This window comes from Haliotis asinina, chromosome 4, assembly GCF_037392515.1.
Source record: "Haliotis asinina isolate JCU_RB_2024 chromosome 4, JCU_Hal_asi_v2, whole genome shotgun sequence".
NCBI lineage: Eukaryota > Metazoa > Mollusca > Gastropoda > Lepetellida > Haliotidae > Haliotis > Haliotis asinina.
In genome coordinates, this window is record NC_090283.1 from 27,442,466 (window position 1) to 27,553,445 (window position 110,980).

A 110,980-nucleotide genomic window follows, 5' to 3' on the forward strand; every position below is an offset into this window, starting at 1 on the left:
TGCTATAAAAACAATCAGGTCTACGATTTATCGTCTGCTACATGCTCACTGGTCCGTGCGATACAGGGTCATTTAATTCACTACCGTGGGATGTGGACGCCCATGAGTAACTTTGAATAATTGTCTTTTTCATCATGAATTAAAAAGTAATACTAATATGCTAACGAAAACGATAATTACTCCACCTTTGAATTGATTATACACCACAACAATTTCATTAACGTGACAATCGATAGCACGGAACAGACCTGTCCCCCCCTTCGATAATATCAACTCGCCCGAGTCACAAGCGACCGAACTGTCAACATGTCCCGCAAATAGAAAACATTACGGCAGCGCTGGATTCCGTTCTCGTGAGACTTCCAGCGCGTTGGAAGAATTAGAAATATGACCACTGAAATCCTTCACAAGTTACCAGGAGAACATGTTTATGAAGGCATTTTGTTTTTCGGATATACTCCTCCGGATGTTCTTGACGCCGTGAAGGATTTTGAGGTGCGAGATGACGACGTGTTCATCGTTACCTACCCGAAAGCAGGTAATGGCACTAACCGCATTTGTTAACAAAACTCCTGTGACATTATCGCGAAGGCACTTAATATCTGGAATCGATGTTATTGTTTACATGCAACAACTGAGATATTACTGACATTTATGTTCGATATAGATGGAGCAATTAGTTTGCCATATACTACCCGCATCACGACTGTTATAAACATCATGTCCGTTCGTCCGAGTCAAGTGAAAATCTGGACGGGTTGGTCATATTTTGTTATTGCATAAATACTTTGTTCAAGCAATTAGTCCGAAAAGAAGGGCGGACTGGGTTGATGTGAAATATTCATGAAGCGACATCTATATGATTGAATGAATAATGTGTATAGATGCAGATTTCATAAGTTTGTGGGTATAAACATTCAAATATTAGCAGAGAAAGGTAGCTATTCTCAATATTGAATCACAAGAGATGATTTTATCCTCTGGTTTTATTGTTCGGCGTGTGTCAACTGAAGAGAGAAGATAGAGACTTAACTGACTGTATAGTCATGGAAAGGAGACATGGCGATATACAATCTTTTGAAATCAACGAATTACCGTGTGAACTGCCGGATAAACGTCCATTGTTGGTGGTTTAGAAAAGAATAAACATGAAATGCTTATCCAATATATGCATTGGATATCCAATGTACTTTAGGTATGATCCTCAAGCTTGCAGTGTTTCGGCGAATTTTTCGGCATCGTTTCGATAACGCTCCTAGTGTTTTGGTCAAATCCAGCTTTCAAGCGTACACTTCCTTCTGCCCGACAAATAATTGATATAACCGTTAAAACCGAATAAGGCCTGACAGCAACATTTTGGGTTCACACAGAGAGCCATTCTTTATGGTAACTACACCATGCTGCATGCTTCCAGTGTCAGTACGTCGAGTGAAGTAGAGGAGAGACAAATAATAATATTGATGCCAATTTAATGGCGGTAACATTGTGAATTCATGCCTTCACTTCGCTTAATGTACGGTGTGCGACTTTACAACACGTGTGTAATGACAGACACTGTTAGTGTTGTATCTGGTTCCCAGTTCTCCTCACACACGACAGACCCTATACCCGTTTACATCATATTAGTAAACGACCGTTTTGACGGAACACTCGGAAACGACCATACTGACGGTACATACTGTTCCAGATGCGGAACTGGGGCATATGAAACAATGTCTCTCTACCGTGACAGCTTTATTTGTCCCAACTCAGTGGTGTCGGAGCAGCTAAGCGGTTAAGCGTTCGCTCGTCACACCGAACGTCCGGTTACAGTGTGTGCAGTCGTGATATTTCTGGAATATTGCTAAAAGCGGTGTAAAACTAAACTCACTCACTGTTGTGTTGCGAATAGAGCCATTACTTATACTTGATACGCCAAAGAGGACGTTTAATCTCCCAGTGTTGAAAAATTGTTTTCCCACGTTGCACTGGGTATTATAGGAAAAAAGAAGGGTGTATTCAGTTCAGCACAATGTGCCTAAGGGGTTACACTTCTGTATGGCATCTCGGTAGGCTTGCACTATGAAAATTGCACAAATGCTGACTTGTACGAAATCCAAACAAGCGCCTGTATGCAGATAGTTAAAACTTCAAAGGCCACTTACGGTAACCCCATCTCGCCCTGCCTCACCCTCTTTGACCAGTGAGGGTACATGTATATGCAACATCATGGATGTTGGCAATAGAACTAGCATAAAACATCCACATGCCGTCTGTATCTGGGATAGTCTGACCCATTGGGGCTCTTCATTTACGATATGGCTTTTATAGGTGCTACTAAACTCTAGATGGAGGAAAACCAAGTTCTATGGATAGTCAGCTTCTTTACTACAATGAATGTTTCGGTGTAGGTACTAACGTGTACATGTAGAACCACACTTCCTTGATAACGATGCTTTTACACCTTCACACCTAAAATGTCTCTCAAAGAAATTAAACCCTAGATATTAAACAGCTATGTACTACAACAATAAATACTGGGCAAAAATAGTTAGACATATATGTAAATTTTAAAATTCTGAATAATATTCCTTACCTGACACATTGATAAAATATCAATCCTAAAAATACCAATATCCCTAAGTACATCATTGTTACCATCGCCAGATGTACGGTTGATGTACATCTCCCTGCCTACTACTATAGTCGCGGTGGAGTTTTTGTCCATGTTTGACGTGGTACCCTTCTCTGTAATAGATTCGGCAAGATTAGATATCAAAGATAGTTAACTCAAGATGCTGCACATAGACGTCAAGTTATTACAGTTATAGTGCAATATCCACGTCATTTCCCCACACTAGATAGCCTTTTTCTGAGTGACTGTGTCACCCTGTATAGATGTGTGCAAACATGCACTGTAAGACCTTTACGTGGTTCTACGGGATCCCAAGCACAATTACTAAATTGATTTCACATCCTATTGCTAATCAGCATGATTTGAAGTATCCCCTCTCAAACACGCACCTACATCGGTTGCTGCATAACGGTTAAATGATGCGTCTAAGCAGTGGAGTTCACACATGTTAGATACGGTACACGGATGTGAGTAAATGGATGATGATTCGTCATTTCTAGAGACAAAACCCCAGACACCAAGCAGGTGTCACAATAGCAGCTATACGAGCAGTACAATCTCAATAGTAGTGGCATTTGGCTACATGATCATGACTGATCCTAAAAGATTATCAATGGGTTAGCGTCAGTTTGTTTATTTGTAGTAGTGTTTAGTAACCTAAACTAAACAATGTCCAAAATAACACAAACGCCGACTTCATCAGTGTGTCCATTTCTCCATGGACCAGCATTCAATCGACTTTATCGGGTGGTCAGACTCAACATGGTTGGTCACAGTATCATTGACTGGTCAGTCTGGTCGGAGATCGATAAACTACAGGTGAAAGTCATATTTGAATATTTAAGTGCAAATAAAATCGTTTAAAGAGAGCAGTCACGTCTGGTCCCTTTTATATGGATTAGTCCAAAATAGAAAAACGCTCAAAACAAAATCGCTGATGGAGAGCAGCCGTATTTGTCCCTGTGTATACCTTACAAAAGTCATGTATTGGTCTGTAACGTTACAACAGACAGTTCTAGGACATGTGAAATGTAAGGTTATAAGTTGACAATGATAAATTGATTACTTCGACAATAAACTATACTGTATACTTTATGGCAATGACGATATAGAGGTGACAAAAGGTACACTCAGGAGGAGACTGTTCTAGTATGCACAAACACGTGTGTATGCTGTCGTGCAGTGAAATAAGGACTCGGAGTTTCCCCATAAACAATCTTTGTTCAGACTCGCATGGTGCGACGAGGAGGACGCCAGGTTCTGTTTATATGTGAACATCCGGGTAAGAACTGGTCTTCACCAACCTACGCTAGTCGTTAGCAGGCATGTGCCAAGCCTTCTATCGTGAAAGCCCGACAGGCTGGAAAGCCTTATATTTACATAGTTCTCAGGGCTTGCCCAACCTTTTCAGCAACATTTATGTGAAAGCCCGTTTTTTTAATAATGGTAGCTGTGCCGCTGGTGAGAGAGTGACAACATGGGGTAATCAGAGTTCTTGACTTTGTTGATGCATGTCATCTTATCCCAAACACATGGATATTTATTTGGATTGTCTGCCCAGACTGTTATTTACAAATGGCCGTCATATAGATGGAATATGGAGTGCGGCTTTAAACAAACAAACAAACAAACAAACAAACAAACAAACACACACACACACACACACACCAGGTTGTATGGACTGTATAGTGTAACAACCAAATGGTGCTGCTTATTACAGGGCAGTGTGTCACGTTGAAATCAAGTACGGTATTTACGGCCGCCATGACCTGTGTTCCGTTACGGGAAGGTGCGAAACTGAGGCCGACCATTTATATTGATTGTGAAAAGCGGAGGAATTATTGGAACAAGCACTGGGTTATTTCTCAGTGGTTTTGATTTTATGTTTTACCTGTGGCGTGCAATGCATGGTATCAGGTGGCAGTCAATTTGCCCTGGGTCGTTAAAGCGTGTTCCGATTGGCCGAACAATTATGTGACTGTTATTAAATGCCATTAGGTATATTTTTTCTCGCTTTTGTATGATTCATTTCCTAGAGCCAGTGAAAGCTGGAATTGTGCCAACGAATAAAAATATTGAATAATACCATTTATACATTTCAAAGAAAAGTAAACGCGTGTAATTGTATGTTGTCTGGTTGTTCGACTAGTATGAATGATCACAGTATACAGAAGGGCGGTGGGGTAGCCTAGTGGTTAAAGCGTCCGCTCGTCACGCCAAAGAGCCGGGTTCAGTTCCCTACATGGGTACAATGTGTGAGCCTGTTTCTGGTGTCCCCCGCTGGAATTTTCCTGAAAGCGGCGTAAATCCATACTCACTCGGAACCGTTTCATAACCTCCTGTCATAAACTTACTGACTGAGTGAGTGAGTTCTAGTTTCACGACGGGTTTAGCGATAGTCCAGCAATACCTTGGCAGGGGACAACAGAAAGGGTCTTGTCACATCTTGCCCATAGGAACGCGAACTGAATATGAATACAGTCGCGGCTCTACTTATATTGTTTTATGTTGCAGTTTTCTATAGTGTAACAAATAATATACGTGTATGGTGTTGCCAACGTGTCATGACAAACGTGGGCAGGCCTGTGTAAGATAGACAAGGAGGGCATGGCCAGGACAGTTGTAGGCTACAGTTGTGTTGGCTTAACTACTATGACATGTTGTCCATAGGTATTCAAGACCAAGATGTACATATGTAAAAAGGCGAAAACATTACTGGCTTGCTTACTTAACTGCCATTACATGGAGTAAAGGGAAAAAAGTTTCGCGAATCTGACATAACATTTACAATGTATGGATTCATATTTCGAAAACAGACTTCACTTACAGAACAACGATAAAGTAGATACTATCAGGGGTCATGTTGCATGACTAACACATTTGACTGTGAATGCGACACCATGACTTTAAGTCGTTCAGCTGTTGTTCATGTGAAAAGAACTATGTTTGCTTTACACTATTTATTAGACACAGTATTCTAAATCAGGATTATTACATTAAACTATCTGAACTATTTAAGCTCTCACACAAGTAACCAGAGGAACAAAGTTAGACTTTGACCCGTTGTATCTCCGACAAGTCAGAAACGATTTTGAAGCCTTTTTTGCAAGTATAAAAATCTATTTTACTAGACTTCTTCACATGGAGTTTCAATCAAAGTGTCGGAAGTTGATTTCACGAATAAAAATGTATTGATCAGTGGAGACAACGTCACTCCGTTTTATGCGAGGAGAGTCAGTGATACTCTCGAGCACCGAATCATAGTCTTCTAGCTGTCTGTCCTCCACACATTTCAAGAATCAAACTTGTTATAAATATAAATAATCCCTTCTCAGATTGTGCAATCAAATATGTTTGTTTTATACACAAAACACCTCCATAAGGATTACTATTTTTAACACGTCAATAAGGGTATTCTCAAAGACAAAACGTTTGAATAATTCAACACATAGTCTACCTGGCGTCAGATGTATTATTGGTATTTGTTAGGATTGATTTACAGATAAAGAAATCTGGAATTTGATTTCACTTTGATAACCCAGCGATTAAAGTTATCTGGAAACAAATATTGTTGGACATTTTGAGACGGTCCCCAGGAGTTAATCAAAGTCGTGCATCTTCAAGAGTGTACTACTGCACGGGTTGTATTCAGACAGTCATGGTCGTGGTGAATAGACGCGTAGCGGTGGTATTCTAACAAGCTACTCGAGAACCAGTAGAAAAGCAAAACCCAGACCTCAGTGGGTATAAAAAGCGAACGGAAAACGGAAGCCATTAATCGATTTACGAACATGGGGCAGTCTAGCGCACGAATCCACTTCCATTAAGGGGATATAACTCCTAATGTAAAGTCCAATATGGGCGCAATTAAGCGATTTAACCTCCAGTTAATCTTTAATGTATTGGAGGTTAGAAACTCCGGTTTATGGTATGGTCTTGTGCACCGTAAAAAAGGACTTCTACTTGGCTTCGTACGAACACTGCCTCAGGGTAAGGAGCAGTGATAGCATTGATCGCATATATTCCTACCAGTGTGATTATGGTAAGCCAAGGCTTGTGTTACAGGGGGGTGGGGGTGGGGGTGGGGGGCGTGGGTTGGCTTTGCTACAATTGTATATCAGCATAAGATCGTCGATATGGACTTCCTGGATATCACAACACAATACCTGAGCTTGTGAGCTGAACGTTCCATTGTCGGACTCGTGATTGAGTGAGTTTAGTTTTCCGCCGCTCCCAGCAATATTCCAGCTATGTGACTGTGCATAATCGATTTTGGACCAGACTGTCCAGTGATCAACAGCATGAGCATTGATCTGCGAAACTGGGTTACGATGACATGTGTCAACCAAGTCAGCGAGCCTGACCCACAACCCCACTCTTACGACAAGCGTAGTCACCTTTTGAGGCAAGCATGGGATGCTGAAGGCCTATTCTACCCCGGATCTGCACTGGTCCCTCGGGCTCCTTAGTATAAAGTTCCTGGGTTTCACGACACAATACCCGGACTCGTGAGTGAGTGAGTGTGTGAGTTTTACGCCGCACTCAGCAAAATTCCAGCTGTATGGCGGCGGTCTGTAAATAATCATGTCTGGACTAGTGATCAATAGCAGGAGCATCGATCTACGCAATTGGGAACCTATGGCATGTCAACCAAGTCAGCGAGTCTGACCACCCGATCCCGTTAGTCGTGTTCTTAAGACAAGCAGGGTCGCCTTTTTTGGCAAGCATGAGTTGCTGAAAGTCTGTTCTACCCCGGACTTTCACGGGTTCCCAGACTCGCGAGTATAAAGTTCTAGGATTTCACGAGACTATACCCGGACTCGTGAGTTTTAAGTTTCTGGGTTTCACAACACAATATCCGCTCTTGTGAGTTTATAGGCCCTGGGTTTCACAACACAGTACCCTCGTTTACGAGTATAAACTTCCCGGGTTTCACAAAATAATAACCGGACTGGTGAGTATAAAGTTCCTGGGTTTCACTACACAATACCCGCGCATGTGACAGATTGACTCGCTTGAAGTACCAGTTAGCAACTGGAAGAAAGACAGTGCTGCAGTTTCTGGATGGAGCTGGACATTTAATTAAACTGCAAATAAATTAGATTTGTTGCGAACAATGATATGAACTTAAAGGGATATCTTCAATGACTTGATATAGAATTTGATACATATGTGCTTAATCACTTATGGTTTGACGTAACTTGATATGTTCAAGTTTATGATTATATTACATTATTTGATATATGCTTATGTACACATATATATACTACCATATATACTATTAACATGGTCAGACCAACTCAAACCGACTCACAAGTTTGTTCCTCATTATTTGGGTTAGTCCATTAAACTACAGTGAACAGCATACAAATCATATGTTCACTCAAGGGTAAATTTTTTTGGATAACGGTGTGGGCGAAATAGGATGTAGGCGAAATGGGAACAAGCCGGTGAATATATGGTGTCTGGGTTTTACGACACAATACCCATGTTCCACTACAGTAGTGACACCTGCATGACTTGACATTGCCCCCACCCCACCCCACCCCACCTCTTCCTCCCCCAGCAAGCCGACGCCATGGTTTAGCTAGACAACTGTTTCATAGCGGCTTTAAATGTGCTCTCCATTCAGGTGTACCCAGACACTGTAGTCTTTGTTTGGAACTAACATAAGAGTCAATTCTGCCCCGCAGGAACAACATGGATGCAGGAAGTCCTGTGGCTGGTGATGAGTGACGGGAATTTTGATTCGGCCTACCAGAAGCCCGTGTACTTCCGGTCTCCCTTCCTCGAGTTCAAAGACGACGTCCTGAATGAGGTCGGTCTGGAGCTGGCCGATCCGATGCCATCCCCGAGAGTCATCAAGAGCCATCTTCAGGTGAAACTGATGCCAAGACAAATCAAACAGAAACAGTGCAAGGTAAGGAGTTGAATGAGTGAGTTAGTTGGGTTTTAGCAATATTCCAGCATCATTACGGCGGAAAATGCAACGTGAGGAGGATGCGACTAGCTTAATTATAATCATGAAACCAGGCCGAAACATAGTCACACCCATCTGTCAGCCATTACTGACGATTTATTGAGTGAATATTGTTTTATACCGCATAAACAACATCCCTGCTATATGAAAGACGACTGTAAATAAGTCAGCCTCTGCCTCACAAACCAGTGGCTTACCGTGGATTACGTCTGGGACACGACGGCACTCGGTCGCTGTAGGTCACACATTGTGGTCACTAGAGGCAGATTCGTCCTCTTTTCTCAGCTGATGGATGCAAAGGTCAGGGCAAAAAATCAATTCCTTATGGCTCAGATATATTTACCTCGTCACAGCTACCTAGCTTTCTGTGATAAGTGGATCAATCACTGTGTCGAACACTATGACGACTTCCGACTGATCATCTTTGTATATCTTCCCCACCTTCAGCAGGTGTTAGTATTTTATTATAATGTTTGGTTGAAGTAACGGAGGGTCACTATTTGAGAAAGATTATCGCAAAACATGCCATTTCAGTTATGAATACTGAAAACACTAATTACTTTTTAAGAGTAACAGTTTCAAGAATCTGGTGACGAAGCAGTAGACCATAAACTGTAATGGCCTGCATTTGGTATACACGTAAATGCATTAAGCTGATAGTACATTCCGCAGTGACATCGTGCATGTTGGTAAAATCAAACAATTGGTAATAACACCTCACAGTTGATAAGATAGTCATATGTTTGGTAATAACATTGGTAATTACATTTCGTAATAACACCAGACGTCTGATAATAATATCATACATATGTAAGGAGGTCAAAAAGTTCGTAGAACACACGACCTTAAGTTGTAAAACGCTGATGTATGTCGTATGTCGCTAGTAGTAGTACATACACTGATCATTCATGAGATACCTGTTAAAGCTTCAACACCTCGCAGCAAACAGTATCAATATTGAGATAACTGAAGAGAGATAAAACTAAACTCACTCACTCACTCACTGATCCAGGTCTAACCCTGATGTTCACGGGCCTGTGGCCTAGGGTCTAAACATATTTCCTGAATGTTCTTGTGGTGATACAGAAATGTTTCATTGAGTAAGATGTATTTGATAGTCGGCCACTGCACCCTGACAACGTCACGGAGAAATCGATGGACGTCTCCGGTGTATGCCGCATTTCCTTTTCAAGAACCGCCAGGTTCACAACAGACGTCAGGTCAGACTCCCTGTCCACAGAAATAGACGTCTGGGCCTCCTTACTAAAGGTTGCTCCGTGAAAGGAGCCCCAGGTTTGTGGTAGATGTCAGGTCTCCAGTAGATTCCCGATCCATTTCTGAACGAAATTAATGACCTGTATGTCATGAACTGACTGTATGTATTGATTACTGAAGTCCTACAAATGTATCTTTTGTATGGTTCAAATTTGGGGTTCAATAAAACGGCGAGTTGCAACGGAGTGTAGTAAATGAATAGGCACCATGGCGTCTGACAGGGTGAAAGTCACTGGAATGCAACTCCAAAGATAGCTTTGTGGTAGTTCAGAGCTATAAGGGTAGTTCAGTTCTGATGTACATACGACTTCATGCAGATCCTTGAATGAATGCTAGTAAACATATCAACAATTTCCTCACATGTTCATATCACTGTCACGATAGTCTGTTTGCAGTGAAAACGTACAGATGAATTTCACTCTAAACAAAATTCTACACAGAAAAACAAAACAAAAGAAAAAAATCGAATAAACTGAAATTTAGATTGCGAATCCTCATAATTGTACCTTGCCAACTGCACAATATCGCTTATACTGGTTTGTATTACAATGGAGTAAGCGCAGAAGCGCCGTTAACTCAGACCAGCCCTAGTTGTTATCGGTGTTATATTTATTGAGCGTACCCCTCCTGTAATACAAACACCGACTGCAGGTGCTATACAGCAGTACAGAGAACAATAGAAAGACAGCAAAAGACGGGTCGTCTCGTAACAATGTTGGTCGCAATCTGACTTTCTCATGTCACAACCTATTCATTCCACTCACTCTCGTCGACGACTTTCGAGTCAAAAGGACCTATAGTCATACATTATCCAAGGTTTTCGAATTTGTTCGTGTTTTCAAAATGATTGTCTTTGTAAAGAGACCCTCAAATCCCTTTGCTTTGCCTTGGGGTTGAATAAATAGCGTTAGTGTGAGTGAGTTTAGTTTTACGCCGCACCCAGCAATATTCCAGCTATATGGCTGCGGTCTGTAAATAATCGAGTCTGGTGATCAACAACATGAGCATCGATCTGCGCATTTGGGAACCGATGTGTCAACCAAGACATTAAGCCTTACCAGCCTTTCCTGTTAGTCATCTCTTACGACAAGCATGGGTTATTGAAGACCAATAGTCTAACCCGGACCTTCACGGGTATAAAATATTCTTAGTCGTCTTTTCACGAAATGACTGAAATTTTTAGTCATTAAGATTTCACGAAATGACTGATTTCACAATCTGACTGTAGTATATATATATACAGCTTCATGCAAATCTTTGAATGAATCTATAGATCATAACAGCAACATCCTTATCCGTTTTGGCCTAGTTCGAAACTTTTTTACTATGTTGTCTTGACCGTTGCTTCCCAGATCGTGGTGCTGTTCCGTAACCCCAAGGACCTGTGTGTGTCGTACTACCACTTCTACAAGTCCAGCTCTTCATTCGGAAACTTCCAGGGGACGTGGCCCGAGTTCCTCTATATGTTCCTGTCGGGACACGGTGAGTCGGGCACCTTGGTCCACGTTACACAGGGAGGGATGACACAGTTAATGATCATATACTTTGGGAAGTTTGTTTGTTGTTTTACGCCTCAATGTTCCAGCTATGTGGCTGTGGTCTGTAAATAACCGAGCCTGAACCAGACTATCGAGTGATCGGCGTCATGAACATCGATCTGCGCAATAGGGATACAATAACATGTGTGGACCAACTTAGTGAAGCCTGACTATCCGATCCCGTTAGTCACCTCTTACGACAAGCATTTGTTGCTGAAGATGTGAGGGAATGTTTGTCTGCAGTATCCCCCTTATATCAATGCCATATGTTAGTAATATAGCTACAGCAAGGCAGACCTGGGAATAAAGTATGGCAGTTTACGTCAAGGGGAATGGTGCCTTGCAGCCACTCACAGTGCCCAACCACGCCACTGTAGCGATGGGATGCTCTGAACATACTTCAGAATCCAAACTTGATCGAACACTAGTTCTTGTTTGGTGGAGCATTTACAGACCACAGGCAAATACTAGTATATTGCTGAATATCGCGTGTATACCAACACAAAAACGCTCCAATAACATTACTGGATATAGCGCAGTTTACGACAGTTCAAAAGGTTAGTTGATGCTACCTTCAACTACGGTTTGTTAGACCAAGGAGACCGTAACAGGTTAGAGATAATCTACTCGCCTTGTATTCTCCCTGGTTAGACTCCACATGGCAGTGTAACGGATAATATTAAAACTGGGATTTGGCGCTGATTGAGTTTGACCTGCCTGTACCTCAACGCATCATCTGAAAGATGGAAGTTCAATGATGTCTGACGCCCTGATACGTGAGATGCCATGGCAGGGAAGTTGTAAAATTGAACAATTTAGGGGAAATAACGTGAATTTTTTCAAATACATCACTCACACTCTCTCAGCTGATACAGCAAATTCATATGTTTCAAAAAGATACATGGCGGTGGAATAGCCCAGTGGTTAAATAGTATGTGTTCGTCACACTGAAGGCCGGGTTCACTATGGTATACCGTTGAGTAATTCGTGTCTTTAAAAGGTTATGGTAACGTGTGAAACAGTAAGAACTGCCATTTGCTCAGACTGTACAATTAGCCAGATACTTACTCGCTTATGCCTAGACACGGCTCGCTGAGAGGGATTGCAAGTATGAGATAATGTCAATCCAAAATGCGTCTATGACATTATATGGCCGTGCAGGGCAGACGACATAGGATCGCATGTCAATATTCGTGGAGCCGTACTAGACGTTATGTCAGTTGTCCAATTCCTCCTGCAAACAAGAGATCTTTCTCCATATCCCAAGCGTAACGCTCAGTTATCAGTGTCAATTCTCATAATCGAAGGATTCTCACTGAAAGCATTTCACTCTCATATCTCTACTTAGATGTCTGGTTTTGTCGTTAACCCACACTGCCGCCTGATTGTATGTAGACCATATTCTGAGGAAGCTAAGCATTGTATATAGCACTGTGCATCAGAGTGTCAATCCCCTGAATCACGGATGCCGCCATTCTCTTTCACTCAGACCTGAATCCCAAGCAGAACCTCACTCTAATTTCAAAAGCACATTGTCTATAATCCTGCCTGGCTGTACCGAATACTCTCTAAACAGACCACTAATCCCGCATATCAAATTTCATCAGCAGCGTCACCACATATAACTGTTTAAGTAGCCATTGAATAATTGGTTGAGTGAGTCTGAACTTTTAGCTGTTTTGAAGAGCATTTCAAATACTTCGCTGCGAGTCAGCTTTACATGGGATGAACTCCCCAAATGATGACGCACTTCACAAGATATGTAACACTTGGGTGAAACCCACGAGCACGGAACGGTCTCTCGGGTACGGTGTCTCGAATACGGTACCACGGGCACAGTGTCTGGGATACGGTGCCACGGGTACGGTGACATACATAGATATACGAAGAACATCGGGATTGACTGCGACCGTAAATTGTGACATGCCTAAGGGTTTCTGCTCTACGCAGTGAATTGGGGAGACAGCACTTCAACGATAAAGTTATATAATAACAGTTGTATACGCTTCAGTTTTACACTTGCATATGTGAATCTTTCAGAAGTTTTTTTTTAAAAATAATTCTACACACGTTATTGATAGGTCTGTCAGTCTGAGGGCAAGTATTATGGTGACTGATTGATTGAGTGTGGTTATAGGCCGCTCAGCAACATCACGCACCAGAAATGACCTTTACGTATTGTCCTCATGTAGGGAAGCGAGCTCGGGTCTTCGTCGTGACGAGCGAATGTTTTAACAACTGGATTGCCTTGTCTTTGTATTATTATGAAACGTGTGGTGATATATAGGAGTATTTGTTGTGTATTGCTGTATTTCTGTACAGTGGACCACGGATCATGGTTTGACTTCACGCGGGGATGGTGGCAGGAGCGACACAACGCCAATGTTCACATCGTCTTCTACGAGGATATGAAAAAGGTGAGGATAGAAAATGTAGCACTTTAAATTCCGTTCCCTAAAGCTTCGGTTACAGAAATTAAATTGGTTGCACGTGGAACGCAGGCAGTTACTTCTCTCTTTTTCACCCAAAGTGAAGTTTGATAATATTCTGCCACTTAATAATCACTTAATCATTAATCATTTAGCTGCTGGGAACTGCCATGTAGGGTGTTCATGAGACGTGTTCGTTGTTACAAATACAACTCTTCTATTCGTTTTGAGCCTATTGCATCACGAGTCTGGGTTTAATCTATGCAACGTATAACAAATGAAAAGCTTATCGTGCAAGAAATGCCATAGCCGTTCTTGAGAGCTCAATCACCTATAACAGATACTGCTTTTATAGATGGATTGTTTCCTTCTTGAACACCGTTCCGATTCATCATCTATAGAATCGTGAATGTGGCTGTGCCACAAGTGCTTTGGGGATCAGGACCCTCTGTCCTACAAGACGCGTCTGAATAAGGTATCATTGATGATAGGCGGCGACAATGGATGTGCTGATTATTTATTGTTATCAAAAATGTCGTTTTAGAGCAATGTGTCTTCAGTACGTTTTCCACGACGTTTAGCCGTGATATTGTCACGCAGATGCTTCGCCGATTAACACAATATTGACTAGTAATGGTCTGTCCATTTTCCAGGAAGTGTACCAGTAGGATTCTTTGGAATCCAAGAGTACCAAAGTCATCACCATGCAAACAGATTGATCAGAATTTATTGTCTTGGAAGCAGCATGTACCCACTGCTTTGCCGGTGTAGCCTATGGTAGCCTAGATGGTCACACTGTTACAACTCTCCAAACAAATGAGTTGGGTCTGCTCCAAAACGACGAAATTTCTCATATCAGATAATGAGCCGGGAGTGCTGGTGACCAGGTGCCATAAGCCTTGGAACCCAGAGTACTAAAACCTTTGTCATGGCCTGATAATTCCTCAGAATATTCTGATCTCTCACATGAGATATGCCTTGTATGTGATCCGTATCACATAATTTATATTACTGAGTGGCGGCAAGTTGTAGTTCTTTCGTGACCTTGGATCTTTTCTTCCCATCTTGAACCCCGCTGCCCACCACTGTACAGTGGCAGAGGAATCAGGATCATGTTCGCACCATGTCCACATAGATGGTTGTTGGCGGTAGCCAGTCCTTTTATCTCGAGGGCTTGCGGCACTTCGGTTAACCAGCTCTAGTTATCCCCCGCCGCAACTCGGGGGACTATGTATTCAGCAGCATCTGCACGTCCGTACGTATGTCCCGTTTCGTGTCAACGCGATATCTCATTAACTGTTGTACCCAGTGTCTTCAAATTTGGCAACAGCCTACATTGGGGGATTGTGCAGACACTAGTTTAGGTGGCCTTGACCTTATTTTCAAGGTCACCACGACTCTGACCTCTTTTCAAACTCTTGTTAACGCAATATCTCATGCACTGCTGTACCCAATTTCTTCAATTTTGATGACAGCCGAAGTTGGAGGATTATACAGACAGTTGATTTGGGTAAACTTGATCTTATTTACAATGTGAGCACAACACTTTGTCCCTTGTTTATCCCGCGCAACGCGTTTTGCGGGGGGTATTAAAATGCACCCCGCCCGTCCGGAGCAGAACTCTGATTGATTGATTGGTCTAGTGGTGCACTGGTGCCTTTTGATCGTTTTGGAATTCTGAATAAATTAGTTTTGGCGTTTCCGTGGCAACAAGTTTGACTTCGACTGAAATTGGAGGTAATGCATATTGATGACTGTGTCTTTTTGTTCAAACTTATGTTACCGCGATATCTCACAAAATATTTTGCAACCAGTGTCTTCAATTTGTCTTCAGTTTCATGCGTCCTTTGTGACCAAACAGTAAAAAGTAGTGAATAAGTTGTAAATATTTTATTCTTCTTTAGCGGCGGCGGGCATTGCCATATCAGTGGCAAACACTTGTTGTTAATGTATGTTTACCGAAAAGCGAGCCCTGTAAGGGTGGAGTTAACGTTTTCTATCATAGAAACTTGACCACAGCACACCAGCTATAAATAAGCAACAACGACTCATTTTTAAAATATTTTGATAACTTTTCATGTGAGAAACAATGTGAAAAAGTGTATATACATCAAGCCCGTGTTAATGTCTGGTTTTGAAGATGTTTGAACGGGCATGCAAGAATGGTCAATACAGTGTTAGGAAACAGATCAAACGAGTATGCAGTGGTAGCACTACGTGTTCACACATGCTAAATACACAGTGGCTGGTTGATCATTGTTTATTTTCTAATTTTTATAATTCACTGATAATGGATGTGATCAATACCGCGTTTGCCCTATCCAAACGTATGTCCGAGTATACGATTAATACAACTGTTTATCAATACACCACTCAACATTTCAATTATGCGGTTTATTGCAAAGCTGTTTTTATATGACATATATTGATTTGGAATTTTCAGGCTGTCTACTTTCTTACAGGATCTCCCAGGCGCAATCAAAGAACTGGCCGAATTTCTGGGCAAAAGGAATCTCGAGGACGCTTTGATTGACAGAATAGCTCGACATTGCACCTTCGACAGCATGAAACAGAACCCTATGACGAACCATGAAGACGTGTATTCAATTGACAGCAAAATATCGCCTTTGCTACGAAAGGGTGCTGCAGTCTTTATGAAATCTTGAAATTGCGATGTCGCTAGCTCGTTGTTTAAGGCTGCACTCAGCAGTAATCCCAGCGTGATTGCGGCGGGATGTGAGCAATTGAGTCTGGCTCAGTCCAGTGATTGACATCATGAGCGTCTGGAAATTGTGACGTGCTCACTGCTATAATAGTATAATCAAGGTTATGTAGGGTCGAAATGGTGTAAAATGGAATACAAATAGGTAATGGTTTTGTTTATTTATTAAGAAACAGGAGGTTTTCCCGTAGCTCAATGGCATATGAAAGTGCGAAATGTCGACCTCCCAGGCTGGTCTCTAACCATGGTAACATCTTAAGTAGACGAGGAGCTGACGACTGTGGTCTTATATTACGCTGGGTGTCCACCTCTGATGCTGCTCATCATGTCATGTGATGGACAGCTTCCATACATAAGCACATTTTGTGAAGGAAGTCCCTTAATTGTGACAATAACTAGTCTCCGCTACTCCGGAAGATCTGAAAAGTCTGGTCTTCCAGGATTTTTACTGGGGAATGGTGACTGCTGCCTCAGATATTGTGGTTAAAATACAAACAATTAAAGTAAAACCCAGCCATAAGAGGTGATTAACGGGATCGGGTGCTCCGCCACCTCGCTGATGTGACTGACAGACACGTCATTGTATCTCATATGCGTAGATCCATAATCATGGCAATCACTAGAGTGTCTGGAGCAGAGTTGATTATCTGCAGGCCGCTGCCATATATATGTAGCTGGAATACTGCAAACATTCTCAACAAGCTGAGGCTATATTTACAAATGGGCCCTTTTTCTATAACCCACCTACCTTGCCTAAAGATGTTAATACCTACTTGATATCTGCAATAGGGTCTTCTCTAACCAATAAGATGGGTTAGTATAGCACTTGCATGGTCTGTTCAGCTCTTCAAGCCACACACAACATTGCTGTCCAGTTATTGGGACTATTATATGTGTTACAGGGACCGTGGGCGACTGGAAAGAGCTCTTCACAGTGTACCAAAACGAAGTGTTTGAACAGGAGTTCACCAAGCACCTTGGCGATCTGAACATTCCCTTTGTGTATCAGCTCTAGGCAGGGATGGGGAAGTGGAGAGAAGTTTGCGGACATACTGAAAGACCCATCCTAAAACTTGCCATGAAAGGGATAATCGTGTGATCGTCTTGTCATGGCACCCGGAAAATGTCATGAACCATGTTTACAGACGAGACGCCTCGGTTGTGGTTGGAGCAAAGCTGCACCCAGTAGCAGGCTCATAAAATACATATTTGTTACTCTATGTCATGTAGTATTTGTTACATAGCAAGTAACAATTTTCGCACTGACCAGTCTTTGGTAAATTAATAGTCATACATTATGGTAAGGGTAACTGTCAGGCGTGAAACTAGGCATGTGCTACCATTATGAAAGTGTTGTCATTATATAATAGCCTCAATGTTTGCAGGAGATAACACAAACAAACGTTTTCTTCGGGAAAATACCAAAGTTTGTCACACTCTCTCAAGTCAGTGTGCATCCGGTTATGTATTGAAGAGTTCTAACTAGTAAACAATACAGATAATAAACACTTCTCCATTATTTGTTCTTCTACCATGTTGGCATTCATTTCCTGGAATATCTATTGTTAAAACCCTCAAGCTCAAACTGTAGGATCATCCAGCAGAAGGTGAAATGGGTTCAGGGGCAGGGGGTGCACCCTAATGTAATTTGATACATTTGTGACAAGCTTCCTTGTGTTTTCACTAAGAATGCTGATCCTGATCCTCAGACTGTAGGGGAGGAACGCTATGCAGACCATTTCCCTTGTGTTGATGATGTCATGTCAGCTGTGTGGTGGTGGTTTCCCAACTCGCCCCATTTGCATCTACATGAAACAACCAGCACACGTCAGATGTGTGTGTAGTTGTGGTTGGGTGGGGGAGGGGGGAAGGGGGAAGGGAAGGGAATCTTTTTCTGCGGAGGGTCAGTGTTTACACCACTGCTACAAAAATAGAAGAAGCAATGTCCAATACTACCTACCACTTCCACCTTCCGACAGGCTTCATACATGTAGGAGGACGGCTTCAATGAGACTGACTGACTTGGGTATGGTTTTATGCTGCTCTTAACAATATTTCAGCAATATCACGGCAGGGACGCCAGGAATGGGCTTCACACACTGTAACCATGTGGGGAATCAAACCTGGGTCTTCGGCGTGACGAGCAGACACTTTAACCAGTCTAAGTAAACTTATCCTCAGTACTTCTCGTTACACTCCACCACTGAGTCTGACAAAACCTTATGGGAGGTCGCGTCAGGTAACCTTTGAGATTGACCAATCAGAAAACAACTTACCAAATCGCGAAAGTGCACATTCGCACATCCCTTATGAACTTTTTATCTCGAAAAGGTTCGTACCCGAACAATTCCGAATGCTATTTAGCGTACGATCGCTTCCACGTGATGCACACGGCGTACGTACTGCCATGACAACGGTGAGTAAACTGTCCCTGAAAATAGTGTTTTTGACAATATTCAAGGATGTTAATTTGCGGAAATATTAGCTAATGGTAACGATGTCAACAGAAACCCCAAAGCGTATATACTGCAGGTCAAATAAGTGTGCTATATGCTGATTTTTTTGTGTGGAGAGATCTGTCCCCCCGATCCCTAAATAGTAGCCGTTGTCTGATTGGTTAAATCTATTTAACCGTCTCGCATTTGACTGGACCGTCACTGGTTGCTCAAAGGTTACCTGACGCGACCTTCTACTAGGTTGTGTTAGATCCAGTGGTGGAGTGTAACGAAATATACTGAGACGAAGTTTACTTAGACTGACTTTTTAACCACTGCGGAACTGTCTACTATGTTCAGGCGCAGTCAGTGAATTACTGGTTGTGGAACAGCTGGACCTAGACTAAACTGTTGACAGGCACCAAGACATGACGAGCTGCTGGCTATATCCTTTTAGAGCATTCACATACCTGTTTGCCAAAAATGTATTCTTTGCACATTATTCTAAAAGAATTCTTAATCAAATACTGTGACAGGAAGTCAATTTCATGATGGAAGGAAATGGTCTGTGGCATTCATACTGTCAAACACTAACACACACTGGATAATTATGGAACCCAGATGGATCTTTCGTCACCTGAACAGGTAGCTTGAATAATTTATCAACAGTGCAGTATGCACAATATGCTTCATGTCAGAAAGTGCATAAAAAATGTTCAAATCATCATCAGTGAAAGATGAAAAAACAAACAAAACTATCATAAAATATTTTCATGTTTTACTAAAATGATACCATGAATGTTTCCAGTCAGACATTCACCACATATGGCTGATATACACAATCACCTGACACACAGCGTGAGCCATGGAACTCACAAATACTGCAAAAATACTACCAAGCTTCTACAGTTCACATCAGTCTAAGTCAAACTTTCAGTGAATGTGACAATTTCAGAAAACAACCAATGTACATAAATACAGTACTAGATGGTGTAGAAATTACGAATGTCCCTCTCACACTGATGATATGTTACAATGATGCTGGACCAGAGATCTCACATTAACTATGTACAGTACTTATGTGTTAACCTACAAACATGAAGAAAGCCATCCATATGAGCAAACCAACCTAACACAAGCACATACAAAATAAAGCTTTCACCTCCAGAAATAGCTGTTATATACTCTTGCTTGGAACTCAAAAATGGAAAATAACTTTTTACATACATTCAACCATTGCTGAAATGGATCTGGGAGATGGACATAACTGCACAAAAAGTGCTAACATGGTTAACACATAAATAAAGATTGTCGTGTGCATAATGTTCAGGGTTTCCATCTTGCTGGAACATCAGACATGGATCACTGACAGAAATGTCCACCCAGCAATTAGCCCATCAAGAGATAAACATACTTCTGCAACACAAACGGATGATAAACTGAAAAAAAACCTATTTGACTGAAACATTCTGATCTCATAATAGGTCATTAAGTGAAATATAGCTGACACATTGATGGATCAAGAACTAAAGTATAGCCGACACAACACAGGGTTTGGGATATGACAAAGGGTCATTTTCAGGATTATTAGCCATTTGGCTTCCTGTGAAAGTTCGCACAGTCTTCAAACAGCTTCTTCTCACCTACTCCACATGCAAAGAGGACTCTTCTACACAGTGCCTGAAGGACTTACTTTCTCTGTACCAAACCCCTAGATCTCTTAGATCATCAACCTCAACTCCAGCTCTCAGTGCCATCTACAAACTCAATATTAGCTCATAATGCCTTCTCAGGTATTGCACCAAAGCTCTGGAATTCTCTGTCTCTCAAATTTGAGCAGCTGATTCTGTTGCATCTTTCAAGGGACTGCCGAAAACCTATCTCTTTACAAAAACTTTGTCCTACTAAGCACTGTTGAGCAGGCCTGTTTTGGACACCAGGCGCTATATAAATCCATTATTCATTATTATTACTATTATTATTTCTTGAATTTAGAATGGTCCACTGCTCTTGTATCAATAGTAAACTTCAAATTTTTAACGGACCATCTTGTATTCTAATGTGTAAAATGTCCCAAGGCCCTGCCTTTCCCAATCCCTGACAACGATGGATCAGCAACTGAAATATGTCTGACACAAAGATGGATCTGCAACAAAAGAGTGGACACAACAACTGGAGAGCAACTAAAATATTGCTGACACATAGGTGGATCAGCAGTTGAAACAAAACTGACACAATGATGAATCAGCAACTAAAACACAGTGGACACATAGATGGATCAGCAAGTGAAATATCTGATCCTTAATAAATCACTACCTCAAACAATGTATGATCCTTAATAAACAATCATCAGACACAATACAACATCATTTGTAGTAATACAATGTACAACCTGTGAGACATGATCATCACGTGATATCTCAGCCTTGTTTACCATGACACCTGTTTCATGCATGCTCTTCCTCAGCTATGTTGACCATGACACCTGTTTCATGCTCTTCCCCTACTATGTTGACCATGACATCTGTTTCATGCTCTTTCTCTGCTTTGTTAACATGACACCTGTTCCATTCTTTTCCTCAACTATGTTGAACATGACACCTGTTCAGGTATTCCCCTCTGCATCTATGTTGAACAAGACACCTCTGTTTTGATCTCTGTCTCAGGCTCCTTTTTGTCTGGGGTGATGTCTCTGCCCTGGCGGAACAGCTGGATGCTCAGCTTGGACAGATCAGTGTCCATCACATGGCTGGGGTACACTGGGCTCTGGTCAAACACCTGCTTCAACAAAACAACACAAACAGATGATTTGAAGGCCATGGAAACATTTCAGTTAAAGGTCCCCAAAATGTTTTTTTTCTGGAATGTTCAGGTTTTAAAGAGATAGCTTCTGTGTACACTTAGAAACATTCCACGACAGTGGTTACACAGTATCTATATTACTACTGTGTGATTAGAATCACAGTCCATGTCAAAAGAAGTAAGAGAATGCTGTGCAATGACTCCCCACCTTATCAACTTTACAAAGTCTCCTCCGAATCTCCAGGTCTTTGCGTGCACACAGTGCTCTGCGATGGGAACCAATGTTCTTCAGGAGACTGGCTCGCTCCCGGAGTTTCCGCAGAGCAGCACAGTGGAACGCTGCTACCGAGTCATGGAGAACAAACTTCTGGGATGGTTTTTCCTTGTCACTGTCAGCTGCAATATCATGTTTTCTTTATTACGTACACGGCCATAATGTAGGTTGGAGAAAGAAGGGTCGTACATTTGCTTGTTGGGTTAATGCTGCACTCAGCAATATTCCAATTGCATGATTGCAGCCAATAAACAATCAAGGCCTGGACAAACAATATCAAGTGACTGATATTATGAGCCTGCAATCAACCAAGTCTGACCATAATACTTGTGACTGGCATGGGTTACTAGGATAATGTTCTGGTACCCCAATGGGATGTTGTTAAAGGGATGTATATTAGCATGGGTTACTAGGATAATGTTCTGGTACCCCAATGGGATGTTGTTAAAGGGATGTATATTAGCATGGGTTACTAGGATAATGTTCTGGTACCCCAATGGGATGTTTTTAAAGGGATGTATATTAGCATGGGTTACTAAGATAATGCTCTGGTACCCCAGTGGGATGTTGTTAAAGGGATGTATATTAGCATGGGTTTTACAATCAACTCTGAAGTGACTCTGGGAGAAGTGGGGGTCATTTTGAGGGTGACAAAGGAACTGGGATCAACCTAACCCCAAAACGGTGTCCAGCCAAAATTACCTCCATCATTTTCTGTCTTCTCGGACTCATCCAGCTGTTTCTGACACACAGTCTTGATCTTCTCAAATAATTCGTCTCCAGCGTATGCCCGTGAGACCCCTATCTGGCTGAATATACTGGCAGGGCTGAACCGTTTGAGAGCTGAACCTTTGGGTTTGGGCTTGGCTTCTTCCTTGAGGCTGGACCAGTCAATGTCCAGGATATTCACGATACCTGCAACAGTACACAAACAGTCATTGGTAGGAAGGATGGAGTGGGTGAACCATTGCTCCTCAGACTCCACTGAATCATACCTCTCATCTGATTGTTATCCACACTGTGGACTTTGCCCCATCATAGCTGTCCGTGATATGTCCAGGGCATAAATTTCGATAAACCTCTACTATACCCTGGATGCATCTAAGGCCTGACAATTTTATTACCTCCCTTTGCTGGCTCTGCATTTTCAGAGTAGCCAATCAGCTCAGATGCGGTAACAACTGAGCTTGCAAGTGTCAACAAAGAGAGTGGTTGCAGCTATGAAGATTTGTTTGCAGTGTGACTTAGATTTTCGGGAAATCATACAGACAAATTGTCAGGTGAGAAACTTAAAAAAAACAACATATACAAGAACTCCTTCTTTGTCTTTGAGAGTACCTCTGCATTATTTGTGTTGCCAAGTCTACCGTATATATCCGCGTATAATGCGAGTTTTTCGTACCTAGAATGAGGGGGTCAGGAAGGGGGGGTTGCATTATACACGGGGTATAAGATCTTACGTTTTTTCGAGCTGTTTCAGAATCAGTTTCCACTGACGATGTCAACTGTCGTTTGATAGCCATCCAGGCACTTCACAAGAAAACTTTAGTCTGAAATAACTGTTAATATCCGAAATAAAGACCATTTGTATCTTGTTTCCTTGTTTTTTACGTATAATCTCTGTAAATAAAGTTGAAATGACCGTCGATCCAGATATACAAGCCCGCTGGCACAGTAAACAGACATGAGAATGACAAATTGTAAAAGAACACTAAAAACTCAAGCTAGGTCAAAGGGGCCGCTCTTTCTAGGGATTCCCAACGAAATTTGTTCTTCACAGACGAGTCAAGGTCTTAAAGACGATCGTCATTTTCACCTCGCTTGACAATGGTAGCCATTTTCCCGCGAAATCCGGTTTACCACGGACGCAAAGGTACGGCAATTCACTCTTTATACACTACCACTAGAATAGGTTACTGATTGTGCCATATACTAAGAACTGGGGTGCAGAAACTTGACACATCGCACAGGTTTCCATGGTTTGCTTTCCGTGTTAAAACTCCACACACAGTTAGCAAACACTTACGTGTTTCACGAGCGGGATCATCTCATATGTTTTTTTACTATTTAGTATATTACTTCCATATTTTTATATATTTAACTTAAATTATCACTGCAATCACTTTCCTTCAGAAAAGTATGTGGTTACATGTCTATACTGAAATACACGTCAAAATAGACAAACATGAAACCAGTAACAAATATACATTTCGTTTGCTGGAGATGGTCCCTACAGCACACGTGACCTAGTGACTTGTTTTGGAGTTAGACACTCCACAAAGCTTCGTATAAAAACAACAACGCATGACAAAACACTTTTCTATTGGTGCCGGTGATGTGTTTCATCCTTGGTCGCATTATACACAGGGTATATGACTTATCCTCGATATTGAAGGAGTGTAGAGGGGTGTTGCATTATACTTGGGTATACACGGTAATAAGTTAGTAAATTTAAAAAGCGAAAGTGAGTTGTGATTGGTACACTCAACATCCCAGTGTAGACATCCAGCTGGATAAAAAGCCAGACAAGGGAGGTAGAGTGAGTGAGTGAGTGAGTTTAGTTTTACGCTGCACTCAGCAATATTCCAGCCATATGGCAGCAGTCTGTAAATAATCGAGTCTGGACCACACAATCCAGTGACCAACAACATGAGTATTGATCTGCGCAATTGGGAACCGATGACATGTGTCAACCAAGTCAGCGAGCCTGACCACCTGATCCTGTTAGTCACCTCTTACGACAAGCTTAGTTGCCTTTTATGGCAAGCATGGGTTGCTGAAGGCCTATTCTACCCCGGGACCTTCATGGGTCCCCAGGGGGGTAGATGCATCCAAGGTATAGAGGAGACTTATCGGAACGTATACCCTGAAGATATCAGGGATGCATCATAGCTTTCCTTAATCATGTTAATGGATTTGCATTGCACAATGCTATATATAGCCATCCAGTAAAGTGCCTCTTCTGAGACAGACAAATTTTGCACAAAACCTGGAGACCTGTAAGATGGAGTAGAAGATTTCACTTCTGAAATGAGGCTAGGTTTGGAGAAACCTATAAGACAGGTGACACGACTCAGTGGATAATCACAGACGTCTAGTAACTGAGTCTGGACAAGAGAAATGATCATCAGAAGCCACAACTGGACTGACTAGGGCAGGCTGCTGAGTATGTAGATTATAGAGATCTACAATCATTTACTAAATATCAGTAGCATTGACAAAGTCATGTGGTCACATACTTATGCATGAATTAGCAAATAAACACACAGCTTTGTGTATGGAGAGTGCTGATTAATACTATATTTCATCCCAAGTTTGTACTAGATATCGTTGAATACACAATTTCCATGTTAATCGTCACTGATAATTCTTCACATCAACAATATTTCTGAACACTGACTATTTAAGAATCTCTAAGATCAACAATAGCTATTTGCAGGTCAGCAAGTTGCCCAACACTAGCAAATGTATTCATATCTTTCAGTTAAGTTACTAAATATTGGAGACCAGTTTTTTCTTTTGATATCCTCATCAATGAGTAGGGTTTCAGCTACAAAGACTTGAAGACAGCGTTGCCTGCTGCTTGACCTCATCTCATATCATCTGGAATGCTTTCAACTTTATTCTTACCCTGATTCAAGTCACATGAAACACAGTCATATCAAGTGTGCACATTATGACCTTGTTCTGTCAAGCCTGTGTAAAGTCCCAGCATCACAAAGGTAAACCATCTCAGTGAAACCATAACAGTTCATGTACAGTACACATTAATGTTGTTGGTATTTCATTTACATCAGCATGTCAAACCTCACAAAACAAATTGTAGATTCACATGAAACACAGTCATATCAAGTGTGCACATTATGACCTTGTTCTGTCAAGCCTGTGTAAAGTCCCAGCATCACAAAGGTAAACCATATCAGTGAAACCATAACAGTTCATGTACAGTACAGATTAATGTTGTTGGTATTTCATTTACATCAGCATGTCAAACCTCACAAAACACATTGTAGATTCCTTATGGAGCTTGATTGTTTACAACAGAACCCAACACTTAATCTGGACCGACCACAGCCCCCATCAGTTAAACCAGGAGTCGGAAGAATGAAGATTTTTATGGATATCAACTTCTTTATGAGAGAACACAACGTTTCGGAGTTAATGCTTACTCCTTCATCAGGAAGGACTCCGAAACGTTGTGTTCTCTCATAAAGAAGTTGATATCCATAAAAATCTTCATTCTTATGTATTTTCACTTCTAAATGACATTCAAAGACAGGAGTCGGAAGTAGCTAAAACAAGAAGTCTGTCAGATATACCAGCTTGGTTATACCTCTCGACTGCCCCCTGCCCCTTTCAGTTAAAACAGGATTTATCTGTCCCTGATCCTGTGCCCTCTTATCACACATTGTGAGAAACAGATACTTGGGACTCCTATTTTTTACACCTCTCTTGTGAAGATCCAACTAAGGACAAGAAGTCTGACAGATAACCTACTTGGTTGTACCTCTGGACTGCCCCCTGCCCCTTTCAGACCCAACTAAGGACAAGAAGTCTGACAGATAACCTACTTGGTTGTACCTCTGGACTGCAACCTGCCCCTTTCAGACCCAACTAAGGACAAGAAGTCTGACAGATAACCTACTTGGGGTACCTCTGGACTGCAACCTGCCCCTTTCAGACCCAACTAAGGACAAGAAGTCTGACAGATAACCTACTTGGTTGTACTTCGCCATCATCCTCCATGAAGCCATCTTCATCAGAGGAGATCTGCTCATACTCTGGCAGAGCCTCCATGTCCTCATCAAACTGCCCATCCTTGTCCTGCCCACTGTCCTCTCCCTCGCAGGTCACCATGCTGCTGGACTCCCCATGTGCTCTGCAGGGAATACATCTTGTATCAGCTTGACTCCCATCAACAGAGAACACTTTAACCATTAGGCCACCCCACAGCCCCTTATCTTTTAAGGGACAAGACAAAACTCCCATGGATGTCAGTTTTGAATGATGAAGTGCAGTCTTAATGCAGGGTGGCTAAGTAAAAAGCACACAGACGTCTTACTTTCTACATTTTGACATATAAGAAGAATATATGGAAGTCAACTTCTTCTTTATTGTATAACACAATGTTTCTGAGAAGTGGCAATGCACATTCTCATCTTATATATTCACCAACTTCTAAATGCCTGTCAAGAATTACATTCTGACAGCTACTTTAATTATAAAGCATTTTGAAAAACTACCTTGTACATCGATAATATATGTTCCCTGCCTTACCAGACTGGGTGGTGGAGGTTAGTCTTGTGATTAAAGCACCTGCCTGTTAAGACAAGCCCTGAGTTCTATTCCCCATATGGCTAAAATGTGTGAAGACCATTTCTGGTGATGCCGATTGTTGTGTCTGTGTGAAATTGCTCAATTTTAACTGAAAGCTGAGTAAAACCACTCACTCACTTATCAGACTGAAACCATGACAATTCAAACTCAGTTCAAACCTTTCTTTGATGGCTTCAAGCATGTGATCTTGGCCAGCATGTGTCTTCCGGTCATGGGCACTTCCTCGACTACCAAGACTGCTACGACTTGGACTTCTCTGTCGCCGCTCCTCTCTCTCAATCTGGAGACAAGACGTGAGCATTCACCAACTTTAAACAAAGGCAGTTAAGAAAACATCCTTGATATCTCCAGGGTATACATTCCAATGAATCTCCACTATACCCTGGATGCATCGATGGTTCGGCCCGAAAAGATTATTACCTCCCTTTGCAGGCTCCACATTCTCACAGCAGCCAGTCAGCTAAGCCACCGTTACAAATGAACTTGCAAGTCTAAAAAAAGATAGCGATCGCAGCTGCGAAGGTTTGTTTGCAGTGTGATTTATATTTGGGGGAAATCATACAAAAACATTAATAGGTCTGAAAATATAAAAAAAATATATGCAAGAGCTCCTTCTTCTTTCAGAGTATGGTAATTTAAAAAGCGAAAGTGAGTTGTGATTGGTTTGCTCAACTTCCCAGCAAATACACCTAACTGGATACAAAGCCAGCCAAGGGAGGTAATAAATTTATCCAGCTTAGCTGTAGATGCATCCAGGGTATAGTGATGACTTATCAGAACGTATAACCTTGAGATAGCAAGGGTATAATCAAAAATGAACCTATCTAAAATTTGAAAATTAATTGATACCAAATATTTCAAACAGGTTTCAAATTGGGATAACAACATTTGATACGAACAGGTTATAGGCATAAGACAGTACTAGCTATGGTTTGAACAACTCTTTCCTGGTGAGGTACAATTACAGTATCTGGGATTCAACTCCACACGTTCAGTGAAGGCATCTGTCAGCACGCTAAGGTAGAGATCTAACTCACTCAGTCGCTACACACCCTAAACTTTGCACATCACTAGGAATGTGTAATCCCAAAGATAACTTATGTTAAAAATATTAGATTCATAAGGAATGGAAAACAACATAAACTGTTCACAGTTCACAGAAAACACCTGTGAAGATTAGTCTTCCCAGGTGGAGGTCAAGGTCATATATGAAGGATTTCAAAGAGGCTGATTTGCCAAAACATAAATGGTGGACAATACTGTTTCTTTTGGCATCCAAATTCAAATGAAACCAACACAACTGGATCAAGTCGTTCGTCAGTAACTTCACATGGGGCAGTTCAATGATTTGATGTTTAGCAACTCATCAATGATTTGATGTGATGCAGCTCATCAATGATTTTAAAAGTGAATTTAACTGACAAAAGACCACTATTAGAGGGCGTGTCACTTGTGAAATGACTGAGGAAAATACATCCCAGGACAGTAAATGTGTGTTCTGACTAAATCTGGAAATCTTACGTGTTCTGCCTTATCAACACAAAACATACTCAACATTTACATCATGCCACATTCCAGTGTGAGTTGTCACACAGAAGAAACTCATGCAGCCCTAACTGATTGGCCAGTAGCCACAAGCCATGTCTACATCAGCCATACCTCTACCTCGGCCTGGTTCAGGATGTTGTCTGCCATGTCGTCCTCTGACCAGTCGCTGAACTGCACAGACCGGATACTTGCGTGATCTGAAGCTGTAGTAGGAGGGAGACTGTACACATTACCATCAATGTTTCTACTGAGCATATGTTGTCCATCTTTAACATAGGACTGAACTTGAAATATGTATTACAGTTTGTTATACTATTTGTTATACAAAAATGTTTTCGACATTTTCTCTAATGGAATATTGATAACACTGGCTATTGGAGTAACAAACAATTAGGGAGGGTCTAATCAAGGACAGTAAGCCAAGCTCTGTCATAGTTTCTTGATGAGAAAATAACTACACATTCTATTGTTACTTATTTTCTTTGGTTCAGATAATAGATATAGCACTGTAACAACTGATAAGATAACTGTGTCAGCTTATAATTTTGTATCGTCCTGTAAGTTGTGCCAGTATATCTAACCTCTGTCATCATCTGCCAGTGAAGACTTCCCTCCAAGGGAGACAATTGCTGATATGTTGTCTTCATCATACAAGTTGTCATCAGCTGTTGAACACAAGATACATATATGTTCAATATAGCTTGAAGTTTGAACACAATACCTCAGACGTTAAAATAAAGCTATGGGATGAAGCATAGGGTGAGATACATAGGGTGAGATACATATATGTTCAATATAGCTTGAAGTTTGAACACAATACCTCAGACGTTCAAATAAAGCTATGGGATGAAGCATAGGGTGAGATACATAGGGTGAGATACATATATGTTCAATATAGCTTGAAGTTTGAACACAATACCTCAGATGTTAAAATAAAGCTATGGGATGAAGCATAGTGTGAGACATCCAGTGTTAATATTAAATGGTTCTTTGACAATCGTCAGGAACTGTGGTCCTTTCATTCAAATGGGCATGTTGGTAGAAGATAATAGTTGACAAAAATGGATGTTGTTTCTCTAGCAGCTAGAGCATAGTCCAGTTTGGCAAGGCCATTAATCGTAGTTAGTTTGGTCCTCGCTAATAATAAGAGAATGTGTTACAATGGACCATTTTTTTTCACCATAAGTTGGCAAGTGAGGGTGATCATTACCTTGGAAATCCTCTGAATATTCAAGTTTGACATGGTTATTAACCGAAACTCAGTTGTTCATCTCTTACAACAAGCATGTGTTACAGTAACTGTACGCAGTACAGTTAGCACAAACTGATAAGGCTTTAAAACTGTACGAGCAAATGCCAGGTAAGAAAAAAAAGAAGGGTCTGAGTTTGAACTTACCTTTCCGAGGTGCCGCTGAAGGCAGTTCTGACTTCTCTTCAGAATCTGGAGGTGCTGCTCCTTCTTTTGATCTGGAACTGGATCCTGACAGTGACCTCCTTCTTGCCTTGCCTTTCTCTGCTTTGTCTTCACTCTTCTCCTTGCTAGGTTTGGGCTGGAACAGAACAATATGATGAACAGTGAGGCTGGTTTAATGCCTCTTCCACAGTGTCTAGTCATTACCACAACATGGTCGCTTGATGTTGATGTAATTTTATTAGCTTAGGTAAGGGCGTTAACAAGGGATCTGGCTGAATCAGTGGATCCTGTCATGGGGAAGGGGAACAACTCTACATGTAAGTGGTTCTTCTAAAGTAATGTCTCTGTATTTGTACAGTGTCAATGGAGTGACATCTAAAATTTCCATCCTAAGCTACTGGTTACAGGCAGTATGTCGAAACAAGACTTTATTATTTCTTTTTACTTTACTGTTACAAGCATATGTACAATTTCAAACAAAAAATAAAACCTCAGAAATGAAATTTTGTAATATAATTTTTCATTTAATATTGATGCTTTATACATACCCTGACTCATGCTTATGAATATCTCCTTCGTCTATGCAAAGATAGAGGAACACTTGAAACCACTTCAAGTTCCGTTCTAACTGAAACTGATGTACAATACACTCAAAGCCTCCCTTCAATATTGTCACATGACCAGCCATGCTTGCCAGAGAATTCAGCGTGCCTGAGAGGGACGATTGGGAGGGCTTAACCTCATGAATCAGGGTAAGTATAAAATATCAATTTTAATAAATAAATAACATATCTTTCCTTACCCTGACTCATGCTTTTATATTATGCCTACAGAATCTGACAGAAACGGTGGTGTGTCAGGTCACACTGGATTCTGATGACTGCCATATAAGGATGTCCAGTTCTTCACAACTATTATGGTGATAGTTCAGTCCTGTTCTTCCAATATTAATCTGTGAGATGGGGAGACTGAACTTGTCTTCTTTGAAGCATTTGTTGACAGGTACATGGATGATATATATATGTATATGCTGCATCCTGCTAGTGTCTAATGCAACTGTTTTGTCAAGATTTCCTAATCAAGACCAGTTGTGACCCTTCTTCATGTACAAGTATCTAGATCCAGGACTGGAGATACAAATATTAGTATCTGCTTGTTGAACGTTGTAGCAAATAGGGCTATTTGCAGGGATCCGAAAGTCACTGATGAGAAACACCTCTCAATGTAGCATCCATTCTGTTGGAGATGGTTGTAGAGGGCATGGCAGCGTGTTGGCCATGATGTTGCATGCACCTGTGATGTGACAAGCCTTTATGTGGAGGTTCAAGTCGTCAATGATGTTGAAGAGTTGAAACATTAGCTGTAACAGTGTGTAAGGTTGTGTTGATCCTTGCTTGTTTATGTAGAACTTACTGTGGAGTCGTCTGCATGAACCATTAGTAGTTTGTTGCTTAATGCTGTCGACCAATGCCAAACAGCGTTGATTGCAGCTCTAATCTCCAGGTGGTTGATATGCTGAATGCATTTGCTGCTCATCCAGATTCCTGACACCACCTCAATGTTTACGTGAGCAGAGATGATATGGCGTCGGCTAGTTTGTCTCCCTGACATACACAAAGAGTGCTGGGCCTCTTTTGAGTGGTGGTGTTGCCTGCAGTGGGATCTTGCAGTGATCTAATAGGATGCATATGATGTAATCGTGCTGAGGTCGATGGACGTGAGCCAGTCGACTTTTTCTACAGATAACGTCACTGATCTCAGTGTCTCCATGTAGTTTAAGTAATAGCGGTTCTAAATCACTTCAAATATAAGCCTTATACTTATCAATAACACAGATCTAGACCCCCTTCAAAAAACTCCAAAACAAAAAGACAACCCGTCTCTCTTAGTCTAGTGAATAGGCCAGCCCACAGTGCAGTCGGCTGTCTGCTGTGGGCTTGTGTGAAGGGAGACAGGTTGTGTCTTTTCGTTTTGGTGTTTTTTGAAAGGGGGTCTAGTTCTATGTTGTTGATAAGTATAAGGCTTATATTTGAATTGATTTAGAACCGCTATTACTTATACTACTCTCCATCTTGAATGACAGTACATGCAACATACTGTTCAGACCTTTGAGATACAGAATAGGTCTGAAGTCTCCATCCTATTTGGTCACCAGGAAATAAGTGGAGTAAAAACACTCCTGTTCCTGGAACCACCTTGATGGCCACCTTGACCTGTAATGACTGGACCTCGGTGTGGAGGACCTCCGCTTTCACCAGAACAGCCGGCACCGGAATCCAACAGATCCTGGAAAAGGGAGGTGGGTCTCGCTCCCACTGTCGTAAGTGGCCATCCCTGAGTGTGGATAGGACCCAAGGATTGGAAGTGACTTTTTCCCATTCAGAAAGGAAAAGCTAAAGTCGACCACTCACAGGGATATGTGCAAAAAGACAATGAATCCCAGACAGTGGCAGTACACCAATTGCTTGTTCTAGGGTCAACGAGGGCTCTAGAGGTATTACTGCTGGGAAGCCGTGGCTGGTGATGGAGGAGAGACTGGTAAGCATGCTACACAAAAGGGAGGCTCCCTATGGGTGAGTGTATTGTACATCTGCTTCAATTAGAATGGAACTTCAAGGGATTTCAAGTGTTCCACTATCTTCGCATAGAGGAAGGAGACAAGCATAATAAGCATGAGTCAGGATAAGGAAAAATAATACATAAAGCCAGTAATGTTAACAACTCACACTGACGCTACGACTTTTTCCAGACTTGCATGGAGCATCAATTGATGGGCCATCCTTTTTCCGTGACTTTTTATCTCTGTCGACACTTCCCTTCCTGACGGACTTGTCGTCCCTGTCTGATCCGCTGTCACCACGGCGACGGGAACGCTGCTGCTCTCGGTCTGGATGACGTCTGCTGTTGTGACTGCCCCGACTACGAGATGAACTCGCTGGAGAGATGTCACGAAGACGCTTGGGGATTGGAGACAGTGGCAACCCCTCCTTGTCATGGCCCCGTTTCCTTAAAGAACACCAGTTACACATACAATCACATCCACACTAACATAAAGGAGGATATTCTAGGATGATGAGTGACAGTAGTGGATGATAAAGAAAATGTCTTCATGCTGATCGTTTCAGATGCTCAATGTCAGTAGGAACGACTAGAATTTTTCAAAACATAATGGTTTACAGTATTACACACAGAGTGAGTGAGGGAACTTAGCTTTACGTCGCTATTAGCAATATTCCAGCAACATCACGGCAGGGGGCACCAGAAATGGGTTTCACACATTGTACCCATGTGGAGAATCAAACACAGGTCTTCGGTTTGATAGGATAATGCTCCAACCACTAGACTACCCCAGCGCTCCAAACACACAAAGACTGTAGCTTCCTTTGGTAGTTAGTTTGGCTAAACACCACTTCGAAAAGTGTTACAGTAATCTCATGGCAGTATAGTGTGCTTGCAACAAGGGGTTTACACTTGTATCAGATTTTTGTAAACACAATGGTTTACAGAATACACAAAATCCACAGCTTCAAGTGATAGAATGTATTTACTATGAATCACAATATAACTTTAAAAATACATATGGTCCTGCAGGATGATGGCAATGACATGTCCTCTCTGTACCCAAGAAGAAAGAAAGGCTACATCACATGGCAAGCATTAATACCAAAGACAGCATTTGATATGGGAATGGTAATGCATGAGATATAATCAGGAGACTCCATATGACTCATCTGTGTCCCACATTGAAAGAACCAATCAAACACAAATAATTAAAACTGAAATCAACACGCCATGACTCAAATCAGCATCTCCCATTTCTTCGTCTCTAATCTCCCTGCATGCCTACCTGGAGTCTCTGCTGCGGGTCTCCTCCACCTTCAAGTCTTCCCCGCTCTCTGCCTCACTGTCCTGTTCTTCGGCTTCTCGTGGAGGCCACTTCCCTTTTTCCTCCTTCTTCCCATCTCTCTTGGGAGACCGATCTTCCCTGTCCCGTCTCGGGGACCGATCTTCCCTCCTCCTCCGTTCTCCCTTCTCCTTTGACCGATCTTCTTTCCAACGGTCATCTTTGGAACTTTTTTCATCTTTTGACATTCTAGAGTCTTTTGAACTTTTATCACTATTTCGATCGTCTTTGGACATTTTATCCTTTGCACGTTCTGATTTGGAGCTTGAGCTCCTTGGTCTCTCATCTTTGGGACTTCCATCCCGAGATGCTTTCTCCTGATCTTCCTTTTCCTCTCTGGTTCTGTGATCTGGAGTTCTATCATCCTCAGGACTTGGATCTCCACGAGATCCACGGAACTCTCTATCATCTCTATGTCTTTCATCTCTTCCTACTCTCTCCTCCCTGAAGTCTCTCTCGAATTTTCCTCCTCTGCTGTCTTCCCTGAATCCTCTATCATCTCGGAATCTGTCCTCCTCATCTCTAAACCCTCTCTCATCTCTAGCTCCTCTCTCACCTTTTCTATCCTCCCTGAATCCTCTTTCACGTCTCCGTTCATCCATGAATCCACGGTCCTCCCCTCTGTCTAAAGATCCACGGTCCTCTTTCATTCTATCTAGTGGACCTCGTTCCTCCCTCCCTCGGTCCAGCCCCATCCTGTCTTCCCGTCCCCTGTCATCCCGTCCACGGTTCCCCCTCCCTCTCTCATCTACAGACCCATCTCTCGCTCTGTCCATGGGGCCTCTATCTCTTTCTATCATTCCCCTGTCATCTCTTCCTCTGTCCATCCCACCCCGCACATCCCTGTCTCTCTCAACAGTGTCTCGCATCCTGTCATCCCGTCCTCTCTCCATAGGCATTCTCTCATCTCTCATTCTGTCTTCGTCCTCACGGCCAAACATTCTGTCATCATGGGGGAACCTATCGTCCCGGTAACGTTTATCATAGGGTGAAGGACTATGTCTCTCACGACGCCTATCATCCATTCTGGTATCTCTCATTCGTTCATCTCTCATTCCCATCCTGTCCTCCCTTACATCAGGCCTGTCCCTCCAGTTATCACGCATGTTTCGATCAATTGATCGTCCCTCATTTCCACGACTCAATGGTCTTCCGTCTCGACCAATAGGTCTGTCGTCGTCTCTACGGAAACCTCTCTCATCAAATCTGTGGTCATCTCGCCTCATATCAAACCTCTCATCATGCTGCATATCATGTCTTTCCCCCCAGTCACGACCCTGCCCAAACACCTCCCCACGGCGACGATCCTCCCATTCTGACCGCCGACTCTGTCGATCAGCAAACTCTGGAGGGTAACCTGGTGACAGAAGATGAGTGGGTGAGTGAGGCAATTCCATGTTCATGCCCTTGACCATTGAACTGTCTAGACTGGACTCTATTATTTACAGACTGGTGCCATATAGCTGAAATATTGCTAAGTGCGACTTGAGACAACCAACAAACCAAATCTGAAGGTAAAGCAAGATTACTTTTGCCATGGAGATAACATCTCTAGAAAATATAACATACAATAAGAAATGGAAACCTTCTCGCTCACTAGAACTGTCTGAATGCATAGAACTGCAAAGTGTGTTCAAAAGAGTTCAAACAACCGTAGTCAAACATGATTAGTATTGTAAGGAGCTGAAAAATGAAATCACCTCTCATCTGTTCCTGTCTGTCCTGTACATAGCCTCTCTCTCGCATTCCTGCTGAAACACGATAAGTCAAAATCTAGATTTTGATGAAGCACCGATGATAGTGAGTGAGTATGACTTTAGCTGCTTTTAGCAATACTGATTTAAGGTGAATGTGAAATGGGGATCAGCACTATGTTTATGATTGAGGAACTTAGATAATGAGAGTCCACGTCAGTGTTGCTATGGATACACGAAGCTGACTCTGCGAGGGAACAAAAAGTACCACCTTGACCTTCAACACAGAGGGGCATGAAATCCTGACCAAATGCCCTCCAAACTAACAATCTAGCGACTAGATCCTAAATAGTCTATCTACATCCTTCATCTACCTAACTTCTAGAATGCCAGTCAAAGACCACTATCCACTACATAACATGGACTGACTTCTTGACTTCAAGTGTATGAGTGAGTTCACTGTCAGTACATGACATTACCTTCATATGCACCACGCCCTCTGCCAGTGCCACGCCCCATGCCATGCATACCCTGGTGGCGATCACCAAAATATTCCCTTCCTGGATATGATGAGAAAAAAAATGTGATTACCATAACAACACATGCTAAAGGTGAGTAAGAGAGTAAGGGTGTGTCACACATATCTTAATATTCCAACAATTTTACAGCACAGGCCACTAAACATGGGCCTCAAACACTGTACTTCAAGGAACCTATGTCCCTGCATTAAAAGCTCACGTTTTCACTTTTAGGCTCCTGCCTGTCATTAGTGTCAATAAACATATGAAAACAAATGACTGGAAAACTGAGACCCAAGTTTTTATATTACATGCTGTAGTTATAAAATGTATTTATTGCTGACTATGACACAATATGCAAAAGAACATTCCAGTCTTGATGCCATTGCTAACTAGTTTTTGATCTATGGTAACAAACCTTGATGCATTCTGCTTTGATCTGCCGCCAGTCTGTCTCTTCCCTCATACCTCTCTCGTCTGTTATCTCTACCTCGCTCAAAGCTTTGATCATGTCTGTGTCGTTCCCTTGGATCATATGGGTCTCTTTCATCCGGGAATCTGGATCGTTCCTGGTATCGATCCGGGAACTCCTGAAAGCCTTCTTCAAACCTCTCTCTTGGATCTCGGCGATGTTCCTCCCCATGTTCGTATCTTTCCCGATAACTTTCTCTGGATTGACCTCTAGGGTCAAGGTCATCCCGTCTCTCACGTGATTCTTTACCCATTCTTCGCTCATCAGGTGTTCGTCTGTCTCTGGATCGGTTCACATCAAAGTCATCATCCCTGCCTCTCCTTGACCTTGACCTTTGAGGTTCATCAGGCGAGTGGTTTCTTCGACTGGGTGGTGTAGGTGTGGGTGATCTGTCTTCGGATCGGAATGAGTCTGGTGACGCGCGTCTGCCACGGTCATCACTATGCTTTGGTCTGTCAATATCTGCATTGTATTGCTCCTTGCGAGAAAACTTTCTCTCCTGACTTTGACCTCCTTTACGTTTCTCCACAATGTCACTCCTGCTTGGAGGAATACGCTCACGCTGCGGTGGAGTCTCAGACCTCTTTCTTTTGTTCTTTCTGAAATTACACATCAGTAAAAGTCTACTTGTTTAGCATCCAAGTATTGAAAACTGTTGGAAGCCATCCGCCATCACAAATCTTTGATCAATAGAGACCAAGGGTACTGTACACCTTCAGCCTACGAAGAACTACTCAAACTATAGAAAATCAAAGCATTGTGTCTGTTTGTCGTAACTACTTTATCTCACTCGTCATTGACTTCATCACTTGTGCTACTTGTTATCTTAGTTCCCTACTGGCCTCTTCCAATTATGCAGTACTTGTTTATTATATTACTTGCTGTTGTGAATGTTAATCCTTTGTCACAACATACCATATATATATGCTTCTAACTATTTGGTCCTAGTCACTTTTAGCTTGATAACAATGTAAGAATCTGCATCAATAAGTTGCTTAACATAGTAATAAAGAAGTTGCGATCCTATCAACAGCTAGAGCAGCGTCTTTTGCTATCAACCACTGATAGACAAGGCCAAGACTCTTTCTGACAGATATAAGACCGCTGTGGCCTATAAAAATATTCTCTCAGTTATCTTCCATCAGCCTTATCCCTGTAGACCTGTGAAGGTCACGGGGTAGAATAGGCCTTCAGCAACCCATGCTTGCCATTAAAGGCGACTATGGTTGTCGTAAGAGGCAACTAATGGGAGTGGGTGGTTGGACACATGTCATTGGTTCCCAATTGCACAGATTGATGCTCATGTTGTTGGTCACTTGATTATTTACAGACCACCGCCATATAGCTGGAATATTGCTGAGTGCAGCGTAAAACTAAACTCACTCACTCACTTATCCCAGTAGAAGACTACACAAATGAAACCCTCCTAGACCCAAGCACACAAGCCTATGAACTGTGTGTCAGACGTGATGGCTGCAGACCCGTCTCACCTGTTCCCTGTCTCTCTCTTCTCCTCCTCCCTGTCATGCAGCATCCCCTTGAAGAACTCCCGCTCCAGAGGCTCCTTCCGACGAGGTGACCCTGGGGACATTGACCTTGGTGGCATGTTCTCTGAGCCTGGAGAGTCTGAGTGTCGTGCTGGCAGGTCCTCCTCAATGTCCCTCTTTATTGGGAAGGGCAACTCCGCCTTGATCTTCTTTTTCTTAATCCTCACAGGTGAAATATGTCTCTCTCTGGCTGCAGACCCATCACCGCCAAGCTTATTCTTTCCTTTCTTCTTCTTCTGTTTAACCTTTTCACCTTTAACCTTTTCTTTTACCACTTTGGGAGAAATGTTCTTCTGCTTCTTTGTTGGAATAGGAGTGATGGATCTAGATCTTGACCTTGACTTTGATGTTGGTGACCATGACCTATGTGACCTTTTGCCAGTTGGTGACCCTAAATCTGGGCTCAGCAGTCTTTTATCAGCCTTTGATGGCTTCTCAGTATGAAACTTATCGATTCGTGGTGAGTGTTTTTTCTTTGATTTTGGAAGGTCTGGTTCTGGGGATCGTTCCAATTTTTTATCCATCTTCTTCATCTTCTTGTGCTTGGTCTTGTGTGGTGAATCATCTTCCGTATCATACCTGTAACATACAACAGTCAGGATACAAGTAATGAAACACATGGTCTCAATGGTACAGTTTCCAGGCTGTATTGATGGACAGATAACACCCTTCCTGTATGTCTTGTTACCCCAGGAGATTTACTGTATGTATCACAACAAAAACACTCAAGCCCAGGACTCACAAACTAAATGATATGAAGTTGTGGTTGAGTGAGTGATTTAAAATTTTACTTGCACTGGCAGTATTACAGCCATGAGCAGTGTATTAAACTCCTACAAAAAGATAGGGCTGATGACTAAAAAACGGTGCCGGCCCTGTTAACATCTAACCAGCCCTGTATCAAAAATAGAAAATTGAGACATCGTGTTAAAGGAATGTATTTAATGAATTACTTGTAGTGAGATAAACTTAACGTGTACAAAAGCAAATTCAATAAAACCATCACTTGGTGCTCACTGTTAATTCTAAATCATTTAGTGTCATTGCCACCAGAAATAAAAACATTACTCATTGGCTGAGAGCATTCTCTAGACCAGTCATGTTTAGTGTTAGATAAATGGGTTGGTTGATCGGTGGAAGTTACAGTTTGATTGATCATGAACTACACAGACATCATCTAGTTACCACAATATTAACTCATTTGCGAAACATTTCCTGCAGTAAATGACACGGTCAAATATATACCGTTGAAAAATGTATTGGCGCACAGGGCCTTGTGATGAAAGGTAATCAATTTTAAATATCTGTTGTGAAAGGACAGTAAAACTCAAACTAATCTGTAGAGCTTCCTGCTTCTTTGAATATATATGGGGTACATATAAGCATTTAAATGTCCATTTTAAATCCCTAAGACAATTGTAACAATATTTTTAAAAAAATATTTACAAAACAAAAACTATGTTTTTGTCTTGTGAGACCACCCCTATAGGGGCCCTGTGGCCAAGAGCAGGTAACTCTAGACTATAACCTCATACCTGACTTTCCATGCTGAAAGTAGTCAGTCAGAATGTGGGGAGCGGGTGGCCGTACCCCACGAAGGACTATATTAAAAGAATCAGGAACCTCAATAGGTTAGTTCAATTCTTTTTCATATATTCCTCCTTGGGGTACATATAGGACAGCATAGGACAGACTCCAAAAGACTGATGAAGGGATCAGTATTCTGTCTGTATAAAACAACCCTGCTAAAAATAGTGCAAAAGTTCACTTACTTAGTAAAGTGTCTATCACAGCAAATCAGGCAGGGGGCATGAGCCAGTGTCAGGGCTCGAACACATTATGTTTAAGATTGTGAAAACTTGCTAATGTAAGCTGCTCAGATAATAACCCCTCCCTCACGTAAATAGTCGGAAGCGACTATCCCAGCCAAACACTAGAGCAGTAAGAGATTAATGCAAAGTATATAGGACAATAACCACCACCACAGAACAAAACAACCAAGGGGATAGGTAGGAAAGGTTTCATATACCTGACACAAATTAAATCAGCACATAATGGTTCATTTCTGAAAGCTCAATTGCCTTGAGAGGCAGAACCCTGCCCACTGGATAGAACTGACTAACCGAACCAAGCATGCTTGCTGGAGTGTCTATCAAGTTGGTAATGACAGACATTGGCTCCAAATAGTCCTAGACCAGAGCTCTTCAATAGGTGGGGCTGCATCATACACCTTCGAAGTGGCAACTCATTTAACCGAATGAGCCTTCTAAAGCTCAGATGGTACACAATGTTCATGAGTGTAATCCATACAAACAGTCACAACAATCCACTGGGAAATTGTTTGTTTACCAGGAGACCAGCCTTACCCCCATCATAACACAAAACAACTGATTATCCCTACGGATATCGTCTGTTCGCCTGATATATACTTTAAGCTCTTGGCATACATCTAGAAGATGGCTACACTTTAAAGGGGTACCTGGCCGGGATGATTCCCTGAAAGCAGAAGCTCAATAGGTGCTGAAATGTGGAAAGTACAATCCATCAAAGAATGGTAAGTGTCTGGCAACCTAATGCTAACTCGATCTTTATGGAAAACAGCGCTGGATCCGAAGCCTTTGTGTGAATGCCAACTACCTGCCTGCCAGAGATTACAGCCACTAGGAACACAGTTTTCCATATCATCAAAAGCTGGAGCAATAGCCCCAACAAATTATGAAAAAGGGGACCAGACAGCCAATCTAGAACAACTGACAATTCCCATGGAGGACTGATCTTTTGGACAGCCGGACAGTCTGTCCACACCTGCTAAAAAGTGCTGAACAAGAGGGTGCTGCTCCAACAGTGCACCATCAATAGGTATGTGCAATGATGAAATAGATGTAGAAAATCCACAAACAGTTAAAGCTGCCAGAGCAGCTTTGAACCAAGACAGAAGAAATTCCAAAACAGAGAATAAATCTGCAGAAAAGGGATCAGGAATCCCTCTGCTGACACACCGGCATGCATAACATGCCCATCTATCCTCATACCGAACATTTGTCGAATCCCTCTGCAAAGCCAGAATTGTGTCTGTAACTGATGCAGGAATTCTGCTCACTTGGAGGCAATTCTGGACAGTGACCAGGCCACCCACTGAATCCTGGGATTCAGGTGGAACTCTCCGTTCTGAGATAGAAAGTCTGCCCGACAAGGTAACAGTACAGGAAGTTGTACTAGAAACCTGAGAATGTAAGAAAATCCAGCCTTGTGCCGACCAAAGTGGTGAAAGAAGGACAAGTAGTCAAGCTGGTTGTGCGGCCAGCTGTGACAGGACTCTGGGAATCAGTGGTATTGGTGGGAATACCCACAGAACCCTGTTTGTCCAATCGAGCTGCAAGGCATCATTGGCTACTGCCCCTGAATCCAGAATCCGTGAGCAAAACACTGGTATCTGGTTTGTCACCCCAGAGGTAAACAGATCTATCTTGAACGACCCGAACAAGCGGGAAATGATCCCGGATATGCCCCAATGGAGATTCCATCCTTACAGAGATAGCATGCGCCATGAGAGAGCATCTGCTACCTCGGAAGATAAACAATCAACACCCAAATGTACTGGTAAAAATCACAGTAGAAACTGCTATGCCTCCTGCAGGAGTGATGGTGATACTGTGCATGCTTTAGGATATAAGTCATCACCGTCTAGTTGTCCATCTCTAGATGCTCAACCCAACAGCAAACTGAGACAATGAAATAAGCATAGCTAAGGTACCCATCCGCCATCATGACAAGCACATTGCAAGCTGAGAGGGACGGGTACAAGTTACAACAAAAAGATGAAAGAAAAAATTCAGAAACCATCTCTAAATCACCCATGCATGGAAAGGAAGAGATCCACACATACAGTAGCTGTTTTCGAAACACTCATCTTAGCTCTAGAAGGAATTCAACAAATTTCTCTGGTTGATATGGACGTCTTGTCGGTCGAACAAGAGCATGGAAAGTGAGGTACAAGGTTATTGTCTAGAGTAATCCGCTCCTGGCTGTAGCCGCCACAGGGGTCCTATAGGGTGGTCTCAAAAGACCAAAATGTAGGTTTTAAAATGGACAACAAGGTAAAAATCAACTGGGTAATGTATCATGGAGATGTTACTCCAAGAGTGAGATGCAGAAAGGACTCACTTCTTCTTGTGTTCCTTGTGTTTCCCCATATCGGCTGGGCTTGGGCTCCGCAACGGACCTTTAGTTTTACCAACAGGAGACTTCTGCTTGTGTTTCTTTTTGTCCCCCTTCTTTTTACTGGAAAATAATAAAACCACTTTGGTTTAGATGATGTTGAGCGGGTGAGTTTAGTGTTATGCCTCACAGCAGTATTCCAGCTATGTGGCAGCAGTCTATAAATAATTGAGTCTTGACCAGACTATCCAGTGATCAACAGCATGAGCATCGATCTATGGAACTGAGATACATGGACATACGTCAACCATGTTAGCAAGTATGACAACCTGATCCCGTCAGTCACCACTTATGATAAGCATGAGTTGCTAAAGACCTGAATCTTCAGGGGAATACAGCATTCATGATATACTGAAATGCATATTTTCATATATTTTGTACAGCAGCCTGAAATGCTGAGAACTAATGATACTCTTTTGCAGAGATGAGATACAATCCTGCATTCTTAACATGAATACAGTACTCAGACATTGTTTTAAGCCGATGAGTCATTGCTTTAACAATCCGTAATGCTTAGCGCCATAATCCATGTGGATCTGGTTGACATGTGTCAGTGTATCCCAACTGTGTGGATCGATGCTCATGATATCAATCACTGGATTATCTGGTCCAGATTCAATTGTCTACAGATCATCGCCATATAGCTGTGCTAAACAACAGCGAACAACTGAGCACAGGGTCACAACATGTACCATATTTCATCTGTTTGGTCTGACGAGAGAGGTGACAGAGAAGAATTGACCTCAGATTCTTTACCAACAGGGCCAGGGTTCAATGAGTGAAATACCGAGCAGGATGTTTCAACTCAGTCTTCTAAACCTAAACTCTGGCTCAACAGTCAGCTTCAGATATACACTCACATAGAAGCTGTACATCAAACTTCAGCCATAATTTTACTTCTCTAACCTGAAACACTGTTTCTATGGCTATTCTACTTACCTCGGAGGGGACGTCTTCTTAGGTGACTTCTTCGGCAAAGTTTTGGTTCTCTCTGGACTGCTCTCCGAATCTGAGTAATCACTGGAAAACGGCTGCAACAAATACACGAGAGTTAGTTGAAATCTTACCAAGACTTTGAGGCATCACATGCTTGAATCTCTAGGTGACTAGTTCAAATTCGTGTCCGATGCCGCCAATTTGGCAAGTTACAGCCAGAAAACTCATCTTGTTCGTGGAGCTGGCACTCAAGATGTGACTCGTCCATGTTAAAATGCGACCATGTCAGATATGATTCTGGTTGAACAAGAAGATAAGCATGATGATACACCAAACACAAACAGTGATTGGCTCACACAGAAACAAGCAACAATGTTAACAAAACTAAATGACACAAAAGCCTATCATCAAAGTTGCCCATGTCCTCGAACAAAGACTGATTTAATACTTTCTATGACGTGGGCACAGAAACACACACTGAGGAAATGTTAAACAAAATCCAGTAAATTGCTCAAGAAAAAAGAGTGAATATTGTGGAGAGTATGGAAATTGTGGTACTGGTAAACAAGGGATGTAGCTGAGTCTATGTATTGCCAAGATAAAGAGAGGAGAGGACTGGCTAGTATGTGGCAAATCTGACCAAGGTAATACAGCTGAACATGCTCACAAATACCATAGCTATATGATAAATCACAGAGAAGAAAGGAAAATGAGGCATGGTTTATTTCTGGATATATCATTGTTCCAACATAACATCATTTCTACAACTTCCGAAAATATTACCACCACTACATCAACTATACTAGAATGAACAATGCTACTGTTGGATCTTAATGTGTTTATTTCAGCAAAAAGATACACAATTATTTTCTGATCTACTGAAGTTTGGGTGACACTTTGGGAAATAACACCCCTATCCATAAAATTCAGGATTGCAGGGATTGGGTCCTTAAGGGGGAACAGTCCACATTTAAATAGGTTGATATTAAAAGCCTGTAAAATTAACAACATTCTACAGAGGCTGCACAAGAATGTATAATTTTTTTATATCTCATATCAGAAATAGATTACTTTTGTTAACTGTACAATAAAACATGACAGGTGGAATAAATTACCCATGACTGCTTTGTATCTTGATATGATGAATGGGTTTATGTTTGTAAGTTCTTAAAGAAATTCCTCAAGATTTTTATCCTTGTCACAAGGGTCTTTGTCACTGTAATTTTTTTCTACACAACTATGTTCAGCAAGGCCATTCATGGTTTACAAGCTACAAAGTTTTACTGTAACGTCAGGCTTGCTTGGTGCCAACATCACAACCTGTTCTAGTCACATCAGAGTTAGAAGGGCATAGCACTGGACAAATGAGACTGCATATTGGCTTGATCTTACTGTAGCAACATTTTTCACAACAGAAGTTACCTTACACTTTAACATTCCCACACAATAAGATATTACATATTTTCACACAAGGCAGAAATCTGTATCCAGAATACATTCACATCAAGAAAGGATGACAACAAAAGATCAAGTCATCGCTGAAGGTGCATAATACTTTTCATTGTCAGCAAGAATCAGTAAGTTCATAAATTGATGCAATGATTAAACCCCAAACTATCATAACTTTATTTGTGTACAGGTCCCTCCAATTTCATGTGAAGACCCTTGAAATATTAGATATTTTTGGATCCTGTGACCCCAAGTTTTATAGGTCAAAGTAAAATCGTGAATTTAGGTAGTGCTGGATGAGAATACTGCTAAACAGAAAAGTAAAACAGAAAAGGCAGAAGAGTGAAACATTAAATGTGTGACTTACTTTTGTAGGTTCTGGTCTGTTCTTCTTAAGCGTAAAACTCACAGATTCCTAAATCAAACGAAACACACTGTAGCTCACCTGATCCATATTTGATCCATCTGAGGATTACACAGTCATTCTTTTCATTACATAATTCATGGATTAGATCTTAATACAGGCAAGTGAAACAAGACTCAAACGACTGGCCTTCTCTGCTGCTGATGGTTTAACTGACTACTGTGCACCTCCAAAAGAGACATGCCTGAAGCATCATGATTTTGATCAAACGATCTAGTCCCAATATCATATGTGATTGTGATAGCCAGTTCTGTTTGAAAGCCAATTTATATAATCACACCAGCATTACTGTCCAAACACTTGCCATGTTTGAAAATTATCATTACATTTACCTATCTCCAAGATTTTAGCAAAATTGTATTTATAGCATAACACCTAGCAAGCATATGGAGGCCACTTTGAATTTGAAATCTGACTTTTCTGCCTAGTTTACTGGGAAGAGTTTCAATACTAGAAGTAATATACAATATGCTATTTGATATTTTTTATTTTTGTATTAAATTAGAGAGGACATTTTAGTGGCAAATGATTAGTGGATTTAGTGGATTTTAGAAGGGGGTGCTTGAAAAATATGTGACACTGTTCCAGTCAACATCGCAATATGAGGTCTGGTGACGATGGAATGAAATTGGTGATGTTTATGAAATGGAGCGGTGTCCAGTCCAGATTGTTACCCGGGTAACCATGTCCGTTTGTATACTCTATATTCCATCATCATGTACATGGCTGCCTTGACGCATAATTACCATTTTCAAGCAATTACCTGTCCTGGGGATCTTTTCATGAAACAACTTTTTCTTAGGTTAACCGTAGCTCCCATTCTTTAACACTGCACTAAGGTTACCTTAGTGACTTATGATCACCTTAGTGCTTTGTGAAAGGAGACCCTGGTTCCTGGGAGAGGGAAGATGGAGAATGCTCTAAATACCCTGCTGTCACTGTGGCAAAGAATATTTGATATGCAGTATAAACTTAAGCCAAATGAACATCTACTCTACGCATTTCTTCAATGTACCGGGCAAGGGTTGGGTTTGTACATGCATTTCTTCAATGTACCGGGCAAGGGTTGGGTTTGTACATGCATTTCTTCAATGTACTGGGCAAGGGTTGGGTTTATACAGGCATTTCTTCAATGTACCGGGCAAGGGTTGGGTTTGTACATGCATTTCTTCAATGTACCGGGCAAGAGTTGGGTTTATACACGCATTCCTTCAATGTACTGGGTAAGGGTTGGGTTTGTACATGCATGTCTTCAATGTACCGGGCAAGGGTTGGGTTTATACACGCATTTCTTCAATGTACTGGGTAAGGGTTGGGTTCATATACACATTTCTTCAATGTACTGGGTAAGGGTTGGCTTCGTACATGCATTTCTTCAATGTACCGGGTAAGGGTTGGGTTCATACACGCATTTCTTCAATGTACTGGGTAAGGGTTGGGTTCATACAGGCATTTCTTCAATGTACTGGGTAAGGGTTGGGTTTGTACAAAGTCCATGCGTGAAGTTGAGCTCATCTGACTTTTATGAGGTGTGCATTTATTAATTTCCTTAACAGCAGACACAATTCCTGCATCAGACTGAGCCATATGTAATCCCGTGAGATGCAGGAACATTGTGTCTACAGAAGCCCGGAGTTGATGTCCCAGTCATCAAAATCATATTGGGAAAACAATACATGCATGCAACATAGAAATGAAGATACCACTGGCATAAATCAAGCTTAACATCACAGACCAATCTACATTCAAGGGGCATGTTGGCCACTAAACACATCTGCACTGATGAATATATGATGCATTTAAATATGAACATAAACTTTTTTCAAAAATATACTGATGGGAAATGGGTGATTGAGTGAGTGAGTGAGCTTTTAGTTTTATGCCGCATTCAACAATATTCCAGCGATATGGCAGCAGTCTGTAAATAAGACAGACAATCCAGTGATCAACAGCATGCACATCCATCGACGCAATTGGCAACTGATGTCATTTGTCAACCAAGTCAGTCAGTCTGACCACCCAATCCCGTTTGCTGCTTTTTACAACAAGCATAGTCGCCTTTTATGGCAAGCATGGGTTGCTGAAGACCTATTCTACCCCGGGACCTTCATGGGTCTGATGACAAATGGTATGAGATGTGAATAAACTGAGAATAACTGACATGACAGTGCTTGAATAGAAAGTCGAGTGATCCTCATCAACATCCTAATGTTAAAAGTAGAACAGTCAGGGTTCTCGAGTCTTGGTCAAGAACCATATATAGAAGGCAAGGTCCATGGATTTCAACAGGACACTGAGTAATCTTAGTTACAAGGTAACCATAGCTGCCATCAATGTTGATCTACAACAGCAGTAGTGCTATGAGACATAAGCTCCTGACTCAAACTCTGATTTGGGCAAGCAGCAGATATTAGATATTCATTTAGCATACTTACCCATGCACTAGTGCATGCTCAAGTCACTGATTCTAAACACATTTGACCAAACATCCTGTTACCAAACCATACATAGCTCCAGTGGTTAAACATAATTTATGACAGTGGAAGTGCTTAAGTCACCAGATGCCATATTTAAAGACCAATTCACCAAAACAGTGGCACTAAGATGACCATGGGTCAAGTACTTAAAACGCCGACTTACACTGACAGAAGTGCTAAGATGAACAGGGACCAATACTTAAACACTGACTTAAAATCACAGTAATGCTACGATCACCATGGATCAGGTTATTAAACACTGACTTACATTCACAGAAGCACGAAGATGACCATGGATCAAGTACATAACACTGACTTACATTGACAGTAGCACTAAGATCACCATGGATCAAGTACTTAACACTGACTTACATTGACAGAAGCACGAAGATGACCATGGATCAAGTACATAACACTGACTTACATTGACAGTAGCACTAAGATCACCATGGATCAAGTACTTAACACTGACTTACATTGACAGAAGCACGAAGATGACCATGGATCAAGTACATAACACTGACTTACATTGACAGTAGCACTAAGATCACCATGGATCAAGTACTTAACACTGACTTACATTGACAGAAGCACGAAGATGACCATGGATCAAGTACTTAACACTGACTTACATTGACAGTAGCACTAAGATCACCATGGATCAAGTACTTAACACTGACTTACATTGACAGAAGCACGAAGATGACCATGGATCAAGTACTTAACACTGACTTACATTGACAGTAGCACTAAGATCACCATGGATCAAGTACTTAACACTGACTTACATTCACAGAAGCACGAAGATGACCATGGATCAAGTACTTAACACTGACTTACATTCACAGAAGCACGAAGATGACCATGGATCAAGTACATAACACTGACTTACATTGACAGTAGCACTAAGATCACCATGGATCAAGTACTTAACACTGACTTACATTGACAGAAGCACGAAGATGACCATGGATCAAGTACTTAACACTGACTTACATTGACAGTAGCACTAAGATCACCATGGATCAAGTACTTAACACTGACTTACATTGACAGTAGCACTAAGATCACCATGGATCAAGTACTTAACACTGACTTACATTGACAGAAGCACGAAGATGACCATGGATCAAGTACTTAACACTGACTTACATTGACAGTAGCACTAAGATCACCATGGATCAAGTACTTAACACTGACTTACATTCACAGAAGCACGAAGATGACCATGGATCAAGTACTTAACACTGACTTACATTCACAGAAGCACGAAGATGACCATGGATCAAGTACTTAACACTGACTTACATTGACAGTAGCACTAAGATCACCATGGATCAAGTACTTAACACTGACTTACATTGACAGTAGCACTAAGATCACCATGGATCAAGTACTCAAACACTGACTTACAAAACAGTTACACTAAGATGACCACAACTCCATTATTCCTTAAGAGAGAAAGACAATCAATTTCACCTGTAGATTTAGATATAGTGACAAAGAAAATACACAAGCGCCTACAACTGTCATTTATTGAGGCATTCAGAGTCCATCAGAAGCTTACAACAAACGAGGGTACAAAATCACAAAATTCCATCACTAAACCACAACAAAACACGGCCTCAAATACATACAGGCACAGACATACATACAAACAAACACAAGCACAATTTATCAGGCATTGAAATACGTAAGCACAACCATGCAGCTGTAGAGTCATTTATCACCTGAACATGAAGTTCACCCAATATCAGGAGAATGTAAGAGGGAAGGTTGGTGGGTGCGTGGGTGGGTGGGTGGGTTGGGTGAGTGAGTGAGTGAGTGAGTGAGTGAGTGAGTGAGTGAGTGAGTGAGTGAGTGAGTGAGTGAGTGAGTGAGTGAGTGAGTGAGTGAATGAGTGAGTGAGTGAGTGAGCGAGCGAGCGAGGGACCTTGGTTTTACACTGCTTTTAGCAATATTCCAGTAATATCAACATCAGAAATGAGTTTCACACATTGTTCCCATGTGGGGAATTGTTGTCATACGATGAAACAGGAAACAGCTTGATTCAATTGTTAAAGTGAGGGAGAACTAGTGTATTCAAGCAAGCTTGTGGTATGACAGTATACAGGCACTTTGACAGTAGTTAGGTGGTATGACAGTATACAGGCACTTTGACAGTAGTTAGGTGGTATGACAGTATACAGGCACTTTGACAGTAGTTAGGTGGTATGACAGTATACAGGCACTTTGACAGTAGTTAGGTGGTATGACAGTATACAGGCACTTTGACAGTAGTTAGGTAGTAGGATAGTATTTAGGTGGTAAGACAGTATTTAGGGGGTATATAGTATTTACACTTTATTACAGGTTGTAAGACAGTATTTAGGAAGTATGACAGTATTTAGGAAGTATGACAGTATTTGCAGGTGGTGAGACAGTATTTAGGGGGTATATAGTATTTACACTTTATTACAGGTTGTAAGACAGTATTTAGGAAGTATGACAGTATTTAGGAAGTATGACAGTATTTAGGAAGTATGACAGTATTTAGGTGGTATGACAGTATTTACAGGTGGTATGACAGTATTTAGGTGGTATGACAGTATTTACAGGTGGTATGACAGTATTTATGTGGTAAGGCAGTATTTAGGTGGTATGACTGTATATAATATGTGGTATGGCAGTATTTACTAGCAGTAAGACAGTATTTACTGGCAGTAAGACAGTATTTAGGTGGTATGACAGTATTTAGGTGGTAAGGCAGTATATAATATGTGGTATGGCAGTATTTACTGGCTGTAAGACAGTATTTAGGTGGCAGTGTCTACTCTAGAACTGAAAATCTAGGGGGGATTTGTCGCCCCCTTACAAAAAAAGGAGGGGGGATTTGGAAAATGTAGGGGGGAATACCTTCTTTTTACTGTCTTTCAAAATAGTGTGCATGTACGAAGGTCATTGCAACCACCACCAGTGAAACTATTGATCATTTTATTTTGGCTACAGTAGTCACATATCATAGCACCAAGCTCATTTTGAGAGAGCCATGGGCATTCTTGCAACCACTTTTTTCTGAAAAACACTTGGTTTAGGTTTTTTTTAAACTCGGAGGGAACGGGGTCAGTCTCGGGGTTTTGTTCGCCTTTCGATTCACATGTCTCCTTAGCAGAAGGATCAGGGAGACATGGTGGACACTGTTGCTTTCTCAGTGGTATTTTGTGCAAAAAAGTCAGTTATTTTCATTCTTTTGCGTGACATTATTCACACCAAATTACCACAAACCGTTGTAAATAAAAATTTCATATTCATTTGTCGTCTGCAACTTCAAGTGATAATATTGTCTGACTTCGAAAACGAAGCTAAAACGAACTGATGTTCTAGAAAAGATTGACGAAACTGTGTTTTGCAAGTGCTGTACACAAGCACTATATCTAGGATTCATAGTCTAATGTTGTCAATTAATTAATTAATCAAATCATAACTTCATCGAAAAATGCTACATATTTTGATACTGATATGAATGGAATTTCGTTTCCCCAGTGCCGATAGTGCTTTTAACCAAGGGAGGTAACTCTGTTATGTTGTCACTCGAACTTGACTCTGTGGCCGACTCCAATTTAAAAAGTCATTCCTTTGAAAGGTAGTTAGGGAACAAATTACTATGCGCGACAGTTTGCGCTCTTGTTGTTTTTATGGCGTGATTTGATCATTATTAGTGAGAATTGCGCAATCGCGTGTCCCAGAATAAACACTGAGGTGGTATGACAGTATTTAGGTGTTATGACAGTATTTACAGGTTGTATTACTTGTAAGACAGTATTTATGTGTTATGGCAGTATTTAGGTGGTATGACAGTATTTAGGTTATGACAGTATTTAGGTGGTCAGAGGGTATTTAGGTGGTATGACAGTATTTACAGGTAGTAAGACAGTATTTATGTGCTATGACAGTATTTAGGTTATGACAGTATTTAGGTGGTATGAAAGTATTTAGGTGGTCAGGCAGTATTTAGGTGGTCAGACAGTATTTACAGGTAGTATTGAGGTTGTCAGACAGTATTTAGGTGATCAGACAGTATTTACAGGTAGTAAGACAGTATTTAGGTGGTCAGACAGTACTTAGGTGATCAGACAGTATTTACAGGTAGTAAGACAGTATTCACGTGGTATGACAGTATTTAGATGCTTTCCACACCTTGTGATGATGCCAGGTACTGACTTGTGGTCTTCGCTGCAACAAGGATTAATGTGTCCAAGTTTTTGCAGCACAACAGCTGAGATATGAGGGGTTTAATATGAGCTCTCCACAGCTGAGATATGAGGGGTTTAATATCAGCTCTCCACGGTCCAGTTTGAACCCTAATGGTTGTTGTTTGTATTGTTTGTGTGTTTTTTAATGCCACACTGAGCAATTATCTGCACTAAGATGGGGGTCTGTAAATATTCTGGTCTGGATCAAATAATCCAGTGATTGGCACCATAAGCAATAATATACACATTTTGGATATGATGACAAGCATGAACCTAGTCTGTGAGCCAAACACCCGATCCCATTCTTCATCTCTTACATCAAGTGTGGGTTTCTACAGACCAGTTCCAACCATTTTAAATCTTCACATAAGGTTTGTTTTGCAAAAACACTTTTGTCTGCTTAGGAAATAAGTCAATCTAATGATCAACGTTGTGAGCAGCAATTCAAGCTGTTTGGGTACTAGCAGTCAACCATGTAACTGTGCCTGGCAACCAGAACCACCTGGTAACTAAGGTTACTCTAACATGGAACCCCAACAGGGCTTTATCTTTGGGAAACAAACACCTGGACGCTGACTAAGGCAAACAGCCTGTATCTTGTCCACTGTCTGCTCATCAAGAACCGATTTGACCAGACACACACATAAACGTATGGCCTTGCTTGGACTGATGTTTAACATGTAAAGACTTGTACATTTTGACAACTAGGAACAAATACTAAAAACAGTAACATGAGAATGTCTCGAGCCGAGTAGAAAAAAAGTTAACTATGAAATGGGAGTACATAAAAAGGTGATTTAATCCTTACTACTGGCAGTTGTTTCCCCTAGGCATAAAAACTGAGCTATCATTATGACTCCCTGGTGTCAGGAGTGGAAGCCATGGACATGTTTTGGGGTCAGTTTTAATCAGTGTTTGCCCTTGGAATAAAATGTTAGCAGTCATTATGACTCCCTGGTGTCATGAGAAGGAGTCATGGACATGTTTGGGGGAGTCAGATATGCAGGTTTTCAGCATCATGAGAAGCACTGATACTGGGATGAGCATGGTATTTGATGCACAACCTTGCAACCACTGTGTTTGGAGACTATAAGATTCAGCAATGCTCACCCTGGCTATTTTCTCTTTGGAGGGCACCTTCTTTTCAATGGTGATATTTTCCCTCTCTTCTCCCTCAGATGCAGCCAGTTGGCTCAGCGCTCGCTGAATTTCTTGACGTTTCTTTTCAAGTTCAAGTTCTTTCTTGTAATCCAATACTGAAAAGAAATAAACAGTTTTCATTAAGTTGTGCCTGACTGGAAATTTAACAAGAATGCCTCGATCAATTCACTGGGTTACCTGTTTTCTAACACAATGTATCTCCACCAAAATACATTCTTGGGAGTTAGGATTAATTAAATAACAACACTCTTCATTTTCATTTCGCCCCATCCTCCCTCCCAGTCCCTATGTGGGTTGTCATGGGATTTGAACCAAGAACCTACAGACATTTGATCACAAATAATCCTATCAATGCTAAAACCTCATGTAAAACATTTAGTTAACTTCACAATTCCCTGGTCCAGTTCACTTTCATAGATGTGTTTTGAACCTGATTAAGAAAACAAGCAGTAATACAACTATACTACACTCAATAACTATAAAAGACATATTTTGATCATGAATAAAAACAAACAGCCATACAACCAAACTACTGCCACAACTGAACAAGTGATGAGGGAGGCCATGATAACATCAACTCTAAAACAAAGCTTTGGTAGCCATCCTTCAAGATTTCAAAACAGAATGAAGATACACTTGACAATAAAAGACGGGTGAATGAGACTAATTCAGCTTTGAAAAGTATTTCAGTCTGGGGCATGGCGTAAAGTTTGCTTGTTGTATAATGCTTCACTCAGCAATATTCCAGCCATTTGATGGAGGTCTGTAAATAATTGCGTCTGTACCAGATCATCAAATGATCAACAGCGCCAGTATCAATCTATGCAGTTGGGATATGATGACATGTATCAACCAAGTCAGCAAACCTGACCACCTGATCCCATTGGCTGCCTCTTACTTGAATACTGCAGATCAGTTGTAACCTGGATCTTCACAGGTCTTCCACTGGAAGTGATGCAGGTCTCTGACATTTATCACTCTGGTGAAAAACACCAGCTGAGGCATGGTGCTGACAATCCCGGGGACATGATCAAGAAAAAATCAGGATTTGGACACAACATGATTGGTTTCAAGCAGAAAACTATGGGAACTTTGCATGATGCAAACATATGGATGAGAACCATATGAGTATCTGAAGAACAGATCTAACCTTCAGCGTCCCAGTTATCAGAGTTTTCGGAATCCTCGTCTCCGCTATCCCCACCAGTTGTATTTTTTACCACAACAGTAGATTTGATTTTGGTTTCTTTATCGTGACGTGACCTTGACCCTGACCGAGACTCAGGTGACACTGAACCCTCTGGGTGGTGTCGTTCTGTGCTGCCCTTAACTTTTAATCGCAAATCGTCTGTTCCGTCGTCGTCGCTACGGCTGGAAAAGAAAAGTGGTCATTGAAAAACATGCTTTTTCTATGACAAGCAAAGTCGACAAGCAATGGATACTGAAAATCAGTTCTATCCTGGGTCTTGTTTATAGTCTTGTTCACTGTTATCATGGTTATTGGGCAACATTTGTTGCACACAAAGGCACAGATTCTGACCATGTAATTTTCATGCTCAATGATGACGGGAGTCAATCATGAAGCATACAACTTAAGGAAATTCTCGTTTATTGCAAAGACTGAAAGAGTGACATCTAACATCCGAAACATCAAGCTAGGCAGTTTTATACATCATTACTGACAACTAGAATGCCCATCAAATGTTTACATGCTTGCCATAACTAGGAAACTTTCTATCTCAATCCATGCACAGACAAGGTGTTGTCTTTACACAGTCACTGGGATAATAAGTCAAAACCTTAATTTGATTCTATCAGCAACAAGTGATCATAATCGTGGCTAGTCTCTGTTTCCATTTTACAGATTTTTGTATATCTGGCAAAAGTGCAGGATCAATTTATCTAATAGTCTGTCAATCGACCGATCTCGCTTGTGTCAGTGATTACTGATGTGTTCAAGAAACTAACAGATAATTGTGAAATATGAAATATGAAATAAAACTTCAGAAAGTATGTTCCTTGTTGATATCCTCCATTGTTTTGATAGTGGTATTAATCAGTGCCTGATTCAATGGCTCAATGATACGAATGAATATTTAGCATTAAGATTGTGCTAAATGAGAAAGATACACAATAAACACCTACTTCTTTGTTGGTCTCTTGGCTATGAAGGGACCATGTTGAAACTTGCACTTTGCACCAAATGGACAATTTCCTGTGAGTAGCCAGTGTCGACACTTATCAAGGTATAAACTTTGACTCTGGCTCTTAGACTTTTCACCTCTCTGAAAACAAAGACTTTGATAACAATAATGCTAAAAAACATGCATATGAGTTAATTGAAAGTGAAAATTTGCTGGTAGTCATCAACCACTTAACTATGAAACCATTTAAGGAGTGGACCATATACTACACTAAAACATTGCCAAACATTGTTCATCTGTTGTTCCTTTTCTGAAAGAGTGCACTACATATTGAGATTGAGTTATCTTGTTGATACATTTCTTTTATGATAGCCTAAGTATTATCATGTGCATGGATTCCATTGACACAAGGACCATACTGAGGTAACTGGTCTATCAACATATACGTGTATCAATATATATATATAAAGAAAGTGATGGGAAAGCCGAGTGTACAGCAGTACATATATAACAAGTAGTTTCTGAAATGACACAACAAGGATCTTCTACATGTTTCAATACTGTATCTTCTAGGAGAAGTATATCTATATATATTCAAATCAGTCTTTTAGAGTTTTGTATTACACATGATCAATAGTACAATGATGGTGTTCCAGTTATGGCACAACAGGTCAGTGTACAGTCAGAGGTATGCAGTTCTCAGCTGTTTATCTCTTGGGTGAAAACCATGAGAGGGTTCCAAAAAACATAGAAACATAATCAGTGTAAACCTAGATTCAAACTAAAACAAAACTTTTCTGGCAAGTCAACAGAGACATCTTTGCAGGGTTGGAAAGGGTACCTAACCCTAAACCTATAGCCACGAGAGCTGTACCCAGTAGTCCACTCTAGCCTTAGAACAAAACACATGTCTTATATCATGTATATTAACCATTAATCAATGTTAATGTTATTGATCCTAAACAGTCAGTGATTAGTTGTTAATGGTAGCTGTTGGCAAGAAGAAAATATGATAGCAATGACATTTATTCAAGTTTGTTTAATGAAGCTGAACATCACATTAATGTTCCATATTGTTTGGACATGATCACTCTAATATACTACCTATCAAAAACAGTCTAACTAGTTTAAATGTAGCCGCTTACTTCAGTCAACTGTTACTAACAAACTTATGTATTGTGAAACAAGTTCATAACATTGAAAGGATTGTGATAAGTTCAATAAATAGTGAAACTTTGTGCAATACTAGCAAATTCGTATAAAAAATACACCAAAATGTAGTTGTTCACATGCACAATATTTTCACATGCTTTTCAGCAATAAGGGCTTAAAAAGTTTTTTTAAAAGACACTTGCTGCACGTTTCCACTTGCCCTGATTTTTGGGACATAATCATGAAAGAAAAAATAAATATGGTATTTGATGTTAATGTTTACTGGACTATCTATTGAGAAGTAACAAACAGAGAAAAAAGTTAACTCTACTTTATTATCATTACAAAATTTAACAATTACATTTTGAGCTGATATGAAAAGAAATTCAAGTTTATTTGTAGTTTGAAACCCTGTGTGCAAATTATCTAGTAGCCCATGGACATTTAAGATATCATTATTTGACCATGTTGACTGCCTGAACTAAAAACTAACTTGTCCTGGGCATCGGGTGATGGGATTTTGTGAACCCCTGAGCACATGATTAGATGCATTGTGATCAAGCAATTCATCTACACAAAATCTGGGATATACCCAAGTCAGTGAAGAAATTTATCTTCTGTGTAACCATCTATTTACAAATAACATGTAGAGTGTGCTTTAAGTGAGTGTACACTTTTGATGGGGAGTATGTATTTACACATGCTCAGTTTCAAACATGAACCTGAGGCAAAGTAAACCATACTATTCAGAACTGTTTCAATATAATATTCTTTGTCTCTTTAATTAAGTCTATGATCTGGGAATGGTGCAACATATATCATGCATACACTGAAAACTGAAAAAAACCCAAAAACATCTTCTGTAAAGGCATATGCAAAATTAGATATCCTGTTGGAAAAACTGGCTGCTGAGTTTTATCTTGCACGTAACAAGATTGACATTCAGAAGTTGATGAATAATAATAATGAATATGATACTTTATGAATAACAACAGGGGTCCTCGAACAAAGATGTTAGAGAAAAAACACGCAATCTGCAAAAATAATAAATATAATAAACACAAGAAGGCGTACGAACAAAAGTATGATGCTGTAATATGCGTGCGCTTTGTAGTCATTGTTGTAATTTACTACAGTTGAAAACGTGATCGTTGATCTTTTTGAATAACAGGTTGGATTGGTTAGCCCTGTTTTACTTGCCTCCTCATATTTTCTCTGTCCACCTCCTGGTCCCAGTCTTTCAAAGACGCTGGGCTTCCTCTTTTCCGATTCCTCTGAGACAGGCTTCCCGGTATCAACTGTCACCCTCCTCCTGGGTTTGCTCATCTTCCGAATAATCACAATTTACTTGTGCTGTGAATGGTAGCCATTTTGCTTTAGGAGGGGAAGCAACTCTGAAGTCCTCTCCGTATCAACCCTCGCTAAAAAAGTAACAAAAATATTAATTACAGAACAATCGTCTAACGATCTGATTGCATTAATGAGTGAATGCCTTTAACGCCACACACAGCAATATTCAAACTTTGAGGTACCTGGTTGTAAAAATCGAATTTGGAGAAGACAATCCCGTGATCGACGCGATGAGCATCGGCTTACGCATTGGATACCAGAGGCCAGAAACCATATACAACCCGATCAATTTACTGGATTACCTGTTTTCTAACAAGATATATCTCCATTGAAATACATTCTCATGAGTTAAATGAAACGTCTTTTACTTATATATCTCGCCCCCAGGGGACATGTCAACCAGCAGTAAACAATAAACGTCTTTTACTTATATATCTCGCCCCCAGGGGACATGTCAACCAGCAGTAAACAATAAACGTCTTTTACTTATATATCTCGCCCCCAGGGGACATGTCAACCAGCAGAAAACAATAAACGTCTTTTACTTATATATCTCGCCCCCAGGGGACATGTCAACCAGCAGAAAACCATAACCGTCTTTGAAGATATTTCAATTTATGCATTAAAAAAATCAAAACAAACAAACACAAAAAAGTACATCTAGATTGAATCACTCCCCGATTTCGGAGGTTAGAGAGTAAGCCCCTTTCCGGTGTCGTGATCTAGCCGGAATGTTGCTGGGAGCGTCGTAAAACAATATCAATTGGTTCACACACTTTGGTACAACCAAGTCATACTGAAAGACCAAGATATATGCAGTTAGATATATAAGTAACGTATAGGTCATTGTTGACATACATTTTGATTTTTCCTTTATTGACCTGAAAGATGTAGGTTAATGCAAATATACAATAAACAACCATTTAACCCAGATAGACTTGAGTGTTGCGTAACATAGTCTTGCCCAAGTCTATGGTAAAATACAATAATTAAAATGATAATTTCTGAAAAGAAAAATACAGAGAGACTGGGGTCCCAACAGGACCACTTATCTAGATTTGCCTCTTCGCTGAATAGAAAATACAGTACATCCAAAATACAGTTATGTATTCAGCTTTGGAGCCAAGCTGAAGATATCATTACAGATGCGACTGAATATTGTTTGTATAATATCCCCTTTCACGCCAGATCTACCAAGCGACAGCTGTACATCATAAAGGACAATAGGCTATTTTTATCTAAAAGTGACGCGCACTGGATAAGAAACGCAACCCACACCTGAAGGTTGATGTGGCTAGGTTACTTTTGGCAGGACTGACCGACCAGTGGCAGTGGATTTATACGAAAATGGGTGACTTTGATCACATGTCCCCCGAGGAAAGAGGTAAGCCGATTTGTTTTCACATAACCATTTAATTGTGTGACCTGATCATGTTTTGTACTGTGTACGTTTATGAGGAATGAAACAAAACAACGACCATGATGACATCGCGTCTCGGTGTTTTATAATTCGTTACAGTGTAGTTTCCAAAGTAAACACGATTCTGTTTTGTTGTAAACTGTCGTACCCTTTGCTGTCAAACGACATTCGTATTTATCAACCTGTCAGTGACACTCGGAATGCGGTCGGCCATTTCCGGGACGAAGTTGATCGATTGTATCAGTAAAGTCGGTTAACAGAGTTACCTCCCATTAGCCGTGTGACCGTGATTGCCTGACTCTCAACTGGACTGCTATTGCACTGAATGGATTTCATGTCTCAAGCCTAAAGCACACATACTAATTGTCAAGACATTGAACGTTTTGTTTGATATAATCTGCACTGTGGCTATGTGTCCCTATCCACCCAGTTATGAATGGGTACCTCATAAAGATGAGACACTGGAAGGTCCGGGGTAGAATAGGCCTTCAGCAACCCATGCTTGCCATAAAAGGCGACTATGTTTGTCGTAAGTGGCGACTTACGGTATCAGGTGGTCAGGCTCACCGACTTGGTTAACACATGTCATCGGTTCCCAATTTCGCAGATCAATACTCATGTTGTTGATGAATAGGTTGTCTGATCCAGACTCGATTATTTACAGACCGCCGCTATATAGCTGGAATATTGCCGAGTGCGGCGTAAAACTCAACTCACTCACGTAAAGATGAGAAAGCCACATTAGCTTGGTGCGCTAAAAAGCGGCAAGAGTTGTATGATCCTAGGGAGTTCATACTGAAAATGCAATGTGTAGGTCAGACTGACATCCAGTAATGATGGGGAAAAACGTTTTGAGTATACATGTTGATGAGATAGACTACAGCGCTATGTAAATGCCCATATGATATATAAATGCCCAAATAATATAATGTAATATAATAAAAGCGTGCCATCGATTAATGTGTGAGGTCATTTTATCAGTGACTATTATATTTGAGTGAGTTGTATTTTAGCCACTTTCACCAATATACAAGCAATATCACGGTGGAGAAGACCAGGAATGGTCTTCACACATTGTGCCGATGTGGGGAATCGAACCCGTGCCTTCGGCATGACGGGCAGGCGCTTTAACCACTAGGCTACCCCACCACCCCTGTTCTGCTTAAATAAGTATGAGATGACGTATTGCTTACTGACGTAATGGAGAAATATATGCCTGAACTGATTACAGTGGCGCCAGTCCAAGTAGTGCTTCAATAATGAACCTTTCTCTATCATTGTACATGGGCGTTCAGTTTGGTTTCCACCTGTTTTAATGGATCATTTTCACCATTTTGTCTTGCCTGTTTTGACCGGCACCAATAATTAACCAAGAAAAGAAAACATACCAGTCTAAGTAAGGTTAGATATACATTTCCCGCACGATAGGCTCTGCTTTTACACCTAAGACCACCTACAAAAAACTGACTCATGCACCTCCGCGCAAAACAAACCTCAATTTCATTCCCCCCACCCATCTCCCAAAATATTTCACCAGAGAAGTCCCCATTATTAAGAGACGGTTATTTATATGTTTGTTATATAATTAAAATAATGATAACTAAAAAGTATCAATGTGGAGAAACAGAATTTTTTTATTTTCAGAGCAACTAAAGAAATTGCGAGACAGAGGGTTCCAGATTTTGAAGAAGTTATGTCTGATTCAGCTGGGCCTGGCTGCCATTTCTGTGATCGTCGGAATCGTTGCTGTCTCTTTCGCTGCCGAGAACCCCCAGTTTCCGTATATTGTCGCTATACCCATCTGGAGCGGAGCACTGGTAAGGCCGACGAGGTTTCCCGTAGTCTTTCTCATAGTCCCTGACCGGCAACGCCTTCGCTGCTCCCCCCCCCCCCCCCGGGGGTTGTAATGCGGGGGGATATATTCGACGCCTTTTGCTATTTACAGAGTTTTGGCATTTTTATGTTTTTTGTTTTTCCATGGAGCATTTTGGTGTTAGTCTAATGGTGGGGTGGTCTTCGTTTCCGGAGCAGAACTCAAAAACCGTTCAATATTTTTCTGCAAAACTTGTTACATACATGAACCAGAACCTCAAGTGGTGCCTTTTGCTATGTACAGGTTTTTGTGATGTATTATTTTCTCGGTTTCCATGGAGTAGGTTTCGGACTTCATCTCAAAATGGAGGGATGGACTTCGTTTCCGGAGCACAACTCAAAAACTTCTAAATATCTTTAGGCAAAATTTTGCAGATATGTAGGGGAGACCTTAAAGTGGTGCCTTTTGCCATTTACTGACTCTTGTGATTTATCATTTTCCCAGTTTCCATGGAAACGATTCTGAGTAGTCTCAAACTGGAGAGATGGGCTTCGTTTCCGGAGCAGACCTCGAAAACTATTCAAGATCATATGTTTACAGATATATGGCATTCATATTTTTCATGACTTCCATGGAAACTAGTCAAACTTAATCTAAGAAAACATCACGTAACTGTCAGATGATTTGTCCTTTCAAATATGTCGGGGCCGGGGGGATATGTCATCTTCTGATGACTCTTGTTTCCAACGATAAAACCCCAAACGAAGCAAGTTTAGATTTCCTGAGGTTTTAAATGCCCCCTCTCACTGAGGTTCCAATTCAGTTTAGACCCCTGAAGATCTGGGTTGGACTTGATTTTCAGTAACCCTAGCTTGCAAGGGACGACCCGCGACTAACGGGATCGTGTGGTCAGGCTTGCTGACATGGTTGACACCGTGTCATCGTGTCCCAGTTGCGTTGATCACAGAATTCTCTGGTCCCGATTCGATCATTTACAGATCACAGAGCGCCGCCATATACAGTTGGAACACTGTTGAGCGTGGCCAAAACAAAACTCAATCCGTGTATCACCACACCCAGAGCTCCTCTGCCCCCTACTCCCCTAAAGCCAAAGCAATCTAAACTTTTCACAACACATTCAATTTATTTTCGGCATATCAAGCATTACCCTCAAACAATATGTTTTGTAAAACCTGACGTAAACAAGTTTTGATATATCAATGTTTTGTGACTTCCTCTCAGCTGGCACAAATGCAACTGAGTGCGTGCGTGCGGGTATGTGTGCATAGATGCGTGCGTGCTTGCGTGCTTGCGTGTAGATGTCTATGAATGTACTTTTGATCAATCAATTTAAAAAATAAAAACTACCCCCACACTCCTGGTCAATGAACATACGGATGCTTATTTCTCTGTACAAGTCTTCCATTGATTTCTCATATTAGGTTGCAGTTGGTGCCACGTTTGGATTTCTGGCTTCCAACACTGGCTTCAACAAAGATGACGTTGCGCCCAAGGTCAAGGCCTATGTAAGTAGGACATTTTTGATGATTATTCACAGAAAACCTTCTGTGTTTTGAATGTTCTTTACTTACATTCTAATACGCATGGAAGCTGTTCTCACACCCACTGTTAATATTTCTCAGTTGTGTATTAATAGATTATCATTATTGATTTTTATTTATGACATATTCTAGGGTTTACTAGGTCAAGTTAACATTTTGAATTGTAACAGTATGTAAATGGTTTCCCCGTGCTCCGGTTGTTGCAACAGATTACTCCTGGAGACCTGACTTGGCCTCTATGGTAGTAGCCATTGAACTACCCATTTTCGATATAATTCATTTCATTAAGTGTGGACTGTATTCTTTTTTTTGTTAAATATAGTTTGTACTTAGGTACTGTGTATTGTTGGTATGCCTTTGTATCTAGTTTATAGTAGGGGTATTAAATATTATGTTTTATTGTAAACAGTCAAATTATATTTAGACTGTGCATTATTCGTTACACTGCTATACTTAACGGCGACTAACAGTGGATATTGTAATTTGAATTATATATTTGTATGCTGTTTTATGTGTTATGTATTGTATGTAGTGCATAGTGTGAGCGTTTTAAAATGGTTTTGAAATGCGTGATGTTGGTAGTTTACATTGTTTATTTATTACATGTAAAGCATGGTGTGGGTATTTTAATTGTTTATTTATCGTATGTACTCTAGAAGCCAAAGGAACCGTTACCCTTCTTTTGTAGTGAAGGTATCTATCTTCTGTTGTGAGGCGCGGACGTCCATTTCTTGGTCTGTCTACGGTGAACCCAATCTCTCTAAAGCGCTGAACACGTCTTATAACCGTGATACGGTGGCATCTGGGGGGCTTTGGCATTGTATGTCGACCCCATCTGCACCACCCCAATGGCTCTTTTCTCTCTTCAGCTGTTAATAGCGGGATATGTCCCGTACTTGTGTGTCATGTCATACATTAAAATCTTTTTTACCCTACAGAATCATTTTACACGTGAAATGGATGCAAATACTGTTTGAATATTGCTACGTTTGGGTGATTGATATTGCTCTGCATAAACAGAAAATGGAAAAATATTACTTTTCAAGTAAAAATGTCAACACAGATAATTTTAGACGTTCCTAAACACTTTTTCACAACATCAAAGACACGTTTCAATTGCTTTCACAAATGCAAATCACCACAAAATGCATTAAAAGACAGAAATAATTGGAATGATTCTTTTTCAGTTGTACACACTCTACATCGGTTGTTTCTTGTTTTAATTGTTGAAAAATAGTGACTTTAAATGGCTTATCTTTGTCTCAAAGCAGAATTGTATTTCAACGTATCTTTTGGCCATCTAAATCATTGTTATTAGTCTATTTTGGCATGGTCGAGAATAGAATAATTTACCATTTATGAAAAATGTATTTCACCTAAATATGCATGCGTGGCTTTCAGCTTTTTTGTAAACTAATATCTTCTAAGATATCCGATTTAGTTTTAAATAAATTCAAAAAGGTAGGGTAACGTTCTTTTGCCCTTTAATATAGCGCATCGTGCGGGCATTTTATGTTGTCTATTTATTGCAAGTAATGCATGATGTGGGTATTTAAAATTTTTTATTGATTGTTTGTACTGCATGGCGTGGGTATTCTAGATTGTTTAGTTGCATGTAATGCATGGTGTGGGTATTTCTATTTGTTTATTTATTGGACGTAGTGCATCGCTGGTGTAGGTATTTTAGTTTGCTTATTTATTGCATGTAATGCGTGTAGTGGGTATTTTGAATTGTTTATTACTGGAACGCTAAAATGTGGTTACTGTACTTAAAGGCAAAGGCATTGTATGGTTAATTACTGTACGAAGTAAATTAATTTTAATATCCACTGCATTTGTACTACGTCGTGATGTTGCTAGAATATCGGCATAAAAATATATTCCCTCACCATTTCTAATTCAATTAGTTTTATATCAACATAATCCACTTCAATCTCTTTGCAGGTCATTCTACATTATGTTTTCAACGTCACGTGCATTTCATGCTGCGGTGCAAGCGTCGTGTTTGGTATTCTCGGTGCGGTGTTCTGTCGGTCATATGACCTAAAACAATTTACTCGCTGTACCCCTAACACTGCAGCATTACTCGCCACGTCGGGTGTGTCGGCCGCGGTGGGGTTCCTTCTGTCCTTGAGTTGCATCATGGGAACGTGCTATTTCTGTGGCTTTGGAAGATCAATCGGTTTCAAGTCTCGACAGGAAACGCGGAGGCAGCTTATGGACATGCAGAGACAGATGGCGGAACTCCGTGCTCAGGTCGCTGCAAGTCAAGGTCAAAATCAAGGTCAAGGCCAACAAAATTATTACGCAGGTCAAGGTTCAGTCAATGAAGGTTTCTCCAAATGGTAGTTTAACAGGTGAATGAGCATTGGGCAAAGGGTAAGAACCTTTTGTAATACAGAAGATTGAAACGTAGTTTTCTTTGGATCATGAACTTTGATAAAAACAAACAAACAAACAAACAAAAAAGCACAACTACTAGTTAAGCAATTCAGAAAATCATTGCGACTTACCTTCTTGTACATATACAGATATTAAGACACACGGGTACCGTAAGATTAGCAACAAGAACCAGAGATATCGATTATCCATTTTTCATCTCCATCCTTTTGTTATTTATACCCCTAGTATTCCCAGTCTTTGTGTGTTGAGCTCCCTTAAATTAGTAGAACGCTCAGGTCAAACTTCCAAACTCAGTACAGAGAACTGGACTTTGACACCGTGTACACTGATGAAACGTGGAGATTGAATGTGGCTGCCATGTGACATGTCCTCTGTGCCTCAGATACCTTGAGGTAAAGTGAAAAGACTCATCGTACTACACGCGGGTAGGAGAGATTGTGGACTGATTCCAGGATGTGATTTGGTTTTTGAGGTTAACACCAGTGAGGATGTTGAACACCAAGTGTTCATGGAATGCATGGAACATCAACTATAACCAGAGGTACACAACCCGGGCGTTATTGTTTTAGATATAGCTTCTTACCATGATGTGAAGGTGGAATCAACACTTGCCCCACCACCAGTACAATGTATTTGATGCAGTACTGATTGATGTGAAAGGCACTCAACCAAAACTTCTTGAAAAAATAATTTCGCACAAATCTAAACCACAAAACTGATGCTTTAGCTGGATCTGAGACATGTTATTCTGACAACAGAGACACTGTGAACTCAACTCCAATGAACTTAAATGGGCAAATTGCAAAAAAAAAAAAACTTCGTGGCGAAAAACACCACCACTTTCAAACTCTCAGACGTGAAAGGATTGGTACAACAGGCTTTTGAAAGGGTTGCCAGTGAAACATGGACAAATGCCGAAAAGCATGTCATCAAGATTGAAAATGAATACTGTGATATTGATGGGGTTGCTCAGAGTGCTGGCCAGCCACTGATTGTCAATCTTGATGACAGAAGTTCAAACGATGAACCACCCCAACCCCTTTCTGACGAAGGGTGTTACCACGCTCTAGCATTATTGCGGAGAGACTCAAACTTACTCCGGATATTTTTGTATTTTTTCAGACCATAGAGTTGATGCACCGCAACTGTATAATGCATTGAGAACAGGTTCCAACAGAGAGTATTCATAATACTAACATCAAATATAATCAGTGGCACAGAATATTAATATTCTTTTCTCAACATTGACAATGCAAAATTACAGTATGCTGTAGCTAATAATCTAATAACGACATTATATATACTGTCATCTTGTTACATGAGATATTCATTATAAGTTGTTTACTGGTCACGAGGGGGATAATATAGGTTGGATTATATGAGTTGTTCACTGGTCACGAGGGGATAATATAGGTTGGATAATATGAGTTGTTCACTGGTCACGAGGGGGATAATATAGGTTGGATTATATGAGTTGTTCACTGGTCACGAGGGGGATAATATAGGTTGGATTGTATGAGTTGTTCACTGGTCACGGGGGGATAATATAGGTTGGATAATATAAGTTGTTCACTGGTCACGAGGGGGATAATATAGGTTGGATAATATAAGTTGTTCACTGGTCACGAGGGGGATAATATAGGTTGGATAATATGAGCTGTCCGCTGGTCACGAGGGGGATAATATAGGTTGGATAATATGAAGTGTCCACTGGTCACGAGGGGGATAATATAGGTTGGATAATATGAAGTGTCCACTGGTCACGAGGGGGATAATATAGGTTGGATTGTATAAGTTGTTCACTGGTCACGAGGGGGATAATATAGGTTGGATTATATGAGTTGTTTACTGGTCACGAGGGGGATAATATAGGTTGGATAATATAAGTTGTTTACTGGTCAGGAGGAGGACATGGTTTGGTGTTTGTTTATGTTCATGAACAAGTATAAACAAACATCGAAGGTAACATAACAAACACTGAGGGTAAATCAACCCATGGGCCCAGAGGGGCCAATGAACAACGTAGTTTTCGTACCTTACACCTCAGTGTTAAATTGTTTGAAGCCGGGGTACAAGGATTTTGCTGACAAGAAAGACAGATATAGAGTTATTTCCCTATCATCGATTTGCATTCTCAAAACATCGGTAATTTCCGTACATCATACGTGATTCAGATTTATTCGAAATAAAAAATACTACCACGAAGTACCAAGTATGTTCGACACTGCCATCGGGGTACCTAGAAATGTTACTTGCTTGTAAGTGGGGTACACTGAAGATAATTAGAACGCTCAGCCAATCAGAAAGCGATATTTATAAGGTTAGATAAGGGTTGATGTACATTATATAGACAAACTTAGAGGGTCCATCAACACATGGGCCCCGATAGACCAGTCAGCAACGTAGTTATCTTACCGATCACCTCAATTTTGAACTGTTTGAAGCACGGGTACTGTATCAAAGTAAGGAGTATGAGAGTTAGGCAATAAGTCAAACACAACTGAAATGAAGTACAAAACGAATTCCCACAGTTCGGCATTTCCAGCGGGTAACAGGTCTTGCGGACCCAACATACCGGGACTGCCTGTCCCTGGTTCCAGTAAAACCAGTCCCAGAAATCCCGGCTTTGTGGAGGGCAAAACAAACCTATTGTTGCCAGCTGCCCCACCGGACCATCGTTCTCTTAATACTGGAGACGACACCCTTGTGAAGGCCAGACAATGGTGATGTGTCCAAACAGAAGTAAAGCAATGACTTTTGGGGTCTCTTTTGCCTCCTTTACATCTTAATCACCTGTTATTAATGATCTCGATTTCATATCTGTTATTTCAATAAGTATCATAAGGTTGTGCCAATAGTAACGTGACTGTATAAGAAACGTGGTGCCCTACTATTCACTATTGCAAAATAGTATTTATCCCGTTCGTGTTTCATATGTATTAAATGTCAGTGTAAATCTACAATGTATGGCTTCCTGAATCATCTGCTCATTTTGTAATTACCACTCATATCGCATTTCATTATTTGATCAATATTTCTGGATATAGAATCATGGGCATTCATGCTTAACTGCGGCATAGTATGTCAGTGAGCTGGTACTATAAAACCAGCACAAGCCCTGGCTAGTACAAGCAGCCACACATGCACACGCATGGTCCTCGTCGTGTGAGCGAAATATTCTTAAGTGCTGCGCTAAACCTCATTTCACGTCACCTTATATGTTTTAAAATGCCTTGAAGGACTGCAATTTTTTAAAAATAAATTAAAATTTAAAAATAATAATACGTGTTGGAAAACCAGAGTCTTGATTTACAGCTGGATGTAAACACAAATAAAACAAATGTTGTAGCCTTTAAAACATTAAAACTTAAATAAGTGAAAATGGCTGTATAACGGAGTGAGGGAATGAGTTCAGTTTTACGCCGCTTTTAGCAATAATCCAACAATATCACGGCGGGGAACACCATAAATGGAGTTCACACATTGTACATTGGGGAATCGAACCCTCGCCTTAGCCGTGACGGGGTTATCCCACATTTTTCAAAATATCTGATGAAAAGATTAAAACAATTCTGTTATGTAAGATTGTAGAACACTTTGCACATTAAATGTAATTGGAGATGAGTTCCACTTCTTATTATTGTGCCCCTACTACACTGATTTAAGGACAAAATTTTCTCCCCAATATTGCAAACATATCCTAATACATGTAAATGTAATTGTTACTGAAATCTAACGAGGCTAAAAATATCCATAAATATGACATGTACATATCCACCATGACTTTTAGACAATATGTTTGAAACCATTGTGACTGCCTGCCAGTATTGTTACCTACTTACCAACAGACCGATCCAGTCCGGGCCGATAAGCCCCGCCCACTCCGATTTTTGACGTTTAGGGGGAGGCTTCCGAGGCTTCGTTTGACCCCGGAAATAAGTCTGACAAATCTACAACGCGCGCCCGGCCTGCTGATTGGCCGAAATCGACGCATGCACCAGCTTTGATTGACAGACTGGATCGGTCTATAGGCAAATTTGCAAATTACGATGAATGCCTGGAGAAAATAGGTTATAAAATAACAGACCAGATATGATCATCAATACTGAAGACCAAACTGGGTGGGCGAGTGAGTTGGGTTTTACGACGCTTCTTTTGAAGGCCAAAGAATCATTAATTCTGCTACCGACTGCTACTTGAGTCACAAACGCTTGGGATAGGATGCCAACGACGATTTAACATGCTGGTTCAGGGGCATGTGCCCACCTGGCTGCAGTGTGAAAACCCATGTGAGTGACTGTAGCAATATTTCAGCAACATCACGGTTGCGAACTCCAGAAATGGACTTGACTCATTGTACCCTTGTGGGAATTGAACCCCGGTTTTCGGCGTGACGAGCGAAGACTTTAACTGCGTTGCTACCCAAATACCCCGTGAATTACCTTGAAGGTGAATGTGTGGCATCTCACCTTACAGCTCATGTTCAAAATCAGTTGCATTTTACAGATTCTTTCAATTTTATGTCTCTGTTAACGCGTGCCTGTAGTCGTCGGCTCGTGGTGAATTAGCTCATGATTTTGATGAAGAGCTTTACGTTGACGAAGACAAATGAATACGTTGATGAAGACGAAGGCATAGTTTGGTTCGAACGTCTTTAGTTGGAGGTGAATGAGGTGAGCGGACTTCCAGCTCAACCCCAGGGTCTTTCCTGCAAGCGGCATAATCCGGCTCGCGGTCTTCCCTACAAAGACAGTCGGAATGCCGGTCTCCACACTCACATCTCACATAGATGTGAGCATAATATATACAGTTTTTAACAAAAATGGACAGGCAAAGATTCAACAATGGACAGATAGAGAAACAATAGCACTTCCCTCTACAGTCGATGTGATGACAGACACAACCTAGCGGGATGACCAGTAAAGGCCATAAAGGCCATCCGGGTTAGAATTGGCTTTCAGCATTCCATGCTTGTAAGAAGTGACATACTGCTTGTCTGACTCGATTGCTTACAGACCAACGCTTTATCGCTGGAACACTGCCGGGTGATGTAAACAACAAACAAAATCATTGGAGAAGTTGGTAAAAGAAATATAGTATTTACAGCATTTTTTTCGATCACCTTACATACACACCAAATACCATACTTTCAAGAGTACATTGCGTGGTCACACGCAAGCTGTGTTGCTTTAACGAGTGCGATGACATGAGGACAAGCAAGCTGTCTGTCTTTTGCGACTGCGTGAAGAAAGAGACTTGTCTCGAGGCTGTTTTAGTGGTAAGAGCATTGTAAGGTAAGGTTAATGTACGGCTCTTACGCTCTCTTTGCAATGTTTGGAACTGCAGGTCCTTGTGGCCTTCAGTAAATTATCCTCTTGTCTTTTTAAAACTTCTATGTTTTCCATATTTTTGCTTTAATAACGGCCGGGAACCATCAATGATCCTTCATGTAACGATAACAGTTTCACTTTCTGGTATTTAAGCGCCTTGCGCACTGAATATCATCTTCGCCATTTGTTCCATATTTGATTTTGTGGACCGTGTGAAACTATGTGCAGTGTTTCACTGCAACAAATTGGACCTGTAGATTTCGTTCAGGGCCCGTAGATTTTAAAGTCTGCAAGCGGCAGCCAAAGCTGATAGCCAACTGGCCATTCAAAGTGTTGCAAACACTACAGTTGAGACAGCTTCGAATAGCTGGGCCCGAGGACAGATACGTGCCTGCTTAACGACCTTGGGACGTATTCACATATTAGTCCATTCGGCAGTTTATGGAAAAGAAGTACTGTTCCAATGAATTAATCTTAGTCGATGTATTCGAAACATTTCGCGCCATGTGTCAAGACGGTTATGCAATAGGCCCTTGTCAATATCATACATTGCGTGTCATGGTCACGGAGGCTTGTTCGAAAATGACTTGATTTAAATTCGATCTCGTGCTCGACCGGACGAGTACATCATGTACATCTGTGCATGGTACATGATGAAATCTTTGGCATTGAGGACTTCATGGCCGACTTGCACGGCGTGTAAAACAGGGTTTCAGTCGACCCTGAGAAATAGCGAGGGTATTTAATACAGGTCGATGTACCCGAGTCATTTGGACGAATCTGACTCTGCTTGATCTTTTGCTTGACAAAAGAGATATTTCCTATCATGCACACCATTTGGAAGAACAATAGTCAAAGGTTACCACAGCAATGGAGTGATTGAGTTTAGTTTGAGACTGTTTTAGTAATATTCAAACAATTTCATGGCGGAAGACACCAGAAATGGGCTTCACACACATTACCCATGTAGAGAATCAAACCTCGCTCTTGACGGCCTGACGTGAAAGCTTTAACCACTAGAATACCCAAAAGAAGCGCAATCATTAAACTAAATTCTTTGGTTAATTCCAGTTACACCATCCCATATAAAAGGACGTGATTGTATTAGCATTTGGGTCTAAAGTTTACCCAAACAGGCATAGTTTTAAACATTTAGACATCTAATGGATAAAGCTAGAATGGACACATCGTGATGGTTTCATGGGTATTCGTGGCTGGTGAGTCAATAATGAAACATACAACACAGTTATGAAGCACACAGCTTAATAGATGGGTTTTTGCACTGAGCGACTTTTCAGTTTTGCTTCTTACACATTTATCGACCTAAACGTAACATAACCAAGTGACGAGGAGTTAAGCTGCGCTTCAACACTGAACCCGGCTATGACGACCTTCACAACAGGGCGACGCGACATATATTTACTGTACAATAACCAGAGAACAGGTGGTTTGATTTTTTTCACAGAATTTTCATCAATACTGTGGTAAAGCATACGTCACCAGAACAACTATCGTTACGTTTATTGTACGAGGACATATCACTGATGGTAAAATTTGAAGCAACACCTGATTTGATGTGATATAAGTAGAAACAGTGTAATATACACTGTGTTATAGTAGCAGTGTGACATGGACTGGTAATTTGGCTATGTCAGGGATTAGACCACATGCACGTGCATTGAGTGGTTTTCACGTGCATGCAGAGAAAATGGCTTAAAAATCTATAGGCCCTGAATGAAATCTGCAGACTACATTATACGCAGTTTTACGCTGTTTCTACAAAATCAAGTGGAGTCTATGGCACATGGAGGGGTTTTTATTTGTAAGACTGATGTAGACATTCCTTCGCCAAAGCGCTGACATACCCGGAAAACTAACTAAGTTATCATAGCATGATGGATCGTGTATGATTCCTGAATGTTAACAAAGAAAAAAAGGGAAATATTCCACTTGAAAAATAATTGACAGATAATTTACTGACGGGCCACAAGGGCCTCCACATATCTGAAACTGCGGGCCTGATACCATAGCAACCGGCGTTGGGCCTCCGGGTCGGTGGTTATTTCGAACGCTGGCTTCATGCCATAACAAAAATACATTACTCGGGACAGGTTTTATTGGTAGAAATCACACTTAATTAAACAGGTCTCAAATAATGGAATTTTCATCTGTCTAAAAAATGATTTCATATGTTTTTTACGGTAATATTGGTATTTCTATGGTAACGTCACACTGTGCATTGTTATATATTCAGTTTAGTTGTATAATGTGTCAAGTTTATTGTATTGATCAGACCTTTTCATGCTGTTCTGCATTCTGATTCAAACACAAATTACAACCTCTTGTGAAATATCGGCACGTACATGCATATATTTAAGCAAAAATATAAATAATATGTAGCAAAGTAACCATGCATATTTTTACTCTAAGCCTCCCCCCCAAGAAAAAAACCGCTTGATCAGTTATGTTATCATTATGCTTTAGAAAACATTGATTCATTAAAAAACTCCAGAAGCTAAATAACTGAATGACAGAGTCTGTCGTCATTAACACCACACACATTGCTCAAACATTTCACTTAATTACTCCACTGGGTCATCGAAAAATATGTCCGCGAAACCTCCCGTGTAACAATGGAACATGTGGGAGTAGTAGAAGGAATGGTGGGTTTGGACCATACCCATATAAGCCATATATTCGCTAATAACGCGAATCTAGACCCCTTTTTCACAAACTCCGAAACAACAGACACTGCCCGTCTGCTTTCACATAAAATGACTTTGGGGTCTAAAAATTCGCTTCTCTGTGTGTTTCAATCTCTATAGTAGGTGGATGATCCCAAAACACGATAAAGTCTGCGCTGGCTGACACCTAATTTCACACATAGTATGACCATACTGTAACATGGCTACAGTGTGTAGCTGAAAAAGATAGCGCGCCATTCCGGGATATGACAGTATTCTCGTACGAGGAAACCTGAGTTACTAGATTTATTAGGGGTAAAAACTCAAAAACCTCCTACTGTGAAAGAATTAATGAAGGAAGCGCGCCAACGTGGTATGCTAGTGTATTCACATATGAGGAAGTCTGAGCTTATCGAATTACTAAAGGAACAAACTCCTAAAGAATTACAATTCACGCCTACTGAAGTGCTTTTGGAAAATATTTGCGGGGTTGGAAGATGGAAGTTCAAAGAGATATAAACTTTGAAGATTAAAAGATTTATTTTATAAAGTGAACGAAGAACTGAATGATTTAAGAGGTACTAAATTTCAACTCACATTTACTCATTAACACATTAACTCACATCAGAGACCATATAATAGATAGTCTATATAATCTATTATATGGTCTCTGCTCACATTAAGCCACTTCACTGCTCAACACCTGGAACCCAGTGCTGATTGCCTGGCTGGCTGTGGCAAGACTAATTAGGGCTATTCACGCCTGATATCCCTGGCAGGTTTCGGATATTACAGGAAACTGTCTCGTCATACGACCGAGTCCTGATTGTTTAATTGTTTAGTTGCGTTGTAAAGGTATATGCTGAAAGAAAGCAGGAGTAAATACAGGTATATATATATGTAACGTTTTACGCAATTTTATAGCACTTTGACTTGTAGACTTTTGGTGGCGTGTGCATGTGTATTTTTTTAACACATCCTTTTATTCTTTGTATGTAAGACATACTTAAACAAATTGTGCCTCTCTTATCATTTTGTGACGTTAACTTGTTCAAAACATCTATGTCAATGGCAGTAAAGAAGAATTTACGCACATGACTAATAATCTTCTATGAAAGAAGCGTTTTCGCTGATATGTTGCTAGTGTATACTGAGTATTTTAAGGTAAGGACTAATAAGCTAGAGTGCGACTTAAATGGAACAGATTCACAGTTTGTCTCTTTGGTTCATCTAGATTTAATGCAGAAAATATACGTTATCACACGAACATACATGTATGTATATATTGTATAATGGTATTCCTTGCACACACATAAGCTGGCCATCAACGACTTCAAGAAAACCTGTACAAACTAATGAACAACTCCGTATTTGGCAAAACGTCATGTGATTTTGCGTCATCAAAGTTCCCGAATAGCACATTTTGTATCTCAACAGTTCAATATAGTGGCTGGTTTGTTACCTATGACCAATTGTATCATGAGATACCTGTCACATAGGAAATGACAGGTGATGGGGCATGTGCTAAATTTCTGAAGAGCATGTTCGGCCACTAGACAGCTTGGACACAGATTGACTATTGGTTAGATCGTTGACCAATTGACATAGTGGATTTCAGCTTTATCAACTCTAGCGATCATGAAAAGGTTTGCATATCATGAACATACATAATCGTAAGGATGCCTGAAATGTACATGTAGGACTAACTAGCACTTTGACGAGTTTATTTTTCTTTAAAGCGCTCAAAGCACTACAATCCGATTATTTTTACCCCGGATAACCCAATCCAACCATTGAGTAGAGATAGTATATATTTGCATATACATATTGCGCACACTACTTGTACATCAAACATAATGGCTTGCTGAACATTTCAATATAATCTGCACATTGTTACGAATAAATATCACAATTCAAGTACATGCATTGTAGAATTCAAGAAAGTTACATGATACTGATTTATTGTGATGTACACACTTGCAGTTGAATCTCCCCAAATATTTATGAAGATGGGCATACTTATATTTTGACAATGGGTGTGACTCCACAAAACAGGTTGACCAATGATATAACAGCACATTAGTTTGTTTTACACTTGTCATGGGACAAAACTTTACCTAGACATGCATTCTGCCACAGGCTGTTATTGTGACGTTGAAAGAGGTGTTCACAAGTCATATCTCATTTAGTGTTGTCTGATTGAATGATTATACGGATCAATTCCATAACTGATATATTATCCTCCTTTTATTGACGATGGATCTGATACATGTGATCATTACACAGGATAAGATAATTACAGAGATCAAATACAAACGTTTCTTACACAATGCTTATGTAAATTGCATTGAAAAATCACATTTCAAACAAGCATGAAACAGCTTGAACAAAATACCCCAGTTACCTTTGTATGGTTTATGTGTACTATATATGTATATTATGAGTAGATGCAAGAGTTATCACTTCATATTCGATTATGTATTATTGTCAACTTTAAAAATCAATAGTCGCAAATGAATTAGGTCTAAATTAGTAACTTGGTTTATTTAGAATCAACACGAACATGAGTGAAATACAGCATTGCTATTTATGTCTACAATTCATTATATGGATTATTACAACGAATGAATGATTTAATTTAGAAGAAGGTTTTTGTCGCCGTTAATTCAATCAGTGTGCAAACATAGTATCTTAGTATTCACTCCCAATGAGGAGTAACAAACACTTACCTCCTGTAACAACATCTCATAATCCCCTTTCTCGCAGACATGTGTTCATTTCCCAGTATAAGCCCCGACATTGCAAGCAGTTGTTATCAAAACACATTAATAGTTCTTCTGATTAACACAGAAAGTAATCTCTCTCATAAGAAAAGCTAATCTTTGATCATTACTGCTAAATTGATTGAAATAATATTTACAGAACGAATTTAAAATGTAAAACACATATGCAAGTCTCTCGCTGAATGAGAGGTGCTTTCTATTACCCCCAATATGTGGCTCTCGTTGTGAGAAGCTAATGAATTTGCTGCACATATGCGTTTCTTGGCCTAAATGAGCTAATGATGACACTAGAGAAACAACAGGCAGCTGGAGCTACTGAATACACAAATGTCTTACAAGATGAAGAGGAAGTGTTTACAAAATGAAGAGGAAGAGATTATGAATTTGTGCAATAAAACCCCAGTGTGTTTGACCCAAGCAGATCGGAAAGCCTACATCAAAAGCACACATTGTCATGTTTGCTGTAAACCTCTGAATGGTGATTCAGTGCGAGATCACTGTCACGTGACAGGAAAATACAGAGGTACTGCCCAAAATGAATGTAATTTAAAATTAGGAGATAAACATCATGTGTTGGCCAATTTCCGGGTGTTATTGAGTATTTGAAGCACGGGAATGTTCCATTTGAAACCTCCGGCTGATGCCCGGAAATTGGTCAACACATGATGTTTATCGACATTGTAAACACAAAAGTAAACCAAAGGGTTTGACTGTCTGCACTCGTTTACATCGAATACGGATACAGCAGTGAAGTGTCATCAGCTGGCCGTTTCAGCTGGTTCCCATGGTAGCATCTGGAGTTGCTCATTTGTGACGTCATTCTAACTTTACGTCACAATCTGATTTGAATGACGTCACCACTGTTGATGACACAACAAAACAATTGTTTACGTGTCAATACGCGGTGAATAGTCTTTCAGTTTCCGGGAATCTAATACCATTTAATCATGTTTTTCAACCAATCGGAGTACAGAACACAGTAACTTTTGGTTTACAATTGAGAATAAACCCTAAACTTATTCATATCTCAGTGGTGTTTCACAATTTACAAGGGTATGATTATGCAAGCTATTTCAAAGGTAAAAGGCAACATATCCTGTATCCCAAACAACATGGAGAGATACATAGCCTTTTCATTAAACAGGTTGAGATTCATAGATAGTGTTCAGTTTCTGTTGTCGTCTCTAGACAGTTTGGTCAAGGCTAATAACCCAGATGATTTGGTTATGACTAATCGTTATACAGAGGAGAAAACTAGATCTTTGCTGCTACATAAGGGTATTTACCCGTACGAATATATGGATGACTGGTCTAAGTTTAATGAAACAGAGTTACCTCCCATTGGTCGCTTCTATAGCAAGCTGACTGACGCGTCTGTCTCGCAAGATGATTATTAATATGCGAAAAATGTATGGGAAAAACTAGGCTGTACGAATCTGGTTGATTACCACGATTTATATTTGAAAACGGACGTGTTATTGTTGGCTGATGTTTTCGAGATCTTCAGAAAAACGTGTTCGAAGCAATATGGGTTGGATCCCACATGGTATTATTCAAGTCCTGGGCTATTGTGGGATGCCTTACTGAAGAAAACAGATATTGATATGCATCTGTTTATCGAGAAAGGGTTATGCGGGGGTATTTCTATGGTATAAATACGTTATGCTTAAGCTAACAACAAGTATGTGGAAGACTATAACCCTAAGAAACCTACAAACCACCTACACTATCACGATGCTAACAACCTATATGGCTGGGCTATGAATCAATATCTACCGACAGGGGTATTCAAATGGGTGCCTGAGAGTAATTTTCAATCTGTTGTGAGGGTATTCTCCACTTCTGATAAGGGCTATATACTCGAATTATCCGGAGGAATTGCATAGATCTCACAATAGTTACCCCCTGGCACCCAAACGGTTGATAGTTAACCAAGAATGGATGTCCAACATATCCTGCTTGGGGGTATGGGGGTCTCCCCTTTTGAGAAACTGGTACCGAATTTGATGAATAAAACGAAGTGTATCGTTCACTATCGTAATTTACGGCTGTATCTATCACTGGGTATGAAGCTGACTAAAGTAAATAGAATACTGAAGTTTGACCAGAGCCCCTGGATGGAACCCTACATCAGGATGTACACGGACCTGTGAAAGCTGGCCATAAACAACTTCAAGAAAAACCTGTACAAACTAATGAACAACTCCGTATTTGGCAAAACGATGGATAATTTACGAATTTTCGTTAATGTGAAGCTAGTCCGATCAAGCGAGGAAGACAAGCTCAGGAAACTGATAGCCAGCCCTGTGTACAATAGAAGCGCTATTTTCGATGATGACTTGGCAGTGATACATATAAAAAAGTCACATTAAACTTAATCGACCGGTCTATGTCGGTATGAGCATTCTAGACCTATCCAAACACCTGATGTATGACTTCTACTACTAAAGGACCAGTACAGTGACAGGTGTGAAGTTTTGTACACACGGATACTGATGCATTGCTTATGGAGATTCAAAACGAGGACGTGTACGAGGATATGAAATCCAATATGTATGACACCAGTGACTACCCGAGAGACCACACTATGCACAGTCAAGTCAACAAGAAGGTCTTAGGTAAGATGAAGCATGAATGTGCTGGCACACAAATTGCTGAATACGAGGGGATGAGACCTAAGATGTATCGAGAAAGCAGACGATGCTGAAATAAGAAAGGCTAAAGGTATGAAAAAGAATGTAGTAATACGACATATCAAGCATACCCTCTACAAACAGGCCCTATTTGAGAAAAAGACGCACAAACACCAGATGGACACACTTTGTAGTGACGGGCATAAGATATACCGATTGACTTTGAATAAGACGTCTCTATCACTGATCGATACAAAACAATGGATAGCCCCGGATGGTGCCAATAAGTACCCATTGACAATTATAAGGTGCAGTTCTCATTTTTGGTATAATAATTTGTGTAATTAGTCTAATAGTTTAACTATTAACACTGTCGCCGCTTAACCAAGTGCCACGAAGGTCAACTCACGATCTTTCTGACCCTCTGAATGAGTGTAATACTGAGATATCGATGGGGTATTGCCTAATGGTTCCAGTTGTTTACCAGTTAACACATAGTATTTTTTCATAGCTTTGTCGACGTCCTTGAAAGTTCTAACGGCATGATTTTCACGTTGGAGTTGATTATTAATGAAATCTAGTCTCCTCATTCGTCTCATAGTGTATTCAGCCTGTGCGGACTGTAGTTTGTCTATGGCTATATTGTGTTGTTTTTATTCCGCGTCTACCTCAGCCACGTTTGACTCTCTCCATTGAGAAAAATGAAAATTACTCCCAGGAAATGCTAGGGCATTCACAAGAGCCCCACCAACCATCATTGTAATCGTCGCCATATTACGGCAGCATCCATCTTGTATAATAATAATATTATTATTATTTGTTTTATTAAATTTACAATGCTTTGCCGTGATGATCGATGCTGTCACAGGAGCTAGATACATACCGTATTTGTGATACAAACCACAACTGAAGTAGCTCAAGGCATTATCGATAAATGGGTCCTTCTCTAAGTCCTCCCACAAACAGGGTCGACGTTCCCATGGGATGGGTAAAAAGTGCGACGCTATGCCTGTGTAAATCTGGGTAATAGTAGAACCTATAACTTTTGTCATCTCGGCCCTGATTTGTGTCTCATACCTAGTGTATAATTGTTTTACTTTACTGAATTTTATCAACAGTGATGTTTTCTCCTAAATGCTGTTTTCCATTACCACCCATGACTAGTGTTATCAGTCTGTCACACTGCTTGTTGTCCTTTTTTTCCTCTGCGACTAACATCTGCTCTAGTAATTCACCACACTCCATTTTATAATATAGTACTCTAGTTTTTATTTAAAAAAATAATAACCAGCAAACACTAAACACATAGAGATAAAGGTTAGATTACACACGACTAGAACTTCAAAAACAGACATTTTACTAAAAATTACTAAACTATTAATAGAAATTACTAAAACATTACTAAACATTACTAAAATTTACTAAAACATTACTAAGCACCCATATGCTGTGATTTGCGTGCAGACCAGAGAAGGCTAAATATGATAGCATGTCTCTCTTTTTTGTTAGATGGCTTGCACGATCTCCCATTGTCTATATTAAGTTGCGCGTCCATAATTACATATAAATATAATTTTACTTTTACCAGATGTTTTAGCCTTCTTCGTAGTTGAATGGTTATACCCTCACTTCCATTGTCGAGACGACGCCCACTACTGGGTGGAGTGTTATCATCTGTCGATCTCATATCCAACTACAACGAGTACTTTGTGGTTAAGTAATCACCGATATTCACGGAGTATAGATCCAGTTCACTGACCACGTTGTCGACTATTGAGTTTCGTTTGATCGCCAGTAGCTTCATTATTTCTTCCCACTGCTCTCATTCCATGGCTAAATGACTGATTAGGCACTCCCTCTATGGTCACTTCTACTTTAATGATTTCTGGGTTGAAAATCTTTTCGCTGTCTCTTATGAAATCGTATTCCTCTACGGGTATGATTAAAATACCTTTCATCGATCAAGCCGGCACGTTCATGTTGATATTCCGTATGGTGCCGCTCTTAGCATGTATTATCTTTCTGTGTCGCAGTATCCTGTCATACAGGATGGTCATTTTTCCAGAGTAATGATTTTGAATCTGCCGGGCAAGATCCAGTCTAGTCACCATGTCGAACACTAATGAGATGTTGTCGATGTTGTCGATGTTGTCGTAACTACCCTCATCACCGCCCAGTGTACTCACGACTTTGCTGCAATCATTGAACGAGAGTTCGTATTCCAGCCTGTCGCCCAATGCAGCTTGGTAAAATGGCGCATGTACAGTTAGCAACTCAAAGTCTTGTGGGATACAAAACCTATTCCCATACGCTTCAGCGATTGCTTTTTACTATGTGGTATTTTGGATGTCTCATCTGATGTGAAGGCCTACCTGATACGTAACCTATTCGATTTTCTGCTGCCAATTCTCTGGTACGCGCTGTTGGCGCATTCTCCCACACTTTCCCATAGGTCTGTGTAACACTAATACACATCGCTGTTGTCCATACTAAGCACCTCGTTACCGTTAATTTTTATGGTGGTCGCCCCACATTATTCACGAGCTCACGTTTGTTTTTGTCCAAAGTCAACTTGATGTTAAACGCCAATCGTGCCGTCTCTGGCACTATGACATCGTTCTCACTCAAGTTTGGAAATCTAACCAACAGTACTTGATTCTTGTCTATCTTGCTGGGGTGTGTTCCTAACAGTAACCGACTGGCTCACGGTTTTGACACTAAGCAGTTCTCTTAATCTTCGAAAAGGATTTAGTTTTCTAACCGTATGACATTATACATATTAATATTTAATATGATATAATTTCATTATATGGACGATATCCAAATGGATGATTTTGGAGCTACTGCTCCTCCTGACGATTATTACGACGGATTAAAAAATTGATAGAAACCACACCGACCCTCAGGGTCGAGACTATTCAAAGTTTACCATAGATGAAGGGCATTCTACGCCTTAAGGATAACACGGAGGTTGACGTCATTAACAGGTGCACTAGAAAACCACTTGCCTTGTCAACTCTAGTCAGTCGACATGGTGCTGATTTTATCCGTGAAAAACTAAACATGCAGGATTATGGTGGTGCAAAACCAAAGTGGGGCGTTGTGTGGACAGCTGAGTGGTAGCGCCACACCCCTTACCCCCTAAAGTCGTTCAAGATCTGCAAGCTACCAGATCTGAACTTGTGGGTTTGGGGGATACACCCACTGACATTACACAGCGTGCTACAGAAGCGTCTGACAGCATAGAAAAACTGTTGAGTAAGTATTGGGATAAACCATTGCCTGGGTTTGAATTTCCAATGAGGGAACTGTAGACAAAGCCTTGAAGAATGTACATGGAGAACTCGTGAACAACATGGGGAAACTGAACGAACTTGACGAGCACATCGCTAGTGAAAAAACAAACTCAGTGAAATGGAAGACGATGATATCAAGCGTCGTATCACGGAACGACTATGCAGTTTAGAAGACAAGAGACGTACACCACTGGAATCCACTTCCTCGAATCGTGAACAGCTTCGAACCTAGATCAGCCGCATTTGGAAAGAAATTGATAGAATACTTTAGCCAACATGATTCGAATATTGTTCCGTGAGCAAGGCATCACCATTGCCAACGTTCTGACAGCATTGGGCTTCATCATATCGACTATTGTATTATCAGTGGGGGGCTCCATGGGGGCTACCCCCACACCCCCACGTGGTGGTGACGTCAGAGACTGGATAAAAAACATCTGAAATCGCTCGGGAGGCCCTGGCTAAACTCGCTGGTAAGGCCGCAGAAGCCCTGCCTGGTATCCTAGGAAGTATCGTCTCATGATTGCTCAGTACGCTGGGTAAAACTGCCACGTGGCTTGGTCAAAATCTGTGGGCATTCATCCTCGCCGTGGTATGGTGTACGTTGCAGCTGGAAGGGTTTTAACCAAATAAGACACAAGCCGACCGTGACACCTCCGACCACCAGCGCTGTTTTACGATCGATAAGTTGCTGATTGGCTGCCTGCATAGTGGGGGATACCCCCACATCCCCATATGTTGGTTTAACCCTTGGATAATAGAGAGTGGATCCTTTCGATGTATCCAGCATAATTTTTTTCCAATCATCACCTGGGCCTTGTTTAAACCTCCAAACGCAGTAATCCTTGCTGTCATCAAAAGCAAGTACCGGTCGTCCCACTCGTTTGTTTTAAAGTAGTGATACGACTTGTAACCCCATTTGTAACCACATCGTAGCTGGCGAGAGCGAGAGACTGATTGTGAATGATATTAATTCCTAATCCTTGATTCGGCCCAGGTAAACGCCAGTCCATCTTCGGATCGACATTACAAACTCGTTCGTATGCCCGTCTATCGTACGGATTGTTTATTGCATTCCATGCCTTATTCTGAGGTATTGGCGCGTTTATGTCTTTGAGAATACGTCTGATATGGTAGTACACGTGAAATATAAACACAGATTTACACAGTTCATCCCGCCTAGTGTCTGTCAACGTCAAGCCGCATCCAGTCGTTGCGCACCACACATTGATTCTGCCAGATTCTGAATTGATTCTGCCAGAATTGCATCTTATTGTTAAACCATGCATGTACCGTTTTCACATTTGTAACCGAAAACCCATAATGTTCAAACACACCCTTGAATTGGACTCTGAAATATGGACCATCTGCGGCAACCAAGATTTTCATATGTGTGGAGTCAGAGGCATTTATGTTGTTTTTTGTGTAACGTACTTATTATTATATATAATTTATAATATGTACATTTCTCTTCTGGAATTAAAGAATGGCGAGACCATTCAACTTGTTCATGCCACTGATAACACGTCTGTCCAACTCGAAATGGCACTATGTGATATAACCTACGACCCACGATGGATAAACATCAACAACAAAAATATAAAATAATAATAAGTTCTTCGTCAACTACATTCCGTTTAAAATAACCGATGGTTACTACAGTGTGTGTTCTCTCAGTGGTGAAGTTTTCAAACCCTTTGGAGCTGAACTTAAAATAAATGACTCAAACAGAACACTGGTGTTACACAATACCGATGGACTAAACAAACAGATTCGGTTGACCGTTGGCGAAGATGCTGGGGCAGACATTAATTGAAATAATCCCTAAGTCTGCCGTCACTGGTTCGAGTGAGTGAGTGAGTTTTAGGTTTACGCCGCACTCAGCAATATTCCAGCTATATGGAGGCGGTCTGTAAATAATAGAGTCTGGACCAGACAATCCAGTGATCAACAACATGAGCATCGATCTGCGTAATTGGGAACCGATGACATGTGTCAACCAAGTCAGTTTGCCTGACTACCCGATCCCGGTAGTCGCCTCTTACGACAAGCTGCTGAAGGCCTATTCTACCCCGGGACCTTCACGGGTCTCACTGGTTCGAAAGTACCAGAGCTAATGCCATACCACGAGCTATGCGTTCATCTCGACCAGCTTAGCACAATGGATAAAGTACAAAGTGAACGTCCTTCCACGTTGTTGAAGACTGTCCCGGTTAAAACAGAAAAATACAATGAGGGTCGCACCGAGTCATCTTCGGTATAAAAAATTAGCAAATAGTAATATTTCTGAATTGAAGATTTTAGATGCAAAAATTAATACTGTAAATATAGGATACCTAAGTGTAACACTACATATACAATAATGGCTAGTAATCAAGGGCCAGGAATGTGAATAAAAAGATGCATTAATACAAGTTTATCAGACCTGGGTGATACTAGAGGGTTTGATGACACAGGGATAGATGGCAAAATACACGCTTTTACGCTTATAAACAACATTTACAGGCACGTTGAAGTCCCTGTCATCAGTGAATCTGGTAATACTTTTAACCTAGATACATCAAGATCTGTCAGCAACACACGATACGATATAGTTCGCAACGACGACGATGAATGGAGAATATACCCATTGTTCGGTGGTACATAGCCCGATTTAGAAGACTTTGACAGAACAACAAGCGTTGATCAAAACAAACCGTACTATCTAAGACTCACTCACGACAACAGGTGGATGATGTTACCATCTCAAATCAACTGGCTTCTCAACGTAACACTGATTTGCCCATAGGTTTTCATGGAAAAGAAAGACCACTACCTGAACAAAGTCGTAAACAACGGAATCCTACTCGTGGCTTACGTCCCATCACAAAGACGCAGCGGAATCGTCACACCAGTCTCAAGTAGAGCAGTCCACATGCTGTCACGTAAACCCGGAGAGAACGCGGGATTGCAGTTGGTTACTGAATTCAACAGTGTGGCCACAATCGTAGAAAGCCTCCCGGAGAATTCCATGCTGGTCATGTAAGTCTACCTAGGTGAACCATCGCACAGCGATATTGAGATCGTGAAAGGAATCAAACTCCGGTGGGTTAAAAAACACCAGGGTTGCATTTGCTCAATTTACGTGCTGGTGGGAGGTGATTCACACACCAGTTTGCAAGGTGTCTCAGTGATAGAAGAAGGCACTATATCTCTAACCAAGATTTTTCTACCCAAGCACATAAATTTTATTGGTTTGAAGTTCACGCTTGAAACAGTATCACAAAAACATTTGGAAACTATATTCTAATAGTCTCATAAACAATGGTAAGCCATCATGCCAGTGTAACACTTGGTGATCTAGGAGACACAAAGTGGTCCATTTTACCTGATGAGGAGTTACACCCCGTACCTCTTAGACTTTAAAGAAAACGTATACAAACGAATGCCACAGCTGATTTTACAGAACTTCAATGGTTAATTAAAATAACACTAACCAACCCTTCCATCATTTTTAACCAAAATGATTTCGTTTCAAACATTACTAACAACGGTGTCCTTCTCACTTCCTTCAATCCCTTTAAAGGTAATTCTATACAAGTGTTACGAATACCAGGTCACACTGGCAACATGCCAGCGCCAGTCGACTCGAATGCCAGTTTAGTCATTCACAGTATATACGATTACCAACGGATTCATATGATATGAAACCACACACGACACTAAATACAGGCGTATATCTCGCAGAGATTTCCGAGCCAAGAATACTTGAATAATTTGGTTTAAAAGACATGAGTGAGTGAGTGAGTGAGTGAGTTTGGTTTTACGCCGCTTTTAGCAATATTCCAGCGATATCACGGCGGGGGACACCAGAAAATGGGCCTCACACATTGTACCCATGTGGGGAATCGAACCCGGGTCTTCGGCGTGACGAGCGAACGCTTTAACCACTAGGCTACCCCACCGCCCCTAAAAGACATGAGAATACATGTTATCGAATCACAATAAGACAAGGCTGTAAGCCATCAATAAGTATTGTAACTGAAAACACACCTATTAATATCTCACCCATTTACCTGTACGATAATGTAAACCTTATAGGCTTCAAATATATCAATCAAAAATTAAATAGCAGATAATTAAAAAATAAGTTATAAACTATATTATAGACAAATAGAATGGGGCTGTACCCAGCCGTAGATGAAGAAGGAAATATGAAGGGAAGTGTAGATGGATTTCGACTGAAACAGATATGTGAAATAAGACATCGACTAGAACAAGAGCGTGATATTCGGGCATCACTTCATAAAAAAATGCAATAGAGCTTTAAACTACATGGATGGTGCTGATACCACCCTAATGGCAGCTAGCATGGGATTAGGAGCAGTAGGAGTTGGGCTGTTGACAACAGTCGTAGCTGCACAGTGGCCTTAGGACTTGAATCAACATCTATAATGATATGAACAGCTGGGTCGGTGTTTAAATTTGTATCCCGCAAATTGAATCGTAAAGAAACAGGATGAAATTAGAATACTTGCTGATGCAAAGTTAAACAGATAGAAGATCATGTTTCTACTGCACTCAAAGACAATAAAATCTCAGGGGAGTTTCGTTTGATCCTAGGCGAATTAGAAAATACAGCAAAATGAAGGAGGAAATTAGATCAAAGGTTCATAAAAAATCTTCTTCTATAAGCTAGGACGAGAAAAAATATGTAGATAAAACAAGCGATACAACATGCCCAAAAGGCATTTATTACGAAAATCAACGACGTAATAGAAGATACACATTAAACTGTTTCGCAGAAATCGATGTCTTAGATTGATAGGGGGGTTTGCCCCACACCCCTACAGTATATTTAAACTGTAATTATTTTATGGGTATACCATGACGACCCACGTACATGATTTTCTTACCGCGATCGAGAATAAGACTTTCCGGATTTAATGACATTCGATTGGGATAAAAATGTATTAACAACGATTAGAGCGAGTTATGTGAAAATATATTTTAATAAGAGACTGCTGAAGCTCAGATTCACAGATGAAGTTCAAGCGAATAGAATTATGACTAGAGTGAACCGCCCTTATGGGCTGTCAATTTCAATCATGAATTATACACAAGATAACCGAGAATCCCCATTATTTAAACCTGTGTCATTTCTCACACGAGCAGTCGGGGAAGAAATTGCAAGAAAGTGCTCACCACAAAATGGAATCGAGATTTATAATCTGCCTTTGTTTACACAAATTCAAACTACTCTGAAAAGTGGGTCTGTGTTAGAAAATCCAATCCTCAGGGTGAAAATAGAAGAGGTGCCCGATTCTTCTCGATTTGCTGATTGTGTGAGATTTTATGATAAGAGTAAACCGGTCATCGTAAAGAATAGAATAGTTGGATATCATCCATTAATGGACAATAATAAAGAGCCAGATAAGAATAACATTCATAGACTTCTGAACAAACGAACGAAATATTCGGGTGTAGTCGATGTGAGTTCTTCCACTCCTTCTACTACCTGTGGGACATATTTTGTGGCTGGTGGGGGTAGTGGTGGGCGGGGTTGGTGAGGGTGGTGTTGGGCGGGGTTGGTGAGGGTGGTGTTGGGCGGAGCTAGTAGGGGTAGTGGTGGGCGGAGTTGGTGGGGGTAGTGGTGGGCGGGGTGGGTAAGGGTTCTGGTGGGCGGAGTTGGATGAGGGTAGTGGGGAACGGGGTAGAGCTTTACATTGGGTAGGCAGGGTCTGTCACTGATCACTCACCCTCTCTCATATCGAGGTGCAACTACAGTTGTGGCATTTAATATTATTGACTGTAACAATCCTTTCCATCAGAACATACTATATTTTTTAAACCCTTCAGGAATAATTATTGATCCAGTGTGTACATATACCTGCGCCCCCATTGCAGTCCCGCAGAGCGTCGGAGGCAACTACAGGAACGATGTTAACAAAACTGCGCCAGCTGCTTCACAACATATATTTCCAATCTGGACTAAGTATGTATGTGGCCAGTTTCGAGGTAAGTTGTCCACACAATATTTTACGCATGGCAAGAATACATCAATGTCTTTAATACGATAAACGATGCGGTAGTTGCATTGAGGCAGAATTTTGTTTTTTTACGCGGTACAAAGCAATACATGTGAGTGAGGTCTGTAAAAAATGAGATCTGACCATACAATCCAATGATCAGCAGCATGTTGGGATACGATGACTTGTAAGTCCGACCACCAGATCCCCTATATCGAACCCCATGTGTATGTGTTTGTTTTGTAACTCCGCACTCTGTAATATTCTAGCCATGTAATTATCTTTCTATCTTTTTCTAAGCCATATCAGTGGTTGAGCTATGTTTCTTGGGATAAATGACTCAACATTAGACAAATAGTTCCTTGTAATACGTTCTCTGAGAGTACAATGTGCTATATTAAGGCTTATATAACACTGACTAGGGGGTATTCTCACGAAGTCGACCCTCCTAACTTTCCCATTCGCAAGAAGGCGACCTCCAGTTTGTCTTTGTTGTTTGATGTTGTTATAACACGGGATTAACAAGGGTGGGTCATCTCAAAGAGACTAAAGGCCCTGACACGCAGTGAACAGTATTCACTCCAATCATATCAGAGACTGGAGTGAACACTGTAGGTCATCTAAGCCCTAACATGCTACGAACAGTGTTCACTCCAATCAATTCTCTATGTTCACTCAATGTCATAACAGAATTAGTATATATATGCTGGAAATGGCGTTGCTGCATCACTTTCGAAATGGCAAACGCTCAGCTAGATTATAAGTTTCTGCCAACAGCACGCGGTGGCAGGTACTTGTGTGTAGCTGGCTTTATGTATAGAATTGGTAAACGAAAGAATGGGGACTGGGTTTCTTGGAAATGTACCACCAAGGACTGCAGTGCCACTGTGTCCACTGTGAATGACACACTCACAACCACAACCATCCTCCTGTCCACAACGAGATTAAGGTAAGTAAAACAATACATAACCGTAACTTAACGCGACATGTCAAATAATGCGCAGATCACAGATTCATATTATACTGATTTGTGTATTTTTAACTGGCTAATAATTTATTGTTTTACCTGTTACGTGCAAGAGACTCTACAAAATCTCAAAACTAAGGCTGCAACAAAAATTACACCGATGTCTGCCTTGTATGAAGAAGGAGTGTCAGTATCAGATGACAGATTCCGGCCACCACATCCTCATCATTGACGATGGCAACGAAAATAAGATCCTTGGTTTCTCCACCGATGAAAACCTGGAACACCTCTGTTCCGGCGACGGAACCTTCTATGTGACACCGACTATCTTCTATCAGTTGGATGGTCGACACCCATATGTTTCCTCTGGTTTTCTTGCTCCTCCCGGACAAGCGACAAGTTACATATGAACGAGCTTTTCAGCTCGTCAAACATACAGCTGCACAACGTGGTTTTCAGCTGCTCCCAAACCAGATTCAGGTGAGTTTACTATTATTAATTACTATTACTGATATTAACATAATTCTGACACACGTTTTAAAAAAATGCCTACTAAAGTTCATGTGTACATTTGTAAAGTGTTTTATCTGGGTTTTTTGTCAGATGAGGTAGCATCCAAGAATGCAGTGATGCCTGTCCTCCCTGGCTCCGCATGGAAGGGCTGTTTCTTTCATTTCACACAGTGTGTGTGGAGGGAAGCCCAACAGTTCGGTCTCAAGGCAGATTACAGCCACAATCTTGAAATCACCCGGTGCGTTCGACATTGTGCAGTGCTGCCTTCGGTTCCTTTAGCCGATGTAAGCATACGTTTCAATATTCATTTATTTTCAACGTTTAGGTTTATGTGAAATTTTTTACAAGAATTCTCTTATGTAAACTCGTGCCTAGTGCGTCATCATTGCAATTAAGATGTAAATAATTAATATGTATTTTATTTGTTAGATCGACGATGTATGGCTGCAGCCACTGGCAGATATGCCCCAAGACCGAAGGTGTGACCAATTAGCCGACTACATTACCACCCAGTGGATTGAAGGAGACCAGACAACAGCAGTTTGGAACCACCACGACACCGAGGGACCCCGCACCAATGAAAAAAGATTATTGCCAAGGCACACCCAAACATATTTGAATTGATCCGGTTCCTGATAGCAGAACAAAAAGAGAATGAGATCCAGCTGGTCCAATATGCCGCTGGTCAACGCCTCCCTCCCAAGAAGAAGAAGTGCCAGGCCGTCCAGAGACGACTCGGCGACTTGAAAGACAGGCAACGGAGGGGAGACATCGATATCCTACACTACACTGATGCTGCCTCGCACATTGTTAAACTTCAGTAATGTCCTTTTGAATTACACATTTGTACATTTACTTATTGCTAATAATGAAATGCCAATCAACAAATATCTTAGTTGGTTTATTTTTTTATACGATCCCCCATACACAGGGGATTAAATCGTTAAAACGCACACTCACCGTCTATTGTTTAGCATAATTGGCTACCAGTAGCATTCGCAGGAAGGCGACCTGAGGTTATCGTGGTTTGTTTTTATACGACTCGAGGGGTCGACGTCGTGGGAATGAAGGTACTGCAGTTCACCTTGCGCTATTGAAACAACGCTGAAAGACATTTAGTTGGGGAGGTCATACTGAAGTTAGATTGGACTGTTCGATCTCTAAATCTTCAATTCATTAACCTGCTAAGTGCTCTGATTCAACCGAACCAAACGGTCGCGTACCGAAATCGAATTTCTGATTTCAGAGTAATAAAATGCATTCGACGAATGAGCACTGCGATGTTAGGTATTAGTTAGCTATCAAAACATGCGCTGCAAGGGGTGTTGGATGGTTTGACTCTTTTTGTACTTTTCTACTTATCTTTTCCTGCACACATGATATGATAAAAAACTGATGCGTTAAATATATGTTTGGTCTCTATTTTTGTACTTTTGTTCAGAATTGAAATTGATGCATTAAATACCATGCATTCATAAGGAGAAAAATACTCCACGATATCTATATCTGCATTCAACAAATGAAACGTTATTTCATTGACACATCAGTTTGTAGGAATGTTACACACGATCACAAAACTCCGAACACGCGACATGTAAGCTATGGACGTTGCTAAATGGTTTCAAATTTATAGTAATTCTTTCACTTAAAGCAATGTCCTGTGATCAGTGTTCGAAATAGTTCCCAAATTTTCTCATCCAGTCGGACTAACTATACTTGAAAGTTACTAGCCCACAAAAGAATTTCTAAGATGAATTTGCATTATTGATAAATTGATTCTGTAAGTCCATACCGAAAGGTATGAGAATGTGACTTTTAAGTTAAATCTTAATATTTATGTCTGAAAAGGTAACAATAATTATTTTTTTCGAATATGTACCGATTTGGCTAGTATTATTTTAGATTTCTTTTATGAATACCAACCCCGTTTGTAGCGCGACATGATCGTTGATCACAGTTTTGAATGTAGAAAGTAAGCCAATACTTACAAATATAGATGAGAATAGATAAGATAGATAGATAAGACATTGTCGTTATATTAACGTGCAGCTTAACAAGTCGGAGAGAGTCATATATTATCAAAATGACCAGATGGAAATTCACTGGTCACTCAGGTCAGTGGCTGTGGAGGTTTCCTGGTACGACTGAATTTTAACTTGTCCATATTTCTTGAGAATAACAGTCATCAGTCATTACTGCTGTGCACCAGGTGCTGTTGAAGTTAGTACCTCGTATGCTACCACTGCCCGACACTTCCTGGGCACAGATCGAATCAGTCGTTGGATGTTTTGTTGTCGAATCCTTTTCCATTCCTCCTGCAGCATGTAGGACAACTGCTGAAGATTCTGTGGTGGATTACGACGTCGAGCTACTCGTCTATCGATCTAATCCCAAAGGTGTTCTATTGAGTTTTGATCCGTGGATCTTGAGGGCCAGATGTTGTCACTGGCCAGGTTGTATAAGGAGGCACGTGCTGTGTGGGGCTTGGCGTTGTCCTGTTGGAAGAGCTGCCGTTAACGGTCAACAAGGTGAAGGATGTGCGGACAGAGAATCTGGTCGATGTGCTTCAGATTGCCTTGGACAAGCACAAGTTCCGATCTGCGGGTGTATGAGATCGCGCGCCACACCATACCACTCACCCTACCGAATCTGTCCACCTTTGTGATGCAGTTCGGAGCAAAATGTCGGTAGAAACACGGCTTCTACCATCACCTCGCCCTGAGGAGACAACGGGATTCATCGCTAAGCCAAATGCGCCTGGTTTGCCAGGTTCCATGCTGACACCATCTCACTCGTCGAAGTCGATTTAGTCGTGTCAAGGAGGGGGCACCTTTTGGACGTTTGGCACGTATTCCTGATTGTTTGATCGGACACTCTTCGGGCTCCAAACTGTTCTTGTGCTCTGTCCCGGGCTGTACGATGGCGGTCACGTAGGTGGGTTACCCGGATGTACCGTTCTTGGGCAGGTGTGGCGACTCTAGGTCTTCCTGATCTTGGACGGACATTTGTCGAATTTGTTTGCCAGAATCGATCCCACAATCGAGTTGCTGTGCTGGAATGAACGTTGAAGATCCTTGCCAACGAACTCTTTGATTCGCCAACTTGCAATCGTCCAATTGCCTGATTTTGATCGGCAGCGTTGAGACGTCTCATTTTCGTGTGGCAAAGATCGTGGATGAATTTGTGAGATTCATTCGGGTCTTTTATAGTGACATGCTGTACTCATGTTTTGCACGTGTGAAACAATCATTCGCGCACATCATGCCAATGCTGATTGATAAAACCATTCAAAATAATTTTTGGTTGCATTTGTTCAAGCACGATCTTCTAAAACATTCCAGAAACAATGTGCAACCCTTAAAAGTATTTGCTATAACATATGCGTACAAAATTGTAAGTATCATGTTTGAGTTTCATTTTCCGTTTCATTTTTTAAAGAGTGTATTATAATTCTCAACAGCTGTTACAGACAAGCATGGTTGTGCACTTGGTCCGGTCTAGTAAAGGTATATTCGGCGGTCGCGAAATTTGGAACCAGAACGGGTGCTTGAACATACGCTTGTCATAGGAAAGCTGATACCGGAAGTAAACTGGGCTCCGTCTCACATTTCGCAAAGGGAGCCGGGAATCAGGTTAGTATCGGATGTACCGCCTCGCGAGACTTACAGGCCCTATACATACAACTGACACATCATCGCCGTTCATTCGTAACTACTCGTCTCTTTCCGTAACCTACAAGAAGACTTGCCGGAATGACACGAGTAGTTACGAATGCATTCCCGTTTAGACCTACCTAGTCTGTCTCACAGTCCCTTATCATTGTCTCTTCAGTTCTGAATCTCAGTTCTACCAGGGGCTCCTTTTCAGATTTAATGGGTATATTTATTGCAATCAAAATTTTATATATTCAGAGACTAAGCGTCAGTCTAAGGCCTACCATGCACCGCAAAACAAGGGCGAGGAAATGCAGAATTTTGAGAGAGGTAAACAAACAATTTTGAGATATTGTGAATGACTGACATTGTCACGTTGTGTTAAACATACAGATAAAGTCACGGAATCCACATTGGTGTTTATAGGGGTTTATGTATATTAGATAACATGGGTGAATAGTGAGTGTTTGCTGCGAAGTACTAGCATTGCAGTACAATGTGTGAAGCCCATTTTCTGGTGTACCCCGCCGTGATATTGCTGGAATATTGCTAAAAGCGGCGTAAAACGTAACTCACTCACTCACTCACTGGCATTGCATCTTAGGTATGAGCTGTAAAAGAAAGATATTACAAGCATTCCACTTTGAACACATAAAAATAAAAAATATAGTTTTAAAAACTGAAAAGCCTAAACAGCAAATCCAGGGATAATAAGTTGTGTACGTGTACAGTGTGAACTGAACTTGGATCTACCACAGCTTGAGATCTACAGTATCATTCATATGCACAAAGTAAGAGCACGAGTGTAGATGGTGGTCATATACATAATTTAATCATTATCGCAGAGTGTGAGAAACGAAAGCTGCTTATACATGGATCCCGTGGGCAAATTTATTACTGCGTGTTGTCACTCCAGTAACCATATTGAAATGGATGTGTTAATATCTGTTCATCACTTCATAACTAAACGCAATCAAATTTGTGAATACAGCATACTGTTTTTGATGAAAAAAACCCGGCAATCCGTTATTTTTCAGCTTTCAATAATTTGTGATATTGTAATTATTGAATGTTGCTGGAATCTGGTTTCGTGCGATTGACTGAATTGCTTTGAACATGCAGTTGCATCTGACAAGGTCAGATTGACTGTATTTGACCGTTCCTTTTTCAATAATGTTCGACCAGAAAAATGGATGTATTGAGTATCCTGTGCTGTGTGGTTTCACCAAAAACAGAGAAATAGCAGATTTTCACACGAGTTCGTAAATAATAACACACTTTGTTACGACGGATGTAGTAAACAGAGACCGTGTTTCTTGTGTGTTTCAGTCGAAATGGGTACAACTAAATTCGGTTATAACGAAGTAATGAGTCATTGAGTATCGGGGTTGGGAGTGTTGGCGGATGCTAACCACTGTGGATTTACGTAAATATGTCGCCAGTCAAAATGTGGTTGACTTAATCCATTTCTAAGGCGAAGAGTATAATGGTAGTGATTATTTCATATCCGTGTGAATGAGTTTCATGTTTCAGTGTTATCATAGACGCTGGTGCCGTGGTTGTCTGTGGTACCTACTGTACCTTATTACTGTTCTTGGTGTGTCATCAGTGAGAATGTGATGTCAGGGTAAAGCTTGCCCTAAAATACACTACATGAATTCAGGATGATGACATCAGAGTTGCTAGCGTTCCAATGTTTATTCCGATGTAGAGTATTTTCATATTCACTTAACAGTTCAAATAATTAACATATGAAAGATTATAACATGCAGTAATACAAATATTTAATATTATATATTATATATCATTTTCATATTCGTAACTGAATTTATAAAAGTAAACAGAACAGCAACATGCTTTGAACATGTAATTCAAATCACTTGACTCTTGAGAACATGTTGTACTCATGTATACCGCATTGTACTTCAACATGAACGTATGTTAGATGTTGTGTTATTAAGGAAACGTTACTTGTTTTTTTTAAGTTTAGAGAAAGACACATTCCAATAAAAATACACGACACATTAGATTCTTATTGGTAACACGAGTTTAAAATACTGAAACTTTATCTGTTGCACATGGATGGTTTACGGTACTGACGATACTGTTTTAACATAATGCCACAGTAGGCCAACCAATATGGGATATCGAAGCCTGCGGCGTGACGAGCGACATCTTGAACCCCTAGACTACATACCCGCTGGGTATATATACTATTAAGTAAATAAATAAATAAATAAAAGAAAAAAAAAAGAAAAAGAAAAGAAACGCATAGGAGTGTTGTTTTATTTCAAAATGAAAGTTTTACCATTTGTATGGTAATATAGGCAACACTATTTCTAACTGGTACACATAGTGCACATTTGACATCCATAAACAGGACTAATGTTGAAAATGTTGACTTTGATGCACTGTTGTCGAAAAAATGAGGACAGCATCGCCACAAAGTCAACTTGTGCGTTTTTGCATGTTGAGCATAGAAACCATGCACAAAACGGCTATAAAACGACAATGAGCTTTTGGAAATTGGCGTTCGTTAAGAAGACTTTGGAAAACTTTCCAACATGCCATGTCTTGATGCTCCCACCAGAAACATCGCCATCGGAAGGCTGCAGGCTGGAGAGACACAATCCTCTGTTGCTAGACGCCTGAACGTTAGTCAGAGCACCATTTCCAGGCTTGTCACCCGCTTTCACCAGACAGGTACAATGAATCGCCGTCGACGATCAGGTAGACCACGAGTCACTACGTCAGCTCAGGATCGCTACAGGTCCTTCGTTTACGCGATCGTACAACTTAAGGTGAGGGCACAGCAGCCAGGATACCAGGACTGAGGAGGATATCGGGACAAACTGTGCGTAACAGGTTGAGGGAACATGGACTCCGAGCAGAAGACGGCAACGTCCTACGCGGTGTTCACCGCGCCAATCGACTCGTTGGCTGAATTTGGTTCAGCGATGAGTCCAGGTTCCTGCTGCAGAAACGTGACGGTTGAACAGGGTATACAGGCGTGTCAACAAACGTTATGCGCCAAACTGCGTACGTCAAGTGGACAGATCTGGCGAGAGTAGAGTCATGATGTGGGCAGTGATATCCTACACTGATCGTACGCATCTGGTCCATGTTCAGGGGAACTTGATGGCAGTACACGTCAAAGTCGCCATCCTGCAGCGGCACCTCCTGCCCGCCATTGACGTCAAACGTGAAATGTTTCAGCAGGATAACGCCGGCCCGCACAGGGACTTTATGGCTGCTAGCAACGTGTATGTGTTCCCCTGGCCGTCTCGTTCCCCGGATCTCAACCCCATTGAACACCTACGGGACGAATTCGATCGACGTCTTTTTTGAAAGATCAATTCTGACAATGTTATTTATGATTGAATACACAGCATTGTGTCATAAAACAGGGTTATGCGTTTCTTTTTTGGAATAGTATATTAAAATTGGCAAATTCAGTTCTTACGTAAGTCGTGTAATTGCTTGCAATCTGTTGCTTCCAGTGTGGACAAACGTCTGGCAGAGGCGTGTTATGATTTTATAACCATTTGGTGCCAAACCTTTATTGTAGGAAAAGAAAGTTAAGGAAAAAATACCATGTAACTAACGGTTTTTTGTTTCAAAGGATTGAAAGTTTATCGTTATTGACAATCAATGAGCGTGCTATAACGAAATAATTTTGAATTTAGAAATTGTAGGCCATTGGACAACCGCTCTGAATCTTTTTCGTTATCAACTCCGAGAAACAGTAATTAAGATGTTTAATCAAGACTGGCATTCGGTTGTAGATAATAGCTCTCGCTATGATTCCTACAGAATGGTTAAAACCCGACTCCAACCCGAAAAGTACCTGTCACATTTAACATTCAAAGAGTTTTGAAATTCATTAATACGATTTAGATTAGAACTATCAAACTTAAATGATTAATGAAGGACGACGTATGTCCATAGACAGATATGAAAGAATTTGCCCTTTATGTTAATTATCTGTTAAAAACGAAATCCATTATATATTTTTCTGTCCATTTTACATAGATTTACGTAAACAACATATTCCTGAATGTTACCTCTCCAAGTCACCTACTGTAGATTTAAACAAATCCTGTCTACTCATGATAACTGTATCAACTTGAAACTATCACAATACATTCACAATGCAATGTCTAAACATGATATTCTGTTTACATCATGTGTGTATTCAAGCTGTATGTGACTGTATAATACATGTAACTCCAATGTATATGGGCCGGGGTCCTGAAATACAATAAACATCTTTGACTTGACTTTGACAACTGCTGTCTGACGCGGGGTGGGATGTTACTAGCAAAAAAGTACAAAATATGCATCATTTCTCTACGTCACTCTGACAATGTCACTTTGACCTACATAAGGTGACACTGACAAACATGTTATTGTTTTTGTGAATTCAGCATATTTTCGGACGAAAAACACCAACCCGAGAATTATTATGTTACTTTTTTGACATTCTATAATTTTAACAATGAACTTACAATTGTTGGTCATATTGTGGTTTTTTTAAAATAATGTTGGACCAGAAGCTTGGGTCATTGCCTAAAAAAATGTCTACATTTACAAACTTGTAAGTGTCAAATAAAGATGGAATTTACAAACTTGTAAGTGTCAAATAAAGATGGAATTTACAAACATTTACAAATGTGTAAATCTGATATTTGTATATGCATGTTTCTTGTCGTCTTGTACATAGTGTAAGTCCCTTCTTCTGATTCACTACATTCAAAGACTGTCCAAAGCATTTATCTCACTAAGAAAACCCAAATACCAATCTGAGCAAACAGTATGTGATTAATCCATTGGAAATGAACCCACCTTGTATATATCTGTCCTCAAATGGAATCTCATCTATATTTGTTTGTAAATATCGCGACTGCACGGCTTGAACACTTGTAGTGGGTGACGAACGAAAATATCCTTCACAATAACCTTGAACAGTGGCATTTTTCACCATTCAGTTCAGGTATATGCAGTTGGATGGCATATATACTACAAATAAAAGGTATGGGAACACTTTAATATTTGACAGTCATATATATACTTAAAATTGCTGAGGTAATTTAAACTCCAAAGTAAGTGAAACGTGTGTGCAAATGGAAACTTTAAACGACATGCTAGAACATGTAGTGAAACAAGTGATTCAATATTCAGATGAGTTAAACAAACCATTCGCGCCGATTCACAAATGCCAGTGTCGAGTTGCTAGTCGCCGCATGGGACGTCTGACTTCCACATTCCCTAGGCTGTTATGTTTGGGCGTTTGAATCACACATGACGCTAATGTATTGCATTGCCTGCTTTTGAAAATGTTACTGCATGTTCTAGCCCATTTAACACACAAATAGTTTCATTTACCTTAGAGTAAAATGTTGATTTTTGCTACGTTTAATTTAATATATGACTATCAAAGTTTAAGGTATACTTTTTGTTTGTAGTATATGCTTGTAGTAAATGGATCCGAGAAAAATAATGGCACAAAAGACACTTTAATGAAACATGCAATGATTGAAATATACGGTTGCCACGTTATTTAACTCATGACAAGAAACTTTAACCTGATAAGGTACATTTATACCTGATGTAAACATCAGAATTTTTAAGTAGCCTAAAGAAGTATGCAATACATCATTTCAGAGTCAGAGACCCATTTGGAAGAAAAGAGTTTATTAAATGAGAATTCAACCCAACTTAACAGATTAGTCATTCGCAAGCTGAACATTCTCAAGCAGATATCACATGTCCAAAATTTGTCAATGTCAATATGAACTTTACTGTTAAGCTTTATAAATCAATATTGACAACTGATGACTGCTTCATTATCAGTGAACAATCATCGAAAAACAATTGGCTAATGTCATTTTTCATATTTTCCTATCCAGGGTGTTATTGAAGATAAGTACTGCATGATGCAATTTGCTATTTCAAAGTGATGACAAATATATCATGAACACAAATGTCTGTGCATGATGCTTTAAAGGGCCTGTGTCACTGTCTTATTGCCTGTTCAACGAATTAACCCTTAATGGGCAATTGATGAAAATACAAACTGGTGTATACCGTAGCGAATTATTTAGAATATGGTACTTAGTCAATCGGGTGCAATAAATTAATTGAATTCAAACACATTGAGTCACTTTAAATTTTGAAAACGACCTGTTAACATTACTCGTTTTTCCACATCATTCCACTTTGATGTTTTACATTAGCATACAGAGCAATGGATTAGCATACATAGCGATTACTAATTTACATTTTCATTATTCGACATTATTCAGCTGGCTGGCTGGCTGGTGTTCTGTTTAAAAAGGCCACATACTGAGTCTTTTGTTGCATAACATATTTTATCAGCGAAAGATCTCTTTGCTTCGGGGATATTTTTCTTTATATCAATGATTTTTCGCTGTTTCGTGTATTTTTTTTAAAAAACGATAGAAGAAAACATGAAGAAACGATAGAATTAGTTTGAAATGTCAAATAATTTCACGTTACTTGAAATATTTCCTTGCTACTTAAATAACGAAAATATAAGCAACGAGAAAATAATTGGCGTGACGAGAAAATATTTGAAACATTTCGGAAATATCCCAAGCACACTGATTGGAGCAACACACAAACTAAAAACAAAAACAACTTTGTCATCACCACTCCCGTCAGTGTAAAGAATGGATTCTGATGGTAACCCTTTTGCCCCCAAACCGATATTACGTTACCCTTGGTGTTGTTGCAATAAATGAGTTTGCAACTTTCACCAATTTCGTTACATTGAGCATCGATGAGAGTAATTTGAATGAGTTCGATGACGAAAATTCTGTTTTGGAAAAGGGTCAGATTAATTTGACACCGACGTTAGTCAAGCTTTAGATAGCAAATTGCAGGATGTTCCCTTACAAAACCCCAAGACTATGGCCTTTGGCGTGAACTTAAAGCATCCAACGTAATGTAATTAGCTTCTTGCAAGATTCCTTTTCGTCGCTCTATGCAATAAACAAGAAGTTGTTATCCACGCTTCTCTTTAATAACTCGCCAGCTTCTAGAATGCGGATGAAACCATTACTTTTCACTTTGGACAAAAATGAACCATATCTGAAGCAAATTTTGTTATGAAGGATTTGGTTTGTTCCGCTTTAGTTATTGCATTCCGCTTACCATTCCCACTTTTAATAAAAAGTTCATCTTATATAAGATTACATGATGGCATGTGCTCTGAAACAAAACCTTGGAACTTCAAACATACACTTCTTTTCAAATTTGAATGATATTTATCACCGATATTCCAAAGCAGACTGAACAGAATACACGTGATTCTCAATTCTTTCCAATTGCATATCTACAGAAACAGTATCCCATAAAACTTGGGAAATAAACAGGATACCAAATCATTTGTTAGACAGGGGATGACAGACGAACATGGGGATATTCTGGGCGAAATCCTGTTTGATCACCCTGCTTTATTTGATTAGCCTGATCTATTTGATCACCCTGCTTTATTTGATTAGCCTGATCTATTTGATCACCTTGCTTTATTTGATTAGTCTGATCTGTTTGATCACCCTGATGTATTTGATTTGCCCGATCTATTTGATCACCCTGATGTATTTGATTTGCTTGATCTAGTTGATCCCCCTGGTTTATTTTATTAGCTTGTACTGTTTGATCACCCTGATTTATTAGATTTAAACTTAAGACAGGAGACGAGCAGATTTTTGCGGTTACGGGAAACATTTCAGTTTACAATAATGCAAAACGTGAGTCATGGGTTCAAGGGTTTCTTTACACCAAGGACATCCAAATTTCAAACAGTAACCTTGGTGACCTCAAACGCCGGATGTGCAAATGTAAGATAGTGGAAATGTCAAGAACAAGCAGTGAGGGAAATGATTGGTTCGCTTATACGAAAATTACACGAATTTACAGTAAGATATCCGGTATTAAAAGTAAATAAGCTGCTGATGTTAGGCTGTCGATTTACATACAACATCCCCTCTAAAAGGTGGGTCTAGCGCGATTCGCCGCGATATAACGAGATCCACTGAAAACGTTTGTGCGAGTACACCACTAGTGAATGTCAGTGCATATGGGGAAAGGTAAAATATATCCATATTGATGAAACATTTTGAAAGGAATAGAACAAATTGTCACATTTTTCCTTGATATTTTTTATCTTTGTTTCCTCCTTGCCATTACTTGTTTGATTCTCTTTACAGTTAAAAATTTGCCGTGACAAAAGGTGCAAGAAATCCCCTGTGAACCAGGAAAACGGAACAAAGACAAGTCTAATACATTCAAATATTATTATTAGCAAAGAGAGCAAGTTATACGAAGTCACAAGTCAATTTCACAATACCGATTTTAAAAACAGTACAAATGCGCAGTGGGTCACAAAATATACTACAGCAAACTCTCCAAAGTCTTAGTGCGAGAGAGAAACAGTTACGCAGAATGTAACACAGCGAGCGGTCTGGCAGCGTTGACGGAGATTGATGATGTATAGGCCTATACTCCAGCAATTGTGAATGTGTCCAGAAGTCTTAACCGGGAAAAGTCCCTTTTGGCCAGAAAACTGTGTATTAGCGTGAGACTTAAAAGAATTTGATTCTTGTGAATCAAACAATAATCATCTGCCAACATTGCTGCCTTATGTAAGTCATCAAGCTTTTGTTCCTCCAAATAAGTCTTAAGATCGGCATGAAATCTCCCATCAACACTAACTCTCTCAAACCATCAAAGTCTGTGACTTCATTAGACACACGCCACCTATCAAACATTGTTTCCTTTCATCTAGCAAACTCTACAAAAGTCTCACTGTCCCTTTTGTGAGCATTTCTGAATTTCTGACGATAAGTCTCAGGCACTAATTCATAAGCTTTCAAAATTGTACTCTTGACAAGATCATAATTGTTGTACTGACAAAGCTGAATAAGCATCCTGAGCTTTACGTTTCAAAACAGTTTGCAATAACATAGTCCATGACTCCCTAGGCCACTTGAGATTTTCAGCAACTTTCTCAAAATGTAGAAAATATTTATCTTTATCATTAAAAAAGGGTACAAACCCGGGATATTGCCATAAAAGGCGACTATGCTTGTCGGAAGGGGCGTCTAACGGGATCCAGTGGTCAGGTTCGCTGACCTGGTTGACACATGTCATCGGTTCCCAATTGCAAAGATCGATGCTCATGTTGTTGATCGCTGGATTGTCTGGTCCAGACTCGATTATTTGCAGACCGCCGCCATATAGCTGGAATATTGCTGAGTGCAGCTTAAAATTAAACTGACTCACTCACTCACTCTTCTTGTCTTACAAATTGCACGTGCATACGCAAACTGCGTAGCTGAAACTCTTAGCGAGGATTATTCAGTCAAATATGTGACACATCTGAATGTACTTTACATATGGTTTTGTAACAAAGGTAGACGTCGATCATTGAAACAGTGTGAGTGTTTGTGTTTACACCGGCCAGTTTGTTAATCATTGAGTTTTTATACCTTAGTTCAATATAATGAAATTGTCTTGTCCAGACTCAATTAAGGCCTCCCTGAGTAATTGAAGGGATTTTAGCGAACACGCTCGGCCATCTTCGGAGCTATCTCGGCTCCGTTCCGTGATTTGTCGGTCGCGTCCTGAAACTCATGCATCAAAACACGGCGTCAGTGGAAGGAGCACTCGTCTCGGGGAGTTTTGTTTTTAGTTCCTACTATTTCATTTTTATAATTATTCACCTTTGAACATCCGTGTTAAATGCGTTTATGTATGCTGTGCTTGTCGGAGCAACAGATTATTTTTTCAGGAAAAGATCGTCACTGCAGAAGAGTGTCATAAGTCATGCCCCAGGAGGCTTCCGATGTTCAAACGTAAACAACATCCAGGGACATGACTTATGACGCTCTTTTACAGTGACGATCCTTTTTTTTAAAGAAAAAAAAAAACAATTCATAGTCCCGACAACACCTTATACCTAATCGCATTCAACACGGGTGGTCAAAGGAGTATAATTATAAAAATGAAATAGTAGGAACTAAAATCAAAACTCCCCGAGACTGACGACGTGTTTAGATATATGAGTTTCAGGAGGGGAACGGCAAATCACGGAACGGAGCCGAGATAGCTCCGAAGATGGCCGAGCGTGTTTCAAGCATTACCGACATAGGGGCGTTGTGTTTATGTTTTTACAGCTAAACAACCGGTCACGCTGTAATTGTTTCGCGAGTGGGCTGCTCTTGTTTACATCTGAGATGCAATTCCTTCAAATTTGCTGTAATTAGGGGGCTTGTAATTATTTACAGACCTCCGCCATATAGCTGGAATATTGATGAATGCGGCGTAAAACTAAACCTCACTCACTCAATATAATGACGTTTAACACATTAAAATAGCACACTTTAATTTACACATTGTTATGTTTTGTTATCATTAATAGTAAATGGAAGAATATTTTGGTATGATTTTAACGGCTACGACATACGAAAGACGAAAGTTTCATGAACCGTTTTGAACTGCTTAGAGAGATCTTATGGCTAAAGTAAACAGTAAAGGAATACAGGATGGTGGTCTTACACACTTCCAACGAGATTTGAAGTTCGACTCCCCAAGGAAAGCATACATGGAATAACGATGACTGTTCAACATGGCACGTATCTATCTGCGAGTTCGTGAACGTACGTAAACAAGCGTCCAAAAAAGGTGAATATTTGAAACTGTTGGGTGTTTGTTTTGTTGGTTGTTATAAATATTTGGAATAGTAACACGCCCCGTTAAGGGCAAAACACATGCTTGCCCGGCAATAGGTGAAATAGCCAATAATATTTTAAATTAAATTAAATTAAATTAAATTAAATTAAATTAAAGGATTAAGATTCAAAGTAGCAAACCAAATTATCCGGGATACTGTCAAAGAAAGGGAATGACTTTCACGTTCTTGTTATGTTCAGCGATATTCCAGCAGTACCAGCCTTTGACATTAGAACATTTGACAGTTTGGTTCCGAGGAGAAGGTTCTTTTTAATGTATATATGGTCGAATCCACAAAAGGGTATGGACAAACCATCACAAAAACTCCAAGTGCATTGAACAATAATCACGGTAACGGTTTACATTTCTGAAGTTCAGTCGTGCAAGCCCTTTTTACTGAGACGGAATATTTAGAAAGTCATAACCGCCGCTGAAATATACTGGGTTATGTTATGTTGTAGTTTAACGTTGTCCTAACTCGGGAAAACTTGGCATATATTCCTTCTGACGTGTTCAGAAGTGACACTTCAGTGACCGAACAGATGGTGTTCAATAGTAACGCCGTGTGCCACATGCTTCCGTGTTTGTTCAAGTGATGTGCGTGTGCTAGTGCGTGTGCGTGTGCGTGTGCGTGTGCTAGTGCGTGTGCTGTTTCTAACAGATGTCACCGCTGTGACTGGTAAAAACACATACACGTAATCGGATTTGTGCAATGGTGTAAGACGATATGGAGTTATGGTCGAGTTAACATTTGTCTCTTCGTAGCACATTTTCTGCACTTGAAAACATCAGGTTTCAGAAGGAACAGAAACATCTGGTACGTGTCGTTTTTGTACCATGACTATTGTAAACCACACATGATCTGATCGAGAGATAAATAGTTTCATTGTTAATGTGCCATGCATTTTGGTACAATGTAAAACACAATGTATAATCTGTTTGCAGTGAAAATGTACCGATGGATTTCACTTTAAACACAAGATTAAATTGAATAAAGTGAAATTAAGATTGCGAATCCTCATAATTTTACATGGCAAATGAACATTTAAATCTCAGAACTTCATTCAACTTAGAATGTTTACAAACTAGCATTGTTTCAAATCGTTATTGTTGGTTTGTATTACAAGGGGTATGAAATAAACAGCGAGAACAAGTCGGGCTCGCCTACGTTCACACTCATCACATACCACATGTGCATTTGTTTCACTGTTCCATCTGCTACGCTTATCCCCTTGTAATGCAAACCAATAATAGCGATTTGAAACTATGACCGTTTGTAAAACGAATCTCATCCTAAGTTGAATAAAGTCCTGAGTTTCAAATGTTCAAATGGCAAGGAAAAATTATGAAGATTCACAGTCTTAATTGCCCTTTATTTTTAACTCTATTGTTTAAAGTGAAACTCATGATAATCGGTGCGTTTTTAGTGCAAACAGAGTATAAGAGTAAATGCCCATCCAAATGGCTTGTTAGACACATAATGCAGGTTTAAGAAATGTCAGTAACATAAAATGAATATACAGGGTACAGAGCTGTAAATGTAAATCATCGTACACAAAACGTCATTCTTTTAAACATTTGTAGACGAGTAAAAGCTGAAAGTGGCTGTAAGGGGTTGTGGGCAACAATTCCTAAACATTTAGAAACACTGTCCATATAGATAAAATCAGGGTTCATCCTGAAGACAATATTCTTCAAACACCTATAAACACCATGATATGAGATCAGGAACACCTCGACTGAACCTTGAACGTCAACAACAACAGTACCAGACTTGTACATTGTGTATCTGGGAATCCACAGCACACCTATCTGTGATCACATAATGTTCACATTACAGGTTATGGCTATGTCACATACCAGACGTGTACACTGTGTAACAGAGAATCCACAGGAGACCTATCTGTGATCACATAATGTTCACATTACAGGTTATGGCTATGTCACATACCAGACGTGTACACTGTGTAACAGAGAATCCACAGGAGACCTATCTGTGATCACATAATGTTCACCTTACAGGTTATGGCAATGTCAATCCTCGGACCCTCCTTCCCTGACCTCCAGAGAATCTACCAGATGTCTCTATCTCAGATAAGTGTCATGATGCTGGTTCTGTACCTCGGAGCCATCGTGGGAGCATTGGGTGCAACATACATCTTCTCCTGCCACGAAGCCAAGGCTGTCCTATCTGTATGCCTGTTCATCAGTGCGGGAACGTTGACCTCCGTACCAGTAGCTGGCTCATATGCTCTTCTCCTGTTTGTTGTGTTCTGGCTAGGCGCATCTCTGGCAGTGCTATCAACGGGTAAGTGAACAGAGGAGCGCTGAGGCAATCCGTAGCCCAATGACAGAATCAAATTTCCATGTCTGTTACCACCTTACTGAGTAACAGTTTTCAAAACAAAACATGTTTTCTATAAGAATGATACCTCGCCACACTTTAATGTTAATGGAACAGGATTTCTTTGATCTGACTTAAGGCATATAACAGTATGAAAAACACAAACCAGGATCTAATTTCTATAAGACGGACATCTTGTCACACCTTCCTGTTAATGGAACAAAGTTTCGCTGATCAGTCTTTAGGTAACCAGCCGCATGAAAAGCATAAAACAGAATCTAATTTCTATAAGAAGACCTTTTGTCACACTTTTCTGTTAATGGAGCACCGGTTCGTTGACCTGTCTTGTGCCAACAGCTTAAAAACAGAACACCTATTTTTTTATTGACTTATTTATGTTTCCACCTGAACTGGATCTGTTTACAAGAAGTCGTTGTATGAAAGGGTTCAAGGCATCTATAAACTTTTAGATAATGTAGAGATCAACTTTTGCAATAAAGCAAAGAATGCTTTTAATGTGTCAGAAGTTATGAATTGCAGCAATTAGAAACTTGAAATCGTATAATTAGACACGTAATGTAATAATGCATTCCGTACCACTTTGATTTCAGGTGGATATTGTCAGATGAATACCCTTTGGCCCTCCAGCCCTACCTGCTTTCATGTGTTGGGTTTAGGGTTTGCCGTTGGGGGTATTATATCTCCTTTCCTTGTTGTACCATTTCTTTGTGATTCGAGGTTTCTCTCGCCAGTGCTTAACACCACCGATAGCTCAAGCCATTGCCAATACATCCCTACAACGTGGAACAATTCTGGGAACTATTTGCTGTACTTCAATGACACTGATCCCGGTGCAGAAAACGACTCTGTGTCTCAGAACATTTTGATAGACCGTGATACGACAAGCTGTAATGCGGGGCTGGTAATCCCTTATGCTTTGTTAGGTTCTTTGAACATCATACCATCTGTAATATTTGTTTGTTTGCATATGTTCCCAAATGAACAATATACCTTGCAAGTTTCTTCACACGAGTCTATACCAGAAACGAACTCACCTAAACACTACACACTGTATTCCTGTATGTTCACCACTGCGATAGTGATATGCTGTGCCCCTGCCTATAGTATCGGACTGACCTATGGGCAGTATCTGGTGACGTTTGGATTGGACACAGGGCTTGATCTCAGTGCCCAGACTCTATCAGAAATGACCGGGATATTTTGGCTGTCAATGTTATTTGGAAAATGTGTAGTGTTATGTCTAGCAAAACGGGTGAGTCCAGCAAAGATAATGTTTGCAGGAATAACTGGCCTTAGTGTGTTGCTGGTTTTATTGTGTTTATGGGCAGTAAACTCAAGCACAGGATTATGGATCGCGTCCATAGCTTTTGGTGCACTGTCAGGATATTACTTTAATTGTATAGTGGAATGGGGTCGACAGGTTGTAGAGTTCCCTCCCTTTGTGATGTGTTTGTGTTGTTTTGGCGATAGAGCTGGGACACTGGTTATAGTATACCTATGTGGTATACTTATGGATACATATGGATATATGTTCTTTGCTTATGTGTTGATGTTTGCTTTGTCTCTGATATGGATACTGGTGTTGTGTATGAGTATGTTATCAAAACTGTTGGTGGGAACATGAGGTTAGAGACCCTATGTGTATATTTCGCCATTACCATGTACGTGTGTTTACCATGTTCAGGGTGCTGATGTACGAAACAAGTGCTAAGATTACCTAAAGTCAATTTTAAGTTAATATCACCTTAGCGCTAAGATGGCTTTGTACAAGTAGTCTTTGAAACGGGTTTTAAATGAATTTGTGAATCACGGAATGAAAGCAATCTTCATCACATGTTAAGTTGCCTCTGTCGTACTCCAACACCAGTGATCACAGTAGTGTGTGTGATCACGTTTGAAATAAATATATATCCAGTGGAAGCTTTCTAAACCGGCGTTCACCGAGACTGAAGTAATAATCCAGTTCTGACAACCTACCGGATAGTAATGTGTAAACCTGTAATGTGAAATGTACAAGACACTGACGGGGGCTGACATTTTATGCCTTGGTGACAACGTGCCGGACTGGACAGGTGCCGGTTTTGACAGCTTCCGCTGTAGCTTTTTTCATGCGATCAACTATGTGCTTTTACATGCATACGTGCTTGGTTACAACAGAGGTAACGGATTACTGACTAACGCTGTGTAAGCATGTTTAGTTTTTAATACAGTTTTGTAAAGTAGAGATCGAAAACACCTGTGCAACGATCCACTCCACACGATTCCCAGTTCAGTCAATACGCGTAGGCTGCATAGGGCATTGCAAGTGTCAAACAACCTTTCACACAATGCTCTGCTGATATTAGTGTAGACTGGTGTCAGCAGCGCGATAATACACAATGCAACGTTTATGAATGAGTGACGTCACAGGGCTCCCTGGTCACTACTCATCCCGAAAGTGGCCTTCAACAAAAACCTTTGTGCCACATATGTGCTTCACTCGGCAAGATTAACGAACAGTAATTGAACAGTCTAAAAGGACGACGTTGCAGCGTAGACAAAGATGTCTTACTTCTTTTAAGAAAAAACATTTGAGAGTTTGATTGCATTATAATTCAACATATGTCATATTTGGGAGTTCACTTTCCTAGTAAAGTACAAATTCTAGTACCTTTTTTGGTTGAGTCCCATCCGGGATTCGAACGCGCACCCTCAGAGTCAGGCACCTAATCCCCAGCACACAAAGTCAGTCGCCTAGCCCGCTCAGCCACCGCTACTTCCACGGTGGCTGAATCCCGGATGCGACACAACCAAAAAAAATGTACTAGAATTTGTACTTTACTAAGAAAGTGAAATCCCAGATATGACATATGTTGCATTTGACCACTTTCTAAATGGCATCGTGTAGTCATGCATTATAACTGTTTGGGACAATTGCTGGTGTCGCTTCGATATAGTTGTCGTCATCAGAAGATTTGTTTGGATATCATTGCACATATGTGTCTGCATCTGTGTAAACGTTTACGCTCAATGTTCCCCTACAGAGAGGAGCTGGAGCTATTGAGTGTCTGCGGTTAAGTGTAAACCGAGAGCTTAAATGTGACGTTGCGGAGGTTATGTTCACCATCGAGGAGGGACTGCTCTTCTTCGCTTCAACCTCATGTACTACGGGAGTTGCTGATGTTGTGAGGATCAAATCTCAGTTGATTACACCCTGCATGCTACGAAGACTTGACATATTTAATCATTGCATTTTTAAAAGAATTAGATTTGTTAAATGATTTGTAAATAGATAAATATTGTATGACTGGAAGTGTAAATTGGTAACTCAGATTGTGTGACTCTATCCTCAAAGAGAGTTAAAGTATCGTAAAATTATTGTCCTCCTGATAAGTCCCAAAATGATATAAAATTAAGTTTACCAGGTTTTTAATCGTATTGTTGTCATTTTAATGTATGGCTAAATCTCAGCATAAACGCCAATGGTTGAAGGGATGGTGTAAATCCAGCGAGAGTGCATGCAGGTAGCAAAAGTAATGTAAGTCCCCATGGACTCTAGTATGGTAATCTACCGTCAGTTGTTGGTGCTAAATAGCCCATTTGTACGTAGTATTGTCCAAAAATACGTTTCTACTTTTAAAGATATTTGCTTGCTAGTTTTAAATCATTTTTGATAGTCTAGTACATTTTCTGTCCTTCTTTGACTGGGTTTTATCTATGTATTATGCATTTAGAATCGGTTTTAGTCACGATATGTCTGTTGCCAATGCACTCACTCACTCACTCACTCACTCACTCACTCACTCAATCACTGGAAGACATGACATCGGCATTATGATGTGTCAAAGGAATTCTTAAAGCAGCGACAATGGTGTACTAAGCCTGAAGACGAGGGACTGATTCGGAAGGACGTTTGTCGCTATTTGTACCCATGCCAAAGTTCAATTACATTTTTCACCGAATGTGTTGACATTCTGAGGTTCATGAGTGAATTTGTTTTTTTAGGTACAATCACATAGCAACTTGGGGTCTGGACATGGATCTTTATCGAAAGAACCAACATGTTTATCAATTAAAAATATCCTCATCATCACTGAAGCCAACGAAGCAAATTGGACAGAAGCTGACGCTATCGTTCAGATAATTTTGCAAGACGATACATCACACTTGTGGCATTTCTCAATTAAATGTTCCAGCGTTGTTGTGCATTCTGTATGTTCAAAGGGATATTCACCTAATTGTTTACATGTATTAAACATACCCTTCAGTGTGTGTTGCTGCATACCCGCACAGCCGGGAACACACATACAATGTACATGTAACCGGGAACCCATTTTATGTTACCTTAACCCAATAGAAACAGAATTTTATCCCAAATATCCCAAACTACCATATTCATCCCCACTTAATCAAAGTTATTAACTAATACCTCTACTCCCAATTGTACAAAAAATACTTCCCAATTATAATCCTTTACACACACACAGTCCAACAATGATACGAATATGCATGAAATGTGACAAATACAAACAAATCAGGAGAGGACGGTAGGTAGGAGGATTTGAAAGACTCTCAAGAACGGCGTCTTTCTTCATCTGAGGGTCATCTGTGGGGATTCCTCTAAAAGCGACATCTGTCAGCCTCTTCTTCCTTCACAGACTCTCGTCCTAGGGGCAGCACCGTCGGGTAATTACCAGGATCGATGTACCAGAAGTTTTCTACCTCCACCCTCTCTAGGACGACAAGTTGGTTGTATCTCCGAGCATG

The 110,980-nt window shown here is 40.5% G+C and overlaps 4 protein-coding genes across 8 annotated transcripts; 3 read left to right on the forward strand and 1 right to left on the reverse strand.

Annotated features, from left to right (window-relative positions):
* Positions 1 to 242: 242 nt before the first annotated feature.
* Positions 243 to 18,077, forward strand: LOC137282406 (sulfotransferase 1C4-like). The gene is made up of 6 exons (XM_067814154.1): positions 243 to 538; positions 8,308 to 8,534; positions 11,222 to 11,351; positions 13,730 to 13,824; positions 16,299 to 16,476; positions 17,461 to 18,077. Exons 1-6 carry the CDS (start codon positions 388 to 390, stop codon positions 17,571 to 17,573), a joined length of 894 nt encoding a protein of 297 aa, XP_067670255.1. The 5' UTR covers positions 243 to 387; the 3' UTR covers positions 17,574 to 18,077.
* Positions 18,078 to 19,761: 1,684 nt separating this feature from the next.
* On the reverse strand, positions 19,762 to 58,092 carry LOC137281445 (zinc finger CCCH domain-containing protein 13-like). Of its 5 annotated transcripts, none has more exons than XM_067812675.1 (21): positions 57,897 to 58,089; positions 55,546 to 55,685; positions 54,551 to 54,771; positions 53,350 to 53,495; positions 45,474 to 45,521; positions 43,661 to 43,752; positions 42,668 to 42,784; positions 38,447 to 39,082; positions 36,903 to 37,555; positions 36,446 to 36,526; positions 35,973 to 36,020; positions 34,216 to 35,629; positions 33,095 to 33,374; positions 30,351 to 30,504; positions 29,536 to 29,619; positions 29,066 to 29,157; positions 27,565 to 27,686; positions 26,788 to 26,948; positions 22,772 to 22,984; positions 22,004 to 22,191; positions 19,762 to 21,771 (listed from the first exon to the last, which is right to left on the reverse strand). In XM_067812675.1, the coding sequence occupies exons 1-21, from the start codon at positions 58,020 to 58,022 to the stop codon at positions 21,619 to 21,621; spliced, it is 5,169 nt and encodes a 1,722-aa protein (XP_067668776.1). In that variant the 5' UTR covers positions 58,023 to 58,089; the 3' UTR covers positions 19,762 to 21,618. The 5 variants fall into 5 exon arrangements, with proteins under 5 accessions (XP_067668776.1, XP_067668774.1, XP_067668775.1 ...); XM_067812673.1 differs by having other exon boundaries at positions 35,973 to 36,023; XM_067812674.1 differs by having other exon boundaries at positions 35,973 to 36,023; positions 55,546 to 55,681; positions 57,893 to 58,075.
* Positions 58,093 to 59,282: 1,190 nt separating this feature from the next.
* On the forward strand, positions 59,283 to 67,446 carry LOC137281444 (uncharacterized). The gene is made up of 4 exons (XM_067812672.1): positions 59,283 to 59,430; positions 61,111 to 61,283; positions 62,722 to 62,805; positions 64,786 to 67,446. Exons 1-4 carry the CDS (start codon positions 59,394 to 59,396, stop codon positions 65,188 to 65,190), a joined length of 699 nt encoding a protein of 232 aa, XP_067668773.1. The 5' UTR covers positions 59,283 to 59,393; the 3' UTR covers positions 65,191 to 67,446.
* Positions 67,447 to 87,867: 20,421 nt separating this feature from the next.
* LOC137282407 (sodium-dependent glucose transporter 1A-like) lies at positions 87,868 to 109,641 on the forward strand. The gene is made up of 3 exons (XM_067814155.1): positions 87,868 to 87,967; positions 105,892 to 106,177; positions 106,825 to 109,641. The coding sequence occupies exons 1-3, from the start codon at positions 87,890 to 87,892 to the stop codon at positions 107,856 to 107,858; spliced, it is 1,398 nt and encodes a 465-aa protein (XP_067670256.1). The 5' UTR covers positions 87,868 to 87,889; the 3' UTR covers positions 107,859 to 109,641.
* The last annotated feature ends 1,339 nt before the right edge of the window (positions 109,642 to 110,980 follow it).

Bases quoted from the DNA above. Each gene is read 5' to 3' on its own strand.
- LOC137281444 (XM_067812672.1), top strand. From the start codon at position 59,394: ATGGGTGACTTTGATCACATGTCCCCCGAGGAAAGAG. The intron at 61,284-62,721 runs GTAAGGCCGACG...TTCTCATATTAG, and splicing joins CCATCTGGAGCGGAGCACTG to GTTGCAGTTGGTGCCACGTT. The intron at 62,806-64,785 runs GTAAGTAGGACA...ATCTCTTTGCAG, and splicing joins CGCCCAAGGTCAAGGCCTAT to GTCATTCTACATTATGTTTT.
- LOC137281445 (XM_067812673.1), bottom strand. From the start codon at position 58,022: ATGAGCAAACCCAGGAGGAGGGTGACAGTTGATACCGGGAAGCCTGTC. The intron at 54,772-55,545 runs GTAGGTGTTTAT...TTTCTTTTCCAG, and splicing joins GCCAAGAGACCAACAAAGAA to CCGTAGCGACGACGACGGAA. The intron at 26,949-27,564 runs GTTTGAACTGAG...TATTCCCTGCAG, and splicing joins CTTGAAGCCATCAAAGAAAG to AGCACATGGGGAGTCCAGCA.
- LOC137282406 (XM_067814154.1), top strand. From the start codon at position 388: ATGACCACTGAAATCCTTCACAAGTTACCAGGAGAACATGTTTATGAA. The intron at 13,825-16,298 runs GTGAGGATAGAA...ACTTTCTTACAG, and splicing joins TCTACGAGGATATGAAAAAG to GATCTCCCAGGCGCAATCAA. The intron at 16,477-17,460 runs GTGCTGCAGTCT...TATGTGTTACAG, and splicing joins ATCGCCTTTGCTACGAAAGG to GGACCGTGGGCGACTGGAAA.
- LOC137282407 (XM_067814155.1), top strand. From the start codon at position 87,890: ATGTTAACAAAACTGCGCCAGCTGCTTCACAACATATATTTCCAATCT. The intron at 87,968-105,891 runs GTAAGTTGTCCA...TTCACCTTACAG, and splicing joins TGTATGTGGCCAGTTTCGAG to GTTATGGCAATGTCAATCCT. The intron at 106,178-106,824 runs GTAAGTGAACAG...CTTTGATTTCAG, and splicing joins TCTGGCAGTGCTATCAACGG to GTGGATATTGTCAGATGAAT.